General features: G+C 38.3%; 2 protein-coding genes and 1 pseudogene across 3 annotated transcripts; 1 reads left to right on the forward strand and 2 right to left on the reverse strand.

Moving 5' to 3' along the window:
* Positions 1-9,539: 9,539 nt before the first annotated feature.
* On the reverse strand, positions 9,540-30,606 carry LOC309978050 (olfactory receptor 10A4-like; annotated as a pseudogene). The gene is made up of 2 exons: positions 30,565-30,606; positions 9,540-10,470 (listed from the first exon to the last, which is right to left on the reverse strand). The product of its transcript is annotated as an olfactory receptor 10A4-like (transcript).
* Positions 30,606-92,970, reverse strand: LOC309978051 (olfactory receptor 5AP2-like; the record flags this gene model as incomplete). Its single annotated transcript, XM_082864408.1, has 3 exons — positions 30,606-30,916; positions 31,048-31,361; positions 92,780-92,970. The coding sequence occupies 3 exons, from the start codon at positions 92,968-92,970 to the stop codon at positions 30,606-30,608; spliced, it is 816 nt and encodes a 271-aa protein (XP_082720534.1).
* A 33,831-nt stretch (positions 92,971-126,801) lies between these two features.
* On the forward strand, positions 126,802-127,771 carry LOC309978052 (olfactory receptor 1468-like; the record flags this gene model as incomplete). Its single annotated transcript, XM_082864409.1, is given in 2 exon segments — positions 126,802-126,828; positions 126,830-127,771. Coding segments are annotated over 2 exon segments (969 nt in total).
* Between the last annotated feature and the right edge of the window lie 16,408 nt (positions 127,772-144,179).

Raw genomic sequence — 144,179 nt, forward strand, 5'->3', positions numbered from 1 at the left:
TCCGCAACGGGAGAGGCCACAACAGTGAGAGGCCCACGTACAGCAAAAAACAAAAAACAAAAAAAAAAAAAAAAAACAAAAAAAAAACATAGTTATTAAATTAACCATTTCAACTGAACAGTATCCATGGAACATTAAAGAAATAATGCTCAGTACAACCACTTTAATAAAACAGAGTACATTTTAGACATATTAAAACAGATTAAAATTTGGCATCTAAAAATGGTCAAGATGGAATTAAGAAAACACATAAGCCATGAAATGTTTACTACCTGGATGTCAGAGGCTTGGTGTCAGACTGACTGGAGGTGAAGGGTTTTGAAAGTGGCAGAAACTTAAATGATAGCCGAAGACATTATGGCCCCTGGATAATGTTTAATTGTTAGCAACCTACTGCTATGTGTAGGCTAGTTGCGCAGAATCAATGAGACAGTGCTAAATTGATCACAGATATTCAAGAGGATGAAGTAGGACTAGAATTGCACATAAGGGAGCAAAGGCTGTAGTTGGTTGATATCACTATCAGCTTCTCAACATTGTGTCTCAGAGTCCCAAGAAGGCCACCAGAAACATTGCAAAGACAAGGAACTCCAACCCATGGAGATTCCCACATCCTAGGAAAGCAAGTTCCATGACCCTTGCCAAATTTTCCTTTTCCTTACTGGGCATGCTCTAGAGTACTGGTTTTTAACTAAAGAATTCTGTCCGTTAGAATATGTTTGGGAAATTGTAGGGGCATTTTGGTTATTACAATGTTTGGGAGGTCTGACATTTAGTGGATAGAGGCCAGTGATGCTCGCTGTTCTAAAATGGATGGGATAATCCCATGTAATGAAGAGTTATCCTGTATCCTACACAGTTTTCAAATATTCCAGTGAGCCTAAATAGTATAGGTGAGAAAAACTGTTTATAATTATCTGAATCTTGTCTTATCTCAACAATAGTTGTTATCTTGCTATTTTCCTATATCTCTGTTTTTTTATGTTTTCTTTTCTTATATATAATGACTACCAGTTCTCTTACTTTTCTTTAATATAAACTTACTCATTTTAAGTTGATGCAATCATTATGCTGATATAGTCATGCCCTTGCATTTTTCTATTGAAATAAATATCTTTTATTGTAAATTGCTCTCTGTGGATTTCTCATTTATATTTCAGTTAGGTCACTATATTGATTTTTTAAAAAATTATGTACGTAGGTAGGTTATATTACCTATGAACTTCATTTCATGATAGTGAAGGGGGAGTCACAAAATATTTATCATTAAAGGGAGTATTAGGTCTCACAGGAATGAGAACTACTGATCTAGTACTAAAAATAAAAGATGAATATGGATAATAAGTAAGACTCGAGGTTCTTGAAATCCTGGCTTATTATTACTAAAGTAGGAGGAACAAATCATCGGTGAGCAGAAAGTTTCTGTTTTGAGAAGAATCATTACTGGTGTGTGTCAGGCCTTTTTCATCAGCTTGTCATTTTATCCTCACAACAACCCTATAAGATAGGTACTACTATTATTCCCATTTTTCAGATGAGGTAATTGTACCTCAGAAAGATGAAGGAAGTTACCTACATTTTCTTAGTCACAGAGTGGCAGGACCTACAGTGGAACTCAAGTCTGTCTGATACCAAAGATACATGCTTTCTATTATCCTATTCAGGTTCCTCAAGATCAAGCTGGGTAAGAAAGTGCTAGACATCCCTATCTCTCTACAGAAGAAACAGCCTGTGAGGGTTCATCAGTGGGGATCTTTCAGCATTTTTTGAGTGCTGCGAGTTGTGCTAAGAATTAGGAAAAATAACACAGAAACCCCTTTCTTTCAATGAATTTCTAACTTAATTGGATACATAAGATGTACAGTAAGTACAAGTTTGAAGTAGAGGAAGGGGAGAAAATGGTGGTAGCTGCGGAATAGCAAGGACTGGTGTGTGTGTGTGTGTGTGTGTGTGTGTGTGTGTGTGTTCCATTGTGTTCCATGTGCCTCTGAAGGAAATTTCAACAAAGATTTACTGAATGCCTACTATGTGCATGGCAAAAAGCAAGGAAAGGGATTTAAGACATAATGAAATGCTGGGGTCAGGAACCAGTCTTTGAGGAGGTGGGAGGGGAAGGGGTCAGAGCACAGATGAAAGGACACACCCATTTGACAGAAGCCAGACACCCACAAGAGAAGGGGATTACAACCTGAAAGAAATTTGGGAGGCAGAATAGGGGGGCATCAACCAGCCTTACTGTGCAAGGCCAGGATGAGGCCATCCTTACCACTGAGCAAGAGTGAGAGGAGGGGGTAAGTTGAGAGGCCAAGAAGACCAGAAAAAGGTTTGAGACATGAAATGGGCATGAATAAGCCGGAAGAATCAACAATAAATGAATAAAAGATTGTGGAGCTGCCTGCAAGGTTCTGGTAAAGTTAAGCTGCAGGGATTTATGCATTTGTTGATTACCCACTTTGTGCGCTACCCATAGTAAATATTCAACCCCAGGCAGCTGCCTCTGCAACCTCCCCACTCTTGGCCCCCCAGCCAATGTTCTGTCTCATTTTTTTCCTAAGTTGTGAGCAATCTGAGTGACAAATTATGAAGACAGAGCATACACATATAGGGTTTGCTGTTATAATCAAAATTTACAACAAAACTAATCTGACATATTTAATGATATGCATAATTGTTATTGTGCTGGGTGGCAATTAGGCATAAATTGTAAACAGTTCACATAAATGCCTGTAATTAGAATTACTTCCACGCAGTTAAACCAAATTCTTAGTTTCTTCTCTGAGTTTGTCAGCTCCTGTATGTCCATCATCTGCATCCACGTCAGCAGTGCAGATACCGAGTTGGCAGTAATCATCACCTTCATGCACTTGTTATCGTTAGAGGATAAAATCTGGAATCTTCTGGTCCAACAGTTATCTTTGACTGCCACATGTAGGGCTCTTTCATCTGAAGTGCCCAGCAAGAGCCAGCTCTCTCTCATGTGGTCCTCTGTCAATCTCAGAGGGTATTCTTTGCCCCCTCTCGAGGGATTTCAGGTAGGGAGGGAGGAGAAAACCCTGGCTACTGATGGCAACATAGGAGAAGAAATGGATTCTGAATCTCATTATCTGGAACTCCAGGGGCAAGTGGATCACAAGGAAAGGGAAAATGGTTGAATTCAGGACACACACACACACCCTCCTCTCTGCCCCGATCCTATGAAATGACTAACGTGGTCATCTTCACAGCTGTCCTTAAGGGGATAGATTCATACTAAAAAGAAAACCCTGCTCCAGCCTAACTCTCAAAACATCCCTCCTTCCATTCAATGAAGCTAAGGCCTGAAATGCCTTTGAATTCCAGGCACGTGCTGCTTTTCTTTTGCCATTAAAAAGAAATGGTTTAAAAAATCCAGAGGAAGCCAGCATATTGATGGGAATACTTGCCCATAGACTAAGATTTAGAGTCATATAGACCAGGATGCTACAACTTGCTAGCAGTGAAATTTTGGTATTTAACCTCTCTGAACCTCCAATTCCTCATCTGTAAAGTGATGATCATAATAGTATCTATCTCATATGGTTGTTGTGAAGATTTCATGGGATCATGTATGTAAAATATTAGTACACTGACAAGAGCATAGTAAAATTTCATTAACTACTAGTTGCATTTATTATTAAATGGTTATTTTTGCTTTCCCCATTACTGTGACTGCCCCTCCATGTGTTTACTTCTGTAGGAAGCAGGACTGCAGGAAATGAATGTATGAAATGCTAGTGGTGAAATCTGGATGTTAAAGCCGCAGGTGACCTTAAATCAAACAGAACATCACAGATGGCTCAGACCCTCATCTATATTCCAATTTTGTTAGAGAGAGGTTGGTGCCGACCTGGTACACAGTGAAACCTGGCATTTAGAGGAGACCAAAGCAAAACCAGATTAAGATGATCCTTAGAAACATTCATTTAATCACCAAAAATGTATTAACTGAACCCCCAGTGCAAGACACTGGGGAGACGAAAGTAATATATAGGAGGGGAGAGAGAACATGTGCAACAAGTATAACAAGGGCACTAATAGAGAAGTACCCTCAACACAATGGTAGCACCCAGGATAGACAAAGTACTCGTCTTTGCTTAGGAGGCTCAGGGAAGCTTTAGAGAAAAAGGTCTTCAAGTGAGTGTAACAATGTACTAAATGGTATAATACATGCTTAAAAAATTCACTGTTGGTCAACAAGCATTTTCCCATACAGCTGAAATTTCTGAACCTACTTTTTGCTTCCTAAAGTAGCATGGATTCCATAGCCACTATTCTAGCCACCATTGCTTCATAACAAACTACTCCAAGAATTAGTGGAATAAAACAACAATTGAATTATGTTGATGAATTCCATGGGTCAGAAATTTGGACAGGTCACAGCAGGGATGGCTTGTCTGTGCCTCAAAATGTCTGGGCCCTCAACCTGAAAAACTTTATGACTGGAGGGGGCCAGAGAGCTAGGAAGTGGGATCATCTATAGGTATCTTCTCTCACATATCTGACAACTGATGCTGGTTGTCACTGTCACCCTTTGTTAATGCTCCAGTCATGCTCTATTGATCAAAGCTGTCATGGCTTTTCCATATTCAATGGAATGTCAAAGAATTGAAGATACTAAATATACCCTATAGGCCTTGTATAGCTATCACTTCTGTCTCTACAGGGACTATCAACCAGAATACCTCTCCATGGCCTCTCCATGTGACCTGGTCTTCTTCTCAGCATGGTGACCCGAGGATAGTCAGACTTCTTACATGTTATGTCAGTGTGCCAAAAGCCAGTTTACAGTGAACAAGGCAAAAGTGGAATCACATTTTATGACCTACCTTGGAAGTCACTCCCTATATTCTGGGTGGTACTATTGTGCCCAGGTGCCTTTGTTATACTCTATTGGTCCAAGCTGTCAGCAAGCCCTTTGAGATTAGGGAGAGAACATCACTCCTATCTTTTGATGTAAGGATTATCAAAGAATCTGTGGACATGTTTCAAAGCCTCCTTAGCTACTCATCTATCAAAACCACAACCATTGAATACCTACCCGTTGACTAACCAAGGGATGAGGATTCCAAAAGCATTTGTTCATTTATTCCTCAGATATGCATTGAGTGCTTACTATGGGGCAGGCAGAGGTTCTGGGAGACAGGCATGGAAAACATAAATATACAAATGATTACGTAATGACAACTTTGCTAGGTGCTAAGAATGATGAGATATTGAAATGAAGCCTAACCAGGTGGAGGTGATGGTATTGTCAGGGAAGTTAATTTAGATGGGGTGGCCAGGCAATGTCTATCTGATGACAATTTAAGGAGAGTACAGAGGATAAGAAAGAGCCAACTAAGTCAAGTTTTGGGGAAGAGCATTCAAAGTAAAGGAAATAGCATACACAAGCATTCCGAGGCAGAAAAGTTTTTACAGATTCAAGAAACTGAAAGAGGATACCGCATGTGGCCAGAGAACAGAGAGAATCATGGTATGTGATTAAGCTGGGATTCAACTCTTTGCAGTTTAATAGGCCCATTTTCCATTAGCCTATTCCTATTATGCACCCGCTTTGTGTCCCTTCATATTAGGTGTTGTCAGAAGGACAACATGGCAACTAAGTAATTAAGGACAACATGGCAATTAAGTAATATAAAAGGAAATATGGTTCTTGCAAAAATAATAAGGTAGATCCAGTCTGGTCTTATTGTTTGGACTTCTGTTAAAAGCCAGATGTTGAACAGCAGGATTCAAAGTTTCCAGAAGCTGTTTAATCAACTAATATATGAAATACGTTGGTGCCCAGCTTATATTTTGCTTGCAATGATGATGGTAAGTTGAGGCCCTGGCAAAACTGAGAAGCCTCAGAAGCTTGGTCTCTAGCTTCTGCTTTCAGCTGTCAGACTACTGTATAATTATTTGGATACCTCCTTGGTCAATATTTCTTTACTATATCAAAGCAGGAAAGGTCCCAATGACATCCAATAATAGTGATCATCATCATAATGATAACTACTAAAATAATAATTAACACCTATTTAATATTTATGTGCAAAGGGTTTTATATATTTTATCTCTTTTAATCCTCATAACAGTCTAGTGAGGTAAGTTAGATACTAGTATTTTCATTTTACACATGAGAGATTTAAAGATCAGGGAGTCTAATACACTACTCTAAGGTCAAAGAACCAGGACTCAGAAGCTAGCCTGTCTGAGTGGTGAGCCCATTCTTTTAAGCATGATTGAATACTGTAATTCTTCCAGAGAGTGAAAAATACAAACAGGCACCTGGGAATTTTGCACATGTAGTGCCCCTAAAGCTGAATATTTACCTGAATGTTTTACTTTTATCCAGACGCTTGGCTTCTTATAGGCTAAATTGAACTGTGGCCTGTGAAAAAGTATCTACCCTTTCTTAAGGCAATGCCTTCACACTCTAATTCAGGTTTTTCTCAAAGGATTTCTTATTTGCATTCTGGTTTAAGAATCAAGTCCTTAAACTTACACAAACCACCATTTTGAGCTTCAGTTATCCTTGGAGAGCATGGCTTATAATCAGCCTCCTTAAGTACTTGGAATTAAGTGATATGCAGAGAACAGCTTGCCTTTAATAGATCTCCTTACCTGATCTCAATAGGGCCCTGTCTCAGGTATTAAAAAGAAGAAACCTAATTAGCTCTAATTGCTGCTCTCCATGGATGTATTGCCTTCTCATTGGCAGATGGTCGCTGGTGTTGTAGAGGAGGCAATGATGAATGTTCTAGGTGGAAATATCCCTCCCCCTTCTTCTCACCATATTTATTTTTCCCCCAATGCATTGCACAATTCACATATCTACGGCACCTGTGACTCCAGGTTTAAGAATACAGGTATTAGAAATTGATGATCTTCTCAACAGAGGACAGTTCCCTTCCCAGAAATTCAGGCCACTCGATCTTCCCTTGGCTTGGTTTAGTTGAACAAACATTTACTGGGTGTGAGCTGTATGTCTGGGACTGGACTAATTCTACTGATTAGACTAGAGAGTTTTCTTGGTAAATTCAGATGAACCTTACTCTTTTTGTGCCCAGAAATGTGCTATATGCATAGTAGATGTTTATATTATCTCTTTTGAACAATTGTGTTAAAGATATTAATTAATTAATAATTTAGGCTGCCTTTCCAAGGACTCAAGGTAATGCTTGCCTCTGACCCTAAGAAGAAATGTTCAAGATTTCCCAGTCCTCACCCCAAATTCTACTGTTAAATTTGCGCCAAGGCAAATCTCAGACTTTTAGAACTGGAAAAATAGTGGCATTATATAATAGAAGAACAATTGACTAGATGTCAGAGGTCTGACCCATTCCCTAACTAATTGTGTGACTTTAGTCATTTAATAATTGTATTTATTTCAAAATGTTTATTTGAATGCCTATTCTTTGTCAGGCCCCATTCTAGGTGCCGGGAAGAGCTGGAGGTGAAAGTGTGGTAGAGACAGAAATGAATAAGACACATTCTTTGTCTTAAGGAATTCATTATTAAGTGGCGAGATAGACACATATGCAAAGAATTGCTGTATAACCTGATCAATGCTAAAATAGAAATATATGCAAAGTGCGTTAGTAGCATAGGAAGAAAGGCGGCCTAATTTTAGATGGTGGTGAAAAATCAAGGAATGCTTCACGGAATTTGTGACACTTGACATTTGATATTTGAGTTGGGCTTTGAAGTATGAAAACAAGTTAACCCAGGAGAGGTGAGGCAGAGGTTAAAGTGGAAACAGCGTATGCAAAGTCATGGAGTCATAAATTGTGTGAGATCTTTATTCTGATCTTCACTGGAGATCCTTGTGTCAGAGGTTGATTAAACACAGGAGGGACAAATTTCCATTATAAGGAAGATCACTCTGGTGATAGTGTAAGGAAGAGCCTAGGCAACCATTCTCAGTTCATGCCCAGCCCCTTGCCAGCCTTTAAGATTGCACTTCCATGGAGTACTAAGGAGAACATCAGATACACAGCTCGTACTTTTTCCCCTTGGGTTTTCCATTCTATAAGTGGGAATGCATCAAGTTGTTAGAAATTGTTATGCTCTCTGGATGTTGAGTTCCCCTATCTTGGATGATAATAACAATTGTTAAATTAAACATCTATGCTGTGCACATTTTTTTGGTATTTAAGGTGCTGTGGGGGAGATACAGAAGTAGTAATGACAAGGTCCCTGCCCTTAGAGAGATTATAACTTACCTGTGAGAGAAGAGAAGCCTCCTAAGTGTCTAGAAGTACTTCATACTGACATATGAAAGTGGGCTGCTTAACAATTTTATCTTTTGTATAATTTACAATGATTTCTTAAGTTTGATGAATTTTCAATAGGTAATTTATTTACATGATTCCCACCTCAAAAGGTATACTTCCCCTGCATTTAGTTTTTCTACCAATAAGCAATTGATATCACCAAATTCATATGCATCTTTCTAGAACAGTCTATGCATCTACAACTAAGTATAAATATGCTTTCTTTTACCTTCTATTACACAAATGATGCCATACTATAGACACTGTTTTTTGAACCTTGCTTTTTGTCCTTACAATATATCACGGAGCTCTTTCCATAACAGCACATGTAGAGCTGACCCATTCTTTCATGTTGTTTTTGTTTGTTTATGGGTGTATTGTATTCCATTGTTTGGATGTGGTTTAATTTATTGAATCAGTAAGGTTGATTTTAATCTTTTGTTTTAATAAATGATCCTGAAAGGAAAACTAAAACCAATTTTAATCCTATGACATTTTTTTTCCTTTTGTTTTGCAGTACACGGGCCTCTCACTGCTGTGGCCTCTCCCGCCACGGAGCACAGGCTCCGGACGCGCAGGCCCAGCGGCCACGGCTCACGGGCCCAGCCGCTCCGCGGCATGTGGGACCCTCCCGGACCGGGGCACGAACCCGTGTCCCCTGCATCGGCAGGCGGACTCCCAACCACTGTGCCACCAGGGAAGCCCAATCCTATGACATTTTTATCTCATGCATTTTTATCAAGACTTCAGGTGGAGAAAGGAAACAGGCTGGGCTTTAGATTGCATTACATTACGTTTCTGCTGCTTCTCACCTCACATCTAACTCATACTCTCCCAAGAAAAGTCATCTGCAGTAATGTCTTCCATGTTTCAAGACAACTGTTTTGAACACCTCAGGATTCTGGGCTACCCTCAGTTAGTGGAAAGATCATGGATTTGGTGCTAAGCAAACCTTTGGCTCAAATTCATATCCTGGTTTCATTACTGTCTGGCTGGATAGTCTTGAGCAGGTGAATTAATCTCTAGGACTCAGTTGTGATATCTGTAAAGTAGGGATAATAACAGTAGCTACCTTACTGTGTTGCTATGAGGATTTAGCACAATGATCCATGCAAAGAAAAGCATAATGCCTAGTATCCACAAAATGTTTAATGAAAGAAAGTTTGATACCCTTCCTGTTCATTAATGTGGAGAAACTTGATGGGACAAAGGAAAACTAGCTATTCTTGACCCTTTAGAAAGATTTCCACTTTGTTAGGGTTTTCACAAAATACCAAGAGCTACTAGAAAAATCAAACTTTCTTTCACAAGGTGTACATTCCTCATTACACCAATTTTCTCAGGGCTACTTTTACATCCCTGTTCCTTAGAGTGTAAATAATAGGGTTGAGGGCAGGGCTAAGTACTGTATACAGAAGGGAAAGCAACTTCAATAAGTCTTCATTCTGAGGCCCTGATGGGAAGCCATAGACAATGTCCAGAGTCCCATAATACAGACTGACCACTGTAAGATGGGAGGAACAGGTAGAGAAGGCTCTGCTTTCCTGTGACAGAAGAAATCCTCAGAATGGTGGAGATGATGTCAGTATAAGAAGCCAGAGTTAGCAGAAAGGGACCTAGTGCAAATAAAGAGGTGCATATAAAAGAGGTCATCTCAGCTACTTGAGTATCAGTGCAGGCCAGTTTCATGATGGGTTTCAGATCACAGAAGAAGTGGTCAATCTCACTGGCAGCACAGAATGTTAACCGAAAAATGTGGACCACGAGAAGGATGGGTGCCAGAAATCCAGCTATCCAAGAGGTGCCAGCTAGCTAGCTAGCAACCCATGATGCTGGAATAATGCAATGGGTTACAGATGGCTATGAAAAGATCATAAGACATTACAACCAGTAAGAAGCATTCTGTAGCTACCAGAGCAGCAAAAATAAATAAATAAAACTGGCAAGCGCAGTCTGAGAAGGAAATAGGCCCATGAGGTGACAGCAATGTCCTTAGCATCATGGGCTCAATGGTAGTGGTGTAGCCAAACTCTAGGAAGGAAAAGTGGTCAAGAAAGAAATACATGGGAGAATGAAGGGAGCAATCAGCCAAAACCACAGTTAGGATTACAATGTTGCCCATGAGAGTCACCACATAGATGACCAAAAATACCCCAAAAAGAAGATACTGAAGGCCGTGAAGATCCCCCAAACCCTAAAGGATAAGTTCTGAAACCTAAGTCATATTTTCTTCAGTGCTAGTCATGACTTGGATCTAAAAAATAAAAAAAGAAAAAAAGAAAAGAATGACCATTGATCAAATTCTATTTTTAGAAAAAAATGAAACTGCTTAGAGGCATCGTACATATCAAGCATAATTGGCTTCTTTCTGGATGTTCAAGATTTTTAATTAATAAATTTGATCACAGTCCCCCAGAGGCCATTTGGAAAGTTCACCTTTGACTTCAATTATCGCTTCATATATAGAATGTATAGGTCCTTGAAACTATGATTATGACATATGAAGATGCACATTTTTCCTGCTATTTATTTTTGAAAAAATAGAGAGAAAATATTCTATCTTTGGAGATCTTACTCTGGTTGTTTCTATTGCTGCTAGAGGTGTTATCATCATCAGCAATGAATATTCTGAATGACTTACCTGTAAATTGTATAAAGTCTATGATCAAATTTGTTTCCTGTTTTAGAAATTCCATACCAATTAAATAATATGACTTGAATTTCAAATGTTGAAGGATGTTTAATTCTTACAACTTATTTAATAGTAAGTTCTCTATACATTAGTAGAGGAGGCATAATGACATGAGGGTGAACTAGTGATGGTAGGGATATGGTATGGTATAATAGAGACATACCTGAATTCAAATCCCAGCTCTGCCACTGAATGACATGTGCCTTTGAGTAAGTCACATCACTTATCTGACAGTTTCCTCATCTTTAGAACAGCATATTAATTCTATGTAACACGATTTGCACAATCACTGGTCCATATTAGTCATTTAATACATTAATTCATCCATTCGACAACACTTATTGAGTGCCTACTCTGTGCCAAACTCTTTGAAAGGTGCTTAGAATAAAATGGTGAAAAAGTCAAGAATTTTTTAACAAGTCAGGAGTACTCTCTACATCTCATGGAGTTAACATTTTAGTAGGAAAGAAAGACTAAACACAAGTAAAGAGACCCATAAAATAATTTTGAGTTGTCCACTATGAATGTAAAAAATAAGGACCCAAAATAGGAATATGCTGTACGTATGTGTGTTTAGGAGAGGGCTACTTTGGTTGGTGTGGTCAAGAAAATCCTAAAACATTGAGACCTAAAAAAATGGGAAGGAGATAGTCATGCAAGATTCGGGAGTGAGGGGTGGGAGAAAGTATTCTAGGCAGAGGGAACAGGCCTTAAGCAAGGAATGATTTAGAGTGTTAGAAAAACTGAAATTGAAAAATACATATATATGGTTTGGGGGAGTTGGAGAGAGAGAGAGAGACAGAGAGAGAGAAACAGAGTCAGAGACACAGAGAGAGAGACAGAGAGAGAAACAGAGACAGAGACACAGAGAGACAGAGAGAAAGAGATGAAGAAGAGATGAGTAGAAAAATAGGAAAGGGCCAGGTCATCTATGTCCTTGTAGGCCATGCTATGCCATGTAGACGTTAAATATGGTAGGAATTCATTGGAGGAGGTTAAGCAGCATTGTGATCAAATTTACACCTTATAATCACTTTTTACACTGTGTAATTAATGAATTAGAGTGAGAACTTCATGGGTAGATTAAGACAGTTAAGAGATTATTTCAGTGGACCAAGTGAGAGATGATAGTAAACCTGAATAAAGTGGTTGCAAAAAAGTTGGAGGGAAGACAGGGTCAAGATACATTTTGGAGGTAGACATGCCAGGGCTTACTAATAAATTAGATGTGAGGAGTGATAAAAAGTGAACTATCAAAGATAACTCCTGGGTTTCTGGTTTGAGCAACTGTTTCTGTTTACTTTAATGGTGATAATGTGGAGGGAGGTTTAGGGGAAAGTTCAATTTGGAGGTGTTAAGCTTAAGATGTTTGTTTATGAGAATTCTGAGTGGAGAGGAGAAGTGGACAGCTGGATTTGAGAGTATGTAGCCATGAGAGTATGGAGTATGTTCTCCATGAGAACGCTGGAGTAGAATATAAATTTAGGAATCATCAGCATACGGATAATATTCAAAGCCACAATAATGGACAAGGTGACCTGCAGAGAAATTATGGATACACAAGAATGTACTACGCTGAGCTTTAAGACCCTCTTTCTCTTAGGCCTGACAGAAGGAAAAGTAAGAAAAAGAGATTGAAAAGGAGTCAGTGAGGTAGGATGTAAAGTGGGAGGAAATACAATAAGAGAAGCCATGTTTGAAGAAAGTTATTGATTGTGTTAAAAGCTGGTATAAGGTTAAGATGAAGACACAGAATAGTCTCTTATGTTTGGTTACATGGAAAATAGATTCAGTAAAGTAGTGGAGACTGAAGAGGAACAGAAAAATTGAGTGGTAACTAGAGAGATGAGCATTGACTTTCCCTTTTGCATGCTGGTCAGAATGATCCAGCATAGAGGGGTTTTTGATGATATATTAGTAAATGAGGAGCTAATTTTAAGAGTGAAATCTTTTATAAAGTGAGAAAGGATGGGATACAGAGCACAAGTGGAGGGGTTCACCTTTGGTAAGGGCATGGACACTTCATCTTTTTAACAAGAGGAAGGCTAGAGAAAATAGACGCAGTTGTAGTAAGTTGATACATCTAATCTTAGGAAGATGGTGGAGTTTGCTTCTAATGGTTTCCATTTTCTCAACGAAGTAGGAGATGTTATCACGCAAAAGTGAGGGTAAAGGAAGACATATGGGAGGTTTGAGGGCAGAGGAAATATAATAAAATAGTCGTATCTGTAAATGAGAGTGCTATCCTTCTAGAAGAAACACTAAAATTTCCAGGCAGTATTGAGTGGCAATTTGATTTTTGAGAGCATAAGTTTAAGGTGTAATCACACGGCTTTCTTGCATGGTCTTCACTAGCAATGTTTACCTAGAGTGGGGTAGGCAAATAGTTGGTTTTAATCAGATTTGGAGTTTGACATATGAAAACAATGGAAGAAAAGAGGGGCAAGAGAGTTAGGGAATATTTGTAAAAAAAGTTGTAATGAAGGACTATAGATAAGTGTTAAGTCTCTCCCATTTCCTTCTGCTGTGTATTAAAGACAGAAAGGACATTAAAACTGTCATTTGATCAACCCTTTAATTTTTTGACTAAAAAAGAAAATTCAGGCAGGTAAATTGTCTTTCTTAGCATCTAGATCTAGTTAATAACAGAGCAGGAAATGACACCCAGGTCTTATTTTCTGGTTCTTGCTCCTTCCATTATAGCATGCTCTTATACTTTTTGCTTTCTTTTTGTCTCTCTTCAGTGTCCAGCCCTTAATGTGTAACATGTAAGTACCTGAAGAAAGACTTACCTTCAGTTTAGTAACATGTGTCGGGAGTTTAATGATTTTCAAAGAACTTTCAGATCCATCATTATTTTTAATCTTCCCCCAAATCTTGTGATGTATGTGGGAGTTTGAGTAGGTCTTTGATTTGTCTCATCTGATTTTTCAGATACAAAAACTGAGTATGATGATTACTATACTACAACATTGTATTTCAATTATGGCTATTTTTTGGAGGTAAAAAGTTAACCTTATGTATGTTGATATAAGTGTGAATTTACAAGATGCTAATCGTATTATGAGCCAAGAGTTTTTGTTTAGTAACTGGATGATAGGAGTCATATGGAGATTGCCATCATCTGAGCTGAACAACAAATAACAGAAACTGAGGTAGCTTTCCATGATGGACATGTAACAAAAAATCTGCTTTAGGAAAAAGGGGTTTGGAAGGTAGGATGAAGTAAACGATTTCAGAGCTCTGGTGGGTGTCCAGCAAAAGTAGTACCTTCTTAGGAGAAGAGAGAGAAGGTATTTCAGGCAGAGGGAATAATGTGGAAAAACATCCAGTTACCTGAGGACCATGTTGGCCATTGATTTCAGAAAGATTGTTTGAGCAAAATGAGTAGGGGGCTGAGGACAAAAAAGCGGGGGAGCACATACATTTTTGGAGAAAGAAATACCAAAAAAAATTTTTTAATGGGTTAAAGTGGGAGAAACAAAGAGAGTGATATCACAGAGTCCAAGGAAGGAAAGGAACCATCAGAATTGTTAGTAAAGGAGCCATGAATATTGGAGTGCTGTGACAAGAATCCTGACAGTACTGAGACAGGGATGTATAATGTAAAAACAAGAAATGTAGGTTATTATTTCAAGACTGTTGGTGAAGTAAAGGAGAGGGAGAGAGAGCCAAAATAAAGTAGAGGTAGGAGAGAGAGAGAGGATTGAGAGAAGATATTCTTGTTCATTCTTGATTTTGCTTTTTAGTAAAGGAGAAACTTGATCAAGATTCTAGGTGAAGAGTCTAAGTCCAGGGAGAAGTAAATATGAAAGACATGCAAAGGGATGACTGATGGAGCAAGGAGGGTTAGAGGGGATAGGATGGGGAAATATACAAGTGGAGGCATTATCCCTAGACAAGAAAGAACAATCATCTTTTAGAAGAGGAGAAGGGGGTAAAGATGGGTGTGGATAGTGATTATCAAGATAATTACCTCATCTTTTTCCTTCCACTTGAGTTTGGAAACTTAAGTCATCCTTAGATGGCTACGATGAACCCATGGTAGAGATGTTCACTTTGCTTCCTCAGAGCCTGTCTTCTTGTTCCATCTGCATATGTGGAGCCCAAAATACTTAGCAGAAACCAAAGTGGATTGCTAAGACATGTAGCTGGTTTGCTGTACCACTACTATGTCGTTTGACCAGGAATAGATCCAGCAACATCATGACAGACACGATATTATATGTCCTTTAAAAAGATCCGACAGGGCCTTAAGAATCATGGCTTTCCAACCTTTCCTTTTATATCTGCACAATTATACTTTACTCCCTAACTTCCCTGGAACCCACCAAGCTTCCAAAAAGAAGATCTAAGAGAACTTCACCCTAAAGGCTCTTTTGGTTTTCAGGCGGTTGTAACCAAAGCATTTTTAGCTCCTGCAGTGACCTCCTTTGGGTTTAGAAAGAGCACAATACTGGCCTATGTATCCATGTTTTAAACACTCCTACAACCTTCTGCAAGCAGGGATTGGTAGATACAGCTCAAATAAGAAAACCAATTATCTTTAAGTTTAGCTCCCAGGGGAGCTTGGCTTTTTAATTGAGAGATCAATGTTGGATTCTCATGACATCCTGAACTTCCATTCAGTGACTGCTGACTAATAGTGTGAAATTGGAAATTGGAGTATCTGACATGTCACATGGGTTAGAGCCACGATCCATTTAGGCCAGCCACCAGAGGCTGCTGAAAGCACCAAGTAATAGCTTGGAGAGGGTACAATGTGAAAAAGTACTGAAACGAGTGACAGAAAATCTAGGTTCTAGACTTGGATCTCCTGCTGCATGTGCAATCTGGTGTGTCATTTATCTTTACTAAATCCCAGGTTTTCCTACTTTGAATGGGAGCGATAATCCCTGCCCTGCTGACCTCACAGAGTTGCTGTGGGACTCAAATGATGTACGGGAAACACTTTATCAACTAGAAATCTATACGATCCATAGTAATATCATATTTGAGGAGTGTGTTAATGATGTCGCTGATCACAGAAGTTGAGGATAGTTTTGTCTTTAAGTTCAAAGATATCTGGACCCCTAAAACTGGAAGTAAAACTCTTACTTTTTTTACATCATTAAATACCGCCTGAAAACATCTAAATCCCTTCCCCCAAAGCCTTCAGTCAACTTTAAATGAATTTTACATTCTAATTAAAAGCACAACTGTTAGAGTTTGGTTTTTATAATCGAATTAAAAGTCCTCTTACACAAGCTGCCAGAGGTAGTTTTTAAAACCAGTTACCTTGTCATTTTTCCACCCTTGGTAGACAGATTGCATCTGGCCTCCTGAGTAAGTTTTGTCAATGCAGGTTCATCTGCTCTCCAGGCTATAAAGAAAAGAGTTGTTTGGGGTAGTAAAACCTCTTTGTATAGCAGTTAGTGAGGCCTCTCCCATTTCTCTGATGACGTTGTGAAGCATCATACAAAACAGAGCACTTGTAGATACATAACAATTTCTTCTTATCCCAGGCCATCATCATTGTCACCATCTGGTTACAGAGTTCACAAACAATGCCTGGCCCCTCCTCTGTGTCAGTCAGTACTCTAAATGCTGGGAATATAAAGGTGAAGAAAGGCTGCAAAGCTGAATCCATGACTTACGAACTCAGTGACTAATGGAAATGACAGACACGTAAACAAAGCAGTGGAACTGCAACATGATAAATGCAACAAAAGGACTCTGTATAACATGTAGATGTAGCACAGAGAAAGGAGTTGTGGGATGGGGGAAGTAGTAACAGTGAAGGTCCATTGAAGGACCTGCCGTTTGGGGATTTTTTGGTTTATTTTCTTCCAAAGCACTTTTTCATCTATCATTTCATTAATCTTTATAATGCATTGGGTTTTGAAGGATGAATAAGAAGTCTTTTGAGCCAATGAGTGGGTGGAGTTTCAGTCAGAGGGAATAGCATGTGCCAGTAAAGAGTGACAGTAGAGAAGGCTGGAGAAGGAGGCAGACACAGAAGATGGCGGGCCCTGTACACCATCCTAAACAGTGTGGATTTTATCCTGAGGTCAGTGAGAAGGGTTTTTAAATAGGGAAGTGGCGTACTCATGTTTGTGTTTTAGAAAAGCTATATACTTTGAGTGGATATGCAAATAAACTAGAGGCAAAGAAGGAGACTCAGACAGGAAGTCCAATGAAGAGGCTGTTACTTCAATTCAGGAAAGAATGATGGTTATTGGAAAAAGAGGGGAGCCAATGGCTTCAGGCAATAGTAACATCACTGTCTTTATCACCAAGACCATCTTGTCCCTTCATCATTATTCAACTTTATCAAAAGTAATTTGTGGAAGAAAATAATTTTTCTGAGTATTTGCAAACATATGAATGGATCATAACCCTGAAGTTCACGTGTGACTTAGTTATTTGGTGTCAACTCACATTTCCCATAGAAACAACGGCAGTCCTAAATCTCTGGCCATCCCAGAGATATCGATTTAAAGTACAAAGTACTTGGAAAGCTTTATGTTTGCAGTGAAACATAATTGTTCTCTAATAACATTTGTCACATTAATAAACAAAAGAATGAAGGAATAAATGTATTAATATAATTTACTAACACAGGCAAAAGTCTGTATTAGGTATTATCAGAGATGCAAAGACGTCTCAGATGTAGCTCTTGGCCTTGAGGGAAATGAAAAAAATGCTTCAGCTGGACAGCTCACCAAAGTGACACCTCCTCTCTAATGGCCAGCATGCTCGCCACTAAGGCTCAGCAGAAAGTTTCATTAAAAGAAAATTCAATAAATGTTACGTAATCTTCAATACACAAGAGTACTAACCTAAGAATCACACAAGGTGTCGGGTCTTTGATTTTAAGCTCATGAATTTTTCAAAAATGAAGTTTAATGAACAATACATAATTTGCACATGGTGAATAATTAAAACAGTATAACTAATCCTCCCTCCAATTCCAGACCAACAGTCCCTCTCTCCAGAGGCAACTACTATAAATTGTGGGTGCTTCAAGAAATTTTATGTGCTTATACCAGCATTTATATACATTTACATTTTTTCATATTTACACAAAAGTGATTGCACAATCCATAATAATTTCACAGAGCTTTTTAATTTAATATATTTTGGAGATCTTTCTGTATCTGCATGCATAGATCAATCTCATTCATTTTAACATTTACATTCTGCCTTGGCATATGAATAAGCCATTATTTATTTATTTTTGTTACAGAGCTTGTTTTCTAAGAAATAAAAACATTATAGATACGATGAAAATTCTTTTTGTCCCCAATCCCATTTCTCGTGAGCCCCAGAGGCATCCACTATGCTAAAGTTGCTGTGTGTCCTCCATGTTCATGTTTTTATCCTACTATATATGAATGTATCTATAAATAATACATGACAATATTTTGTATATTTTAAATTTCACACAAATGGCATAACATTCTGCAACTTGCTTCCCCCCAACCCCCGCCACTTCACATTTGTTTCTTTAGACCTATCCTTGTTGATAGCTGTAGTTTTCATTCACCCATTGTTGATTTATCTTGCTCCTAGTTATACTGAATACTGTGGGTTTGTTGGCTTTTCCTTGTAGGCTATAAATAAAAGTCCCGCAGTTGGAATTATTTTTCTCAAATCCTTGCTCTGACTTTGCACTGGATAGATTAATAAAAGGATGGAAGATTCTTATAAATTGAAAACCTGGAAACTTTTTGGTCTAGAAAACGAAGGACATTTATGTTAATAAATTTTAGCCAGTACAAACAATGTTGCAATAAATATTCTTGAATATGTTTTTTGTATTTCTTTAAGGTACCTAGGAGTTGAATTGCAGGCTCGGAGTATATTCATATTTTCATATTTACTAGGTATGACCAAATTGCTCTCTAAAGTGGATGTGCAAATACTTATTCCCACAAGTAGCGTAAACAGTTATATTTCCTCACATTCTTGCCTGCATTTGGTATTAGCAGATATTTTTATTTGTGGTAATCTGATGTAATAGTATCTCTGTGCTAATTTAATTTGCATTTCCCTGATTATTAGTGAGGATAAAAGAATGTTTTCATCTTTTTACTGGCCATTCAAGTTTTCCCTTTTGTGCATTGTCCAATAATATTTTGTCCATTGTTAATTTGGATTGTTGTTTAATAAATGTAGTCCTTTATGGAATCCATATCTGTCTGTTATATATTTGTTGCAAATATCTTCTCCAAGTCTGTCACTTGCCTATTAACTTTGTTTATTGCAATGTCTTATAGCATAGAAAGATGGAAGGTTTTATTTTTTTTGATGTGGTTAAATTTATCAGTCATTTACAATTTGTACTTTTCATGCCTTATTCAAAAAATCCGTTCCTACCCCAATAGCATTAATATATTATTCTAAATTTCTTTTAAATTTTAAAAGTTTTTTTAAAAACATTGTTATTGAGTCCATCTTGAACTTATTTCTATATATGATGAAATACAGGAAATTAATTTTATTTGTTCCAATATGAATAAGCAATTGTTTCTACACCACTTATTGAATAGTCCCTCATTTCCTCTCATGATCTACAATGTCAGTTCTGTCACATACTAAGGTCCCTTATACAGCTGACCCTTGAACAACATGGGTTTGAATTGCACAGGTCTACTTATACGTGGAGTTTTTCCAACAGTAAATACTACAGTACTACATTATCCGTGGTTGAATCCACAGACGTGGAACCAGGGATACAAAGGAACTGTGTGTATATGAAGGGTCGACTGTAAATTATACATGGATTTTCGACTGCAAGGAGGGTTGACGTCCCTAACCCATGCATTGTTCAAAGGTCAACTGTATTCTCAGCTTTCTGTCTGGGTCTCTCTTTTCTCCAACTGATCTGTTTGCCTCTCTCTATGCAAATACTATGCTGCTTTAATTACTATAGTTTTCTAAGTCTTGATATCTGTAGGATAAGTACTTCCTATTTATTCTTCTTCATAATTGTCTTCGATATTCTTGGTTTCTTAATTTTTCATATGAATTTTAGAATCAGTTTGTTAAGTTTCATGAAAAATCCTCTTGGAACTTTGTTTGGAATTGCCTTGAACTGATAGATTAAATTTTGGAATTGTGGACATCTTTAAGTTAATGAATTTTTCTATATGGAAAAATGGTATATATCTCCTCTCATTAAAGTCCTCTTTTAAGTCCTTCAGTAGTGCTTACAATATTTTCCTAAAGATAATGGGCATTTTTGTTAGAGTTTTACTTAGGTTAATAGTGTTGCTTGTTATTATGAATGGTAGCTTTATTTTAACTAGTTTTATCTTTTTTTTAAATTTTATTTATTTATTTATTTTTAAACATCTTTATTGGAGTATAATTGCTTTACGATGGTGTGTTAATTTCTGCCTTATAACAAAGTGAATCAGTTACACATATACGTATGTTCCCATATCTCTTCCCTCTTGCATCTCCCTCCCTCCCACCCTCCTTATCCCACCCCTCTAGGTGGTCACAAAGCCCCGAGCTGATCTCACTGTGCTGTGCGGCTGCTTCCCACTAGCTATCTATTTTACGTTTGGTAGTGTACATATGTCCATGCCACTCTCTCACTTTGTCACAGCTTACCCTTCCCCCTCCCCATATCCTCAAGTCCATTCTCTAGTAGGTCTCTATCTTTATTCCCATCTTGCCCCTAGGTTCTCCATGACCTTTTTTTTTTCTCTTAGATTCCATATATATGTGTTAGCATATGGTATTTGTTTTTCTCTTTCTGACTTACTTCACTCTGTATGACAGACTCTGGGTCCATCCACCTCACAACAAATAACTCAATTTTGTTTCTTTTTATGGCTGAGTAATATTCCATTGTATATATGTGCCACATCTTCTTTATCCATTCATCTGTTGATGGACACTTAGGTTGCTTCCATGTCCTGGCAATTGTAAATAGAGCTGCAATGAACATTTTGGTACATGAATCTTTTTGAATTATGGTTTTCTCAGGGTATATGCCCAGTAGTGGGAGAGATTAGTACAAGCAACTTTATGCCAATAAAATGGACAAACTGGAAGAAATGGACAAATTCTTAGAAATGCACAACCTTCCGGGACTGAACCAGGAAGAAATAGAAAATATAAACACACTAATCACAAGCACTGAAATTGAGACCGTGATTAAGAATCTTCCAACAAACAAAAGCCCAGGACCAGATGCCGTCACAGGCGAATTCTATCAAACATTTAGAGAAGAGCTAACACCTATCCTTCTCAAACTCTTCCAAAATATAGCAGACGGAGGAACACTCTCAAACTCATTCTACGAGGCCACCATCACCCTGATACCAAAACCAGACAAAGATGTCACAAAGAAAGAAAACTACAGGCCCATATCACTGATGAACATAGATGCAAAAATCCTCAACAAACTACTAACAAACAGAATCCAACAATACATTAAAAGGATCATACACCATGATCAAGTGGGGTTTATCCCAGGAATGCAAGGATTCTTCAATATACACAAATCAATCAATGTGCTACACTATATTAACAAATTGAAGGAGAAAAAGCATATGATAATCTCAATCGATGCACAGAAACCATTTTTTTTTTTTTTTGCGGTACCCGGGCCTCTCACTGCTGCGGCCTCTCCCGCTGCGTAGCACAGGCTCCAGACGTGCAGGCTCAGTGGCCATGGCCCACGGGCCCAGCCGCTCTGCAGCATGTGGGATCCTCCCGGACTGGGGCAGGAACCCGGATCCCCCGCATCAGCAGGCGGACTCTCAACCACTGTGCCACCAGGGAAGTGACACAGAAAGCTTTTGACAAAATTCAACACCCATTTATGATAAAAACCCTGCAGAAAGTAGGCATAGAGGGAACTTTCCTTAACATAATAAAGGCTGTTTAAGACAAACCCACAGCCAACATCATCCTCAATGGTGAAAAACTGAAACCATTTCCACTAAGATCAGGAACAAGACAAGGTGGCCCACTCTCACTACTATTATTCAACATAGGTTTGGAAGTTTTAGCCACAGCAATCAGAGAAGAAAAAGAAATAAAAGGAATCCAAATCAGAAAAGAAGAAGTAAAGCTGTCACTGTTTGCAGATGACATGATACTATACATAGAGAATCCTAAAGATGCTACCAGAAAACTACTAGAGCTAATCAATGAATTTGGTAAAGTAGCAGGATACAAAATTAATGCACAGAAATCTCTGGCATTCCTATACACTAATGATGAAAAATATGAAAGTGAAATTAAGAAAACACTCCCATTTACCACTGCAACAAAAAGAGTAAAACATCTAGGAATAAACCAACCAAAGGAGACAAAAGACCTATAGTCAGACAATTATAAGACACTGATGAAAGAAATTAAAGATGATACAAATAGATGGAGAGATATACCATGTTCTTGGATTGGAAGAATCAACATTGCGAAAATGACTCTACTACCCAAAGCAATCTACATATTCAGTGCAATCCCTATCAAACTACCACTGGCATTTTTCACAGAACTAGAACAAAAAATTTCACAATTTGTATGGAAACACAAAAGATCCCGAATAGCCAAAGCAATCTTGAAAATGAAAAACAGAGCTGGAGGAATCAGGCTCCCTGACTTCAGACTGTACTACAAAGCTACAGTAATCAAGACAGTATGGTACTGGCACAAAAACAGAAAGATAGATCAATGGAACAGGATAGAAAGCCCAGAGATAAACCCATGCACATATGGTCATCTTATCTTTGATAAAGGCAGCAAGAATATACAGTGGAGAAAAGACAGCCTCTTCAATAAGTGGTGCTGGGAAAACTGGACAGGTACATGTAATAGTATGAAATTAGAACACTCCCTAACACCATACACAAAAATAAACTCAAAATGGATTAAAGACCTAAATGTAAGACCAGACACTATAAAACTCTTAGAGAAAAACAAAGGCAGAACACTCTATGACATAAATCACAGCAAGATCCTTTTTGACCCCCCTCCTAGAGAAATGGAAATAAAAACAAAAATAAACAAATGGGACCTAATGAAACTTCAAAGCTTTTGCACAGCAAAGGAAACCATAGACAAGACCAAAAGACAACCCTCAGAGTGGGAGAAAATATTTGCAAATGAAGCAACTGACAAAGGATTAATCTCTAAAATTTACAAGCAGCTCATGCAGCTCAATAACAAAAAAGCAAACAACCTATTCCAAAAATGGGCAGAAGACCTAAATAGACATTTCTCCAAGAAGACATACAGATTGCCAACAAACACATGAAAAAATGCTCAACATCATTAATCATTTGAGAAATGCAAATCAAAATTACAAGGAGATATCATCTCACACCGGTCAGAATGGCCATCATCAAAAAATCTAGAAACAATAAATCCTGGAGAGGGTGTAGAGAAAAGGGAACTCTCTTGCACTGTTGGTGGGAATGTAAATTGATACAGCCAGTATGGAGAACAGTATGGAGGTTCCTTAAAATACTAAAAATAGAACTACCATACGACTTAACTAGTTTTATTGAGGTATAATTTACAAACAATAAAATTCACCAATTATGTGATGAGTTTTGGCAAATGTATACAGTTGTGCAATGGTGACTACAATCAAGATGTGGAACATTTCCTTCACTCAAAAAAGTTTCCTCATGCCCCTTGAAATGAATCTCCTCCACTCACACTGGGTCCCTGGCTACTGGGAATATATTTCTTTTCACAATAGTTTGTCTTTTTCTAGAATTTTATATAAGTGGAATTATTATATATGGTATATAGGCCTTTGTGCCTGAATTCTTTTACCCAGGATAATGTTTTTCAGATTCACCCATGTTTTTGTTTATATCAGTAGTTTCCTTTTTATTGCTGAGTAGTATTGTATTGTATGGATGTACCACAGTATATCCACTCACCAGCTCATGGTTGTGTCCATCTTTTGGCTATAATGAATAAAGCTATTATAAACATTCACTTGACAAGTCTTTGTGTGGACGTGTTCTCTTTTCTCTGGGATAAATTCCTAGGGTGAGGTTGCTGGGTCATATAATATGTGTATGTCTAACTTCATAAAAATTGCCAATCTGCGTTATAAAATGGCTATACCATTTTTGCATTTCCACCAACAATATATGCAAAGTTCTTAGAGTTGTCCCACATCCTTAACAACACTTGATGTTATCAGTTTTCTTCATTTTAGCCAGTGAATGGTAACTATTAAAAAATTCTATTTTCTAATTGTTTTTGCTACTGTATAAGATTATTATTGAGTTTCTAAAAATATCTTCTTTGCAACAATATTTATGAATTCCCTTAATAGTTAAAATAATTTGTCTGAAAATTCTCTTTGGTTTTCTATGTAACCAATCAGGTAGTCTATGAATAATGATACTTTCTTCCATTCCAGTGCTTTAATCTATTTCTATTCTTTGTCTTATTGAATTGACAGTGATCTCTCCAATGCAATGTTAAATAGCAATTTGGAATGCAGTTATCCTTATCTTGTTCATGGCTCTGATGAAAATGTTTCTAAAGCTTCTACATTAATCATAATGTTTATTTTAGGTTTTTGGTAGCTATCATTGTCAAATTAAACTTTTCCCGCTATTTTGATTTGTTTCAAGGGTTTTTTTTTCCCCATAGAGAAGAGTGGTTGAATTTCATTTAATTTTTTAAATCTATTGAGATGAATACATATTATTTTCTCTTTAATCAGCTTAAGTAATATCTTATAGTAATGGATTTTCTAAGGTTAGACTATAATTTAATGCCTGAAAACAAGCCCATTTGATTGTGTAGTATTATTTTTATACATTTGTTGAGTTCAATTAATGAATATTTTAATTAGGACTTTTGAGATTTTTATCAAAAGTGAGATTGGCATATAATTTTTGGTCTTTTAAACAAGCTTGTATGGTTTTGGTTTCAAGATTTTACTAACCTCATAAAATGGATTGGGTAGATTTTCCTGTTTTTTCTGTTCTCTGGAATATTTTATATAATGTAGAGATTTCCTGTTCTGTGATAGTTTGATGAACCTTACCTGTGAAAGAATGTGGGATTGATGCCTTTGTTGGCAGAGAGGTTGGCTACTGATTGAACTTCTTCAGTGTCTAATGGCCTATTCATGTTTTCAACTTATTCTTGAATAAAATTTTGTTAATTTGGATTTTTCTACAGAATTTCTCATCTCATCAACATTTTTATATTTATTGGCATAAAATATTTCATAACATACTCATTACTTTAAAAATCTAAAATGTTTAGTAATATTCCTATTATCATTGCTCATATTCATTATTCAGGTCTTGATTCTTTTTTACTTTTTCAATCTTATCAGAAAACTGTCTATTTTATTAAGCTTTTAACAAATTAGGTTTTGGATTTATTAAGCATTTTTATTTTTGTTTCCTATTTCATTAATTTCTGTTTTGATATTTATTTCTTTTCTTTTTCTTTCTTCTGGTTCACTTCACAATTCTTTTCTAACTTTTTGAGTTGAATGCTTAACATATTAACATTCAGCTATTTTGTTTCATATTGCATACATCACATTTTCTTATATCACATCAGTTACACTCTACAATTTGATATATGTCATTCAATAATAATTGTGTGTTATTTTAATTAAAATTTTTCTTTATTCCATTTAGAAGGATTTTTGTCTAAATGTATGGGGGTTTGGGGGTATTTTTTATTAACTTCTATTTTATTGCATTTTTATGAGAATGTTATTAATATGATATTGCTTATTTAGAATTTGAGACTTGCTTTGATACTTGACTTGTGTTACAGTTTTGTAAATCTTTCAAATGTGACTGAAAATAATGTGTATCCTATATTTTGGGGGCCCAGGACTTGATATGTATGTGTGTTTGTGTATTAACTCAAACTTCATAATTGTGCTGTTTAATATCATATATTCTTCCATATCTGCTTTATCAGTTTCTGAGAATGGTGTGTTAAAATTTCCCTTCTAGTAATAAGGATCTGTCAATTTTTCTCTTGTTCTGTCCAATTGTGTCATCCCTCAGAGCCCCAGTTTCTCTGTCTGTAAAATGCAATGAGAAATTGTGTGTAAAACAATAAGTTCTGGGATTGTAGGCACTCAATCATCCAGAGGTGCTCTTGCTTGGTTGTTATTACTATTTTACATAATACTGATATTAGTAAATCCAAGCCCTGCCCTCTCAATAAGTTCTCAAGAGGACTTGGCTTTGGAGGGTGAGGCACACTGTTCAGAATGAAGCCCAAACAAGGAATACTAAATCATGTTCATCAAGTTGTATTATCTAGGCAAGGCCAGTGACAATTAGGAGTCACCTCATTCACAAGGAAAAGCAGTTGCTTCTAGAATGTGCATCTCTTGGGAACTTTCTTCAAGTCACCAAAGGGACAATGGTCTCAGGGTGGAGTGAGCAATTATACAGCAATGTAGGGACCAGACCTCAGTATCCTTCCTTCAGCTAAGCAGGGCTCCTGCGCATTGGAACCTCATGAAGTTCTTGAAGGAACACATGGCTACTGGTAAAGTCTTTAAAGATTCTAGACACTCCCAAGGGTCCTTTTCTTAAAATATGTTTCTAAAGAAGTTTTGGCAGTTTTCCTGTGAGAATTGGTGTTTTCTCAGGTATCTGAGCAAGAGGCTGAAGTGATTTTTGGGAAATCTCTCCTTCTCCTACCTGGGTCTGGTTTTAGGAGAAAGCCCTAAGAGCAGACCAGAGGGTGTGGTGACCCTCCACTCCCACCCTTACACTTTCTAAATGAATGGGATGGCAGGACATTTTCTTTCCTTCTTTACTCCCTTCTTCCTTCCCTCCCTCCCTCCCTTCCTTCCTTCTTTCTTTCCTCCCATTCTTCCTTATCTTTATTTCTTTCTTCCCTCTGTGCCTCAGATGTGTTAAGCAAGGGCTCAATCTAAAGAAAATGTGTTGCTACTGACTCAGTCTCCAGTGTTCATCTCTCAGTGCCTTGATGCCACATGTATATAGCACAAACCTAGGATTTTTAAAAAGTGAAATGATCTCTAATAAAGGTTGGAAAAGTAGTTTAACATGAAGGCTCTAAAATCAGACAGACTTGAGTTCAAAATTCTGACTCTATCCCATACTGTCTGTGTATGTGTAACTGAGCAAGCCACAAATCCTCTGATACTCCTAATAAAGTCAGGATAAAATCACGTTGTTGAACCCATGGAATATACAACACCAAGATGAACCCTGATATAAACTATGAACTTTGGGTGATTATGATGTGTCAATGTAGGTTCCTCAATTGAAACAAATGTACCACTCTGGTGGGGAATGTTAATAATGGGGGAGGCTATGTATATGTAGGGGCAGAGGATATATGAAAACTTTCTGTACTTTTCTTTGAATTTTTCTGTGTACCTAAAACTTCTCTAAAAAATAAAGTCTTAATTTAAAAAAATTTATATCAGTTTGTTGTGAGGATTAAATGAGATAATCTGTGGATTTATCATAGTGTCTGGCATTTGCTAGGCACACAATAAATGCTAGCTCCCTATTCCCTTCTTAAACTCATATCTAGTTAACTCTGCCCTGCTTTGAGCTCCACATAAACGCTCTTCAGCTACAGGCACATATTTGTTCACCCAATGGGCACTTGCTTTGCACAGCCCACTATTACTGGGAAAGTCAAATACAGATGTCATCCATTTTCCCATAGAACTGTAATCTAGATGGAATACAACACACACACATCAAATCAATAGAAAGCAATGTATTTGCAAATGCTGAGTTATAATGCTGGGGTGGGGGGCACGGGCAGAGGCATAAGAAAAGGTCAAACGGGAAGTAAATACTGGAGGGGAGGTAGACTATTGAAAAAGGAAAGGAGGGGGTGAATTAGTAATACCCCTCTGGCTTTTCAGAGGGTTCAGAAGTAGACACAAATGGGCTTCCCTGGTGGCGCAGTGGTTGAGAGTCCGCCTGCCGATGCAGGGGACGCGGGTTCATGCCCCGGTCTGGGAGCATCCCGCATGCCGCAAAGCGGCTGGGCCCGTGGGCCATGGCCACTGGGCCTGCACGTCCGGAGCCTGTGGTCTGTGGCGGGAAAAGCCACAGCAGTGAGAGGCCCGTGTACCGGAAAAAAAAAAAAAAAAAAAAAGAAGTAGACACAAATGCCTATGGCAAAGCCCAGTGAAAAGTTCTTATTCTTCCCATGAACAACATTTCATTAATGCCAACTTGGTTCCAGGCACTGAGGTGGTTAGATAGGTATGAGACACCTTGGTTTTCCCCTACAAGGCATACAATCTAGTAGAGGAAGCAAGATATGGGTATAAGAAAAGTGGAATAGAATAAGGTAGTATAGGATGATTGCATGCTGTAATCATTGGTTCTAAAGTTCCAAGGAAGGGGTGAACACTTTTGGTCAGCTCAGGAGGAAGGTCTTGATTAAAAATATGGGGAGTATCTTTGCTGAAAAGTGAGGGTGTTTTGAATGAAGAAAATAGTAAGTGCAAAGGGGAGGATATGAAGTATGGGGAAGGGAAGAGGGGTTGTGAAAGATAAAGTTTGAGAGGTAAGATTCTGATTGTGGAGGATCTGTGAGTTAAAGGATTTGGACTTTATTCTGAACTTTATTCTGAGGATAATGAAAAGCCATTGAAGAGTTTAAAGTAGAACAGTGGATGTAGTCAGACTTCTGCTTAGAATAATCATAAGGCAGCAGTGTGGAGGATAAATTGGTCAGGGCAAGCCTGGAGGCAGTGAGACCAGTTAGGAGGCTACTGTAATAGTCCAGGCAAATGATAAAATAGAGAAAAGTCTGCTCTGGGGCAGAGGAATTCCCAATAAGCAAGGTGTCAGAAAACAAGATCCTCCTCTAGGTCTGGTTGCCTTTAGACTTGAAGCGACTACACTAGGTCACACTTGTTTAGATCTTGCCCAAACCTAACTTGATGACAAGTTTTGAGTCAGGAAGTAATTCCCTGATAGCTTCTTGTAATCAAGGCCTCACATTTTTTTTTTTTTTTTTTTTTTTTTTTTTTGCGGTACGCGGGCCTCTCACTGTTGTGGCCTCTCCCATTGCGGAGCACAGGCTCTGGACACGCAGGCTCAGTGGCCATGGCTCACAGGCCCAGCCGCTCCGCGGCATGTGGGATCTTCCCGGATCGGGGCACGAACCCGCGTCCCCTGCATCGGCAGGCGGACTCTCAACCACTGTGCCACCAGGGAAGCCCAACGCCTCACATTTGTTTATTGTCTGGCCAATCTGAGTAGTGTGGACTGTAGACAGAGAACAGGGTAAAGCTAGAGTAAAGTTTTATGGAGGTCTTGGTCTCAATAAAATATGATTCTTACCACAACTGTAAGTATTCACCCACTCAAAGCCATCTTGGGTCAATTTAGGGAAATCAGAGCTCTATTTAGAACTTCCTCACGTATGGTAGTAAGGAATTGTTTAGATGTTAGCAAGACCTACAAAGAAGGTATATCAGCCCTACCCAGACATCACCCCATTTTGTCAATAACCTTTGCTTCTAAATTTGCCTTCTACCCTGTTCCAGCCAAACCAGCCTTTTATGCATCTAGATTCTATTATCTCAGCCTTTGATTCCAAGATCCCCTCATTCCCTTCACTACTCATCCATTCTTACCACTCCTCACTCTTCAGATTTTATTCAAACCACCCACCTCTTCCTAGAGGCTCTCTTATGAACCCAATCCATTCTGCTTCCTTTGCCTTGAGTCCCAGCCTCACAGCTTATATCCCTTGGTGCTTATTGATAGGCACCCCAGTAATCCAGGAAGTGATATAACAGAATGGAAAGGAAATAAGCTCTTTGGACAAAGAGACCCGGATTCAAATCTGTATTAACCATTAATTAGCTGTGTTACCTTGAGTGAGTTACTTAATGCTTTTCAGCTATAGTATTCTCATCTGTAAAATGGGAGCAACAATAGTACCTATATCACAGAGTTCTTAGGAGGATTATGAGGTAAGTGATTTGGCATTTATCACATAGAAAGGACTCAATAAATGTCAATTTAAATGAAAAGTCATAGTTCAGTTGCCTTTTGGGTGGGATCTTCTGTCTTCCATAAATTAATTGAAAGATGCCAAAAGTTAGTGACCATAGATTTCTTCCTTGTCATCCCTCTCCACCCTTGTATCTGCTATAGGGCTCTGTAAACAACGTGTTCATTAATTTAATGACAAGATGAGGCATAATACAAAGCCACAGATAAATAATTGGCTACGGGAAAGGGAGTGGGTCTTAGGGGACAGAAGCTAATATAAATTTGAGAGACCAGATTTACCAGAAAGTGAAAAAATTCGGAAACCTTGGGCCCTGAAGGTTAATAGAGAGGGCGGCATCTTGCCTTATGCAGAAACAGTGTAATGTGGTAGAAAGGGAGTTTCAGAGTCAGGCAGTCCTGAATTGAAATCTAGTTTCCACTGCATTCAAGCTATATGACCTTGGACAAATCTCCAAATCACTCAGGGCCTCAGTTTCCTCATCTGTAAAATTAAAATAATAATATTTGACTTCCAGAGTTGTGGAGAGGATTCAAGGTCTAACCTATTTAAAATGCCTAGAATAATGTTTGAGACATGGTTGGTGGCCAAAAACACATCACCTACCTCTTCTTCCCTTCTCTGTCCTTCCTTTATTGCATTGAACATCATGGAAATCTGGGTATGGGGAGGGGGAAGAATTGTGAGGTCCCAAATGTTTCCTTCACATCTTTGTTCCTCAGACTATAGATCATGGGGTTGAGCATGGGGATGACCACTGTGTAAAATACAGAGAACAGCCTTTCCCTGCCTAGTAAGTACTCAGAGGTTGGGCACAAGTAAATGAATACCATGGTTCCATAGTACAAACTGACATCAGTCAGGTGGGATGCACAAGTGGAGAATGTCTTGTGTTTGCCCTGGGCTGAGGGGATTCTGATGATAGCCATGAAGACACATGTGTAGGAGACCAGGACTACTGTAAGGGACACAGACACATTAAAACCACCACAAACAAACAGGAGAAGCCGAAGGACCTGTGTGTCAGAGCAGGAGGGTTTTAAAGGGGAGAAATATCACAGAAGTAATGAGTGATGACATGGGACTTACAGAAGGCCAGATGAAAGGTTGTGCTAGTGAGGAGCACTGTGTTCATTAGGCCCACTGCATAGCTGGCAGCCACTAGCTGCAAATAGAACCTTGGAAATATGATGATATGGTAGAGCAGAGGGCTGCAGATGGCCACATAGTGGTCATAGGCCATGGAGGCCAAGAGGAAGAACTCAGTGACAGCAAAGATCACAAAGCAGCTTGTCTGGACCACACAACCAGAGAAGGAGATGGTTTGGCAACCAGAGAAAAACCCCATCAACATTTTGGGGATGGTAATGGAAGAATAACATAAATCAATAAAGGACAGGTTGCTGAAGAAGAAATACATGGGAGTGTGGAGTCGGGAGCTCACCACAATGAGAACAAGGAGGCCCAGGTTTCCAACTACTGTGACTGCATAGATGAGGAAGAAGAGGGCAAGGAGGATGGGCTGAAGCTGAAGCTCATTGGTGAAGCCCACAAGGAAGAATTCACTCAACTCACTGGCATTGCCTGCTCCCATTGGGCCACTGCAGGTCTGCAGGAGGGATATGCATGACAATAGGGAGACGTGTACAGCTCAAGTCCTTAAACAGAGACCTGTAGGATCTGGTCCTGGCTACCTAGGGCATGACACACACAGTTGTGTGTGTCAACTGTGACAAATACTTGATCCTGGCTCACTTATTTCTTGCTACCCTCCAGCCTATTGTATACAAGGTTTAAAGGTATGAGAATGGAATTTGAAGTCAGAAGAATGGTCCTTAATCTCAAATTTTGGCACTTATTTTCTCTGTGACCTTGGGGGAGTGTCTTAACCTCTCTGAGTCTTCTTTGTAAACAGGGATAAAATACCAATCTTGTAAGACTGGTTGTAAGGACTAAAGGTGATGGTAGGTGTATGTAAAATATCTAGCAAGGCATGGGAAGAAAGCAGGTACTCAGTGAATCCTAATTTTCTTCCTCCTTCTACATACTTCTTCTTCCCAGCACCGAACCTGTCCTCAGCTAAAGTTTAACCTGAATATAAAGTCAAGGACACAAATCTTAGACATGGGAGGGACTCTACAAACTTACTAGTTTTTTCATTATCAGTTGTGTGTTTGAGGGACAGCAGGGGATGAGTGGAGGGGGAATATAATATAAAACAATAAAATATAGAGGTAAGAGGGCAAGCTCCAGGATCAATTATAGGGGGGTTAGAATCCAATACTATGGCTTACTAGCTGTGTGACCTTAGACAAGCTAGTTAACCTATCTGAGCTTCAGTTTCCTCACCTTTAATATGACAGTACCAAAATTTTCCTACTTCATTAATTTACTGTGAAGATGAAATAATTCATGTAAAGCACTTAGCACAGTGTCTGGTGGACACTAGGCATGTGGTAGCTTTTATAATGATTGGGAATCTCCTAGTTTGTCTGTTCAAACCACACAGAGGCCCCTTTTAGATTCTCCCATTTGCCTCCTTAAGAATCCTTCCCTAACTTAGCTCCTGTTACTACTCATTGTGTTGTGATTCTCCAGTGTGTTGAGGCAGTAAAAAGGGTGAGAACTACTACTCTAAGCTAATACTGATTTTCAAGATCTAATACTGTTTTCAAGAGGGAGAAATCCAGAAATCAGGACATCAAAAAGGGAGTAATTTGCCCAAAGTTGTCCCGGGATTTGATGGAAGTGCCAGAACTCGAACCCAGGTGTCCGGTCTACAGTATTCCTTCCACTTGGAGTAGGTAACAGCCTCTGACCTCTCTTCTTTCAGAAACATGGAATCCATATCCCTGTCAGAACACAGGGAGCAGCTTAGAAATCACAATGTTGAATTCTGCTTAGGGCCATTTCTATCCTTTCTATTAGTCAGGAAGATTGACAATGCCTAACCATACTTTATTTTAATATTGTTTTTCCTGTTAAGAGCTGAGACAGTGAAGGACAAATTATAGCATTGCACAGAGAATTTATATCATTGGATTTAGACTCAGAATATCTGGGTTTGAGTTCTGATTCCATACTATTTTTTGCTCTATAGAATTTGGTAAGTCCTTTCTGGGTCATAGTATCTTCACCTGTAAAATGGGCATAATAACACTCGCTCTTCTGTACTCACAAGATTACTGCAAAGATCCAAGGAGAGTCTCCAGGAAAATGCTTTGTAAAGATAAATATAGTCAGGGCAAATATTCAGAAAGCATGCACTGGGATAGCCATGTCAACTTTTAAAAAGTTCTATGACGATTGCTAAATTGCTGCTTTTGAGCCTCCTCCTCCCTGGGTGTTTCCCTGACACCTGCCAGCACACCTTGGCTTTCACAACACTGGCCTCCCTGTTCTTGTGGGCTACAAGGGAGACCCTGCAAGAGAAAATTAGATTATCCTCCAGCAACCTGTAAGTTAATGCTTGTTGTCCTTCTGCCCCTCCAAAGTTGTGGCTGCCTGCTTTTGGCTGGTGTTCCGTTAAAGTCACCTTTATGGCCATCTTTGGGAACTGAAATTTCCACAGTACATAGTACTGGTTGTTAAAATTTTAAATATTATCCTGAATATATTAATAAATACCATTAATAAAGTACCTAGTAAGTGCCACACATTATGCTGGGTGATTGACATAAATCATTTTACTTAATCTTCTTAACCACCTTAGCAAGTAACTACTATTATTAGCATTTCCACCTTACAAACCAGGCAACTGAGGCTTGGAGAATTTCAGTGCCTTGCTCAAGATCTCATAGTTGTTAAGTGGGAGAATCTACATTCAAATATGGTTCTGCAATATTCTAATGCTATTGTTGTATCCATGTTGTCTTTTCTAAATATAGAGTCATACAATTAGAGATTGTTAGTTTTTCCTAAGGGATTTACAAATCTATCCTTTCTCTGTTATCATGCTAATCTTGGAAATAATCAAGATGGTTTCTCTTAATTTTATAGATGATGAATTGAAGCCACAAAAAGTTATGTACTTTGTTCTTGGACATGCATGCATTCATTCACTCAACTAATATTCATTGGATGCTTGGTGTGTTCCAGGCAATGTGATAGGCATGACGGGTATTCTCATGGACTTTACAATCTAAAGGAAGAGATGGCCAACCAACCAACCAACAAACAAATACATAAATAATATTTGAATAATAAAATTATAAAGAAAACCAAACAAGCTAACGGAATAGAGAGAACTCAGAGTTTGGAAAGGCAACATTAGGTAGAGTGGAAGGTAAAACCTGCCTGAGGAGTTGATATTAGGAGCTAGAATCTGAATGGAAAGAAGCCAGCCATACAGAGTCCAGAGTACACCCAGATGCTTAGTGACATTGTCAGGAACAGAACCGAGGTCTCCTAGATTCTACCCAGAGCTGCCGTCTCCAGGTGGAAGAAAGTTGACTAGGAATGACTGAATATGTGGGACATTCAAAGTTTAATCTGCAAGCACCCCTGTCCTTTATCACCCACCTTTATTCTTTGAATGTCTCTAGAAGTCACAAATATCCACCAGCCACTTTTCTGTTTCTGTACTCATTGAAAATGCTTCAGCTCAGCATCAGTGGTTGGGCTTTTCTCCAGATGTTCCCTTGGCAAGCGCAGATAAGTTTGTGTGCCCACAACAGTAAAGCCTCTGGAACTAAGCTCCAAGTTATACTTCCCTCCCCACTTCCCCCTCCAGGCTTGGCCTTTTCTGTGTAATTGGCAGAATTATTAATATAGCAAAGTTTCTGTCTTTGTAACTGGTCTCCTGAGATGCTGAGGAAAGTAAGCTCAAGGACTGAGCAGCTGTGATGTCCAACATGGCTGAAGCAGTAAGCAGAGCCATCCCCAATTGGGTGTTTTCACTGACTCATACTGAGAGTTGGGGGACCTCTAGTCACCACTGAGATGTTTTGGGAAGAGTTGGAAGAATCAACTTGACTATGAGATATATCGTGTTATAAACTTTTTATCTAAAATACATTCTTAGTCATATTAAAAAGTCTTACCCATAATTAAAATACCAGTTGTTTCCCCAAACATGCGAATTCTAGGAATTAAGGATAAATGACCAATACAGAAGATGGTAGTAAGAATATATTTCTCATTTTATGATCTGTCATATTACCTTGTTTACTCAACCTTTTACTCTGATTATAAACTATAAATTACTTTAAACATTAAGGAATTATTTAATTAGTTTTTATGTGGTCAGTAAAGTCTCTAAGTGCCACTCAGTGTTCTAATAACATACACTTGTACCTGAGATATATGTGGCAGCCAGCTGCCTTGTACCATACTGTTTCATTTTTTATCAGACTGGATTTGGTTCTATGCATTTGTTTTATTTTTTCTATTCAATAAATGTTTATTAAATACCTGTCATATGCTTTTCATTGTGTTAGGACCTGGGAATACAAAATCAATAGTAAATTAATAATATCCCCTGCATACACTCCATTCCCACTCCCCAATACATGCATACGTGTGGATGTGCTCACACACATGCACACATAGTCTCTCATTTGGAAGGCAAAAGCAGCTTCAGTCTCCTTTGGTGCTGGCTCATTAGCAGCTTTTATAGAAAATACCAAGTTGTTATGCATTTTACGGGCTAAAGCTATTGATTTTAAAGCAAGAAAATTGTTTAAAAACTAGACTTTATAGACATGTCTCTTGTGGGCAGATTCGTTTAATTCTGTTGCTTGGCTGTGCAGATTTTGTAGCCATTTAAAGGAGAAACTATTTTTTTCTTCAAGTTAAATTGTGGTACATTAGGTGATATTTGAACCAGTTTATGAGCTTCTGTTATGGCATGATGGGCTGACTCACGTCATGTATTGAAGAATGCTGCCCCCAAATTTCATTATCTTGGGGCATTACACCGCACAGGGTAAAATGAGCCATTTTGTTCATCACGACTGCAGCCTTTGCTGAAATGGAGGTTATGGGATAACAACTTAAAGGCTAACTCATTAATGCTCAGGGACGAATGAAGTAATGTGCCAGCAGACCAAATTTTCATGTAGAGACCTGTATCTCTTTCCCATGTTGTGATATATTAATGGGGATGTCTTTATCCATTGTCACTGCCTGTAGACATTTGAATACCGTAGATGCAATACCTTCTGGGCACTCAGCCTTGCACACTAACTACTTCTCAAACTCCAAATATCTCTCAATGGCTAGAAGAAAAATTGTGATGTGCCATAAAATGCCTAACTTATAAGGATTTCTAACAATGGCATCAGTGTAGTCCCTGTTTTTTTCTCATAGGTGTTTATTAGTGAGCATTGCACCATCCCTAACTATTTGATAGGGGCAATGGAGTAAATTAGTTCTCCAAATTATGAAGGCTGTGGATTTATGCCTCACTGAAAGCATTTCCTTCCTTGCAATGCCAAAGTGAGTGACCTTTCTGACATTTCTCCATCTGTGCCATGCATTTCTGGAGGACATGAGGAATAGTCTTGATGATACCCAAATGTGTTTCCCCTCTTTGTATTTTTTAAATATTTTACACAATTTTTAAATGTTACTTTCCATTTACAGTTATTGCAAAATATTGGCTATATTCCCCGTGTTGTACAATACATTCTTGAGCCTGTCTTACACCCAACAGTTTGTGCCTCCCACTCCCCCACCCCTATGTTGCCCCTCTCCCCACCTTCACTGGTAACCACTAGTTTGTTCTATATTTGTGAGTCTGATTCTTTTTTGTTATATTCACTAGCTTGTTGTAATTTTTAGATTCCACATATAAGTGATATCATACAGTATTTTTCTTTCCCTGTCTGACTTATTTCACTTAGCGTAATGCCCTCCACCTCCATCCATGTTGCTGCAAATGGCAAAATTTCATTCTTTTTATGGCTGAGTAGTATTCCACTGCATATATATACCATGTCTTCTTTATCCATTCATCTGCTGATGGACACCTAGATTTCTTCCATATCTTGGCAATTGTAAATAATGCTGCTATGAACATTGGGGTGCATGTACCTTTTTGAATTAGTGTGTGTTTTTGGTTTTTTTGGATATATACCCAGGAGAGTGATTGCTGGGTCATATGGTAATTCTATTTTTAGCTTTCTGAGAAACATCCATACTGTTTTCCATGGTGGCTGCACCGATTTACATTCCCACCAACAGTGTATGAAGGTTCCCTTTTCTCTACATCCTTGCCAACATTTGTTATTTTTGGTCTTTTTGAAAATAGCCATTCTGACAGGTGTGAGGTGATATCTCATTGTGGTCTTGATTTGCATTTCCCTGATGATTAGGGATGTTGAGTATCTTTTCATGTTCCTGTTGGCCATCTGCATTTCCTCTGTGGAAAATTGTCTATTCAGTTCTTCTGCCCATTTGTTAATCAGGTTGTTTGTTTTTTTGATGTTGAGTTGTATGAGCGGTTTATATATGTTGGATATTAATCCCTTATCATTTGGAAGTATTTTATCCCATTCAGTAGGTTGTCTTTTTACTTTCTCAATTGTTTCCTTTGCTATGCAGAAACTTTTAAGTTTAATTAGTTTATTTTTGCTTTTATTTCCTTTACTTCAGGAGACGGATCCAAAAAATATATTGCTGTGATTTATGTTAAAAAGTGTTCTGCTTATGTTTTCCTCTAGGAGTTTTATAGTATCTGGGCTTACATTTACGTCTTTAATCCATTTTGAGTTTATTTTTGTGTATGGTGTTAGAGAATGTTCTAATTTCATTCCTTTAAATGTAGCTGTCCAGTTTTCCCAGCACCACTTATTGAAGAGGCCATCTTTTCTCCATTGTATATTCTTGCCTCCTTTGTCATAGATTAATTGACCATAAGTGTGTGGGTTTATTTATGGGCTCTCTATCCTGTTCCATTGATCTATGTATCTATTTTTGTGCCAGTACCATACTGTTTTGATTATCATAGCTTTGTAGTATAGTCGGAAATCAGGAAGCATGATTCCTCCAGCTCTGTTCTTCTTTCTCAAGATTGTTTTGGCTATGTAGGGTCTTTTGTGTTCCCATACAAATTTTAAAATTATTTGTTCTAGTTTTTGGCCATGCAGTGTGGCATGCAGGATCTTAGTTCCCTGACCAGGGATTCAACTCATACCTCCTGCATTGGGAGTGCAGAGTCTTAACCACTGGACCAGCAGGGAAGTCTTATTTGTGTCTGCCTTAATTTCTTTCATCAGTGTCTTATAGTTTTTGGAGTACAGGTCTTTTGCCTCCTTAGGTAGGTTTATTCCTAGGTATTTTATTCTTTTTGATGTGATGGTAAATGGGATTGTTTCTTAATTTCTCTTCCTGATACATCATTATTAGTGTATAGAAATGTAACAGATTTCTGTATATTAATTTTATATCATGCAACTTTACTGAATTCATTGGTGCACTCTAGTAGTTTTCTGGTGGCATCTTTAGAATTTTCTGTGTGTAGTATCATGTCATCTGCAAACAGTTAATTGTATTTCTAAATTCAAGCAATGAACAATTAGAAGTAAAAATTTTGAAAATATATGTATATCATTTTAAATGGGTCCAAAAAAGAAATTGCCAAGTATTAATATAACAAACTTGTATAGGATTTGTATGCTGACAACTATAAAATTCTGATGAAAGATTTCAAGGAAGATATAAATGGTGAGACATACCATGAGCATGGATTGGAGGATTCAATGTAATAAAGATGCCAATTCTCCCCAAAGTAACCTATAAATTTAATGCAATAGCAATGAAAATCCCAGCAGAATTTTGTGGTTATTGTTACTATAGACAATAGGAATTTCCATATTCTAAATTTTATATAAAAGGAAAAAGAAAATAAAATCGCTAAAACAATTTTGAGAAAAAGAACAAAGTTGAAGGACTCACACTAACAGGTTTTAAAACTTTGAATAAATCTACAGTAATGAATGCAGTATGCATTGGCAAACGAATAGAACCTTGGATCAATGGACCAGAATAGATAGTTGAGAAATAGACCCATGCAAATGTGGCCATTTGGTCTTTGACAAAGGTATAAAAGCAATTCATTGGAGGAATTGTAGTCTTTTCATCAAATGGAACAAACGGCCATTCATATGGAAAAAATAAAAATGAACTCTGACCTCAACTTCACACCTGATACAAAAATTAATTCCAAATGGTGCATAGATATAAATATAAAATGTAAAGCTTTAAAGCTTATGGAAAACATAGGAGAAAACATATAATCTGAGTTTAGGCAAAAGTTCTTAGAAAGGAAATGAAAACCATGATATGTAAAAGAAAAAAATAAATAAGTTCTTTGTTAAAATTAAGAACTTTTTCTCTGTCAAAGGTGCTGCCATGAAGATGAAAAGACAAAGACTGGGAGAAAATATTTGCAATTCATACATCCGACAAGGGACTTGTATCCAGGATATATAAATAACTCTGAAAACTCAACACCAAAAAAACAATCCAATTAAAAAATGGGCAAAGGGCATAAGCAGACATTTCACTGAAGAGAATATACAGATAAAATAAGCACAGGGGAAGATATTTAACATCATTTGTTATTAGGCAGATGCAAATTAAAAACAAGATAACACTATACACCTATTAGAATGTCTTTTGGAATACTAGTCTGGTGAGAATGTGGAGCAACTGGAATTCTTATATGTTGTTCTTGGGAATGCAAAATGGTACAGCCACTCTAGAAAACTTATTGGAAGTTTCTTATCATGTTAAAAATGCACCTGCCATATGACCAAGCAATTGTACTCTTGGTAATTTTTCTTAGAGAAATGAAAACTTATACTCAGATAAAATTTTATATACAATTGTTTATAACAGTTTTGTTCATAATAGTGAAAAATTGGAAACAATCTAAACATCCTTCAATGGATGAGTGGTAAAACAAACTGTGGTACAGCCATACAATGGAATACTAACTACTCAGCAAAACAAACAAAAAACATTTCTGCCCTGGAAGCTCTCCCTGGAAGCTCTTACAGTTTCAGACAAATGCATTTGGATGTAAATGGTTTACAGCCAACAGAATAAAGTCATTTGACAACATTACTAACTAAAGGGAGGTCAAGATGTTTATGATTACCATGTTGTGGATTAGACCTGCTAGTGGTGGAATGAAAGGACTTGGGAAATAGAGAAACATGAGCCAGAGATAAAGTCATTGGATACTTATGAAGTGCCTTCTGAGCTCATGCAGTGCACTATCCTAGCAATGGGGACTGGTGACCTTAAAATTTATTGTACAACAAGGAAATATGTAAGTGATTGCAGGAGGAAATTAGGTACCAGTCATTCAGGGGTTATAGATTAAATGCATTCATAACAAGTTGAATGTAAAGTGAACAGCCTACCATATAGAAAATCATATTTTCTCACTGACTTCCATTATGACTGGAGAGATGTAATATTTTTATTTTGCTTCAGCTAAAATAAACATCACATTTCAGTTCCAAATGGTTGATTCAAAGAGCATGCTGCCTTTGTTGCTATATGTGAGGTTTAAGTCTTTCACAATCTCTGAAGTCCAAATGGTCAATCAAGCCACTTAAAATTTCAAGATATTTTAAAGCACCCTATGAATGATATACCACCAAGAAAATCCCCATTTAATGGACATACTCCCTGATATCAGGTTAGAAATAAGTAGTGCAAGGAGCAGAAGCTTGGGAAACAAACAAAAAAGGTTACAATCCCAGCACCACCACACCATCTGTGTTGACCTTGGGATATAACCTATCTGAACCTCAATTTACTATATAAGGAACTTTGTTTCCATGGGATCATAATATGGGAACCAGCTATGCTACTGAAGCAGATAGTACAAGTTTGTACCTATGTGAGTCATGTAGAAATTTCTGAGACTCATCAGAGACAAGAAAACAAGCCCTTATTTGCACATTAACACTTTAATCATAAAGATATAAACACACCTCTTACCTTCAAGCAAATATTCCATTAATGGTAGTGTATTAAAAGCAATGCCTTTGATATGAAATGTGTTACTTCATTGGACTTCATAAAATATATAGTCTACATTAAGGGACTATTGTAAAATGTTGTTTATTTTTAATGAACTAGACTAGTGATACCTCAAAACTTTTAATGAAAGCTTCATCTGAACAGGTGGAAAAGAATAATGGATGGAATTCTGAAAAAAATTCTATCAAAACTTTTTTCTACAGATCTTTTGTTTTGGCATGGAGATCACCTCACTGTAGAACCAGAAAACACCCTCTCTCTTCCCAGGAAGTAACCATGTCAGGATCGTGGGGTGGAGGTAGGTGATTCCATAGCACAGGCTGAGAAGAACTGTATTGCAGTTAGTGAAATCAGGGAGTTCAAAGCTGGAAATCATGTTTTGGAAATTAGCTTGAACTTGGGAGGAATGGCACTGAAGTGAGCAGAAGTAAGAGCTGAAGAAGGAGGGGTGGAATATAAGAGATGGGAGGACTCCTGAGTTGATGGTCAGTTGAATCTCTTGGACTAGCGACAAGGGAGAATAAAGGGCCACAGATAGTGACAAAGTCATCACAGGTCATTCATGTTAAGAGAAAGAACGCTGTGATACACAAGATGCTTAAGATTCTCATTGTGCTTTAGGACCTCAGAAAGAGAAGGGTAGCCCAGGCTTGGAAAACACCTTTGCTAGAAATTTGAGAATGGAGAAACTGAATGGCCAAAATCTAGGCAGAACTGAAAGATAAATTGAGACTAACCCCCATGAGAGTGACCATGTCCAGGTTCCCCATCATGATGACAGTATACAAGACGATGAACAGTCCAAAGAGAGGGGTTAAACCAAAGGTAATGATGCTGAGGAAGATCAGTCATCCCTTGGAGAAGGAATTTTGTCACTACACTGGGATTTCTCTCCCATGGTTTCCAAAAGGCATCTAGGACAGAACTCCCAAGACACAGACTCAGCAATCTGGACAGGAATTTACACTGAGAGATCTTCTGGCGCAGTACCTTGCCTTCAGGTTAGTGAGGGTCTCAACTTGTGATTGTCAATGTTAACTCTAATGTCTCTGTTCAACCTCAATGATCTTTTATGGCATAAAAAATGCTCTTTGCTCCACATTTATGAATTTTAAATTCCCTCTCTTAAGGGCTGGTTACCAAATTATGGGAAAGGACAGTGAAACTGAGTGAAGCTAGAAAAGGAAGGCTGCAAAACCCAGGAAGCTGTAAAGAGAACAGATATACTACATCTTCCACTCTTGCCTTTTTTCCTTGCTGTAACTTGCATCTTCGCATAGATAGTAAGAAAGGGGTCAGACCTAGGGCCCAATCTTGGTGTAGTTTTCACTTAATAATTGAAACCCAAAGGACAAGGACCCTGAGAATAAGTTTTGTTTCTGTTTCCCAATCGAGAAGCAAAGTTCTCACTGTGTCACTCCCTTCTCAATATACCCATGTGTCTTCCCAGTCTTACTGGATTAATTTCCCATTTCACAGTTTGGCATTTAAGGCTCTCTTTCTACAACACGTTTCCAATTATTTCCAGCCTTGGTTTTACTGTCCACATTTACAAAACTTACAGTGGGGATTTCAACCAGTAACAATTGTATTCTCTCTCTGGCTGAAGTGTAAAAATTAAGTCATGAAGGATGAGACAGCACCATCTTTTTTTTTTTAACATCGTTATTGGAGTATAATTGCTTTACAATGGTGTGTTAGTTTCTGCTTTATAACAAAGTGAATCAGCTATACATATACATATATCCCCATATTCCCTCCCTCTTGTGTCTCCCTCTCACTGTCCCTATCCCACCCCTCTAGGTGGTCAAAAAGCACCGAGCTGATCTCCCTGTGCTATGTGGCTGCTTCCCACTAGCTATCTATTTTACATTTGGTAGTATATATAAGTCCATGCCACTCTCTCACTTCGTCCCAGCTTACCCTTCCCCTCCCCGTGTCCTCAAGTCCATTCTCTACATCTGTGTCTTTATTCCTGTCCTGCCCCTAGGTTCTTCAGAACCACTTTTTTTTTAGATTTCATATGTATATGTTAGTGTACGGTATTTATTTTTCTCTTTCTGACCTATTTCACACTGCATGACAGTCTCTAGATCCATCCACCTCACTACAAATAACTCAATTTCATTTCTTATTATGGCTGAGTAATATTCCATTGTATATATGTGCCACATCACCTTTATCCATTCATCTGTCGATGGACACTTAGGTTGCTTCCATGTCCTGGCTATTGTAAATAGAGCTGCAATGAACATCGTGATACATAACTATTTTTGAATTATGGTTTACTCAGGGTATCTGCCCAGTAGTGGGATTGCTGGGTCGTATGGTAGTACTATTTTTAGTTTTTTAAGGAACCTCCATACTTTTCTCCACAGTGGCAGCACCAATTTACATTCCCACGAACAATGCAAAAGGGTTCCCTTTTCCCCACACCCTCTCCAGCATTTGTTGTTTGTAGATTTTTTGATGATGGCCATTCTGGTCGGTGTGAGGTGATACCTCATTGTAGTTTTGACTTGCATTTCTCTAATGATTAGTGATGTTGACCGTCCTTTCATGTGTTCGTTGGCAATCTGTGTATCTTCCTTGGAGAAATGTCCACCTAGGTCTTCTGCCCACTCTTGGATTGGGTTGCCTGCTTTTTTGATATTGAGCTGCATGGGCTGCTTGTAAATGTTGGAGATTAATCCATTGTCAGTTGCTTCATTGGCAAATATTTTCTCCCATTCTGAGGGCTGTCTTTTCATCTTGTTTATGTTTTCTTTTGCTGTGCAAAAGCTTTGAAGTTTCATTAGGTCCCATTTGTTTATTTTTATTTCCATTTCTCTAGGAGGTGGGTCAAAAAGGATCTTGCTGTGATTTATGTCATACAGTGTTCTCTATGTTTTCCTCTAATATTTTTATAGTGTTTGGCCTTACACTTAGGTCTTTAATTCATTTTCAGTTTATTTTTGTGTATGGTGTTAGGGAGTGTTCTAATTTCATTCTTTTACATGTAGCTGTCCAGTTTTCCCAGCACCTCTTATTGAAGAGGCTGTCTTTTCTCCATTGTATATTCTTGCCTCATTTATCAAAAATAAGGTTTGTCTCTGGGCTTTCTATCCTGTTCCATTGATCTATATTTCTGTTTTTGTGCCAGTACCATACTGTCTTGATTACTGTAGCTTTGTAGTTTAGTCTGAAGTCCAGGAGCCTGATTCCTCCAGCTCCGTTTTTCTTTCTCAAGATTGCTTTGGCTATTCGGGGTCTTTTGTGTTTCCATACAAATTGTGAAATTTTTTGTTCTAGTTCTGTGAAAAATGCCAGTGGTAATTTGATAGGGATTGCATTGAATCTGTAGATTGCTTTGGGTAGTAGAGTCATTTTCACAGTGCTGATTCTTCCAATCCAAGAACATGGTATATCTCTCCATCTGTTTGTATCTTCTTTAATTTCTTTCATCAGTTTCTTATACTTTTCTGCATACAGGTCTTTTGTCTCCTTAGGTAGGTTTATTCCTAGGTATTTTATTCTTTTTGTTGCAATGGTAAATGGGAGTGTTTCCTTAATTTCTCTTTCAGATTTTTCATCATTAGTGTATAGGAATGCAAGAGATTTCAGTGCATTAATTTTGTATCCTGCTACTTTACCAAATTCATTGATTAGCTCTAATAGTTTTCTGGTAGCATCTTTAGGATTCTCTATGTATAGTAGCATGTCATCTGCAAACAGTGACAGCTTTACTTCTTCTTTTCCAATTTGGATTCCTTTTATTTCTTTTTCTTCTCTAATTGCTGTGGCTAAACCTTCCAAAACTATGTTGAATAATAGTGACACCACCATCTTGACACTGTTATGCAGTCCCTGGGATGTGTTGGGGAGCAGAGCCTGAGGGGAAAATAAAAGACCAGGATGCTGCCTGATAATGCAATCTCTTTGTGATCAGACTGAGACCCTGGGCCCATAATGGTGTCACAATGGGTATGCCTGGGTATATATGGATTTGCTTAACCCAACTATTTGGAATATTCCAACTTCTCACTCTCTTTGAGTCCATTCCAGCCTCTGTGCCCTTATGCTGACCAATATGCTTATGTGCATTTCTCTTCCTCTCAGTAGTCCAAGCTTCTTCTCTGTTAAGTTCCAGCTCCGAATACTCTCCTTCAGAGGAAGCTTCTCTGATTGTTTCTTTCTCTGTATACCTATTGTCCTTCCTACTCTCTCTGGAATCTTTTAACAATCACACATATGTTGCTACTATGAATAACTGAATTAAGGCCCTCAACTAGATCCCAAGTCCCCCAAGGTAATCTGCCATGGCCTTTTTAGTCCTCTCTCCATCCAATTCCAGTCTCAAAATTTTATTCTTTCTTGGCATGCATAACTCCACTCCCTCTAGGAGGTTCTAATTCTCTCACCATTCTTTTTCAATCTTTTGCTGGATACTCTTCTTCTACCCAAACTTTAATTGTTGGGATTCTTTCATTCACTCATTTGTATCTTAATTTGATTTACAGTTACACTATGACAGTCTGTGCAAATTGTTCATGAATCTCTTCCCTTCCTTTCCCTTCCCTCTCCCCTCCTCCTCTTTCTCTTTGCCTTCCTCTCCTCTTAAAACATCAACTAACTTGAAAGTGCTGATGACCCCTATTCCATAACTTTAACCCAAATGTTTCTCTTCAGTTTCAGTCCTGTTTCTAGCTGCTTACTGGATGTTCTCTCCTAGATATCAGAGAATGTATCCCAAACTGAATGTCTTCTACCTCTTTCAACTTGGCCTTCTCCTTGTATCTCTCATTTCCATTAATTGTCTAATGTTTTACCAATTCATCATCATCATTGGCTTTCTTATGACTACCTCCTATGTCTAATCAGTCACAAAACCTTACTAATTCAACTTCTCAGAAATCTCTCACATCTGTTTATCCCCATCCTTGCATGTGTCTACTGTTATTGCCTTAGTTCTGGTCTTCATACTCTTTTATATGGGTTATTGTAATAGTAACTTTAGTCATCTTTCTTCCTAGCTCCCCCCAGTCTGTCTTCCACCTGCTTCTAAACTTATCTTGCTAAATGAATTTGACCATGTAATTCCTCTGCTTTGGAAATGTTTATAATTCTCCACTGTATACAGTAGAAAGTCCACCCAATTTGACATAGCAGTTTCAGGCCAACACAATCTGGCCCCAAATCAGTTTTCCAGATGTACTTCCCATCATTCCCTCCATGTGCTCTACACTTCAGCTCCACTTAAGCTACAGTTCTCCAGCACATGAATATATAACATAATGTAAAATCCTCTATTTTAATCCTGATTACATTGTTTTAAGGTGTTTATAAGTATCCTAAAGGTAAGGACTATGTATTATTCACCTTTGTAGTCTCAGTATTGGGCATAAGTAGATCTCAATAAATATTACATAAACTCATGAATGAATGATAACCTGGATTTGAATTCCATTTCTTTTTTTATTAGTTATCCATTTTATACATATTAGTGTATATATGTCAATCCCAATCTCCCAATTCATCACACCACCACCACCACCACCTGCCACTTTTTGTGACTTTTGAGCAGTTATCTAAGATTTCAGAGCCTTAATTTCCACATCTGTAAACTGGGCATAGTAATAATTGCCATCCAGCCCTATAGATTTTGAAGGGAGTTTTATTTTATGTGTCCCTTTTATGTCTTTTAACCTCTAAATTCTCAAAACCCTACCCTGGCTTTGGCAGACAGTGGCAGAAGCAACAAGGGGAGTGCTTTGGGGCCAAACCCTGAGCAGCAGCTGCAGTGGGCCTGCCTCACAGCTGCTGCCTAGGCTCTTGGGAACTTTGCATTGTTAACCCTTTGGGTGTAGTTCTTGAGAACCCTACGGATTATTTAACCTTTAACATTTTGCTTTGTTTCTGGATAACCAACACAGATTATTCACCTACCCAATCTGCTTCATCTTTTCTGGGCAACCCTTCTCAAGCAGACCATGATTAGATAGATACAACACACTCACCAGTGTCTCAGATGAAATGACTTCTTAAGCTTTCCCCATCTTGGTGGCTCTCCTGTAGACATGTTTCCCTTTTTCAGTTAACACAGTGCTCCAGGTATGGCTTGACCTGTATAAAGAACTGTTAGACTCAAACCTCTGTTCTTTTAGACATTCATATTGTATTATTGATAGGTCAACTTGCATGATTTTATTTAGCAACTGTGTCACACCCTTGCCTCACATCAGCCTGGGAGCAAGTGTAAAACCCCAGGGCAACTCTACACCAATTGCTGTCATGACAAATCTTCCTGTATATGTGTACTTGATGCTCTGAATCTTTAAGGAGAACTGGGAAATTTTAATTAATTTCTATTCACCATTCCAATATCTTGATAATTGTTACTATCTTGATTCTATTATCCATCTTTTTCAGCTCTCATTCCTGTATTCCTCTCTCCTTATACCCAGCTTTGAGTCATCTGCCTGTTTGATCATTTGTCTGTGTCCTCATCCACATAATCTGTATATTTTTTTCTCCAATTCTTTACTGTGGGAAAATATACATAACTTAAAATTTACCATTTTAAGTTTAAATGGTTAAACCATTTCAATTAACTATTTATTTATTACATATATATAACTTATCAACTGAATGTGGCCCCCCAAAATCCATATGTTGAACTAACCCCCAAAGTGATGGTATTAAGAGGTGGGGCTTTTGGGAGGTAATTAGATCATGAGTGTGGAGTTGTTATGGATGGGATTAGTACCCTTATAAGAAGAGACAGGAAACCTTGCTCTCTTTCTGTCTGCCCTCTACCATGTAAGTACACAATGGGAAGATGGCCCTCTACAAACAAGAAACAGGGCTCTTACCAGAACCTGAACATACTGGCACCCTAATTTTAAACTTCTCAGCCTCCAGAATTGTAATAAATTTCTTTTGTTTAAGCCACCCAGTGCACCCAGTGTGTGTGTGTGTGTGTGTGTGTGTGCGTGTGTGTATTTGCGTGTATGTATATATATTGAGTACTTACTATAGTCATATATGCCCAATACTGAAAAATTATGAAACATGATTCCAGTTTTTATGAAGCTAATAATTTCCTTGGAGAAGGTGACAGTTTATCTTTTTAACATATCACTATATTTCTAGGTTTTATTTCACCCATACTATAGCAATAGCTCTCTACTCCTCGATGGTCTGCTCACTTATGGCCTTGGCCTTCCTGGATCCCCAGTGCATCCTGCAAATTATCATTAAAATGGTCTCTTAGAACTCTAAGCTCATTTTCTCAACCTGGATGAACGTTAAACACACCAAAGGACAATAAAAATGTCAAAATCTGGGTTTCAAAATAGATCAGTTAAGCAAGAGTTTCATGGGTAGGGCCTGAACATCCATATTTTTGAAGATCATCACATGATTCTGATGCACAATGAGGGTTGACAACCAGTGCTATAGGCTGATTATGCAGCTCTTCTATTTGAAACTCTACCCTCTTGTGGTCACCTCTACTCCAGCTCATTTGCATGGCTACAGTGACTTCCATGATCTGGCCTGGGATTCATCTCTTAACACTCTTCATGTCACTCTTCATAATTCAGAAATTTATTCTCTAAATTAGCAGTGCTGCTTCATAACTTTATACCTTTTCATGCACTGTATCCTCTGCTTGAAATATCTTTCCCTTCCTTATCTGTCAAAATATAATTCATCCTTCAAAACTTAAATGACACCTCCTCCAGGAAGTTTTTCCTGAACGTGCTGTCTCTGTAGCTGGTAAAACTTTTTATTGTTACTTATTATAAAAAATGAATTGTAAGCATTTGTTTACACACGTGTCCGCTATTCAACTGTAAAGTCATTGAGGGCTGGGAATGTGCGTTATTTACTTCTGTAGCCTCAAAACTTAGACACTAGATCTAGCACATAGTAGGTGCCCAATACATATCTGTGGACTGAGTTGATGAATGAATTAATTAATTTTAAAAAATGTTTCAACATCTCTAAGACCGGAAAATAAAGAAGAAATAATGACGTAGATTCAAAAGAAGGGGTTTGTCCGTTGAAAACACTCAGTGAGAGGATCTCTGTCTTTGGGAAAAGGGATTTTGTCTGGAGAAAACTAGGCTGTACTAGGAAGGATAACTAATTCCATGTAGACAGGCAGCCAAGAACAGGCAGTGGCCAAAGTGTTGATGGATGACAGCTGGAAATATGGCTCGTGAACCAACTAAAAATGACACATCAATCTGAACTGCAAAATAAATCACTGACTCCAAAGATTCTTATTCACTTTAAAATCTCACCCTCCATGAACATTTAATAAGAACACTTCAGATTGTTGTAGCACTTTACCACTTTACACATTCACATACATAATCTCATTTAAACTTCCCAACAACCCTATAAGGACAGCATTATCAACCCTGGTTTAGGATGGAAAAAACTGAGGCTCTAATAAATTCAGTAAATAGTCCAAGGTCACACAGATGATGAGTAGTAGATTCAGAACACAAATAGGCCTTGAGATAATAAAGGGAGATAAAATAAGGAAACCAAAAATATATATAGGGAAAGTAAAGAAAGAAATCCACAGTATATACTTTAAATTTCATTCTGGGGTCTATTAACCTCAAGTTTATTAATCTTTTCTCAGTGATGGTAAAGGAATTGGTCAGAGAAAGAGATGCTCCTAGGCTAAGATCAACTGACTATCTATGATGTACTAGGTATGGTGCAAGTCACTTTACATTTAATACCAACGATATCCTTATATGGTAGATATTATTAGCCACAGTTTAAAAAATTAATTTGCCTGAAGTTCTGTAAAAATGTTGAACCCTGTTCTAATTGACTCTAAAACCAGTGCAACTTAAATAACATTATATAGTTAATTCCTATATGTTGGTTACATTTAAGAAAAATGTTTTATGAAAGAACTACTTGGAATATCTATTATCTTTTTAAGAAAGTAAGACACAAAGACAGAGGAAGAAAAGAACGGTGATCTGAGCAGGGTTGAAATAATCATGAAAGTCAACCTGGAGGAAAAGTGGGACTTGAATCTTTTTTTTTTAACATCTTTATTGGAGTATAATTTCTTTACACTGGTGTGTTAGTTTCTGCTGTATAACAAAGTGACTCAGCTATACATATACATATATCCCCATATCCTCTCCCTCTTGCGTCTCTCTTCAACCCTCCCTATCCCACCACTCTAGGTGGTCACAAAGCACAAAGCTGATCTCCCTGTGCTATGTGGCTGCTTCCCACTAGCTATCTATTTTACATTTGGTAGTGTATATATGTCCATGCCACTCTCTCACTTCGCCCCAGCTTACCTTCCCCCTCCCCGTGTCTGCAAGTCCATTCTCTATGTCTGCGTCTTTATTCCTGTCCTGTCCCTAGGTTCTTCAGAACTTTTTTTTTTTTAGATTCCATATATATGTGTTAGCATATGGTATTGGTTTTTCTCTTTCTGACTTCACTCTGTATGACAGACTCTAGGTCCACCCACCTCACTAGAAATAACTCAATTTCATTTCTTTTTATGGCTGAGTAATATTCTTTAAAAATTTTTTTAACATCTTTATTAGAGTATAATTGCTTTACAATGGTGTGTTAGTTTCTGCTTTATAAAAAAGTGAATCAGCTATACATATACATATATCCCCATATCTCCTCCCTCTTGCGTCTCCCTCCCATCCTCCCTATCCCACCCCTCTAGGTGGTCACAGAGCACCGAGCTGATCTCCTTGTGCTAAGCAGCTGCTTCCCACTAGCTATCTATTTTACCTTTGGTAGTGTATATATGTCCATGCCACTCTCTCAGTTCGTCCCAGCTTACCCTTCCCATTCCCCATGTCCTCAAGTCCATTCTGTACATCTGCGTCTTTATTCCTATCCTGTCCCTAGGTTCTTCAGAAGCTTTTTTTTTTTTAAGATTGCATATATATGTGTTAGAATACGGTATTTGTTTTTCTCTTTCTGACGTACTTCACTCTATATGACAGACTCTAGGCCCACCCACCTCACTACAAATAACTCAATTTCATTTCTTTTTATGGCTGAGTAATATTCCATTGTATATATGTGCCACATCTTCTTTATTCATTCATCTATCAATGGACACTTAGGTTGCTCCCATGTCCACCCTGATACCAAAGCCAGACAAAGATGTCACAAAGAAAGAAAACTACAGGCCAATATCACTGATGAGCAAAGATGCAAAAGTCCTCAACAAAATACTAGCAAACAGAATCTAACAGCACATTAAAAGGATCATACACCATGATCAAGTGGGGTTTATCCCAGGAATGCAAGGATTCTTCAATACATGCAAATCAATCAATGTGATAAACCATATTAACAAATTGAAGGGGACTTGAATCTTGAGGGATGGGTAAAGTTTGTAGTGCCAGCTAGGCAAGAAGGGCATTCCAGGAAGGGATAACGACATGGTTGAAGGTACTGAGGAGAGCGGCATCTGCTGGAGAGTCAGTAAAGAACCCAAGAGCGTTGGGTGTAATAGTTTGCTACCATCCAAGAAATGCAGTATGTCCTAACCTTCATGGTTTGAGAAATACATTCTGCCCCCTGAAATTTTGGGGTTTGGGAGAAGTTACTTTCCTGGATACTAACAACAACTGAGGGCCTTTCTGGTACAAGGAAATTGAATTGTTGATTGCTGGACTGTGTTATGAAAGGGAGCAAGCCACTGATTATCATCAGCTCCCTGCAGGGTCCTACTGGCACAACAGTGATAACTGGTAAATAAACCCTGAGATAAGAACAAGAGAAGAAATGAGAGATGAGATAAGTAGGCTTTTAAAAAAGATAAAAAATAGGTATCTTTCATAGATTAGGTATTTTTTATTGAAAAAGTAATACAGGCACTTCATACAAAAAGTTTCAAAGAGTACAAAAGGGTATAACAATGAAAGCCAGTCTACTTCTGCACATACAAACATATGTATATATATCGTTTTTTAATCAAAAAAGGAAAGACATGGTATACTCCATTGTGATCCTTACTTTTTCTTTAATCTCAATAAGCTTTGAAAATCATTATATTTTAAACTGAATGAATATTGTTTCAATATATGAATGTACACTATCTGATCCTATAATAATGGACATTTAGCTTCATCCCAATTTTTCACTGGTACAAATAATGCTGCAATGAATTTGTATATGTATACCTTTTCATACTTGTACAAGTATTTTCATAAAATAAACTTCTAAAATGAGAATTTTTGAGTCAAGGATAAATGCATTTTTCATATTCATAGATATTGCAAAATTATGCGCACCCAAGAGGTTGCACCAATTTATAATTTCACCTACAAGGTATGAAATGCTCATGTCTCTACCCTTACCAACACTAGGCATTACTTAGCCTTTGATATTTTCCAATCTGATGGAGGGAAATGATGTTGCATTATCATTTTAACTTATGTTGCTCTAATTATTAGTAAGGTTACACATATTTTTCTGTGCTTACTGGCCATGTGTAGTTATTTTTCAGTGAACTGTGTATTTATGGCCTTTATTCATTTTTCTATTTATGTGTTTTCTCTTTTACCTATTGATTTGTAAAAGATCTTTACATATTAAATAACAGTCTACTGTGGATCAGGTGTATTGAAGATGTTTCTTCAGAATTGATTTTCGACTTTATTGTATTTTCATGCAAAAAATACATTTAAAATGTTGTATGTAGTTAGATTTATCAAACTTTTTGTTTTCTGGGTTTCGCATCTTCCTTAGAAAGGCCTTTCCACTTCAAGATTGCATATAATTTTTCCATGTCTTTTCCTGATACCTTTACACAATTGCCCCTTCCATTTGACTCCTTGATAATTCTGGAACTTATTTTTGGGTAAGAAGTTGAGAAATCTCTATTCTATGGCATTAGTTTATCGAGAGTAGTGTTGCCAGATTTAGCAAATAAAAATACAGGATGTCCTGTTAAATTTGATTTCAGATGAACAATGAATTTTTTAGTATAATCATATCCTAATTATTGCACAGGACATATTTATCTGATTATTTGCTGTTTATCAGAAATTAAAAATTACTGTGCGTCTTCTGTTTATAGGCAATCCTAACCAAGAAGAAAGTGAGGAGTAGCTTAAAAGTATAAAATAAAGTTGTGTAGATTGATGATTAACACTTTCTGGTCAGTGGGAAGCCCTTAATACAGGCACTTAGACATTGGCTCGAGCAGAGCAATTACAATTCTGGGGTGTGAATTAAATGAGCTTGTTTTGTCTTCTGGGCTTTGGCTTGAAAAATGAAACCTCTTAAATAAAATGCAAGGGGTTCAATGGATTTGAAGGGTTTTTTGGCTTTCCGACTCTTCTTTAAAAGAAAAATCAGCTTAATAGAAATTGAAAAGATTCTGTTATATTTGTGTCATACTATGACAATTTTGATATATGGGCTTTCTCGTAAGATTAGTGTTTCAAGTTCAAATTATTGGTAAAGTTGCCAAATTGATTTTATCATTTGGAGTTGGTAGGGAAATGTCATTCTTATTAATCACTTTAGATAATGTTTAAGTGGAATTCTTTGTGATTGATTAAGTCTTTTATTTTTTAAGTGACCAAGTGAATTGTATCTGAAATTTGGAATGTCTGTAATTCATGAACATTTGCTTACCTAGTTCTTTACTAAAAATTAACTTTACTTTTAGAACAAGCTCCTTTACTTGCTCCTGTGTTATGTTAAGAAAAGCATTGGGTCTGGAGTTAGAAGACCGATTAAAGACCCAGATCTACATTTTGTTATCTCTGTGCTGTAAAAGTTAAATGGCTTAACATCTTTGATCCACCAATTTCCTCATCTATAAAGTGGGCATAGCAATCCCTATATCATAGCAATTAAGAAGATGCACAGGCAAAGTGCACTGTGCACAGTGCACAGGCATGGCACTTTATAGGTATTCAATAAATGTCCATTTATTTGTCGATACCTAGATATTAAAAATTATATATATTTGGAAAATCATTTCCATTGATGTTTCTCTAGAAAGTGGAATTTTGTTTAGCATGTGATTTCTCTTTAAAGACTGATGAGTTTTCTATTCTCACAAATATGGGGAAAACCAGATAAATACAAAGATCTAATTTTAGAATGCTCAGTATGAAACAAACAAAACCCACAAAATATACAACAACATGTACCAATGGGGTTCCTTCTGTAAATTTACTGAATTGCAATAATATTGTTTGCCTTTGTTTTATAAAAAATAAGATCCTCTTACCTAACTAAGGGGAAAAAAACACCAGCAAGACTTGGGGTGGCGGTGGAGTGAGCCCAGTGACTTTTCTATTGTGCACCCTTTGAAATAAGCCTATGCTTGGCCACATCAAGTCACAGATGGAGGGCATTTGGTTTCTGCTACTTTTTTTCTCATTGTAAATTTGTCAAGGATTTGTTGTATGCTGTGGAATGGTTAGATGTGGGAAAAGAGCCCAAGCACTGTGGCTGGCCTCAGGATTTCTGGATGAGTATTGATGATATATAGGAGTAGGAAGGCTGTTGGTGAGAATGTGTGATATCCAAGAGACACCCATGGAAACGTAATGAAGAACAAGGCTTCCCAGAGACAGGATTTTGAATGATAATCCCATAGACTATCTGTTATCACTTTCTCCAACATAGGCTGTACTCCCAACTATAGTCAGCAGCCCTGGATAGGAGTTAGAAGACCTGGGTTCTAGTCATTAATTCTCTATGTGTTCTGCAGCAAGTAATTTCAACTTTCTGGGCCTTAGATTCTTCATCTGTAGAACTGAGGTGATATGTGTGTGGGGTGTGGGTGTGGATAGCTTAACTATCTCCAGGTCTGGTGTAAGAAGAAAATGAGAGAACAGATTTGAGTGTTCTTTGGAAAGGCAAGAAGTGTTATGTAAATACAACTTCAGATATTATTTGTAATCATTTACAGTGATAGCAATGATAATTTGATAATCAAAAGCAACCAGACATTCTTCTTGATTTACATAAAGTGTGAAGATAGCCTTGGGTAGCATCAAAACCTAGGATTTCTTAGGAAACTTTGGGAGCAGCAAACTGTTCCTTCATCACCTCTTCTTTACCCCTTTTCTCCAGTCAGCTAGCTCATGGCCCAGTCCAGGTCAAGGAGTCTCTCTTTTTTAGTACCTCTCATAAGGATATAGTTATCCTCATATCAATAGCTAGATGTATACTAAAGCTCTACTGAGAGGGGACATTATAGAAGTTTAAAACCATTAACTTTTCAATTTAATTTGAAAATAAAACTCTACTTCAAAATGAAGAGTCATCTGACTTAGGACCAATGAAAGGAAAGTCATGTCATCAATCAAATGAAGAGCTTGGACCAACATATTTCCAAAGTTTTCTTCCAGCTTTGATATTTAAACTAAGAGTCCTTGTGACAAAATCTCAGCTACCTTTCCAATCTAATCTCCCCCTGCTCCCAGCCTCTCATTGTAAGCTAAGTAATTTCCTTTGCCTTCCCTTCCCAACCTTGTCCCAGTGCCCTCCCTCAGCATTTTGATGCACTTTCTTCCAAAAGTAATTTTCATCCCTTTCCTTTCCACCTAGCTAAGCCTATCGAGCCTGAGTTATCAATGATGAAAAAAGGGACTATTGACCTGGCAATGTATTAGGTGCTTTATCTATGTAATTTCTAATCCTTACATAAACATTTTGAGGTGCACTTTAGTCTTCCCCATTTACAGGAAAGGAAACTGAAGCTCAGAAAGTTCAAGTAACTTGCTCGAGATCACATAACTAGTGGCAAGGTTAGGGTTTGAGTTAAAATCTGTCAGGCTCCATAGTTGTCCCTTCAAGTTCAAGACCCACCTCCCCTAGGCCCAAAGACCTTCACCTTCCTCAGACACCCTCCAGGTCTTCAAATCAAGCCATACATTTAATACTATCTTGCAGTAGACTTATTTTAGTTCATATCTTCTGTTTCCAATTCCTTTTTGAGTTCCCCAAGAGAAAGGACCATAGCTGATTCAGATCTCTATACCCAGTGGCCAGTTCTGTGATTTGCACACAGAAGGAGCTTAATAAATATTTGTTGATGAGTGGACCTCAGAGTAATTTTCTGTTTAAAACTTGTTTAAGTATTGTTGAATATGTTTTTATCAGTGAAAGGAAACTGTAGCTAAGGTAATTTGTGAGCTAAAGCCATTGTTACCTCTGTTGCTAAGGGAAGTCAGTTACCCTGGGATACTAATTAACTGCAGCTATTGTGGAAATTAAGCCAGCAGCCCACAGCGGGTTCAGAGAGCTGATGGGAGGAGGGAAGCTAGAAGGTGTCAAGTAAGAAAGTATCTTTTCTGATTTCAGGAGAAGAGACTAAGGGAGGGGGTAGCTTGTACACTTTCAGCACCATCACAGCTCTGTGAAGCTTTTCCCTTCCTTAGTGGGCAGTTTGTTCCCTATAATTAGCTCAAACAGTGGAGGCAAGGTGAATAGACAGCCTATGGCTGAGATCAACAGTTTGGTTTTTGCTAACCATTGAGGGATAAGCATCCGGAGGTAGGGGGCTTTGATGTAAAAGCAACTCCAAGTCTGAACAAAAAGTACCTGTTGGAAGAGACTTTTGACTGTAAGTTATGATACCAGTTGAGCTGATGAAGGGAAAGCAAGAGATCTATAAGGAAAGGTAACAGACTCTACCTAAGGCATCTATTGCATTTAAGAGAATTATATACTCTGATGTCTAAATTGGAGTTCAACAGTTTTAATAAAGAGATTTATAATTCTAGAAAACGTCTGAACAACATACCCAGAGCTCAAATTTTTGGACTTGGCCTCAAGTTGCTCTAACAGACTAGTTCCATCTAGTGATAGTGTACCTAAATTGCAGTTTGTTTTTCTGAGAAAATGAAAACGTGGCCTTTCTAAGCGGCCACTACAGCACTGAAGTCATGAAATTATTCAACAGCTGAGCACTGGCTTCAGGAGAGGCCCAGGGCTAGGGATGGTGACGCATGTCTGGGGAAGGGAAAGTGAGTGCTTTGCATATTGGCTAAGTGAGACAATAATAAAATTTAGGATTAACAGCAGGAGGTGAGAGCAACAGGCCTCCAAGGAGCATATAAAATAATATTTAGAGACCAAAGCAGGTGGGATTAACTCCTTCCCTACTGACTCATGCTGTTAAAAGATCTGTACAAGAGCTCTGCTAAGTGAGAGAGCCACAAGAAGGTGAGAGGAAAAAAAATTCCAGGGCGGATTCTGACCAGAAGGACAAGAAAACACAATGAAATCCAGCAGCAACATGGTACCCCTCCTTTTAATGAAGTAAATTTGATAAGGTAATTGTCCAAGTTCACCAGAGTGACACAGAGTTTTTCTTAACTCCACACTCACACAGCCAAATGCATGCTGAGTTAAACACCTTCCACTCTGAGCATCCAAAGCATGGTGGACGAAGGTACAGGTCTGACAGTCCTCAACCTGGGCTATTCTGTACTAGGAATCAGTGGAGCAACCACACCCTTTAATGCCAGAGATGTGGAAATAGCCGGGATGGATCAGGCCTTCTGTATTTCAAATAAAGGTGAGTTTCAGACCTCATCCTGTGGGCAGAGTTCACCAAGCTCACCGGTCTGCAAGAGTAGGTTTTGGGCTGCTGCACTCATATCTGGGGACCTAGACCCTGAAAACATTCTCCAGACTTCACAAACATTTTCCTCTCCCATGGGTAGATATAGCTCCACCGGAGGCACAGATGTTTACCCACCTAGTATCCCCCACCTCCACATCATTCTCTTTACGGCTACAGCTTCCTGCTCATGCTCAGATTCCACCTCCAACCCATCTCTGGAACAGCCAGTGAGCACCTGTGGCCCTCCTGCTGTGTCCCAAGTATTTGATCATTCTATAAAACCCAAGCTTCTAGTGAATACACTGATTTCAAAGTGCACCTTCCAGGTTCCTCCTATGTTACAGAGGGTAGAGTGTGGAGGAGTAAGGTTCTGGAGTCTTAACAAAATTTCTCCATTTTGTTCTGATTCGGCAGATTAGCAGACAGACAAGACCCTGGACAGGATTTTGCCCCAGCACTTTCAGTTCCACCTCCTCTAAAAAATTTTCCCAGTTTTATCAGCTTTCTTTGATCTTCTACTCCTTTTGAATTCCTGTAATATAAAATCAAGGATTGTAGGCTTTTAAAAGATTTCAGAAACCAGTCAGTAAATGGTTACCTGGAGCAGAAATCCCTTTCATAGGACCCAACACACTTCATCTGACATTGGCCTGACTACCCCTTCTCACTTTTCATAAAACACAGAATCTACCATCTTACCAGGCAGTTATTACAACCTCCATCACTTCCATTAATAGCCCTAGTAGCCAAAAAGATCTCCTCCATCCCACTGATCTCAAATTTCCCATTGTTATAGCCTGAACCCACCGGAGGGAATTGGTAACATTTAAACAAGAACTGTTTTAAACTTTTTCAAAGATTTCTGTTTAAAAAGTATCTTGCTTTGAAAGTGATGCTGTCTCCTACAAAAAACAGTTGGTAGAAATTCTTTTGCTAAAGCAGTTTGTAGTCGTTCCCCTGGGTGTGTGTCTTCTTTTAAGGCAATGATCTCAGAATCCTTGCTACAAAAGCCCGAACAAAATGCTAAATCCCTTCAAACATCCCTGGACAGGCAGATATATTGGTGGTCAGCTGCAGAGGGCAGCTTGGAAACTGAAGTCAATCTGCTTTAGCCTCTGTGCTTTAGCAGCATTTTCTTAAATTGCTCTTCCCTGTTGCTGGTTGTTATAAGGCGCCTTCTGTTGAAAGGGAAATTTGTGCATGTAAACCCCAAGAAACACCTAACACAGATCCCTGGAATCATAAATTCACATCAAAGCGGGGAACAGAAAGGAGAAAAATTTGTAGATGGAAAGAATTCCCCCTTTTACCTTGCAAAAGTCATCAGGTAGGACCTTGACTTAAGCTGGAACAAAATAATGATTCATTTATCAGGATTGAAGTGAAAACTCCTGAGAGCCAGAAGGGATGCCTTGGGGAGAGAAAAGGGATGGTGACTGCCATGTTGCATAACTCCAGGGGGCACCACTGAACAAGTGGAAGGATGTGGAGAAGGCTCCAAAGAATGGTCCCCTGGTAGCAAATGAAACAGGTGGCTTAGAGGAGGTCTAGGAAACAGGTTGAAACCAGAGTAGGATAGCAAGTGGCTCTGGATAATAAAATCAGATATCATTGAGAGTGTAGGTATCTGTATGGAGCTCTAGCTCTGCAGGAGTCTAGGCAAGTGAATCCAGCAGAGGACAGAAAAAGCCAGCCCAATTCCAGGTACTGATACATTGCTAGGGAAGGTAGAGGTGTTAATTAATAGAGGGTCAACATGGGAACTTGGGGCACCAGGCTATAAGTCTGACTTATAACAGGAGAGACAGGAGAGTAAAGCAAGAGTGGAATGGAAGAACTGAAATTGCTGCTAGGATTTCTGCTAGAAGTAGCAACAGTTCAGAAAAGAGTGAAGGAGAGTTTGCAGTTGGGGAATTTAGTTGCCTGCACTGGAGGAGCTGTAAAAGGCCCAGGAGTTGGGAGCTTACTAGTCTAACCCTAAATGTATTCCTCGAAATCCTGTTCTGCTTCACACAAACAAATTTGAAAACCTGGACTTTTAAATTTTATTTTCTACAACAATAAAAATTACCAAAACTTACTCCCAGGACACATAGATAGAAAATATAACCAAACAAATTACCATATAAGAAACTGAGAAAATTGTCAAAGAGCAATTCTTCCCCAAAAGCACCAGGCCCAAAATTATTTCATGGGTAAATTCTACCAGATTTTTTTAAAATACATTAAAAAAAATTTTAGGACACTTAAATTTACCAAAAATTTGCAGAGACAGGACAGAGAGTTCCAAAATACCCCATACCATTCTTCCCTTATTTTTAGTATCTTACATTAGTATTGTATATTTGTTAACGAAACAATATTGATACATTACTAATTAAAGTCCATATTTTATTCAGATTTACTAGTTTTCACCTGATGTCCTTTTTCTGTCCCATGATATCCCAGCCAGGATACCACATTACATATAGTCACTATGTCTCCTTAAGTTCCTCTTGGCTGTGGTGGTTTCTCAGACTTTCCTTGTTTTTGATGGTCTTGGCTGTTTGGAGGAGTACATGTCAAGTATATTGTAGAATATCCCTGAATTGGGATTTCTCTGAAGTTTTCCTCATGATTAGACTGGGTTTATAGACTTTGGGGAAGAAGACCATAGAGGTAAAGTGCCATTCAAGTCATGTCATATTAAGTGAGCATGTTATCATCATGACTTATCACTGTAGATGTTAACCTTGATTACCTGGCCAAGGTAGTATTTGTCTGGTTTCTCTACTGCAAAGTTAGTCCTCTCACTCCCACCTTTTCATACTATACTCTTTGGAAGGAAGTCACTATGTGTAGCCCATGCTTAAGGAGTGAGGAATATCCTGAGGGTGAAGTGTCTATTGAAATTATTCGGAATTCTTCTGCACAGACGATCTATAATCTCTCCCTCATACAATGATTTAGTCAATCATTTATTTACATGATATTTATTTCATGGATATCTACTTCAAATTTTGGGTTATAATCCAATACTATTTTATTTTGCTGTTAAATTATTCCAGCTTTGGCCATTGGGAGCTCTTTTAGTTAGGTTCCTTGTCCATTTGACATACTTCCATTATTTTAGGGATTTTTTTTTCATGCTTTCCTACTTTCTGGCACTAGAAGCTTTAAGTTCATTTTGTAAATTCCTGCCCCAGTCCTAGAATCTGCAGTTTCTCCAAGGAACCCTGATTCCTTTTACTGGAGACCAGTATTAAAAACCAATGTCTGGGTGGTAGGTGTGCTTGTTGCTACAGGAGTGTCATTGCTTCTAGGCCCTCTCACCTGAAAGAGAAAGCAAATATATGTATGTATACTGACCTGTGTATGTACACATATCTATAAATATTTCTATATGTAACCATCTGTAACTAAACAAAACATGAGTGCATATCAATGTCTCCGACTCTAATTCATTAGTACATGGATCACTCCAGCCTCTTTTACTTGCTTTTCTGTAAATTTCCACTCCAGTGGTGAGAAACCTGTTTAGCACTATCCACCATCCATTTAATTAATTGTTGAATGCCGGCATACATGTATAACAATGATCAGAATTCATAACCTGTACTCCCATGAGACAAAACTTTACTAACTAAAATACAAGGCTTATGTACATTTCCTTTTGCCTTTAGTCTTACAGATTCCACTCATTTCCAAACTTACTTATGTCAGCCTCTTTTTCCCACACTCCTTTCAGTAAAGTTGTTTCATATATTGATAATAGGTTTAGACTCTCTTGTCATAGTCTGCATTCTTTTCTGTGAACCTCTGACCTCCTAAATGAGTTTTTCATTTGCATACATTAAGATTCACTCTGTGTCGTAAAGTTTTATAGGTTTTGACAAATGCACAGTGTCATGTATCCACCATTACAGTATCACACAAAATAGTTTCACCACCTTTATAAATCCCCTGTGCTTCACCTGTTAACACTCTCCATGGTCTTTCCCTATGTCCCCAGAAACCCTGCCAAATACTGATCTTTTAAACATTTATACTTTTGCCTTTTCCAGAATGTCATATAGCTGGAATCACACAATATGTAGACTTTCCAGATTGGCATTTTTTTACTTAGAAAATATGCATTTAAGATTCATCTATGTGTTTTTGTGGCTTGATATCTCATTTCTTTTTACAGCTGAGTAATATTCCATTGTATGAATGTACCACTGTTTATCCATTCACTTATTGAAGGATATGTAAGTATCTTGCAATTTTTAGCAATTGTGAATAATCTGACTTCTTTCAAGGTTTTCTTTGTCTTTGGTTTTCTGAAGTTTTAATATGATATGTCTAGGTGTAGGTTTATTTGTTTGTTTTGACATTTCTTCTGCTTGGTATTCTCTGAATTCCTGGATCTGTCCTTTGTGTCTGTCATATATTTTGGAAAGGTCTCTGCTATCACTTCAAATTGCTTCTTCTTTTCCATTCTCTTTTCTCCTTCTGGTATTCCAATTGTGCCTATATTACACCCTTTGAAATTGTCCCACAGTTCTTGTATGCTCTGTTCTGTTTTTAAATCTTTTTTTCTCTCCTTTCATTTCAGTTTAGGAAGTTTCTACTGACCTGTCTTCAAGCTAACTGATTCTTTCCTCAGTTTTAGTCTATGAATGAGATTATCAAAGTAATTCTTTATCTCTGCTACAGTGTTTTTTCATTTCTAGCATTTCCTTTTGATTCTTTTTTAGAATTTCTTTCTGATTATATTACCTATCTATTTTTGCATGTTGTCTATTTTTTCCATTTAAGTCCTTAGCATATTAATTCATAGTTATTTTAAATTCGCTGTCTGGTAATTCCAACATTTGTACCATATCTGAGTCTGGCTCTGATGCTTGATTTGTCTCTTTGGACTGTGTATTTCCTTGACTTTCAGCATGTCATGCAATTTTTTGTTGAAAGCCAGACATGTTGTAGCAGGTAATAAGAACTGAGGTATATTAGTAAAATTATTTATGTTAATCTGCCTAGGAGTTGGACTGAATTTTATGGTTGCTGTAGGTATAGGTGCCAGAGGCCTCACATTCCTCCAGTGTCCTTGTTTTTGTCTCCTCCGTTGATTTGAGGTTTCCATAAGTACTCTTCCTCAGGGAGAGTCTGTGATTTGCAGCTCTTTCAGATGTAATCTACTGTTATTATACTGGCACCTTTTTGGTACGGTGGTAAGGTATAGGGAAAGGGGTTGTATAGTGTTGTATAATCTTACTATTAAATTTCAGTCTTCTAGTGGGTCTGTTCTCTAGGCTGTGACCTTCACAAGTGTTTCTTCAGTGGTATAGTTTCCCTCTGTTTGGTGAGACAGGAAAGTTAGAAGGGACTGGAGTGATGGAAATGCCATTCTCCCAGGTGGTATAAGGCTCCAGTAAAGTATTATGCCTTGTACAGTAGGCATTTGTTATGGAGAATGCTCACAGCATATTTCATAAGGATTACTTTTCCCCTCCCCCAGTCACAACCACAAGGGGATCTTTCTCAGTTCTTCACCTTAAAAATCTATTGGGGTTCCTGTAAGTTAAATCCATAAAAGTGTGCCCCCCCCAGGAGTTTCTTACTTTCGAACTAGAACATACTGGTCCAAACTTACCCTCAATCAATTTGTCAAAATTACCATTTAAGTATTCCTACCAATGTATGGCTCTAGCAGCTTCTACTCCAGGTAAGTAGATCTGGACTTTGACTCTGAATTCACCTGTTTCTCCAGATTTTGGGGTGGCAGTTTGCCTTGAAACCTCAGTTTTCTGATGCGTCTCAGAAGAGTCAGTGGTTTTCAGTTTATTCAGCTATTTCTTGTTGTTAGGACAGAAGTGATGACTTCCAAGCTCTTTACATATTGGAGCTAAAACTGGAAGTCTCCAATTCTATCAGATTTTAAAGAAACAAAGTACGTTAATGCTGTTTAACGTGCTATAGAGCAAGAGAGAGAAGAAAAGTTTCCAAACAGATACAAAAAACCTGATAAAAGAAAACTATAATCAATTGCCAATTCTTAACACCAATGGAAAAAAAAACAAATTAAATATCAACAATTAGAAGCCATCAGTCCATTAAAAGAAAAATACACCAAAACAGTGAGTTTAAACCAGAAATGCAAGGAAGATTCAATATTAGGAAATCTATTAATAAAGTTAAACATGCAAATTTGTCAAAGAAAAATCTTTAATCATTTCCAAATACAACATGTCTTTTTATAAAATTCAATGGCCATGCCTGATTAATAAAAGCAAACTATTAATAAAACAGGACAAAATGAACAGAAGAATAATAATAAAGAAATAAAGTGAGAATGAGAAAATAACTAGCATATTGCTAAATGGTATAGTGATACTAGAAGTGTTACTATTTGTCAGAAATAAGGCAGAGACGTCTACTATTATCTCTATTACTTAACATTATTTGAGAACTTTCTAGAGCAAATAGCTAAGAGTGAGAAGAAAGAGACATCAACTTTGAAAAGGAGGAGTTAATTTTTTTTAATTTTCCACAGATGATATGACTGTATACCTTAAATCAACAACGCAAATACATGTAAATTATTAAAAACCGTAAGAACATCCTTCTTCCTTTTCTTTTCCCTTCTCTTGGAGATGGTTTGGCTGAGATTTAGAAGGTGACAAGGCTGAGGAGCCAGTGGGCTGAGGAAATCACCAGCCAGGAAATTGATTACATATAAGAATATTGAACATATCAGTAAACATATAGAGGATAATGAGAGCTAGGTATCTCACTGTCGGAGAAGGGATTTACAAATATGGAAAGGGGAAGGCTAGAAAGAGTCCTGGGATGTTGGATCTGAATTGGAGATATTGATGTGTATTAATCACAGGCATACACAGAAAAATAAATATAGATGTATGTGGGGGGTGAGTGTATTGTGTACACACACGAACACATATGTACAAAAATATTTCCTAGCTCTGTATACTAGAGGGCACTGAATGCACAGATCTTGGTTTATAATTATCACCCTTATTTAAAAGGAACCAAGGCTCCTTGGAAAATGACCGATTATGGGACCAGAGCAGGAAAAGTACAAGATGATTCTGGAACATCTTATTGTATTTGACACATAAGGAGGCAATCAAAGAATTAAGGGGATGTGTCAAAAGGACACTGGATCAAGCCTGAAAGGATTCCCACTAGCCAAATATAGGATAATTTGAGTATCAAAATAAATAATGATAGTGAACGACTACAACCAAATAAATATAGGAATCCATAAGTCCATATAAATACAAAAGATTAATGAGCTTTTAAAAAGGAGGAGAAATAAAAGTTCTTCATTAGAGTAGAATGTAAGCTAATAAATGCATAAGGAATAATGTAAAGAGAAAATCATCATTTGAGAATTACCATAGTAGCAGGTAAGTTAGGCAGGAATCATCAAGGCAAGTTAGTGGGTGTTTGATTGAAGAACGGGACAGTGGAATAGCCTCAGAGTATCTCCTCAAAAAAGGCAAAAATTATAAGGGAAAAAATGATGACTCTAAAATGCAGAAACTGGAAGACACCATCTTATGCAAGTAAAGAAGATTACCATCATCACTGGTGGAACAGAATTGCCATCATTGCCCCTTGACACACTGTTTAAAGCATATTATCATTTCTGTGTTCTTTCTGCCAGGGCTGCATGGCTTGAGTTTGAACAGGAGTAATTACCAAATAGACCCAGGTAGAGGGACGTCATACAAAATGGAAGACGTGTATTTACTAAACTGTCAAGGTCATGAAAACAAGAAAAGATTGAGAAAATGTTCTAGACTGCGGAGAATGTAAATAAATGAAGACTAAAAGTAACATGTGATCCTGGATTGCATCTTGGACCAGAAAATAAAAAGGCATAGCTGTACACTTGGCAAAGTGAATAGGATCTGTAATTTGGATGGTAGTGCTGTATCAATGTTGATTTGTTGATTTTGATACTCTTATTTCCGACTATGAGAGATAACATCCTTGCTTTTGTGAAGCACAGACTGGAGTATTTTGGGATGATAGGGAATATATCTGAACATTGTTATCAAACCAATTGGTTTATAAAAAAGAGTAATGGGAGACGAGGGGAAGATGGTGGAAGAGTAAGACGTGGAGATCACCTTCCTCCCCATAGATAAACCAGGAATACATCTACACGTGGAAAAACTCCTACAGAACACCTACTGAAGGCTGGCAGAGGACCTCAAACCTCCCAAAAGACAAGAAAGTCCCCACGTACCTGGGTAGGGCAAAAGAAAAAAGAATAAACAGAGACAAAAGAATAGGGATGGGACCTGCACCAGTGGGAGGGAGGAAAGGTTTCCACACACTAGGAAGCCTCTTCGCAGGTGGAGACTGCGGGTGGCAGAGGGGGAAGCTACGGAGCCGCGAAGGAGAGCACAGCAACAGGGGTGCGGAGGGCAAAGCGGTGAGATTCCTGCACAGAGGATCGGTGCCGACCAGCACTCACCAGCCTGAGAGGCTTGTCTGCTCACCTGCCGGGGTGGGCGGGGCTGGGAGCTGAGGCTCAGGGCTTTGGTAAAATCGCAGGAGAGGACTGGGCTTGGCGCATGAACACAGCCTGCAGGGGTTAGTGCACCGTGGGTAGGCGGGAGGGAGTCCGGGAAAGAGTCTGGAGCTGCCGAGAGGCAAGAGACTTTGTCTTCCCTCTTTGTTTCCTGGTGCCCGAGGAGAGGGGATTAAGAGCGCTGCTTAAAGGAGCTCCAGAGAGGGGCACGAGCCGCGACTATCAGTGTGGACCCCAGAGACGGGCATGAGACGCTAAGGCTGCTGCTGCCGCCACCAAGAAGCCTGTGTGCGAGCACAGGTTACTATCCACACACCTCGTCCGGGGAGCCTGTCCAGCCCGCCACTGCCAGGGTCCCGGGATCCAGGGTCAACTTCGCCGGGAGAACACAGAGCGCGCCTCAGGCTGGTGCAATGTCACGCCGGCCTCTGCCGCCGCAGGCTCGCCCCGCACTCTGTGCCCCTCTCTTCCCCCAGCCTGAGTGAGCCAAAGCCCTCGAAGCAGCTGCTCCTTTAACCCCGTCCTGTCTGAGCAAAGAACAGGCGCCCTCCGGCGACCTACATGCAGAGGCGGGGCCAAATCCAAAGTTGAGCCTCTGGGAGCTGTGAGAACAAAGAAGAGAAAGGGAAATCTCTCCCAGCAGCCTCAGAAGCAGCAGATTAAATCTCCACAGTCAACTTGATGGACCCTGCATCTGTGGAATACCTGAATAGACAACGATCATCCCAAATTGAGGAGGTGGACTTTGAGAGCAAGATTTATGATTTTTTCCCCTTTTCCTCTTTTTGTGAGTGTGTATGTGTATGCTTCTGTGTGAGATCTTGTCTGTATAGCTTTGCTTCCACCATTTGTCCTAGGGTTCTATCCGTCCATTGGTTTTTTTACTCAAAAAAATTTTTTTCTTATTATTTTTTATTTTAATAACTTTATTTTATTTTATCTTACTTTATTTTCTTCTATCCCCTTCCTTCCTTCTTCCCGCCCTCTCTCCCTCCCTCCCTCTCTCTCTCCCTTCCTTCCTTCCTCCCTTCTTTCTTTTCTTTCTCCCTTTCTCTCTTTCTCCCTTTCTCTCTTTCTTTCTCTCTTTCTCTCTTTCTTTCTTTCTCCTTTACTCCCTTTCATTCTGAGACAAAAAGCAATCTACAGATTTAATGCAATCCCTATCAAACTACCACTGGCATTTTTCACAGAACTAGAACAAAAAATTTCACAATTTGTATGGAAACACAAAAGACCCCGAATAGCCAAAGCAATCTTGAGAACGAAAAATGGAGCTGGAGGAATCAGGCTCCCTGACTTCAGACTATACTCCAAGCTACAGTAATCAAGACCGTATGGTACTGGCACAAAAACAGAAATATAGATCAATGGAACAGGATAGAAAGCCCAGAGATAAACCCACGCACATATGGTCACCTTATCTTTGATAAAGGAGGCAGGGATGTACAGTGGAGAAAGGACAGCCTCTTCACTAAGTGGTGCTGGGAAAACTGGACAGGTACCTGTAAAAGTATGAGATTAGATCACTCCCAAACACCATACACAAAAATAAGCTCAAAATGGATTAAAGACCTAAATGTAAGGCCAGAAACTATCAAACTCTTAGAGGAAAACATAGGCAGAACACTGTATGAAAATCACAGCAATATCCTTTTTGACCCCCCCTCCTAGAGAAATGGAAATAAAAACAAAAATAAACAAATGGGACCTAATGAAACTTCAAAGCTTTTGCACAGCAAAGGAAACCATAAACAAGACCAAAAGACAGCCCTCAGTATGGGAGAAAATATTTGCAAACGAAGCAACTGACAAAGGATTAATCTCCAAAATTTATAAGCAGCTCATGCAGCTCAATAACAAAAAACAAACAACCCAATCCAAAAATGGGCAGAAGACCTAAATAGACATTTCTCCAAAGAAGATATACAGACTGCCAACAAACACATGAAAGAATGTTCAACATCATTAATCATTAGAGAAATGCAAATCAAAACTACAATGAGATATCATCTCACACCAGTCAGAATGGCCATCATCAAAAAATCTAGAAACAATAAATGCTGGAGAGGGTGTGGAGAAAAGGGAACACTCTTGCAGTGCTGGTCAGAATGTGAATTGGTATAGCCACTATGGAGAACAGTATGGAGGTTCCTTAAAAAACTACAAATAGAAGTACCATATGACCCAGAAATCCCACTACTGGGCATATACCCTGAGAAAAGCATAATTCAAAAAGAGTCATGTACCAACATGTTCATTGCAGCTCTATTTACAATAGCCCGGACATGGAAACAACCTAAGTGTCCATCATCGGATGAATGGATAAAAAGATCTGGCACATATATACAATGGAATATTACTCAGCCATAAAAAGAAACGAAATTGAGCTATCTGTAATGAGGTGGATGGACCCAGAGTCTGTCATACAGAGTGAAGTAAGTCAGAAAGAGAAAACCAAATATTGTATGCTAACACATATATATGGAATTTAAGAAAAAAATGTCATGAAGAACCTAGGGGTAAGACAGGAATAAAGACATAGACCTACTAGAGAATGGACTTGAGGATATGGGGAGGGGGAAGGGTAAGCTGTGACAAAGCGAGAGAGTGGCATGGACATATATACACTACCAAATGTAAAATAGATAGCTAGTGGGAAGCAGCCGCATAGCACAGGGAGATCAGCTCGTTGCTTTGTGACCACCTAGAAGAGTGGGATAGGGAGGGTGGGAGGGCGGGAGACGCAAGAGGGAAGAGATATGGGAACATATATATAATTGATTCACTTTGTTATAAAGGAGAAACTAACACACCATTGTAAGGCAATTATACTCCAATAAAGTTTTAAAAAAAAGAGTAATAAAAAAAGAGTAATGATTGTGTGTGTGTTCATGTGTGTGGGTGTGTTTGTCTACAGAGAAAGGGAGAAATGGAACCAGCATGCTAAAATGTTAGCCATTGAGTAATATGGGTGAAGGAGATACAGGTGTTCTTTGTCCTTTCAACTTATTAGTAAGGTTGAAATATTTCACAAAAATACTGAATCACCATGCTGTACTCCTGAAACTAACACAATATTATAAATCAACTATACTTCAATTTTTAAAAAAATAAATGAAAAAATAAATCCACCATGCAACTTTGTAATTTAGACCTGAGGTCATTAAAAGAAATATTGTATAAGATAGAAAAAAATAAGAGCTATAAATATTGCTAAATCACCTTTTCTAAAGCAGAGAAAGTATTATCAAGCATTCTGTATTAAGATTTATATTGTTCAAAATTAATCCAAACTTATATTTACTTATTAATAAACATATTTTATTCTTTAAAAAATAGGAGAGATCAATAAGACCAATAACACAAAAATAAAATTAAAAATGCAAGTGTTCATATGTAAACACATTTTTAAAATTTTTAATTTTTTTAAACACATTTTTAAAATGCCATGAAAAAAACATAACATTTACAATTGCAACTATAAGAGCAAATAAACAAAAAAAAGAAAAACAAATGTCATATATTAATGCATATATGTGGAATCTGAAAAAATTGGTAGAGACAATCTTATTTACAGAACAAAAATAGAGACACAGATGTGGAGAACAAACATATGGATACCAAGGGGGAAACGGGTGGAGTGGGATGAACTGGGAGATTGGGATTGACATATACACTACTGATACTATGTATAAAATAGGCAATTAATGAGAAGCTACTGTATAGCACAGGGAACTCAACTCAATGCTGTGGTGACCTAAATGAGAAGGACATCCAAAAAGAGGAAATATATGTATACATATAGCCGATTCACTTTGCTGTACAGTATAAACTAACACAATATTGTAAAGCAGCTATAATCCAATAAAAAATAAAAAATAAATGCTATTGAATAAATAGAGCATAGCAATTTAAAAATGTAAACATATACTATATTTTGAAAAATTATATCCTTTGCAGCTATTTAAACATATAATGAAAAATTTTAGATGTCAAGTTAAAATTTTTAAAACCACTAACTTATACAGTTTTTTCTATTCTCTCCTTTGTACTATAACTATTTGTTTTCAAACTTTATCCCCTTTATGAGTATGCAGGTGAGTGAGGATAGGGATCACGTTTTCTAAGCTTTGTATCTTTTACAAAACTTTAATAAAGTGTTTTGTTCATAAAAAAGAAGTAGACTCTAAGAATAGACATAACTAGAAATGTATAGGGAGCACATAAAGAAAATATAAAACATTGCATTGGGTCATAAAAGTTAAATGAATGGGATGACATACTTTGTTGTTTAAATTCACCTATAATGTTAGCATGATCCTATTATAACGCTAACAGGAATTTTTTTAACTTTATTTTTTAGAGCATTTTTAAGTTTATGACATTTACAACATTGGGAGGTAGTTATAGAAATTTCCCAGATACCCCTTGCCTCCACACATGCATACCTGACACCTTTATCAACATCACTCACCAGAATGATACTTTTTCTTAAACCAAGGATGAACCCACATTGACACATCATTATCAGCCAAAGCCCTAACGGTTTACCTTAGGGTTCACTCTTGGTGTTGTACATTCTCTGTGTTTGGACAAACGCATAGTGACACATATCCATCACTATAGGCATTTTTTAATTAATCAAGTTTATTTTAAAATTCCTCTGGGAAAAAATCATTGAGGAATAAACAAGGCCTTTCTGCAAAAGAATAATAATGAAATGGAACTGGCATACAACATCTTATGCATTATAAAGTAAAGAGACCCAAATCATACTGGAATTTGGTATATTGAAAAGACGGCATTTAAAATCAGTAGGAAGAAGAAGAGATGATTCAATTAATAAATGGTGCTGAGACAAATGTGTTTCCCACTAGAAAAAAAAAGAGTTGGCTCCTGATCTCATGCCATAAACCAAAATAAATTTCAGGTGGATCAAAGATGCAAATTAAAAAATTAAGACAAAATACTAGAAGAAAATATAGGAGCTCTTGTCTTTCATTTCAGAGTAGAGAAGACCTTTCTAAGTATGACACAAACCGAGAAGCCATAAAAGAAAAGACAGGTAAATTAACTATTCAAATCTTTATGAATTTTTGCTTCTGGAAAAATAGAATCTATTCAATTTTTCTAACTTACCCGGCTAAGTACAGATAAAAACCTTGGCTATTATGTATAAAACAACCATTAAAATATTGAAAGTGGAGGGGAAAAGACAGATAGGCCTGGGACCTCAGGACCCAAGGAATGGCATGGTGGAGAGTTCCCTAAGTATTCATTTTTCTTCATATTCCCAGACTAGGTAATGGAGAACCTGGAAATCTGGAAGCACCAATGGGCACTGATAAAAAAAAAGAAAATAAAGAAATAAGAAAAGCCTGCTCTCTCTAGCTAAAGGGCCAGAAAAGGGGCAACCTAACAAAACAGAAATTTTTAGACAGTAAGTGTTCTACTCTGACTACACACCACAGAAAGTCTTTGGCTCCACCCACACTCTTGCCAGCAAATGTTAATGAAGAGTGTAGACTTGCACCTTCCTCAGGCTATAAAGTGTCTTGACACCCTTGTCAGGGTGGTGTCAGAGTGGGGATTTGGGACATTCACCCACACTTGGCAGTAATGAGACATCCTCTCATCCACAATATCCATGGAAACCACAAGGGGAGCAGGAAGGAGATGCCCCTCCCTCTTGCAGTCAGTGTGGTATCACTGGAGGCCTAGTAGAGAAATCAAACTCCCACACCTGACCAGTGACCATCAGTAATGAAAATGTCATCTGCACCCTGCCTTGTATCAATAGAGACCAAATGGGAACATGAGCAATATCAGAAAACTAGAGCAATATCAGAGGAAACTTACTAAAACCCAACATTTAAATAAACTCCAGAGTATCATAACAAAAATATCTGAGTTTTAACCAAAAATCATACCAAGAACCAGAAAAAACTCAACTTCAATGAAAAAAGACAACTAACAGATACTAACCTTAAGATGACAGAGATTTGAGAATTAAAAGCACTCATCATAATAATGATTCAACAGAAAATTATAAACACACTTGAAACAAATGAAAAAATTAGGAAGTCTCAACCAAAAATAGAAAGTCTCAGCAAAGAAATTGAAGATATAAAGAAGAACTACATGGAAATATTAAAACTGAAAAATACAATAACTGAAATAAAAAACTAAATAGATAAGATCAGCAGAAGAATGAACAGGACATAGGAAATAATCAGTGAACTTGAAGATAGAAAAGTTAAAATTACCCAATTTGAACAACAGAGAGAAAATAGAGCTTTAAAAAATGAATAGACCCTCAGGAACATGTGGAACTATAATAAAATAACTATCATTCATGTCATTGTAGTCTCATAAGAATTGAGAAAGATGATGGGAATAAAAAAATTTGAAGCTTAAGGTAAAAAGTAAAAAACAAAGTTTAATGGTATAATGGCTAAGAATTTCCCAAATTTGGCAGAAGGCCAACAGATTCATGAAGCTGAGCAAATCCTAAACACCAAAAATATTCATGCCAAGACACATAATGATTAAATTCCTGAAAATTAAAAACAAAGAAAAAGTGTGTAAGCTGCCAGAGAAAAACACCTTATCAGTAGGGAGAAGGCTATTAAAATGATAAGGAATTCCTCATCAGAACTGATGGAGGACAGAAGAAAATGGCAAAATATTTTTCAAATTCTGAAAGAAAAGAACTGTCAGCTCAGAATCATACATCCAGGGCTTCCCTGGTGGCGCAGTGGTTAAGACTCCGCCTGCCGATGCAGGGGACATGCGTTCGTGCCCCGGTCCGGGAAGATCCCACATGCCGCGGAGCGGCTGGGCCCGTGAGCCATGGCCACTGAGCCTGCGCGTCTGGAGCCTGTGCTCCGCAACGGGAGAGGCCACAACAGTGAGAGGCCCGCGTACTGAAAAAAAAAAAAAAAAAAAAAAAAAAAAAAAAAAAGAATCATACATCCAGTGAAAATATCCTTCAGGAAAGAAGGAGAAATCAAGATATTCTCAAATGAAGGAACACTAAGAATTTTTCATTAGTAGATCTACCCTAAGAACGGCTAAAGAGAGGTTCTCTGAACAGAATGGAAATGATAAATGAAGGAATCTTCGAATATTAGGGAAGAAGGAAGAACAATGGAAAGAGAAAATATATGAGCAAATATAATTTTAACACTGCCTGATATGGTTCTCAAAGTATGTAGAGAAAATATTTAAGAAAATTATATAGTAAGTGGAGGAGGGTAAAAAGATGGAAAAGGGAGTAAGTTTTCTAGTCTTCATTTAAATACGTAAAATGTTGATACCAGTAGACTTGCATAAGTTATACATATATATAATGCAATACTTACTGCAAATAGTAAGAAAAGCTATACAATGAGACACTCTCAAAAACACTATATAGGGACCTAACAGACATATGCAGAACATTCCATCCAACAGCAACACAATACACATTCTTCTCAAGCACCCATGAAGCATTACCCAGGATAAATCACATGTGAGGTCACAAAACAAGCCTTAACAAATTTAAGAAGACTGGAATCATACCAAGTATCTTTTCTGACCATAATGGAATGAAACTAGAAATCAATAGCAGAAGGAAAAATGGAAAATTTATAAACATGTGGAAACTAAACAACACATTCTTGAATAACCAATAGGTCATAAAAGAAATCAAAAGGGAAATTAGAAAATACGTTGAGACAAATAAAAGCAAAACACAAGATAGCATACCAAAACTTATATGATGCAGCAAAAACAAAACAAAGAGGGAAGTTTAATGCAATTAATGTATATATTAAAAAAGAAAGCTCCCAAATAAACCACCTAACTTTACAGCTCAAGGAACTGAAAAAAGAAGAACAAACTAAGCCCAAAGTTAGCAGAAGGTAGGAAATAATAAAGATTAGAGCAAAAATAAACAAACTAGAGAATAGGAAAACAATAGAAAAATCAACAAAATTAAGAATTGATTTTTTAAAAGCTCAAAGAAATTGACAAACCGTTAGCCACACTAAGAAAAAAAAATAGAAATGACTCAAATAATAACCAGAAATGAAAGAACCATTACAACTAATGCCACAGAAATAAAACGTATTATAAGAGACTATTACAAACAATTATGTGACAACTGGATAATCTAGAAGAGAAGAATAAATTCTGAGAAACATACAACCTACCAAAACCAAATCATGAAGAAACAGAAAATCTGAAGAGACCTATGACTAGTAAGGAGGTTGTATCAATAATCAAAAACTTCCTTAAAAAGAAAAATCAAGTACAAACAGCTTCACTGGTCAATTCTACCAAATATTTAAAGGATTAATGTCAATCCTTCTCAAACTCTTCCAAAATATTAAGGTGAAGGGAACACTTCCAAACTGATTTTATAAGTGTATCATAAGTATACACTTATACCAAAACCTGGAAAAAAGCTAGAAGAAAAGAAAATTACAGGCCAATAACCCTAATGAATATAGATGCAAATATCAGGAAAATACTAGCTAATCTAACTCAACAGCACATTAAAAGGATCATACACTATGACCTACTGGGATTTATCCCTGGGAAGCAAGGATGGTTCAACATATGAAAATCAATCAACAACATACACCATATCAACAAAACAAGAGATAAAAATCCACGATCACCTCAGGAGATGCAGAAAAATATTTGACAAAATTTAAAACTCATGAGAAAAACACTCAACAAACTAGGAATAGAAGAAATTACCTCGACTTAATAAAGGTCATATATAAAAAGCCCCTAGCTAACATCATTCTTAATGGTGAAAAACTGAAAGCTTTTCCTCTAAGACTGGAACAAGGCAAGACTTCCCACTCTCACTACTTCTATTCAACATAGTTTTGGAAGTCCTAGTCACAGCAATCAGAAAATAAAAAGAGATAAAAGGCATCCATACTGGAAAGGAAGAATTAAAGCTGTCACTATTTGCAGATGACATCATACTATGTATAGAAAATCCTAAAGACTCCACTAAAAAACGACTAGAACTACTAAATGAATTCAGTAAATTTGCAGGGTACAAAATAAATATACAGAAATTTGTTGTGTTCCTATATACTAATAATGAACTATCAGAAAGAGAAAATTTTAAAAACAATCTCATTTATAATTGCATCAAATAAAATACCTAGGAATAAATTTAACCAAAGAGGTAAAAGATCTGTATATTGAAAACTACAAGATAGTAACAAAAAAAAAAATTGAAGCGAACAGAAATAAATGGAAAGACATACTGTGCCCATGGATCCGAAAAATTAATATTGTTAAAACGGACATATTATCCAAAGCAATCTACAGATTCAATGCACCCTCTATCAAAATTCCAATAGTATTTTTCACAGAAATAGAACAAACAATCCTAAAATTTGTATAGAACAACAAACTACCCTGAATAGCCAAGGCAATCTTGAGAAAGAACAAACTTGTAAAAGAACAAAACACTTCCTGATTTCAAACCATAAGTTATTATAATTAAAACAGTATGGTATTGGCATAAAAGCAGACACATAAATCAACGAAACATAATGGAAAGCCCAGAAATAAACCCACACATATATGGTCAATTAATTTACAACAAAGAAGCCAAGAGTATACAGTGGAGAAAGGACATTCTCTTTAATAAATGGTGTTGGAAAATTCGACAGCCACACGCAAAGGAATGAAACTGGACCACTATTTTACACCATACAAAAAAACAAAAGTTAACTAAAAATGGATGAAATACAGAATGTAAAACCTGAAACCATTAAATTTCAAGAATAAAACATAGATGGTGGGGCTTCCCTGGTGGCGCAGTGGTTGAGAGTCCGCCTGCCGATGCAGGGGATGTGGGTTCGTGCCCCGGTCCGGGAGGATCCCACGTGCCGTGGAGCGGCTGGGCCCATGAGCCATGGCTGCTGAGCCTGCGCATCTGGAGCCTGTGCTCCACAGCGGGAGAGGCCACAACAGTGAGAGGTCTGCGTACCGCAAAAAAAAAAAACAAAAAAACAAAAAAAAAAACACATAGATGGTAAGCTTCTTGACATAGGTCTTGGTGATGATTTTTTTAACCTAATACCAAAAGCAAAAATGACAAAAGCAAAAATAACAAGTGCGACTACATCATTTTAAAAGCTTCTGCACAAGGAAGGAAACCAGCAAAAAAATGAAAAGACAGCCTACTGAATAGGATTAAAACACATATATTTGATAAAGGACTAATACACCAAATATATAAAGAACTCATACAACTTAATAGCAAAAAAAAAAATCTGATTTAAAACAATAGGAAGAAGATCTGAATAGACATTTTTCCAAAGATGACATAGAGATGGCCAACAGGAACATGACCAGATGCTCAACATCATTAATCATCAGGGAAATGCAAATCAAAACCGCAATGATATATCACATCACACCTCTCAGAACGGCTATTATCAAAAAGAGAATATATAACAAGTGCTGGTGAGAATGTGGAAAAAAGGGAGCACTAATATACTGTTGGTGGGAATGTAAATTGGTACAACGACTATGTAAAACAGTATGGAGGGTCCTCAAAAAATTAGAATAGAGCTACCATGTACTTTAACAATTCCACTTCTGGGTATTTATCCAAAGAAAATTAAAACACTAATTCTAAAAGAAATATGAACCCAATGTTCATTGCAGCATTGTTTACAATAGCTAAGATATGGCAACAAACTAAGTGTTCACTAAGGGATGAATGGATAAGGAAATTATATATATATATATATATATATATATAATGGAATATTATTCAGCCATAAAGAAAAGAATGATATGCTACCATTTACCACAACGTGCACGGATCTCAAGGACATTATGATAAATGAAATAAGCCAGAGAGAGAAAGATAAATACTGTACGATGCCTCTTATTTGTGGAATCCAAAATTAAAAAAAAAAAGTTCATAGATACAGAGAATGGATTTGCAGTTATAAGGGGTGAGGGGTGAGAGGTGAGAAAAATGGGAGAACTGATTTTTTTTAGTTTAAATGAACGGAATATTTTTAATGATTTACAATATAAAATAAAGAATCTGAATAATAAAACAAGACACTATTTTATTTATTTATTTTTAAATTAAAAAAAAATTTTTATTGGAGTATAATTGCTTTAAAATGGGGTGTCACTTTCTGCTTTATAACAAAGTGAATCAGCTATACATATAAATATATACCCATATCTCCTCCATCTTGCGTCTCCTTCCCACACTCCGTGTCCCACCCCTCTAGGTGGCCACAAAGCACCCAGCTGATCTCCTTGTGCTATGTGGCTGCTTCTCACTAGCTATCTATTTTACATTTGGTAGTATATATAAGTGTATGCCACTCTCTCACTTCGTCCCAGCTTACACTTCCCCCGCCCCGTGTCCTCAAGTCCATTCTGTACATCTGAGTCTTTATTCCTGTCCTACCCCGGGTTCTTCAGAACCATTTTGTTTGTTTGTTTTTAAATTCCATATATGTGTTAGCATACGGTATTTGTTTCTCTCTTTCTGACTTACTTCATTCTGTATGACAGACTCTAGGTCCATCCATTTCACTACAAATAACTCAGATTTGTTTCTTTTTATGGCTGAGCAATATTCCATTGAATATATGTGCCACATCATCTTTATCCATTCATCTGTTGATGGACACTTAAGTTGCTTCCATATCCTGGCTATTGTAAATAGAGCTGCAATGAACATTGTGGTATATGACTCTTTTTGAAATATGGTTTCTTCAGGGTATATGCCCAGTAGTGGGATTGCTGGGTCGTATGGTAGTTATATTTTTAGTTTTTTAGGGAACCTCCATACTGTTCTCCATAGTGGCTGTATCAATTTACATTCCCAGCAACAGTGCAAGAGGGTCCCCTTTTCTCCACACCCACTCCAGCATTTATTGTTTGTAGATTTTTGGATGATGGCCATTCTGACTGGGGTGAGGTGATACCTCATTGTAGTTTTGATTTGCATTTCTCTAACGATTAGTGATGTTGAGCATACTTTCATGTGTTTGTAGGCAATCTGTATATCTTCTTTGGAGAAATGTCTATTTAGGTCTTCTGCCCAATTTTGGATTGGGTTGTTTGATTTTTGATATTGAGCTGTATGAGCTGCTTATAAGTTTTGGAGATTAATCCTTTGTCAGTTGTTTATTTAAGATGTTCCTTACTTCTTGAGGTAGGATTCTATTGCTATAAACTTCCCTCTTAGAACTGCTTATACTGCATCCCATAGGTTTTGAGTCGTCATGTTTTCATTGTCATTTCTTTCTAGGTATTTTTTGATTTCCTCTCATTTCCTCAGTGATCTCTTGTTATTAAGTAGTGTATTTTTTAGGCTCCATGTGTTTTTATTCACCGATTTTTTTGTGTCACTGATATATAGTCTCTTAGCATTGTGTCTGGAAAAAATACTTGATAAGATTCCAATTTTCTTAAATTTACTGAGGCTTGGTTTGTGACCCAAGATATGATGTATCCTGGAGAATGTTCCATGAGCACTTGAGATGGAAGTGTATTCTGTTGTTTTTGGATGGAATGTCCTACAAATATCAATTAAGTGCATAATGTTTAATGTATCATTTAGAGCTGTGTTTCCTTATTTATTTTCATTTTGGATGATCTGTCCATTGGTGAAGGTGGGATGTTAAAGTCTCCTGCTATGATTGTGTCACTGTCGATTTCCCCTTTTATGGCTGTTAGTATTTGCCTTATGTATTGTGGTGCTCCTATGTTGGGGCATAAATATTTACAATTGTTATACCTCGTCTTGGATTGATCCTTTCATCATTATGTACTGTCCTTCTTTGTCTCTTGTAATAATCTTTATTTTAAAGTGTATTTTGTCTGATATGAGAATTGCTACTCCAGCTTCGTTTTGATTTCCATTTGCATGGAATATCTTTTTCCATCCCCTCATTTTCAGTCTCTATGTGTCCCTAGGTCTGAAGTAGGTCTCTTGTAGACAGCATATATATGGGTCTTGTTTTGTATCCATTCAGTCAGTCTATGTCTTTTGGTGGGAGCATTTAATCCATTTACATTTAAGGTAATTATCAATATGTATGTTCCTATTACCATTTTCTTGTTTTGGGTTGTTATTGTAGGTCTATTCCTTCTCTTGTGTTTCCTGCCTAGAGAAGTTCCTTCAGCATTTGTTGTATAGCTGGTTTGGTGGTGCTGAATTCTCTTAGGTTTTCCTTGTCTGTAACTGTTTTAATTTCTCCATCAAATCTGAATGAGATCCTTGCTGGGTAGAGCAATCTTGGTTGTAGTTTTTTCCGTTTCATCACTTTAAATGTGTCATGCCACTCCCTTCTGGCTTGCAGAGTTTCTGCTGAAAGATCAGCTGTTAACCTTTTGGGGATTCCCTTGTATGTTATTTGCTGTTTTCCCCTTGCTGCTTTTAATATTGTTTCTTTGTGTTTAATTTTTGATAGTTCGATTAATATGTGTCTTGGTGTGTTTCTCCTTGGATTTAGCCTGTATTGGACTTTCTGTGCTTCCTCGACCTGATTGACTGTTTCCCTTCCCCTATTAGTGAAGTTTTCAACTATAATCTCTTCAAATATTTTCTCAGTCCCTTTCTTTTTCTCTTCTTCTTTTGGACCCCTATATTTCGAGTGTTGGTGCGTTTAATGTTGTCCAGAGGTCTCTGGGACTGTCCTCAATTCTTTTCATTCTTTTTTATTTATTCTGCTCTGCGGTAGTTATTTCTACTATTTTATCTTCCAGGTCACTTATCCATTCTTCTACCTCAGTTTTTCTGCTATTGATTCCCTCTAGAGAACTTTTAATTTCATTTATTGTGTTGTTCATCATTGTTTCTTTGCTCTTTCGTTCTTCTAGGTCCTTGTTAAATATTTCTTGTATTTTCTCCATTCTCCTTCCAAGATTTTGGATCATTGTTACTGTCATTACTCTGAATTCTTCTTCAGGTAGACTGCCTATTTCCTCTTCATTTGTTTGGTCTGGTGGGTTTTTGCCTTGCTCCTTCATCTGCTGCATGTTTCTGTGTCTTTTCATTTTGCTTAACTTACTTTTGGGGGTCTGCTTTTTGCAGGCTGCAGGTTTGTAGTTCCCGTTTTTTTGTGTGTGTCTGCTCCCAGTGGGTAAGGTTGGTTCAGTGGGTTGTGTAGGCTTCCTGGTGTAGGGGACTAGTGCCTGTGTTCTGGTGGATGAGGCTGGATCTTGTCTTTCTGTTGGGCAGGAGCACGTCTGGTGGTGTGTTTTGGGGTGTCTGTGACCTTATTATGATTTTAGGCAGCCTCCCTGCTAATGGGTGCAGTTGTGTTCCTGTCTTGCTTGTTGTTTGGCATAGGGTGTCCAGCACTGTAGCTTGCTGGTTGTTGAGTGGACCTGGGTCTTAGCATTGAGATGGAGATCTCTGGGAGAGCTTTTGTCATTTGATACTATGTGGAGCCAGGAGGTCTCTGGTGGACCAATGTCCTGAACTTGGATCTCCCACCTCAGAGGCTCAGGCCTGACACCCAGCTGGAGAACCAAGTCCCTGTTAGCCACACAGCTCAGAAGAAAAGGGACAAAAAAGGAAGAAGGAAAAGAAAGAAAGAACGAAAGAACGAAAGAAAGGAAGAAAATTTAAAACGTTATTAAAATGTTTCATTATTAAAAATAAAAAATTAAAAAAGTAATTTAAAAGAAAAGAAAGAAAGAACAAAGAGAACAACCCAACCAAAAAACAAATCCACCAATGATAACAAGCACTAAGTACTATAAAAAAAATAAAAAACGGGACAGACAGAACCCTAGGACAAATGGTAAAACCTAATCTATACAGACAAAATCACACAAAGAAGCATACACATGCACACTCACAAAAAGAGAAAAAGGAAAAACATATATATATCTTTTGGGAAGTCTGAGGTCTTCTACCAGTGTTCAGTAGGTGTTCTGTAGAAGTTGTTCCACATGTAGATGTATTTCTGATGTATTTGTGGGGAGGAAGGCGATCTCCATTTCTTATTCCTCTGCCATCTTTAAGGTCTCCCCCCAAGACACTATTTTAAAAGATGAGGCAGGTATCATAAACAACCAAGTGGAAATTCTAGAACTGAAAAAGATATCCTTTGAAATTAAAAGTTTTATGACTAAATTAAACAACAGATTTGATAGAATCAAAAAGAGAATTAGAAAACTGAAAGATAAATCTAAAGACATAATCCTGATGGATACCTGAATGGAAAATATGAGAGACTAAGAGACAGAGAGGATAAAATGAAGATATTTAAATCATGTGTAGTAAGAGTTCTCAGAAAGTAGAATGAATGGGAGAAATGCAATATTCAGAGAACATATGTATATGTCTTAAAACCAATGTAAAGAAAAAGCAATGAAGAAAGTGAGATGGTTATTAAGTACTAGTCTCTTGACTCTCTTTTCTAGCATAGTAAATAATACCACTATACATTGAATAATTATTGTCATTCTTTGCTATACTGTATATTATAGTTTTCTCTCCTGTCCAGAAAAAAAAGTGTCTAACAGTCAATGAGAAAAAGACCCACAACTTAATTGAAAATTGGGCCAAAAAAATGAACAACAGTTCACAGAAAACTGTTTAAATACAGCAAACGTAAATAGGTTTAATAATACATTGCATTGACAAAAATGTGTGTCAAAAACACCCTCATGTATTATTGTTGGTGGTGTAGTCTTTGAAGTCTCATTTCATTTGGTCCAGCAAATCTAGTTTAATTAATTTGTCTTTCAGATATACTTACACATGTTTTCAAAGATGTATGCACAAATATATTTATTGCACTTTGTTGCAGTAGCAAAAGACAGAAAGCAATCTTAATGTCCATTAATAGGGGACTGATTCATTATTGTGCATTCATGCTATGAAATACCATGCAGTCATTAAACAAAGAATAAAGTATCTCTGCATTGTTTGATGCAGTGGATTGAAACTCACAGACATTGAAAACAAACTTATGGTTACAAAAGGGGAAAGGAGGGTGGGGGGAGGGATAAATTAGACGGTTGGGATTAACATATATACACTAATATATATAAAATAGATAATCAGCAGGGACCTACTATATAGCACAGAGAACTATTCTCAATATTTTCTAATAACCTATAAGGGAAGAGAATCTGAAAAAGGCCATATATATGTGTATATATTTATATAACTATATCTATATATATGTATAACTGAATCCCTGTGCTGTACACCTGAAACTAACATGATATTGATATTATAAATCAACTATACGTCAATAAAAAAAGAAAACATATTCAAAAATTCTTGTCAGTCCAATCAAAAAGCTCAAAGTCTGTGCCACCATCCCTTGAACTTAGTTGGGGCTTTGCAACTGAATAGAATAGAGCAGAAATGATGGTGCATGACTTCCAAGGCTAGGTTAGAAAAGATCATGCATCATCTACCAGTTTCTCTTAGGACAATTGCTCTAGGAGCATTTAGTTACCATGCATGTAATCTAGCTATCATGAAGCCACCATAATGGGGGTGGGGGGTAAGAAGCCGGAAGAAAAGCATAGGAGAGAAAGAGAGAGAAAGAAAAAAAAAAAAACAGAGAGAAACAGAGAAAGGCAGATAGACAAAGATGGAGGGAGATATGTCTGAGGAGGAATTGGTCCTTGTACCCAGATGCCAGATATATTAAGTGATGAAGCCTGTAGCTATAAAACTATTCCACCCCAAATTACCATCTGATTGCAACCACATGTGGGATCCTGAGTGAGAATTCCTACCTGAGTCCAGTCCACCTCAGATTCATGATCAAAATAAATGATTTTTACTGTTTTGTCACTCTTTTGAGGTTTTTTCTTGTGCCCGAATAGATAACTGGAATAGCTGATATAGAACATTCTCTAAAATATAATTTTATATGAAAAAAGTAAGGTGCAGAACAGTGTGTACAGTGAAATAATTTTTACATTTTTCAAAGGCATGTTTTAATGTGTTTATAACATGGAAGGATGAATAAAGATGGATAAGAATAGTTGCTCCTTCAGAGGAAAACTGGAGGGCTGGAGATAGTAGATAAGAGGGAAACTTTTCACTGTATGCCACTTACTACCATTTAAAAATGTTTTACCACATGTATGTGATATTTTAAAATTTTACCTTGTATAATTTATGAAGCAGAAATAGGATTTGTTTAGGAGTAGAACTCACTTTTTAAAAATTTATTTATTGATATTTATTTGTTTATTTTGGCTGTGCTGGCTCTTAGTTGTGGCATGAGGGATATTTTAGTTGTGGCATGAGGACTTCTTAGTTGTGGCATGCTTGTGGGATCTAGTTCCCAGACCAGGGATCGAACCTGGGCCCCCTGCATTGGGAGCACAGAGTCTTTCCTACTGGACCACCATGGAAGTCCCAGAACTCACTTTTATGAAGCAAACGTTCCATTATTTCCTTCTGCTTAGTAATGCCAGTCACAGGGAATCTTTCTATGGCTCCTAAAAAGACACTACTTATACTAACACCTAGTTAGAAATAGATAGGCTGATCTTTCTCTTAAGTAACCACCTTATATAGATATAATTCACATATTTAGATACAACATAACAATTTAAATTGCACAATTAAATGATTTTTACTATATTAACAGAGTTGTACAACTGTCACCACAATCAATTTTAGAATATTTTCATCACCCTCCCCAAAATCCTTGTACCTATTAGCAGTTACTCCTGATTCTCCTCTCCTCCAGCCCCTGGCAACCACTAGTATATATTTTGTCTCCATAGATTTACCCATTCAGAGCATTGCATATAAATGGAATCATAGAGTATATGGTCTTTTATGACTGGTTTCTTTCACTTAGCATAATGATTTCAAGATTCACTCATGTTGTAGCATGTATCAGTACTTCCATCCTTCTTATAGCTAAATAATATTCCTTTGTTTGGATGTACCACATGTATTCACTCATTCATTGATGGACACTTGGATAGCTGCAACTTTTTGGCTACGGTAGATAGTGTTTCTATGAAACTTTATGTATAAATTTTTGTGTGAACATATATTTTCATTTTTCTTGGGTATATACTTAGGAGTGAAAATTCTATGTCATATGGTAACTCTATGTTTAACTTTTTGAGGACCTGTCTGACTAAACAGTGGTGACACCATTTTGCATTCCCGCCAGCAGTTTATGAAGTTTCCAATTTCTCCACATCCTTGCCAATAAACTGATTCTTAGAAGAAGTGACAAGGGCATAGACACAGAAGAAAGATATGAGGAAGAGATGTGGTGAGGGGATCAGGACAGAGACAAGGAAACAGACAAAGCAGGTAGAAAGGCTGGTGGACTCAAAGAATCCAAGACTTCAAGAAGATATTAAGCTTGTCTGGATTTAAAATCCCTGATCTTCCAATTGTATTATATTTCTATGTGAGACACAAAAGGTGGAAATGAGAAAAAAGTTAGGTTAGAGAAAGAAGATAGGAAAACACTTAATGAGATCATTGGAGACAGAAATAACAAAGTCCCAATTTAGGCGCTGGACATGCAAAGTCATATCTGATCCTTGAAGAAAGGATAGTTCATTCTTTATCCTGGATTGAAGCTATGTTCTTGCATCTGCCACCACCTTGCCACTATCACCTCTAATCAGGTACAAAGGAGCAGCAACATGTCATCCAGGGTCTTGCTTCTCCATATCTGGGATTCCCCATCACTTGGGCTCCATGGTTTAGAAGATGACTTAATTGTATTCTTGGAGCCTGAGACCAGAACATTACAGGCTTAATGGGTGTTGTTAGATATTACAAATGGTGTTTTTGACTTGTGAGTAAGGAAATGAAAGTTACACCCTTCACATATGAAGAATTTTAATTCCACTACCCACTATATCTTTTTAATGGAATGCAGTTGCAAACCTTCCCAAATTGCTTCTTGTTTATTCAACTGTGTAAATGAAGATCTACTGCCTGACGTTCTCCTTAGGTGTAAGTTTTACTACTAATGGCAAATTTTTCTTGAATACTTTTTATGTACATTATCTTATTGAGTTCCCACAATAATCTAGACAGGAAGAAACTGTGATTACCTTTAGGTTTTACATGAGAAAACTGAGGTTATGTTGCTTTTGGCTTGATCAGAGGTTCAAGTTAAAGATGAGTGAATATTGTTGGATAAACACAAGATCTAGCTCTCAAGAAAATGCCTACTGGAGGTGGGTGGAGGGGAGGGTGAGTGGAGGGTTTTCAATGCTGGCAATTATCAAGTAGAAAGGGAGACAGTCATCTATCCAGATGGTTTAGACTAATGATTCCCAACATGTTCCATGTTATGACACACTAATTTTGTCTAATTTTACTAATTCCCCAAAGCAATATGTGGGTTCTTAAAAGTAATTAAAGTAGAATTAAATATTATGTTAATTAAACATGCCTTTAAATGAATTTAAATGATGTAAATTGGTTTTACCCCTTGGGATAACTGCAAATTGCCTATACTGATTTTGTGACAACTCTGAGTAGGAACCAAAACTAGAGGACCAAACCAGAATATCTCTCAGATCCCTGAATTTGTGTCTTAGGAGGTTTATCTCAGATGCCTTTTGGGAACTATGCAAGGAAGTTTCAGTGTTACGGCAAAGTTCATTCTCCTAGAGCTGACTGATCCTCCTCAGATTTACTTTTATTTTAACTCTTCTCTTGGGCTACTCATCCTCCTCTATGCTATCACTATAGTACCAAAACTGGCTGGTCATCTTCATTGGGTAAGTCCCCTTTTATTTCTCTGTCCTGCTTAGATTTCTTTACTCACTGTGCCCATGGCCAGCATCCTGTCCAACTTGTTTTCCAAGCACCAAGGGCCATCAACTCCAGTGTCCTTATCAGCTCTTATGTTTTACACTCTATTCTGCAACTTCTACTACTGACCACTTCTTTTGTGATACTCCTCCTTTGATTAAACTGCTATGCTTTCCTCCTTATCCTCTGTGACTCTGAAGCCTTTAATTTCCTCTGCACTGCATTCACAAACACCCGTCTTCCTTACCATCCTCAGAAGGCTCTCAGCTCCAGGGCAAGTACAAGTCCTTCTTGTACTGGCCTCCCATCTGACTGCTCTCAGCCTAGGTTATAGAACCAGGGCATTCACCTGCTTTTCCCCTGACATCCTTGGGATGAACACTCAGTGGCTGGCACAGGCTGGTTTCAGTGTTCTACACTGAAATAATATGCATGTTCAACTCCATAATCTAAGGGAAAATGTCTAGTAAAATCTTTTAGAATATCAGCTTTTTCTCTTTTCCACCTGTTCAAATGAAAGTATCATTTAAAGCCTTTGTGTTCACATGAGATTTTATCACAGAAGATAATTCTTCTTCCTAGTAACTTCATTTAGCCAAGGCTCATATGAATTTAACAAAATGTCACATTCAAATTGTGTATTTCATCTCTTGCTTTGAGCACATTGATAGAAGCTAGATGTTCTTCTTATCAGTCTTTTCAAAGTTCTTTGTTAACAATTAATCATGAGAGTTCATCCATACACTGGGTATTATGCAGCCATTAAACTCAAGAGGAAGAATACTTATCGACATGCATATTTATCTAACATATTTTTAAGTGAAAAGGACATGGCACAAAATAGTATTACATTATTATTTCACTAAAAATACATTTATAGACACACACATACACAGACACGTATGCATGTATTAAAAAGCATAACACTAAAAGGACATATAACAAAGTACTGATGGTTGTCTCCAGGTGCTGATTCATATTCCTCTTATTTCTCCATATTTTTCAATTTTTCAATAATGAGCATGCCACTCTTTTATAATCAGAAAAAAAGTAATTTTAGATAATTCAATTAGTTACCAAGGTCAATCAGCATGTGTGGAAAAGGCGGCAGTTCTTACTGAAGAGAAATTAACACCTTTATTGTTGTTTTGAATTGAGGTTACGTTTTTTAAGGTAGTAACACATCTCTAAATTTAAAATGTAAGTTAGTGGGAACTTATTGAGCTCTAAATAGTCATTTCACATATCCCTTTTCAAGAAAAACATAAAGTAAAACCAACTTATATTTGACTTTTTCTTTAAGTACTTAAAGATACTTAAGTATCTCTCACCTCTCTCCCCATTCTCTTCTTTATGCTTCTATACTGCCTAGAATAAGTTTGTATACACCATGAATACTTAGAAAATATTTGTTGATGGACTTGCTTATTTCTGTTTTCCATTAATCCCAGCCGAGCCATGTTCGCAGAATTCTACAAAATGGATCCTGCCTCTTCAGAAGCCTGATATCTGTTCCTACTGCCCCTGTTTAGTGCTCTGGGTCCCAGAACTCCACTTGTGCAGTGTGAGACAGACCTCAGCTAGTTCCAAGCTCCAGGATTTCTCCCCTTGCAGGGATTGTGGGTTTACTCCAGCCAGTCCCCCTGATCCACAGAGGCTTGACCAGGAGGCCACTCAATATCCAGGAGGCCAGACGGGGACATTCGTCCCTGGATGGGACACCCCTGACCACATCCTCCAGGAAACCCAAGTGGCTGACAGAAGAAGTGTCAGCTCCAGGCCAAAGGAGTCCCTGAGATGTCCTTGGCTTGGACAATAGCTAGGAACCACACAGCCAGCCGGACTCTGCAGCTCAGCCTTTGGGGCCTGCAGGATCCTGTTACTGGGACCCCCAGCACCACCCTTCCCCCAATATCGGAGCATTTGCTCAGGCCCCCGATTCAGCCTGAGGACTGGTTCTGGCTGAGTTCAGTGTGGCTGAGAACTGTCTCAGCAGGGTCCTTCAGTCAGAGAGACCAAGACCAAATGCTTCTCTGAGCACCGCCACCTGGAGCAGTGCTGGGGAGGGAGGCCCAGCCCGGAATAGCTGGAAAAGCCCACCCCCAAGTGTAGCTGACTGCAGCCCACCCTGTGTGCATGCGGGGCGGGGATTGAGGGCTTGGAGACGCGCTGAGAGCTCCCTGGAAGGCAAGGCTTAGCTTCTCCTGCAACTTTGAGCAGCAGATGCAGAGAGAGGTCAGTGATTATTCTGTTATAGCATCTGAGGGGACAGAGTTGCTGCCTTAACTTATGGAGACCTCCCTCCACCCACCATCCCTCATCCCCTCACTGGGAGGGGCCTTGCTCCCTCTGGAAGGGCTGGCTTAGGCCCCACTGGTTTCACACCTAGTTCTGTCTCCATGACTGTCCATGTCCCTAAGGGCTGGAGCTGCAGCAGCAGGACTGAGATAGGAACGCCAGAGATTGCCTTGGAGAGTCTTTTCCATTAGCCCTATAATTAAGAACCACTATTTATAAGACAATAAGGATATCCTCTTCTTGAGAGCTTGTTGGAGAAGCAGCAGAACTAGATGTGAGGTCCCTGAGGTTGAGTTTGGTAGTTTTGAGATCCAGTATGGTACAGCCTAACACTAACTCAAATGGGTCCTGAGTCTGTAAAAGAAGAAACTCTAAACTGTACCACTGACAGCTGGCTGGGCTCACTCAGTTTGTATAAATCTAGTGGACTTCCCCTTAAGCCTGAGAAGTCACTGGAGACTAAATCTGGTTATATGCTGTGTAAGCTGGGTAAATACCATTTGGAACACAGGCCTACAGCAGATCCAGAGTAAACAAAACCTGATGCCTGTATTGAATACCTGAAAATTGTAGAACCCTACAATAAGGATAAGGATATTCTTATTATCCTTATTTTACAGATAAGAAAACTGAGGTAGAAAAGTTAAGTAACTTGTCTAAGGTCAAAGAATTAGAAAGTGAGGGAGGTGGGCCTCAAAGTCTGGCAGTCTGAATCAGAGCTTGTGCTCTTAACCACTACATTCTACTGCCTGACAAAGATAAAAGAAATCCTTCTCTCTAAGCAGAACTGGCTTCATGGACATGTGATCAGTGCAGTGGTACAGCACCCTGAGCTTAGAAGAGCCTTGTACTTGGGGTTTAATGCCACTGTCTTAATTTTAATAATTTGAATTTGTGCTTTGTAAGTGAAAACCAAAATGTGATAGAATAATTGAGTAGGCACTTGAAGCTTGGAGTCTCAGCTAGCACATAGTCCCATCTTTCACTGCTTCTTCACCTCCCTGGGACAGATTATTGACTGCCCACTTCCCTGTCCATTAATACTCAGGGCCCCACCCAGCCTCTTCTTCTCTGTCTCACCCAGTGACCGCTGCAACCCTCCACTCTCAGGGATCTGGGCATGGGCCCAGGGAGGATTGGGGTCAGGTACACATGCCCTGCGACATCTCAGGGTTAGACGTGATGACAGCCAGCCATCCTGGCCCCAGGGTGGTAATGCCATTGCACATTTGGCAGATCACCCAGCAGGGCTCATTGCCCACCCTGATCCAGGTACCTAATGCATCCTGGTGTAGAGATTGCAATACCCTTGATGGTCACTTGTCCACCATGGGTTGGGGCAGCTGACCCATGGGAAGAGGATATGCCTGGTTCTACCTACTCACTCCTGACCAGGGTACAATGCATCTGTCCAGCAGGTAGGAGGAGGACCCAGCAGCCAGTGGGCCCCGCACATGTGCATCAGATCACAGGGTGGGGTCACAGGGCACTTGTGAGGCTATACACTTGCCCCACAAGTATCCCTGTGCCTGAGAGGGTATGACATTAAATGGAAAATTTTAAGCACCATAAGAGGTTGAGAGAGATACTCCAGTAGAAAGGAAAAAACTTTTTATCTGAATATCTTTAACAGCACTTTTTCTTGCTTTTTGAACAGGGACTTCACATTAACATTTTGCACTGGGGCTACAAATTCTGACTGTAAGGACTGTCTATTACTAAAGTATTTTAGTAATTTAGTAATTTTGCCAGTTCTCACTGTACGGACTGTCTATTACTGAAGTACTTTGTTATTCCCTGAGATCTACCATTCCCTGTGTAGAAATGATGAAGCTGATGAGGTTTTAACTGTCTCTAGTCTTGCTGGGGCTGTTTAGAGGATAGGGGACACTTCTACTTGCCAAGGAAGAAGCCCATTTTGTCCCAAACTCCCAGCTGTGTTAAGTATCTCACATCATGAGAGGGGCTTAGGAGGATGTGGTAGTAAACAATATTCTGTGGTATGAATCAGGAGACCTGAATTCCAAATCTGCCTCTCCCTCTGACTAGCTGAGAATGCTGCTCTCCCTTGGGGACACTGTGTGTCCTCATATGTGAAAAGAGCAGTTTCAATTAACCTAGCGTTTTCAGACCGTCATTGAGTTTCTAGAGCAGTGCCTCAGAGAGGGAGAGGTGAGTGCTAGGCAATGGGGCTGTAGGCACCCCACACTTTTCTAGCCAAATCTGTTCCACTTCTGTTTTATATTTTTTGGTCTGCATTGGAATTCACTTAAAGAAATAATTCCAATGCTTAAAAAATTAAAACCCATAATTCTCAATGATCTCTATGGGCCCTTATACCTCTGAGTTCTGATTGTGAGAATCTTTAACCTTGAATCCTACAAAAAGGATGATCTTTATTCCAGGAAGAAATCTATGATATGCATGGGCTGGTTACCACAGAAGAAGAGAAATCCAGGGAGGACAAGGGGTTAAAGGGCAAATGCCTGGGTGGTATAGAACTAAAAGATAAGGGCAATGAAGAAGAGGTTCAGGTTCCCTACTGTGGGTTGAGTGTTAACAGGAAACATCCATAAAACCAGGAGATTCAGCTAGATGATCATGTCTCAAGAGGTAAGATTTTCTACCTCTCCTCCATTACGTGATAGAATGTAACAATGTTTTGTGGATAAAATGAACTGAATAAGGAAAAGGGTTAGTTGGGAGTGAATTTCAACTCTGCTAATGTTTTTTGAGCCTTTACCGGGTACCAAAGTTTAGGCTAGACTTTGGGTGGAAGATAAAAAAAAATTAACCAAATATGGCTCCATCTTTACAAAAGTGTTTCAACATAGGTGAGCAAAACAGAAATTCTGAAAAATGCACAGAGTATTTTATAAGGCCAAGCATCATAATGGTAAAATAGAGGTGCAAAGTACCATGGGAAAACAGTGTATGAATACTCACTTCCATCTGAAATGTCATGAAAAGTTATCTGGAAATGAAGATTGGATTTAAGTTTGGACTTTAAAAATGAATAGGACTTGGACGAGCAGGACCTGAAGATCTTCACATGCCAAATTTAGAAGTTTGGCTGAGTACTGCTCTCTTTAAGATTTATCCCTGTAGGGCTTCCCTGGTGGCGCAGTGGCTGAGAGTTCACCTGCCGATGCAGGGGGCACGAGTTCGTGCCCCGGTTCGGGAAGATCCCACATGCCGCGGAGCGGCTGGGCCCATGAGCCATGGCCGCTGAGCCTGCGCGTCCGGAGCCTGTGCTCCGCAACGGGAGAGGCCACAACAGTGAGAGGCCCGCGTACCACAAAAAATAAAAAGATTTATCCCTGTAAATCTCAATAATTCATATATAGACTTACATTTTACAGCTTCACTGTGGCAGATATCATAGAGCATTTGGAAAACACACATCTAGGAATATTCTGAGTCCTTATGAAAGATATGGATTTAACTTAATTCAGCCTAAGGGATATCAAGGAAATCCTCTATATAAGTACATGAGTGGTAAAGCAAAGGAATTAATGTTCTCTTCTATAACTTATAGTCAAATTACATTGTTTTCTAACCTTGTTATCTTGGAATTAACTCATGACTAGTGTTATACTCGTTCACAACTCAGACTGACATATTCATACCCACATACATTATTTCCTCTTCTTAAAGTATTTCTTATCAGTTGTTTCAGAAAATACACATCATTTTGTCCATATAATTTCTTCCTATCATATTGCTGTTTATCTAAGCATCTACACCTAAACACTTAGCCAGAGCAATTCAATTATTCTTAAAAGGCTTTATTCGCAGGTAAGGAAAACACTGTGAATAGAACTGTGAGCAAGTCTTCATAGAATATATTACATTTTGGAGACACAGAATGGGGAATTAGGGACTTTTCTTCAATATTTTCTGTAGAGCAACTTTCACTTCCTGGTTTCTCAAACTATAGATGAGAGGATTTGACACTGGGATCACCATTGCATAAAACACTGAGACCATCTGATTTCCTGCCTGGGATCCACGTTGAGAGGGCTGAAAGTAGGTGTACATAGTTGTTCCATAGTATAGGCCAACAGCAGTCAAGTGGGAAGCACAGGTAGAGAAAGCTTTTTGCCTGCCAGAAGCTGAGGGAATTCTCAGGATAGTCATGAGGACAGACAGGTAGGAGACAAGGATTACCATAATGGAGGTGAACAGGGTGAATCCTCCGCAGCCAACAATCAAGATCTGGGTGACCCAGTGGTCTGAGCAAGCCAGTGCTGACAGTAGAGGGATGTCACAGAAGTGAGGAAGGACATGTGGTTGACAGAACGATAGTTGTGTGATGGAAGTTGTCACAGAAACCATGTTAACTAATCCACCAAGGTAGCATCCTGCTACCAATTTGAGACGACGGACTCTAGACATGGTGATGTGGTAGAGCAGTGGGTGACAAATGACAGTATAGAGGTCATAGGCCATGGAAGCCAAAATGTTGCATTCAGCGGAGGCAAAGATTATGAACAAGCCCATTTGAGTCACACATCCAAGGAAAGAAACAGCCTGCAACTTAGATAACAAATCTGCTAAAGTCTCTGGGATCATGACAGAAGAAAAATAGACATCAAGAAAGGACAGATTAGAGAGGAAAAAATACATGGGGGTGTGGAGGCAGGGACTGACTCTCATCAGGACTACCAGGCCTAGATTCCCCAACACAGTGACAATATAAACAATAAGGAAGACTCCAAATAGCAGGACCCCAAGCTGAGGGTTCTCTGTCATGCCCAGAAGGATGAGGTCAGTCACTGTAGATGAATTCTCCATCAACACAAGCTGGGTATTATGCTTGATGAGGTAAGAATGCTTTTGACATGCTTTAAGTGAGGAAATAACAGAAAACTGGATGATACGGGTAAAACAGTCCCACTCAAAACACATGAATCCACAGCACTCTCCAACCCTTCCCTGCATCTACAATCTCACTTTAAACATCTTCCCAAATAGTATCACTATTTCCCAAGCATAACATTGGGAAAGTAACGATAGGAGAAAAAAGGGGAAGGAAAATGAGGTAAAGAAAATTCAGAAAGCAAAAGGAACACAGAAGTAAGAAAGTAAAGGCCTAGGATGCAAAAGACACTTAATATTTGTTGAAGGAATAAATGAAGGAGAAAGAAAAACAGATGTCATCAAGAGATGTTCTTTACTAATACATATATCACAACATTGTAAATCAATTATACCCCAATAAAAATGTTTTAAAAAATAAAAGAGACTATTAAACTAAAAAAGAGAGAGAGAGAGATGTACTTTACTGATACAGGACTACAAACTCTTAGAAAATTTGGGGGTATGGAATTCCATCTCACCCTCCCTCACTTTTCCAAATCAATCTCAAGGAATTATTGCAGATGAAGTAACAGTATAGTAAATATGTCGACTGATTTCATCTTGACAGACAGCCCCCTTCTCCCTTCAGTATTAGTGACATTGTTTCTGAAAAAGTAGAAGTCATGAATACTCACTATTTTGCTTGGTAAGTAAAGGGTTTTTCAGGACCTTGATCACTTCTTCACTGGTAGATTGTTGCAGAATCAAAATGCTCCGAAATCACCATCAGAAACTGAACTCAAGGTTATCAGGTATCATTTGGATCCTGTGAAAGAGCAACCGAAAGATTCATGAAGTTGTTGTCTGATCATCACCTGACTGATTCCTTTAACCATGCTTGGGGCAAAGGTTATGCAGCTACACAAAACTAACTGCAAATTCCACAAGGACTTGTTGGTCAGATCTGTCTGAGCAAAGGGCCAGGTCACAAAATAGCTGGAGTCAGGTGGCACTGAGGCTAAGTGCATGGACTCTGTCCCCCTCTCTTGTGGTCACAGGATATTTCTAATGCTGACTTGCACCCTCACACAAATGCCTGGGTCTTACCCTGGATGAAGCACCAAACAAGAGAAGGGATAAATCCATACAGATCCATCTCCATTTATACAATTTAAACTAAATCAGAACCCTTGTGTTTCACTGGATGGCCATCAGCGAGGGGTGTTTAGAAGGGATTCCTGTATTTGGTGAGAGTGTGGACAAGGAAACCTCAGAGGGCTCTCCCAACTTTGATTAAAAAAAAAAAAAGCCTATCTGTTTCAATTCACCAGAAAACATAGGTTCTTTATTTGGTGTAGTAGTTAAGGTGTCTGATTCTGGAGCTATACGGACCTATTTGAATCCTGGTTTTGGAGATCACTCGTTCTGTGACTTAGGACTTAACCTACCTAAGTGCACTAATCTGTAAAAGAAGGGCACTAATAAGACCTATGTTATGGGGCAATAGCAAAGGTTAAACTAAATATTTAAGTAAAACACTTGGTACATATTAATTGCTCACTGACTTCTACTCTCTTTATTCCTTTATGACCAATCCTACTTATGTATTTACTATTTTTTTTCTTCTCCATTTCACTAAATGGAAGCAGAGGTATTGTTCTTTGTATACTATTATCGTTTTAGACCAACAGCAGTGAACCTTAGAGAGACTGGCTGAAGTATAATCTCCATGTTCCACCCCCTAACCATCCCTCAGACACACGCACACACACACGCGCACGCACACACACACACCACAGCAGTTTTGGCTGGAGCAGATGAAAGAAGCATCTTTTACTTGTGGTAGTAATTCACTCCTTTTTGCTCTACCCAAACTGTTGGAGTTAATTCCTGCTGCTACTGCTGCTGCTGCTGAGCACAGCAGCCTGCCCAGGGGAATATTCAACTTATACCTCCAAAATGGGATGATCGGAGGAGAAAATCCTGGGCTGAGTTGAGACAATGGATAAAACACTGTTTTGAAAGACAAAAGACATGAGTTCTAGTCCTGGCACTAATTTGTACTGTCTTTCAGTGGAAAAGCCACTTACCCCCTTTGAGCCCCATATTTTCTCATCTTGAAAATGGAAAAAGCAATATCCACCATGGCTCTCTTTTAAGGTTGGCATGAGGATCAAATAAGATAATGAATGTGAAAACACTCCGTAAACTCTGAAGTGTGATACAATACACCTGGAACGGATCCCTATTATTCTTCCATCATGGGAGGTGGGAGACGGAGGAGGAATGCGTCAATATGATCATTTTCTGCTGCCTGCTTCAGCTCCTGCTTACAGAGCTGTACTCTTTGCCCTCCCACTCACCCTCTACACACACATCATCTGTTCTGCCTCTCCACTGTGAAAGTTTCAACCTGTGAAGGCTTAAACAAACAGCTCTTAGTTGTTCATGTATCTTGAATCACAAAAAAAGACAGGTTTTCAATGTTACTTTCACGTCCTTGTATCATTTTTTAAATTTCCCATTTTAGGCTAACACTATTCCTTGATGTCTGTATCTATTGTAGGCATTCAATAAATATTAGTTGAATGAATAAATGACTCTCTATTAGTCTTTAGAACATAGTGAAATCTTTTTCCCTTAAAATAAGATTGAATTGCTTTTTCTTCCCCAAATAAATAAACATACAAAATTAAGACTATTAAGGAAATGATTTGATACACCCCATCTGCACATGCCACTGCATTAACTAGTGTCAATATAACAGCCAGAATGGGTATGTTATTAACTTGGCTAATGTGTCTTGGATATGTACTTATAGGAAATAATCAGGCACTCCTCTTATTTGTTGAAGAAGTAACCTTTCATGTTTGAAAAATGCATTCATGTAAATTTACAGTACGAGCTCTTTAAGAAAAATTTTTTGGTTACCCGTCTTTTCTTCAGTTATGTAGCTCAGTGGGGATCTTCCAAAAATAGCATAACATGTAGAATTTAAATAAAAGTTCACTTATTTACTTATTCAATAAAATTTCTTTTTTTAAACATCTTTATTGGAGTATAATTGCTTTACAATGGTGTGTTAGTTTCTGCTTTATAACAAAGTGAATCAGTTATACATATACATATGTTCCCATATCTCTTCCCTCTTGCATCTCCCTCCCACCCTCCCTATCCCACCCCTCTAGGTGGTCACAAAGCACTGAGCTGATCTCCCTGTGCTATGCGGCTGCTTCCCAATAGCTATCTATTTTACATTTGGTAGTGTATATATGTCCATGTCACTCTCTCAGTGCAGTCTTCCAAAAGATCATATATTCCAACCCACATATTTCCAGATGAAGAAACAGAAGTCCAGAGAGGTTAAGAGACTTGTCTAAGGTCTCACAATGAACTAGTGGCAGAGCTGGTGATGGAACCCAGATCTCCTTGACCTAATTCAGTGACCTTTTCACATCACTATCTGGCTTTCCCCTTAATTTGTTTTCTGAAGTTATTCTGGATAGGACTTTCGCCTTTGGTACATTCATTCTTTCAATAACAGATGAAATAACAATGTCATCCTCTGTTGCTATATTTGAGCTATATGATCTTGAGAAAATACCTTGCTCTTTCTGGGTCCTAGTTTCTTCATCAGTAAAATGAAGCAGCTAGATTAGGTGGTCTCTGAGGCTCTTTCTAGCTTTAAGCTCTAATTTCCCATGGCTCCGTGAGTTAAACTGTATACACATCATTGGTCATTCTCAATATCTGACCGAGGGATGCTGAAAGAAAATTTCTGTAATTCCATGAATCTAGGCTATACAAACCACTCCATCCTACTCTGCTCTCTCAGCCCTCACAGTGACAGAAATGTCATATTGGTGTTTGGTCTTAGTGTGAGGCACTGAGGTAAGAGCATGGGAGGGATGTTTCCAAACTTACTAGCCACCTTAAAGTAGAACAGCTCAGTCAAAGATCGGGTTAAAGTGTCCAGGTTATGTCACATTCTAACCCTATAATCTCAGACAGTTTTTTCAACCTCTCTGCCATCAATTCCCTTATCTAAAATGGAAATAATTTTACCTAAATTAAGTGACTGTTTTGAAGATTAAATAAGAAAAAATATACAAAGTGCTTAACAGATATTTAGGTGCTTAATAAATGTTGCTTTGACTTCTCCTTAAAAGTCCATTTTTTGTTTTATGATTCCATATATATGAAAGGTCCAGAACAGGCAAATCTACACAGGCAGAAAGTAGATTAGTGGTTGGCAAGGTCTTGAGGAGTGGTGCAGGAATGGTAGGTATGGGAGTTTGTTTGTTTGTTTGTTTGTTTTGATTAAAAGCTATCTGATCCTTAAAAATTTATGGACTTATACTTTTAATAGGTCTTAAACTTTTGACACTTATGTTGCCAAGGATCTTATTGTTCCTTTATTTCAATGTCCACCATTATTTGATATTCCCATATGTTTACAAGTTTCTCAGCCTTTCTCTCTTTTTTTGGTGATGAAATGTTCTAAAATTATGGTGAAGGTTGCACAATTCTGAATATACTAAAAACTCTTGAATGTACACACATTCACATGTGTGTATTTTATGGTATGTGAATTACATCTCAATAAATCTGTTACCAAAAACAGTAATCCTGATAAGTACTAGGGGGAAAAGTCCATTATAGATTGGTCATCCTTGGCTGCATCTAAATCCTTCTACTGACCTACAGCAGAGGGCCCTGGTAAGCACTGGATGAGATCATTAATCTAAAAGTACTTTGAAAAATTTAATAATGATACAAGAAATGTATTCAAAACAAATGATAAAATCATAATTGGAGAAATAAAGAAATGGAAAGAGACACCTTGCTCCCAAACAGCAAGGCTAAAATATAAGAAAGATGAGACCCTTTAAGTTAATGTATAGATTTAATGCAATATCAATTCAAAATTCTCCAGGATATTTTATAGACTATGACAAATTTATAGTGAAATTCACCTGGAAGAATAAGAAGACAAAAATGACAAAAAATATTATTTTTAGTAATGATGGAGATAGCTTCTCAAGTTTTAAACTTTATTACTAATCCATACATGTAAAAAGGACCATCTGGCATTGGGTTAAAAACAAAGATTGATCAATGAAATAGCATATTTTAGAGAAAGAAAACCAAATACATAAAAATGTCTCCAGTTGGCTAGAAAGAACATGCATACACATACATATATATACACATACAGTAAAGGAAGCACTAACAAATAAATATTATTGGGAAAAGTGTGTATCTATAAAAAGAGAAATAAATTTGGATATGTAACTCACATCATATATTTCAGTAAACTCCAGATCAAAAAGTTAAACATAAAAATCTAAACTGTGAAACTAGAAAAAAAATGAATAGCATTGTTTATCTAGCTAGTGTAGCCATTGAAAAAATGGAAGGTAACATCAAAGCCAAGATGATGTGTTCAAATATGACTAAAAAACTTGTGCACACTGTACTATAACAAAATGAAGATCAAAAAGGAAACAACAGAAAGAGAAAATTATGCAATTGAGCAGAACTTTTAAAACACACCAGTCAGAAGATATAAATAAATAATGAAACATATGAGATCAATGTATGAAGCTCACCAGATGAATGGTCAAAAATGGACAACATTCACAGTAGGAAACTTACTGAGTATGTAATCACATGACAAAACATGTGACCTCAGCATAATACAAATTAAAACACAGTTTCCCAAAAACCTTGGTAAGTATATATATATATATATATATATATATATATATGTATATATAAAATAAAGAGCACTATCAGGAAACAGGTCACCCTGTAAATCCCTGATGGAAATGTTTATTATCTGTCTTGCCATGTAAATTGCTGGTGGTATTTATGAAACACAGCTCTTTGCCCAAGAAATTTTATTTACAGGAATACATCCCCAAGGATACAATCCAAAATAAATAAAAGTAATTTATGCAAAAATGTTCATTATATTGCTATTTAAATATTCATCTACTGTATATGTATATCTGTAAATCACCATGTTATATGTTTAGGGGATTCAACTACGTGTAAGACCTAATCCCTCTCCTCAAGGATCCCATAATGTAGCTGGGAAGGCAACTATATGTAAGATAAAGAACTACAGCAGCAAAGAAGAAGAACCAATTTCATTCCATCAGGGTGGAGTGGGGTGGGGTTGGGGAGAAAAAGGGTATCATGGAGGAGGTAATATTAAACATAGACCTTGAAATATGAGTGGGGTTTGGTACAAGATGGGAATGGTTAAAAGACATTTCATGAAAGATTCCAAATGATCAATAGCTGAGGGATGGCTAAACACACCATTGGATATTAACAGGCTGGATGCCTATGTAATCACTAGAAACAACCAAAAGAAATATATTTGTGAAATAACCTCAAGCCACATAAAACCATGATTGTAGCTGAAAAATGTCAGACAGGCACTCAGAGTGCTGGATATCCACAATGTTTGATTCGGTAAAGTTGCTCAAGTTTCATAATTTTAAAAAGTCAACACCACTAGATACATATGAGTGCTAAGACAAACCAACAAGCATTTGAACTGGTCCTTCTCTGAGATTAAACTCTCAGGGTCAGGAAGGCTGTGAACATTGAGTTCCTGCAGTGTCTTCAGGAAATTAAGACTGGTAGTTGCTTGTGGTTACTGCAAGGGGCTGGATTCTGTGCTTCACTTTTACATTTCCTATGAACACGAGTCATGTGCTTGATGTGCTGCTCCCTCCTCTATTCACCCTCTTGCCCCCTCATATCCTAGCCCACTAAATCCTCTTCTATTTCAACAAGCAATTGCAATGCCTTGTCTCCAAAATCCATGAGTAATGAGATAGGAGTTAGGAGGACTCCAAACATCTGTCTTGTTTTACTAAGTCTACTAACAGGGAGAAAGAAAAGCACCCAGGATTGAGAACCTTAGTTTATGTAAGCTTGGATTCCTCCCCACTACATTCTTACCCAAATTTATTGAGTGTTTCCTTTGCAGACATAAAACAGAAATGTGAATAGCAATTTGGAGCTACTCAAAGACAATCTTGTTTCTATGTCTGAAGTTTTTCAAGTTCTATGCCTCAGGCAAACATATAAAAATAGATCAATTTTTACTGTATGACCAAAATCAGTGGCTCTTGGTGAAGAAGCCCACCCCATTGTTCACTCCAAATGTAGGGATTTCAACAAAATGCACAATGCCGCTAAACTCACCTACAATGTCTTGTCATTTTTATCAAGGACACCTTCAGCATTTCACCCATCTCCCTCAACTGTTTCTTCTGGAAAGACTGAGGCTTTCAGCTTCCTGGACTTCTATCCATATAAATAGCCACTTATGATCCAATTGTGTAGTATTCAAAACAAGCAATATACATCATATAATACAGAATCATTCTCCTCTGAGAAAATCTGAGGCTAACTAAAAGGCTGCTGTGTAAAAAAACTCTCTTTCCTTAATTATATCTTATGTTTTAGCAAATGTTAAAAAAAACCTCATGCCACTAATTTTTTTTCATCCAAATCCCACTCAACTCTATTCCTACACTTTCACTGTCCTAACACCCCTGTGAGATTACTAGGCCAATGTTGGTACACACTTTCACATCTGGGCTGATTACAATCAGGTGCTATCAACAGGCCTCAAATTAGAAAGAGCAATGTGAGAGACCTTCAAGATGGCGGAGGAGTAAGATGTGGAGATCACCTTCCTCCCCACAAATACATCAGAAATACATCTACATGTGGAACAACTCCTACAGAACACCAATTACTGAACGCTGGCAGAAGACCTCAGACCTCCCAAAAGGCAAGAAACTCCCCACGTACCTGGGTAGGGCAAAGGAAAAAAGAGAAAACAGAGACAAAGAATAGGAACAGGACCTGCACCAGTGGGAGGGAGCCGTGAAGGGGGAAAGGTTTCCACACACTAGCCCCTTCGTGGGCAGAGACTGCAGGTGGCGGAGCGGGGAAGATTTGGAGCCACGGAGGAGAGCGCAGCAGCAGGGGTGCAGAGGGCAAAGCGGAGAGATTTCCGCACAGAAGATCAGTGCCGACCAGCACTCACCAGCCTGAGAGGCTTGTCTGCTCACCTGCTGGGGCAGGAGGGGGCTTGGAGATGAGGCTCCAGCTTTGGAGGTCAGATCCCAGGGAGAGGACTGGGGCTGGCTGTGGGAACACAGCTTTAAAGGGGCTAAAAATAATAAAATACCTAGGAATAAACCTACCAAAGGAGACATAAGACCTGTATGCTGAAAACTATAAGACACTGATGAAAGAAATAAAAGATGACACAAACAGATGGAGAGATATACCATGTTCTTGGATTGGAAGAATCAACACTGTGAAAATGACTCTACTACCCAAAGCAATCTACAGATCCAATGCAATCCTTATCAAACTACCAATGGCATTTTTCACAGGACTACAACAAAAAAATTCACAATTTGTATGGAAACACAAAAGACCCAAAATAGCCAAAGCAATTTTGAGAAAGAAAAACGGAGCTGGAGGAATCAGGGAGCCTGACTTTTGTCTATACTACAAAGCTACAGTAATTAAGACAGTATGGCACTGGCACAGAAGCAGAAATATAGATCAATGGAACAGGATACAAAGCCAGAGATAAACCCACACACATATGGTCATCTTATTTTTGATAAAGGAGGCAAGAATATACAAGTGAGAACATACAGCTTCTTCAATAAGTGGTGCTTGGAAAACTAGACAGCTACATGTAAAAGTATGAAATTAGAATACTCACTAACACCATACACAAAAATAAACTCAAATTGATTAAAGACCTAAATGTAAGGCCAGACACTATCAAACTCTTAGAGGAAAACATAGGCAGAACACTCTATGACATAAATCAAAGCAAGATCCTTTCTGACCCACTTCCTAGAGAAATGGAAATAAAATAAAAAATAAACAAATGGGACCTAATGAAACTTCAAAGCTTTTGCACAGCAAAGGAAACCATAAACAAGACGAAAAGACAACCCTCAGAATGGGAGAAAATATTTGCAAATGAAGCAACTGACAAAGGATTAATCTCCAAATTTACAAGCAGCTCAATATCAAAAAAAACAAACAATCCAATACAAAAATGGGCAGAAGACCTAAAAAGACATTTCTCCAAAGAAGATATACAGATTGCCAACAAACACATGAAAGGATGCTCAACATCACTAATCATTAGAGAAATGCAAATCAAAACTACAATGAGGTATCACCTCACACCAGTCAGAATGGCCATCATCCAAAAGTCTACAAACAATAAATGCTGGAGAGGGTGTGGAGAAGAGGGAACCCTCTTGCACTGCTGGTGGGAATATAAATTGATACAGCCACTATGGAGAACAGCATGGAGGTTCCTTAAAAAAGTAGAAATAGAACTACCATATGACCCAGCAATCCCACTACTGGGCACATACCCTGAGAAAACCATAATTCAAAAAGAGTAATGTACCGCAATGTTCATTGCAGCGCTATTTACAAGAGCCAGCACATGGAAGCAGCCTAAGTGTCCACTGACAGATGATCGATAAAGAAGATGTGGCACATATATACAATGGAATATTACTCAGCCATAAAAAGAAATGAAATTGAGCTATTTGTAGAGAGGCGGGTGGACCTAGAGACTGTCATACTGCATGAAGTTGGTCAGTAAGAGAAAAATAAATACTGTATGCTAACACATATATATGGAATCTATGAAAAAAAATAAATGGTTATGAAGAGCCTAGGGGTATGACAGGAATAAAGGCAGAGATATAGAGAATGGATTTGAGGACACTGGGATGGGGATGGGTAAGCTGCGATGAAGTGAAAGAGTGGCACGGACTTATATATAGTACCAAATGTAAAATAGGTAAATAGTGGGAAGCAGCCACATAGCACAGGAAGATCAGCTCGGTGTTTTGTGACCACCTAGAGGGGTGGGATAGGGAGGGTGGGAGGGAGAGAGATGCAAGAGGGAGGAGATATGGGGATATATGTATATGTATAGCTGATTCACTTTGTTATACAGCAAAAACTAACACACCATTTTAAAGCAATTATACTCCATTAAAGATGTTAAAGAAAAAAAAGACTACCTCTGCGTCCAAAAAAAAAAGAAACTAAAAATAGAACTACCATATGACCCAGCAATCCCACTACTGGGCATATACCCTGAGAAAACCATAATTCAAAAAGAGTCATGCACCACAATGTTCATTGCAGCGCTATTTACAAGAGCCAGGACATGGAAGCAACCTAACTGTCCATCGACAGATGAATGGATAAAGAAGATGTGGCACATATATACAGTGGAATATTACTCAGCCATAAAAAGAAACGAAATTGAGTTATTTATAGTGTGGTGGATGGACCTAGAGTCTGACATACAGAGTGAAGTAAGTCAGAATGAGAAAAACAAATATGATATGCTAACACATATATATGGAATCCAAAAACAAAAAAAACAAAAATAGGTTCTGAAGAACCTAGGGTCAGGACAGGAATAAAGACGCAGACGTCGAGAATGCACTTGAGGACACGGGGAGGGGGAAGGGTAAGCTGGGATGAAGTGAGAGAGTGGCATGGACTTATATATACTACCAAATGTAAATTAGATAGCTAGTGGGAAGCAGCCACATAGCACAGGGAGATCAGCTCAGTTCTCTCTGACCACCTAGAGGGGTGAGATAGGGAGGGTATGAGGGAGATGTAAGGGGGAGGAGATCTGGGGATATATGTATATGTATAGCTTATTCACTTTGTTATAAAGCAAAAACTAACACACCATTCTGAAGCAATTATATTCCAATAAAGATGTTTTAAAAAAAAAGAAAAAGAAACAAAATACCTATTGGAAAAAAAAAAAGAAGATTCAATGAGTTTAAATTCATAGACATGTTTCTGGGCAGTCCACTATGCCCAAAATATAGTATTGGATGAGACGCAAGAGGGAGGAGATATATGTATATGTATTCACTTTGATTCACTTTGTTATAAAGCAGAAACGAACACACCATTGTAAAGCAATTATACTCCAATAAAGATGTTAAATAAATAAATAAATAATAAAGTTGAAAATATATTGGCTTTGAAGTACAACAAAACTGAGTCTGAATCTTGTATTTACTTGGAAGTAACAGTTTTACTTTAGCAAAGTTGTCCTCTCTGAACCTCACCTTTCTTGTCTGTCAAAAGGTGATAGTAATACTAAGCTCATATGCTATCGTGATGATTAAATATGAAACATAGGTAAAGCACATGGCACATGACAGCTTCTCAATAAATGGTGGTCATTATTAGCTGCTATGTAGGCTAATACATTGTAGCTTTCTCTTCAGAACATATTTGTACATTAATTATTTATAAATACTCTCTCTTTCTAGCTCTCAAAATAAACATAGATCTTCTCTACTTTCCCAAGGAATAGCTTGGCAATAGTGCAATTACTTTATTAGCAACCTGATTTTACACATAAGGAAACCAAAGTTATATGACTAGTGTAACGTCATACGGTGAGTTAGTGACAGAGCTGAATCTAGAACCCAGGTCATCTCATCCCCAGGTCAGCAGATTTTATGCACTCAACTGATACACTTTAGACTAGGCTGTACTGCTATTAACAGTTTGTGGTGTCAGGCAATAATAACAATTATTTTCATTCACTTTTTAAAACATCTTTATTGGAGTATAATTGCTTTACAATGGTGTGTTAGTTTTTGCTATATAACGAAGTGAATCAGCTATACGTATACATATATTCCCATATCCCCTCCCTCTTGCGTCTCCCTTCCACCCACCCTAACCCACCCCTCTAGGTGGTCACAAAGCACCGAGCTGATTTCCCTGTGCTATGTGGCTGCTACCCACTAGCTATCTATTCCACACTTGGTAGTGTATATATGTCCATGCCACTCTCTCACTTACCCTTCCCCCTCCCCATGTCCTTTATTGCTTATCTAAGTCTATGCAAGAAGAGCAAAATAGAATACTGGAAATCTGAGTAATTCAGATTAAAGCTTTTTTTTCTACGTTTGGGGCAAAAGAGCCAAATGAAAAATACTCGGGCAGTTGCAGAAGAAGCAGGGCAAATTAATGTCAATGCTTACTTCCCCATATATACTCTTGTCCTCCTCCAGTTAGTCTGACCGTCTGAGTGAAAGGTGCAACTCTCCATCTAGCCAGAAACCTAGGAGTCACACTTAACACCTTAATATCAATACCTCCTTTCTCCACTCCTCCCTTATCCAAAGGTAACCAAGTCCTTCTAACTCTATCTTCTAAATTCTGTTTAATACTTTCTAACCCCTCTACTAGGTGAAAAATTTTTCTCACCTGGAAACTGCAAAAATCTGCTAATTGATCTCTATTTGGCTTTTCTTAGGCTTCTAAAATAAATTTATTATGCACATCCAGTTGGTCTTTTAAGACAAAAATTGGAATATGTATGGAAAAAGTGAAAATTTATGTACTATTATTATGTATCTTGTCCTGTATACCTCTTTTCCTTGAGTCACTAATTATCATTTTGACTTGACTAATTCGCTATATAATTATTTTCACTTTTCCCACAAACACTATCAGATGCTAAGACTACAAATATCATTTCTTCCAAATAATAAAATGCCAGATTAATTTATTCAACAAATATTTACTGAGGGTCTATTATGTCCTAGGCACTAGAAATGCATAGTGAACAAGATAGACAATATCCCTATTTTTATGAAACATGCATACTTGTAGATGAAGACATATAATAAACAAATATATAAATATATAATACAACGAAAGTGCTACAATAAACTTGTTAAATGCCATGATGAAAAAGGGTTTCCAGTTAAATGCAGTGGATTAGACATTCATATTTATCTATAAATGAAATAAAAGAACTATTTTAGAGCCGTAAACCCATGAGAAAAAAAACAGGAAAGAGTATGAAAACAGCAGCATTTTAGGAAATGGAAAGCTAAAGAGCAAATATTAACTGATTAGCAGACCCAAGGAACCTGAATCCTAAACCAGCAGTGAGAAAATGAACAATACAATTTGTACCAACAAACTCCCCCCAAAAGGCTCAGAAACTAGCAGCATCTAGTCAGCATCCAGTACTTCTATAAGTGAGGGTAAAAGTGGAGCCCAAAACATGGGAATTAGTAGGTAAGTGATTTGGGAAGCAATTAGGCCTCCAAATCCCCTTTATTCTTTGCAGCTGGGTAATTCCCCTACGTACTTCCCTCTCATAAAAGACTAGAGACTTATTCTCTGATAATTAAAATAGGAGGTCTGTCTTAGAACTGAGTGTAAGATTAGGTGAAAGTCTAGCTATATACTGCATGTTGAGACCACCAGCCCTCTTCCACTTGGTTCTCAGAAACCTACAGCCAACGCTTGTATCCCCCAGGTAGAAGATTATTTTCTGAGAGAATTTGACCAGACTTACAGAAAATTATCTGAAAATAATTAGGGGTTCACCAAAGGAAAGAATCCAGCCAAATCATCCTACAGTAGGGCCCACCATAACAAAAAGTTTTAATCGTGCTTTTCATGTCCCATTCAAATAAAACCAAACATTCAAGGATCGCAAGACATGATTTGTTTTTAATTATTTCATGGAAGGAAGAGATCAAAACGAATGAGGAAAAAAAGCAACTTAGAGGAAACATTTCAGGAAGATGAGAACCTTAAAAATCATCAGAAATATAAAAGAAGATATTGTAGTCATTAAACAAGAATAGTATATTATTTTTTAAATGTGCATTAAATAAAAGAGTTCTTGGATATTTTAAATGACAGCAGAAATAAAGCTTCAGTAGAAGTAGTGGAAAATGAAGTTGAAAGATTCTCACAAAAACTAAACCAAAGGGGGAAGATGATGGAAGAGTAAGATGCGGAGATCACCTTCCTCCCCACAGATACATCAGAAATACATCTACACGTGGAACAACTCCTACAGAACACCTACTGAACGCTGACAGAAGACCTCAGACCTCCCAAAAGGCAAGAAACTTCCCACGTACCTGGGTAGGGCAAAAGAAAAAAAAAAAACAAGAGACAAAAGAATAGGGACGGGACCTGCACCACTGGGAAGGTGCTGTGAAGGAAGAAAGGTTTCCACACACTAGGAAGCCCCTTCTCGGGTGGAGACTGCGGGTGGCGGAGGGGAAAAGCTTCAGAGCCACGGAGGGGAGCACAGCAACATGGCTGCAGAGGGCAAAGCGGAGAGATTCCCGCACACAGGATCGGTGGCGACCGGCACTCACCAGTCCGAGAGGCTTGTCTGCTCACCCGCCAGGATGGGCGGCACTGGGAGCTGAGGCTCCGGCTTCGGTCGGAGCGCAGTGAGAGAACTGGTGTTGGCGGCGTGGGAAAAATATGGAGCTGCCGAAGAGGCAAGAGACTTCTTCTTCCCTCTTTGTTTCCTGGTGCGTGAGGAGAGGGGATTAAGAGCGCTGCTTAAAGGAGCTCCAGAGACGGGCGTGAGCCGCGGCTAACAGCACAGACCCCAGAGACGGGCATGAGACACTAAGGCTGCTGCTGCCGCCACCAGGAAGCCTGTGTGTGAGCACAGGTCACTATCCACATCCCCCTTCCGGGGAGCGTGTGCAGCCCGCCACTCCCAGAGTCCCGGGATCCAGGGACAATTTCCCCAGGAGAACGCACGGCGCGCCTCAGGCTGGCACAACGTCACGCCAGCCTCTGCCGCCGCAGGCCCACCCCGCACTCCGTGCCGCTCCCTACCCCCGCCCTGAGTGAGCCAGAGCCCCCAAATCAGCAGCTCCTTTAACCCCGTCCTGTCTGAGCAAAGAACAGATACGCTCTGGCAACCTACACGCAGAGGCGGGGCCAAATCCAAAGCTGAGCCCCGGAAGGTGTGCAAACAAAGAAGAGAAAGGGAGGGCTTCCCTGGTGGCGCAGTGGTTGAGAGTCCGCCTGCCGATGCAGGGGACACGGGTTCGTGCCCCGGTCTGGGGGGATCCCGCGTGCCGCGGAGCGGCTGGGCCCGTGAGCCATGGCCGCTGAGCCTGCGCGTCCAGAGCCTGTGCTCCGCAACGGGAGAGGCCACAGCAGTGAGAGGCCCGCGTACCACAAAAGGAAAAAAAAAAAAGAAGAAGAGAAAGGGAAATCTCTGCCAGCAGCCTCAAGAGCAGCGGATTAAATCTCCACAATCAACTTGATGGACCCTGCATCTGTGGAATACCTGAATAGACAACGAATCATCCCAAATTGAGGAGGTGGACTTTGAGAGCAAGATTTATTATTTTTTCCCCTTTTCCTCTTTTTGTGAGTGTGTATGTGTATGCTTCTGTGTGAGATTTTGTCTGTATAGCTTTGCTTTCACCATTTGTTCTGGGGTCCTATCCATCCGTTTTTTTTACTTTTTAAAAAAATTTTTACTTAATAATTATTTTTTATCTTAATAACTTTAGTTTATTGTATCTTATGTTATTTTATTTTCTTTTATCCTCTTTCTTTCTTTCTTCCTACTTTTTCCTCCCTTTTATTCTGATCCGTGTGGATGAAAGGCTCTTGGTGCTCCAGCCAGGAGTCAGTGCTGTACCTCTGAGGTGGGAGAGCCAACTTCAGGACACTGGTCCACAAGAGACCTCCCAGCTCCACATAATATCAAATGGCGAAAATTTCCCAGAGATCTCCGTCTCAACGCCAAGACCAGGCTTCACTCAACGACCAGCAAGCTACAGTGATGGACACCCTATGCCAAACAACTAGCAAGACAGGAACACAACTCCACCCATTAGCAGAGAGGCTGCCTAAAATAATGATAAGTCCACAGACACCCCAAAACACACCACCAGACGTGGACCTGCCCACCAGAAAGACAAGATCCAGCCTCATCCACCAGAACACAGGCACTAGTCCCCTCCACCAGAAAGCCTACACAAACCACTGAACCAACTTTAGCCACTGGGGACAGACACCAAAAACAACAGTAACTATGAACCTGCAGCCTGCAAAAAGGAGACCCCAAAAACAGTAAGATAAGCAAAATGAGAAGACAGAAAAACACACAGCAGATGAAGGAGCAAGATAAAAACCCACCAGACCTAACAAATGAAGAGGAAATAGGCAGTCTAACTGAAAGAGAATTCAGAATAATGATAGTAAAGATAATCCAAAATCTTGGAAATAGAATAGATAAAATGCAAGAAACATTTAACAAGGACCTAGAAGAACAAAAGATGAAACAAGCAATGATGAACAATAAAATAAATGAAATTAAATAAACTCTAGAAGGGATCAATAGCAGAAAACTGAGGCAGAAGAACAGATAAGTGACCTGGAAGATAAATAGTGAAAATAACTACTGCAGAGCACAATAAAGAAAAAAGAATGAAAAGAACTGAGGACAGTCTCAGAGACCTCTGGGACAACATTAAACACACCAACATTCGAATTATAGGGGTCCCAGAAGAAGTAGAGCAAAAGAAAGGGACTGAGAAAATATTTGAAGAGATTATAGTTGAAAACTTCCCTAATATGGGAAAGGAAATAGTTAATCAAGTCCAGGAAGCACAGAGAGTCCCATACAGGATAAATCCAAGAAGAAACACGCCAAGACACATATTCATCAAACTGTCAAAAATTAAATACAAAGAAAACATATTAAAATGAGCAAGGCAAAAACAACAAATAATACACAAGGGAATCCCCATAAGGTTAACAGCTGATCTTTCAGCAGAAACTCTGCAATGCAGAAGGGACTGGCAGGACAGATTTAAAGTGATGAAGGAGAAAAACCTACAACTAAGATTACTCTACCCAGCAAGGATCTCATTCAGATTTGATGGAGAAATTAAAAACTTTACAGACAAGCAAAAGCTGAGAGAGTTCAGCACCACCAAACCAGCTTCACAACAAATGCTAAAGGATTTTATCTAGGCAAGAAACACAAGAGAAGGAAAAGACCTACAATAACAAACCCAAAACAATTAACAAAATGGAAATAGGAACATGCATATAGATAAATACCTTAAATGTAAATGGATTAAATGCTCCCACCAAAAGACACAGACTGGCTGAATGGATACAAAAACAAGACCCATATATATGCTGTCTACAAGAGACCCACTTCACACCTAGAGACACATACTGACTGAAAGTGAGGTGATGGAAAAAGATATTCCATGAAAATGGAAACCAAAAGAAAGCTGGAATAGCAATACTCATATCAGACAAAATAGACTTTAAAATAAAGAATATTGGAAGAGACAAAGAAGGACACTACATAATGATCAAGAGATTGATCCATGAAAAAGATATAACAATTGTAAATATTTATGCACCCAAGATAGGAGCACCTCAATACATAAAGCAAATACTAACAGCCATAAAAGGGGAAATCGCCAGTAACACATTCAGTGTAGGGGACCTTAACACCCAACTTTCACCAATGGACAGATCATCCTAAATGAAAATAAGTAAGGAAACACAACCTTTAAATGATACACTAAACAAGAGGGACTTAATTGATATTTATAGGACATTGCATCCAAAAGCAGCAGAATACACATTTTTCTCAAGTGCTCATCGAACATTCTCCAGGATAGATCATATATTCGGTCACAAATCAACCCTTGGTAAATATAAGAAAATTGAAATTGTATCAAGTATCTTTATGAACCACAACGCTATGAGACTCGATAGCAATTACAGGAGGATCTATAAAAAATACAAACACATGGAGGCTAAACAATACACTACTTAATAACGAAGTGATCACTGAAGAAATCAAAGAGGAAATCAAAAAATACCTACAAACAAATGACAATGGAGACACGACAACCCAAATCCTATGGGATGCAGGAAGAGCAGTTCTAAGAGGGAAGTTTATAGCAATACAATCCTACCTTAAGAAACAGGAAACATCTCGAATAAACAACCACCTTGCACCTAAAGCAATTAGAGAAAGAAGAACAAAAAAAAACACAAAGTTAGCAGAAGGAAAGAAATCATAAAGATCAGATCAGAAAAAAATGAAAAAGAAATGAAGGAAACAATAGCAAAGATCAATAAAACTAAAAGCTGGTTCTTTGAGAAGATAAACAAAATTGATAAACCATTAGCCAGATTCATCAAGAAAAAAAGAGAGAAGACTCAAATCAATAGAATTTGAAATGAAAAAGGAGAAGTAACAACTGACACTGCAGAAATACAAAAGATGATGAGAAATTACTACAAGCAACTCTATGCCAATAAAATGGACAACCTGGAAGAAATGGACAAATTTTTAGAAATGCACAAGCTTGCCAACACTGAATCAGGAAGAAATAGAAAATATGAACAGACCACTCACAAGCAGTGAAACTGAAGCTGTGTTTAAAAATCTTCCAACAAACAAAAGCTCCAGACCAGATTGCTTCACAGACGAATTCTATCAAACATTTAGAGAAGAGCTAACACCTATCCTTCTCAAACTCTTCCAAAATATAGCAGAGGGAGGAACACTCCCAAACTCATTGTACGAGGCCAACATCACCCTGATACCAAAACCAGACAAGGATATCACAAGGAAAGAAAACTACAGGCCCATATCACTGATAAACATAGATGCAAAAATCCTCAACATAATACTAGCAAACAGAATCAAACAGCACATTTAAGGATCATACACCATGATCAAGTGCGGTTTATCAAACGAATGCAAGGATGCTTCAGTATACTCAAATCAATCAATGTGATACACCATATTAACAAATTGAAGGAGAAAAACCATATGGTCATCTCAATAGATGCAGAGAAAGCTTTCGACAAAATTCAACACCATTTATGATAAAAACCCTACAGAAAGTAGGCATAAAGGGAACTTTCCTCAACATAATAAAGGCCATATATGACAAACCCACAGCCAACATCGTCCTCAAGGGTGAAAAACTGAAAGCATTTTCACTAAGATCAGGAACAAGACAAGGTTGCCAACTCTCACCACTCTTATTCAACATAGTTTTGGAAGTTTTAGCCACAGCAATCAGAGAAGAAAAGGAAATAAAAGGAATCCAAATTGGAAAAGAAGAAGTAAAGCTGTCACTGTTTGCAGATGACATGATATTATACACAGAGAATCCTAAAGATGCTACCAGAAAACTACTAGAGCTAATCAATGAATTTGGTAAAGTAGCAGGACACAAAATTAATGCACAGAAATCTCTGGCATTCCTACACACTAATGATGAAAAATCTGAAAGTGAAATCAAGAAAACACTCGCATTTACCATTGCAACAAAAAGAATAAAATATCTAGGAATAAACCTACCTAAGGAGACAAAAGACCTGTATGCATAAAATTATAAGACACTGAAGAAAGAAATTAAAGATGATACAAATAGATGGAGAGATATACCATGTTATTGGATTGGAAGAATCAACATTGTGAAAATGACTCTACTACCCAAAGCAATCTACAGATTCAATGCAATCCCTATCAAACTACCACTGGCATTTTTCACAGAACTTGAACAAAAAGTTTCACAATTTGTATGGAAACACAAGAGACCCCGAATAGCCAAAGCAATCTTGAGAACAAAAAACGGAGCTGGAGGAATCAGGCTCCCTGACTTCACACTATACTACAAAGATACAGTAATCAAGACAGTATGATACTGGCACAAAAACAGAAACACAGATCAATGGAACAGGATAGAAAGCCCAGAGATAAACCCACACACATATGGTCACCTTATCTTTGATAAAGGAGGCAGGAATGTACACTGGAGAAAGGACAGCCTCTTCAATAAGTGGTGCTGGGAAAACTGGACAGGTACATGTAAAAGTATGAGATTAGAACACTCCCTAACACCATACACAACAATAAGCTCAAAATGGATTAAAGACCTAAATGTAAGGCCAGAAACTATCAAACTCTTAGAGGAAAACATAGGCAGAACACTGTATGACATAAATCACAGCAAGATCCTTTTTGACCCACCTCCTAGAGAAATGGAAATAAAAACAAAAATAAACAAATGGGACCTAATGAAACTTCAAAGCTTTTGCACAGCAAAGGAAACCATAAACAAGACCAAAAGACAACCCTCAGAATGGGAGAAAATATTTGGAAATGAAACAACTGACAAAGGATTAATCTCCAAGATTTACAAGCAGTTCATGCAGCTCAATAACAAAAAAACAACCCAATCCAAAAATGGGTAGAAGATCTAAACAGACATTTCTCCAAAGAAGATATACCAATTTCCAACAAACACATGAAAGAATGCTCGACATCATTAATCATTAGAGAAATGCAAATCAAAACTACAATGAGATATCATCTTACACCGGTCAGAATGGCCATCATGAAAAAATCTAGAAACAGTAAATGCTGGGGAGGTTGTGGGGAAAAGGGAACACTCTTGCACTGCTGGTGGGAATGTGAATTGGTTCAGCCACTATGGAGAACAGTATGGAGGTGCCTTAAAAAACTACAAAGAGAACTACCATATGTATTTCTATTTAAACCACCATATGACCCAGCAATCCCACTACTGGGCATATACCCTGAGAAAACTATAATTCAAAAAGAGCCATGTACCAAAATATTCATTGCAGCTCTATTTACAAGAGCTCGGAGATGGAAACAACCTAAGTGTCCATCATTGGATGAATGGATAAAGAAGATGTGGCACATATATACAATGGAATATTACTCAGCCATAAAAAGAAATGAAATTGAGCTATTTGTAATGAGGTGGATAGACCTAGAGTCTGTCATACAGAGTGAAGTAAGTCAGAAAGAGAAAGACAGATACCGTATGCTAACACATATATATGGAATTTAAGAAAAAATAATGTCATGAAGAACCTAGGGGTAAGACAGGAATAAAGACACAGACCTACTAGAGAATGGACTTGAGGATATGGGGAGGGGGAAGGGTAAGCTGTGACAAAGCGAGAGAGAGGCATGGACATATATACACTACCAAACCTAAGGTAGATAGCTCTTGGGAAGCAGCCGCATAGCACAGGGAGATCAGCTCAGTGCTTTGTGACTGCCTGGATGGGTCGGATAGGGAGGGTGGGAGGGAGAGAGATGCAAGAGGGAAGAGATATGGGAACATATGTATACGTATAACTGATTCACTTTGTTATAAAGCAGAAACTAACACACCATTGTAAAGCAATTATACTCCAATAAAGATGTAAAAAAAAAAAAGAAGATGTGGCATATATATACAATGGCATATTACTCAGCCATAAAAAGAAACTAAATTGAGTTATTTGTAGTGAGGTGGATGGATCTAGAGTCTGTCATACAGAGTGAAGTAAGTCAGAAAGAGAAAGACAAATACCGTATGCTAACACATATATATGGAATCTAAGAAAAAGTGTCATGAAGAACCTAGGGGTAAGACAGGAATAAAGACACAGACCTACTAGAGAATGGACTTGAGGATATGGGGAGGGGGAAGGTTCAGCTGTGACAAAGTGAGAGAGTGGCATGGACATATATACACTACCAAATGTAAAATAGCTAGTGGGAAGCAGCCGCATAGCACAGGGAGATCAACTCGGTGCTTTGTGACCACCTGGAGGGATGAGATCGGGAGGGTGGGAGTGAGGGAGACGCAAGAGGGAGGAGATATGGGAACGTATGTCTATCTGTGGCTGATTCACTTTGTTGTAAAGCAGAAACTAACACACCATTGTAAAGCAATTATACTCCAATAAAGATGTAAAAAAAAAAAAAAAACTAGTCCAAGGAAACAGAGACAGAAAGTAAGAAAAAAATTTTTTTTATTTAGAAGATCAAACCAGGAGGTTTGGAATAGGTTTGATAGGAATGAAAGGTTTTTCTGAAAGAGAGCAGTGAAAATGGAGGAGAGGAAATTATCAAAGAAATCATTTAAGTAAAATTCCCAGAACTCAAGAAATAGTTTCCAGATTAAAAGGGCCAATTGAGTACCCAGCAATACTGATGCAAGTAGGTTCACACTAAGGCATGCCATACTGAAATATACGAAGAATACTGGAAACCAGGAGGAGATTATATTTGAATGGCAGAAGTTGAGTAGGAAGGCAAAGATGAATAAGGGCCACAGTGATGACCATAGTCATGGCATTGCATGTAACCACTATATCCAATCCATCATACTCTGCCTGCTCTACTCTAAAAGGTCATCCAGTATCCAAAGACTTCTATTTACCTCCACTGTACCCTCTTAGCCCAATCCAATTGTCTTTCTCTTAGATTACTACAGTAGCCTATAACTGGGCTCTCTGTCTTTACTCTGGCCCCCTATAGCCCATCGTCCAGATAGCAGCCAGAATCATCTTTGCAAAGTGTAAATCAGACCTCTTTTCTTCCTTTCTTAATCCTATCAATGGCTTTACACTGCTTTCAGAATTAAGTCCAAACACTTCACCATAGCATTCTGGACTCCACTATTAGGTGCCCTTGAATATCTTTTGACATCATCATCTATCTGTCTCTCTCATTACTTCCAGACACATTGATTTAATTTACATTCTAAGTACATGCCCACTACATTTCCAGCTTAGATCTTTTTCACTAGTCTCTATCTACAATCTCCAGCTCTTTCTCATCACTCATTACTTAGGTCTCAGCTCACTTGTCACTTCCTCCGAGAAAAATTCCCTGATCAACTTACCTAAAGCAGTCACTGACCCAGCAATTCTCTACACCATTTTATTCCAGCATTTATTCTAGCTATTATCAGCTAAAATTATGTTTTTAAATTCATCTCTCTGTATATATTTATTATCTGTATTCTCCCACAAGAATATAAGTGCCATATGGGCAAAAGTGAATTTGCCTATCACTTTGCATGTTCATAGGTGCTCAATAAATATCGCCTGAATTAACTTTCTAATGGATTAACCACCAAGAGTTCACAGACCTTAACACAGCAACAGAATAGAGTTGCAGATTTACATGGTGACATAGTGGCCACATATTAGATAATCCGAAAGGCATCCCATGGCTGAGGAAAAAATGATAAACAGGCTCATCAATGTCACACCTGAAGAGAAACCAATAGCTTCGAACTCTTCTATAATGTCCTCTAGCTTCTTTGTTCCCATGACTAAGGAGTAGCAAACATGGAGAAAAGATACACTAGTAAGAAATACACAAATGGTGTAAAATGGAGTATGTATGTGCAAGGTAGGGGTGATTATTTTGATACAAAAGAGGGTAATCAAGCCCAGTTCCTCACTGTAGCAATAGAAAAAATAATTTTTATTGCCCCTCAAAAAGAGACCCCTGAAGAGCCAGGCTCTAACTGATTCTCAAGAACATAAACTCAAATTGGTGGTATTAGATTTCCTTTCTTTACAGATCACATGGCAAGCCCAGTTTTGGAGAGGGTACTTGTCTTAGTTCTGCTTCTTCTGCTAAGGCTTCTGCTTCTGCTAAGGCTGCCATAACAACATACCACTGAGTGGCTTAAACAACAGAAATTTATTTTCTCACAGTTCTGGAGGCTAGAAGTTGCAGATCAGGGTGCCAGCATGGTCAATTAATGGTGAGAGCTCTGTTCCCAGCTTGCAAACAACCACCTTCTTGCTGTGTCCTCACATGGCAGAGAGAGAGAGAGAGAGCACTCTGATGTCTCTTTTTATCAGACATCTAATACTAATCCCATCATGAGATGCCCACACTCATAACCTCATCTAAACCTAATTACCTCCAAAAGGTCCCATCTCCAAATGCCATCACACTGGGGGTTAGGGCTTCAACATATGGATTTGGGTGGGGGGACACAATTCAGTCCATAGCAGTAATGAAACTGATAGAGAAAAGAGGCAAAGTGTAAGGCAGGCCTGCCAGATGATACAGTTGAATGAAAGAGTCTACAATTACATCCCTCTCACGATTTATCTATTGGTGGAGCTCACTAAAGCACTCCTACATTTCCAATTATCCAACTCCCAGCACTCCCCTCTCCATCCTACTACCCTTCCAAACCATCATGTGGTAAATACAAAGATTGTTATATTCTAAAGTTATCTGATGGGATCAAGTTACATAGCCAGGAAAGGAATTCCTTCGTGTTTAATAGATCATAAATCCAGTATGCATATTAGGAAAATAATATGTTCAAAGTCACACTGAAAATAAGATTTCAAGCCGGATTTGGGACCAGAGCTCTTGTCTCCCAGCAAAAGGCTTTTCCCTCTGAAGATACGGCTATTGTCCCAAGAGACCCATGCCTCAGGTTGGTTCTGAAAGAATGCCATAGAGATTAAAGGGCTGCTAAAACCTTGGGTCACTGTGACCCTTACTCTGTACTTCGTTGTTGAATTCTGTCTTTCACTTCATCTAAGTAACTGAAAATCAGGAAGATCCTCCTTCTCTACCAACCTTGAATCTCGTTAGGGAAGAAGTACACTGTGTACTTGTTCCCTTGGCACTTCAGGTGGCAAATTTCATCCTTTTCCAGGCCAATTAGAAGCTTGCAAGTACCTTGTTCCCTTGCCAGCTGCCTTCAAGGACAGTGTGCTCCCTAAGACCCACATGACAACAAATATTACTTAACACAGACCAATAATTCCATACCGCAGTTGAAAATATCAGATTACTACTGAGATTGAAGCATTGACTAGAAAAGAGTCCCAATGATCTCCTGATTATGAAGCAATTATGGGTATAGGAACTGTCACCTCCCCTAAACTTATGTTCTCCAGGACATCTTTTATGATAAAACCCACCTAACTCTGACTACTCAATTCCTCTACTTTGCATTCTATTGTTTGCCTTTGTTCAGTTTTTGCTTTAAAAGACTACTTTGGGATGCAGAGCTGTCATTGTACAAGTATGTGTTCTCCCTAACCAACTTGTGTGTTCTGTATAGCTGCTTCTGAGTATGGTCTTCATTACCTGTGCTTTATCTGTTCTAAATTTCTCTTTCCTGCATTTCTTTTCACTGACAAAATAATCTAATGTTATGGGGAAGCATAAAAGCTAAGGGTTGGAAAAATATGGCTCATGTACCAACAAAGCAAGCTGAATAGCAAAATGTGACACAATCTGCTATGATTCTCTGTGATAATAGGAACTAAATGGTTTAACTTTGATGCCCAAATATCTCCCTACTGATCTCCCTTCAATAGTCCCGCTAGGTCCCAATGTCTCCTTATGTAGCTGCCAACAAGACCTTCATAAATTGATAACTGGATGGAACAGGGATGCTGTAGGTAATCTAACACTTGCTCTCTTAGCTTTATCACTCCTCTCAGTATTTTTTGTTTTTATTTTTGGTTTTTTTTGCTGTAAAGGATGTTTGTGGAGGGGAAAAAGAAACAGGTAAGAAGGGGAGTCAATCCTAGATCCTTGGGCCCCCTCTCCCAACTGGATGAGAGAGGAGAGGGGAGACCTATGGCATGCTTCTCTCACTTGATTTCCTCTTCTCTAATCCTGAAGAAGAGCTTTAATAATGCCTCTTTCTCCCATTAGTGAAACAACGAATTAATGGATAATCTGTTTGTCTACCCTGAAGAGGTTGCCATTAAAGGCAGAAACAGAGATTGGCTCCAATCTAGTTGACAAGCTGATAACAGTTCCTAGTGTTTTTCAAAAACTTTTATTAATCAGATTACTTAAAGCTATGTTTAATCTTTTTCTCTCCCTTCTGCTGCTAACCTTTACTACCACCTCCAGATGACCCCTCTTCCCTAACACCTCTTCTATAATAAGCCCACTACCCCCACACATAGCATAGGTGAACCCATCAGGCAGAATGTAATTTTATTGTCACAAACTCTTTCTAAGCTAGAAATTGAAAAACTTCATGAATTATACATCAAAACACATATACCAAACCCACATTGTTAGATGAAAAGAAACTGTACTATTTCTACTACCCACCTTCTAGTCATATATGATCACATTTCCACCACAACTTTCATAAATGTACCCAATTAGAAATCATAGAATTGTCAAGTGTCAGAGTGGGAAGGGAGTATAGAGATAATTTAGTCTAACCCTCTCATTTTACAGAGGATAAAACTAATACCCAGAGAAAGGGCTTTCCAAAGGTCACTCAGGTAGTTGAGAATATAAGTTCAACTAAAACCATGGCCATGTTTATGATCCTCTGTGTCAAAACAAACATATATTCAACTAAGAATTTAAGGGTATTTGGATCCATCCTCCAAATGAGGAAGCATCAATCTTTTCAAATCAAAAATGACCCCATTCGTCATATCTGAACATCCCTGCTCTTTCCTGTACTGCTTTGCTGCTATTGTCAATTCCCAGGACTCTTTCTTTCCCTGGCCTCTGAACAGCCCCCACGAATGAGCAATTCCTAAACGCACTTGCTATGACGTTTGCAAAGGCAGCCACTCAGAGAAAAGGTCAGTGTCACTGTTCTGTTTCCAAATATGTCCCTTTAAAGAATCAGACATTACAATACTGAATACCAATTGCCTGAAGACTTAGAAATCTCCTCTAGGAAAGTTCAAGGCTCCTGAAAAAAATGGAAAATCCAGTGAAGTTTGTGAAGTGATTTACCAAATTGAAAAAGGAACACAAAAGGGGAATGAAGAGACACCCTTTTTCTACTGGCCTGGGGAATTGCGCTGATGGGTTCACAAGAGAGTAACATGATTCCTCATTCCTCTGTCTTTATACTCAGCCATTTCTCTAGTGAGCTGGAAAGTCAGGCAAGCCCCACACATGCTCTCTGGTCACTATAAATAGGGGGTCGGGTTTCTAGGGAGCCTCCAAACATAGAAGTAGAGCCACAAAGGAAAGAAGTAATTATTTATAGCTATTTTGCTTTGTACTTCTGATGTTAGTTCTTACCTGGTACCTGTCAGTCAGCTCTGATCTCTGAATTTCCCACGACAGAAAATGATGCTTACTATTTCTCTTAGATGTTGCCAAGCATCCTTAATCATATGGTATACACAAAAACCTTCACAATCATACCCAAGCTATTACTTTCTAGTCTCACCTTCTACCACTTTCTCCTGTGCTATAGCTAGTCTCACTTTCTACCACTATCGCCTGTGCTACAGCCCACACTGGACAACTCTAAGTTACTGCATGCATCTTGTATTTTGAGGACTCACACATTTTTCCCCTCTATATCTTTACAAATTGTGTTTCAAATTGCTAGAATGCCTCCATTCCATCCTCCATTTCATTACGTAAGACATATTTTTAAGCTATTTTCTCTTTAAAGTCTTCCATGATCCCTACCCTTACCTCAAATTAATTGTTCTATAAATAATTTCTATTCTTCTATTAATTCAATCATTCACAAATTGTTGAGTATGAACAATTTGTCAGGCACTTTGCTAAGCACTGGGAATATAACAGTAGGTAGACATATTCCCTATCCTTATAGAATTTATAGGATAATAGGAAAAATAAGTATTTGCAGTACTTTTCATAGGAGATGTATACATGGCTATGGGATGTCACTGCAAGGATTTGACATAGTCTTGAGAGGTCAGAAAAGGTATACCTTCAGAAGGAGCATTTAAATTGAGAACTGAAATAAAAACATGAGTTAGCCAAATATAAAGGCTGTTCCCTTCCAGAAAGAGAATACAAACATATGAAAAAAACAATAAGGCAAGAAGGAATTTGGTATTTTCAAGAAACTGAAAGAAGGGGAAAGTGGCACAACGTGAGAATTCAGAAGAAGGCCAGGCATTGTAGGCTACATTATTAATTCTGGACCATAAACTAAGAGGATTAGGAAGTCACTGAAAATTATCAGCCTGGGGACTGTTTGGAGGGAACAAAAGTAGATGTAGAGACATGGTGATGGCTTAGAATAGGGTGATGGAGAGAAGCAGATACATTTGAGAGATATTTAAGATGGGGAATCTACAGGACTTAAATAATGGGATCTTAAGAAATAAAGATGGAAGGTATCAAAAATGACAAAAATTGATAATGCTATATTTTATTGAGGTAAGGAATAATAGAGGAGGGCCAAAATTGATTTCAGCAGTGTTGTGGGTAGACAATGAATATGGTTTTGAAAATACTGAATTTGAGGTGCTTATGAGATATAGAATTGTATATAACAAACAGTCAGGTGTGTGGTTCTGGGGCTCAGAAGAGAGAGCTAATTAAAGATAAGAAACAGAATCATCAGCATAAAGATGGTAACTGAAGTCATGAAAGTGGATAATTTTTCTCTAGGGATAGAGTAGAGTGAGCAAATAAAAACTTCATGATATCACAACAAACATTTAAAGGTTATATTGAAGAGCCATGAAAGGAGATGGAGAAAGAGTGGTCAAAGAGATAGAAGGAAAGCCAGGGGATTGCAGGTTCTCAACATCCAACAAAAGAGGGTACATCAAGAAAGAGGACCTACTGTATAGCACAGGGAACTATACTCACTATTTTGTACTAACCTACAAGGGGAAAGAATCTGAAAAATGATATATATGTGTGTGTGTGTGTGTGTGTATATATATATATATACCTGAATCACTGTGCTGTACACCTGAAACTAACACAACATTGTAAATCAACTATACTTCAATTAAAAAAAAATATATATATATATATAAAGAAAGAGGACCATCATCTGAGGTGAGTGTTGTTGAGTTGCCAAGAAGTGTGGATTTAGCAACATGGGTGTCATTGTGACCTTATCGAGAACTATTTCAGTAGAGTTGTGTGAGGCAGAAGACAGATTGGAGTGGGTTGAGGTGAAGAAATGGAGACAGAAATGTAGACAATTCAAGAAATTTGTGTTTAATGGTATGAGTGAGATTGTTTAGTAACTGAGGAGGCTAAGGGATCCTGGGGGCCTTGCTTGTCTCTTTGTTTGAACATAAGAAAGACTATAACATGTTTTAAAGCCAAAAGAAAAATCCAGTAGAGAAGGGCTGATTGAAGATATAAGAAATAAGTTAACTGATAGCATAAGTCTTCTGGGAAAGCAAAAGGGGAAGGAATCCAGAATATAGGTGAAGGGATTGGCCCTTAATAAAAGGAAGGATAACCTTCCGTAGTAACATTAAGAAAGAAGAGGGTAGTGAATTGTCCATAATCTCTCGGTTTGGAGGTAGAGTTGAACAGGAAGTGAGGTCCTTTGCTGGGATTCAGGGTAGGGAGAAAGATAGGAGTGAAGTTTCAGAAGATAATTTTTAGTCAAGTTCTCAGAATGCTTTTATTTCTAGAGCTCCCCCGTGATTAATAAGGGATATTTTAGTGCAGTGATTAAGAAAATGGGATCAAGAGTGAGAGTTTCTGGTAAGAACCTTGGCTCAACCATAAAGTAGTTGTATGACCTTGGGCAAATCATTTAACTTTTTTATTTTCAGTTTCCTCATCTGTGAAAAGATATATATGTATATGTGTATATATATATATATATATATAAATCTCAAGAAATCAGTGAGTATCAATATATCCCAGTAGAGAGGACTTCATCCATAGAGGATGGAATTGAGAGTGGTTTCTAATGAGTAGCCTAGAGAATTGTGTCCTGAGCCCTAGGGTGATCTTTTTCTAAATCCAGCAGCAGGGACACCACTACCAGTTGAGGTTTTCAGTTTTATTTCATCCCTCTCCTCTGTCTTTTTCTGTATTTAGAAAGAGAAAAGGTTCACATCTGTGGCTGGGAAAATCACCATTTTTTGAGTGGAGGAAGTGGAACTGTTTTTTTTCTGGAAAAGCTTTGGAAATAGCCACAAAACATCTAGGTAAGTTCCAAAGGAGGGGGATCCCCAACCCAAATACACAAATGTTTGTTACCCAAGTCCACTACAAGAGTATTGTGCCTTGATTCAAGTCACAAATTAGTGACCTGAATATACAAGGGTTGAAAACCTGAAGATACTTATGTGTTTGGTTGTAAAAGATGGTGCCACCTAGGAGATAGTATATGAGAACATGCAGTTAAATGGAACTGACTGATACGGTGTTTGAAGGTGGAATCAGAAACGTGGACTGTCAAATTTTGCTAATACAGTCTGCATTAGTGAAAAGCCTATATTACATGTACATAATAATATGCCACTTTATTATTTTCAGTACATTCTGTACATATGAAATGGCTAAATGTTGCCTAGCAGAGGTCCCACCAGAACTGATCCTGCCTGATTTATAATCAGCACATTTATTTGTTAGTATGCAAATAAGAACTACTATAGTACTTGGGGAAAATTGTGTTGTTAAGTAAGTGCAACATTTCTCCTGCGATTTTGCTCCAACTGTTAATTAGTTCTGCTAACCTCTTTTTGCAGATTGTATGAAGTTAAACAGCAAACCAGCAGAAGTATGTGAATTTATACAATGGTAATCCAGTTGTGTTACACTGGGAAGGTTGTATGAAGACATACAGATTTTTTTTTAAGAATTAATTTTTATAGGTTTTATTTATTTATTTATTTATGGCTGTGCTGGGTCTTCATTGCTGCACGCGGGCCTTCTCTAGTTGTGGCTAGCGGGGACTACTTTTCATTGTGGTTCACGGGCTTCTCATTGTGATGGCTTCTCCTGCCATGGAGCACCGGCTCTGGGAGCATGGGCTTCAGTAGTTGTAGCACGCGGAATCAGTAGTTGTGGCACACGGGCTTAGTTGCCCCTTGGCATGTGGGATCTTCCCAGACCAGGGCTCGAACCCGTGTCCCCTGCATTGGCAGGTGGATTCTTAACCACTGCGCCACCAGGGAAGCCCAAGACATACAGATTTTTGAGTAAGTAGCAAGTATGTAAAATGGATTTCACAGCAGCATAGATAAGGTACAAGCTGGAATAAGCAAAGACAAAGCTTCCCATTTGTTAGCCCATTTGCTCTCATTTGGACTTACACACATATGGTAAAAACGCTTTGGCATCAAGATTCAAAGTCAATCTCCACCACCTGCTAGCTTTGTGACGTTGGCTGAGCAAGCTCTTATGTGCCTAGAACATAGGTGATGCTCTTCACAAACATGAAGCTGTAAGCAATATAGTAGCAATAGAGCATAGTTGTTAAGTAAGAGGTTCTGAGGTCAGACTAACTGAGCTCAGAATCCTCACTCCACTACACTAGCTATGCATCACTCTTATCAAATTATTTAACTTCTTTAATTCTTGATTTATTCATCTGTAAATGGAACATTTTCTTAGTAGACCTACTCAGCTTACAGAGTTGTGGTGAATATTTAATAAAATAATCAATGTAAAGCACTTAGCACTTGCATGCAACTGCAACATAGTAAGCCCTCAATAAACACTCACTGTTAAAAGTGTTATCCCAAAACTTTCTTCATTGTGGCTTATGCCCAATCAGCTCCACTATAAATAGCCTTGTTAAGGACACTTACCTTTGCATTGCTTAATTCAGTGGACACCCCTGCATGACTTCAGCAGCATTTATGGCAAATAACTAATTTTTCCTTGTTGAGAAGTAAAAACTGGGAAGTTTTCAGAAAGATCTGAGGAAGAGCTAATTACTTAAAGGATAAAATTTTGTATCAGGTGCTGGAAGTAGAGTGTGGCATCTCTCTCTCTGGAACACTAAAACATGATCAGCTAAACAATCGCATGCATATTGAATATTTAACTGCCCAAAGACAGAGGCTCAGCTAGATGTTCTCTGAAGGTTTCTTTTTGCCTTTAAACTTTGTGATTTTTCCAAATTAGTGAATGATATCAGCTACTATTTGTGCAGCAATAGCTAAAATACAGATATGGGCATTTTACATATGTCCTTGCAATCCTCACAAAAATCCTATAAAGTGGGTATTCTCCACATTTTAAAATTGATGAAATAATCTTAGAAAAGCACAGATAACAGTCATGAAGATACTGAGTGGTAAATTCAAAATATTTCTTTTTTAATTTATTCACTCATTCTTGTATAAATACAACCAATATTTATGAACACCTACTATGTGCTGGGCACTGTTTTTTTTTTCATGTTCAGCTAATATTTTAATTATTGATGAATCAAAAAATGAATAAGTTAAAGGAGGAATATCAAAAAGAGAATACATCAAAATGTTGACAGTAGGTATTTTCATCTATTGAGATTATGTTCTTTTTATCTTTCAGAATTTCAGAATATATTACACATTTTTCTATATTCTGTACAGATTCTAAGACCAGACCACCTTGCATGAAAGTCCCACTGTGGTCTTTAACTAGCTCTGTGGTCAAGGGTATATGAATTAATATCTATGTGTCTCAGTTTCCTCATCTGTAAAATGGTGGTAAAGAAATACATACTCTCAGCTTGTTCTAAGAATTGTATATTAAGTGCTTTGTAAATACTAGTCATTATGTTAACATCATCATTACTATGTTACCATACCATGTGAACTTTGATAATTGTACAGTCTTTTTAGAAATGTCATACTTTATCCTTTTATCCTTCTAATCTGATTTTTGTAAAAATGTTGGATTTTCGTTTTCTCACATTATGAGGCACACTGGGTAGTCAAAAGGATGGATACCACACTTAAGCAGTTCTAAAAACTGTTCTGTCTCTGTACTACTATTAACATTCATTTATTTTAACTCTTCATTTTTAAATAATTTTAGGCTCATATAGAAGTTGCAAAAATAATATGGAAAATTATAATATCCCTTTCATTCATCTCCCAATGATATCAACTTATACAACCAAGGTAGAATGATCAAAACTAGGAAATTAACATTGGTACAATACTATTAAATAAACTACAAACCTTATTTGAGTTTCATCAGTTTGGGAATACATTCATTTTTTGAGAGTGTGTATGTATAGTTCTGTGAAATTTTATTACAGATATGGATTTGTGTAGCCATCAACATAATCAGGATACAGAACTCTTTTATCACCACAAATAAATTCTCTCATGTTAGCCCTTTATAGTCACACCTTTCCACTAACCCTGATGACCACTTATCTGTTATTCATCACTATAATTTTGTCATTTTTAAAATGTTATAAAATTGGAGTCATACAGTATGTAACCTTTTGAGATTGGCTTTTTGCACTTAGTATAACACCCTTAGGGTCCATCCAAGTTGGTGTGTGTAACAATATTCAGTTCCTTTTTATTGTTGAGTAGTGTTTATTTGTATACATATACCACGATTTATGTATTCACTGTTGAAGGGCATGTGGATTGTTTCCAGTTGTGCACTATTGCAAAATCAAGCTGGTATAAGCATTAGTGTACCAGTTTTTTAAGCATCTATGCAGTCATTTCTGTAGAGTAATTAACCAGGAGTGGGAAAATTAGGTCTTATGGTGAGTGTGTGTTTAATTTCATAAGAAACTGCCAAAACATTTTGCAGAATGGCTGTATAAATTTACATTTCCACCAGCCATGTGAGAAGTCGGTGTTTTCAACAGCCTCCCTTGGATACTGACAGTATATTTTCCTTCAGTCATTCTAATTTGTGTGCAGTGGTATCTCATTGTGGCTTTAATTTACATTTCCCTAATGGTTAATGGTATTGACCATCTCCTTATGTGCTAATTTGCCATCCAGATATCCATTTTGTTTAAGTGTCTGTTTCTATCTCTGACGATTTTCTAATCAGATTGTTTGTTTTCATAATGTTGAGTTTAGAGAGTTCTCTATATTTCCTGGATACGAATCCTTTTTTGGTTATGTGGTTCACAAATAATTTTTCCCAGTCTGTGGCTTTTTGTTTTCATTCTTTTAACAGTGTCTTTCAAAGAACAGTAGTTTTTGATCTTTATGAGCTCTATGGGCACTGTTTTTAACACTGGTGTATTGCATTGAACATAGTAGATAAAATCAACGCCCTTGTGGAGCTTGTATTTTGGTAAGCAGAAAATAAGACACAAGACTATCTGGTTCCAAGGCTTGATTCACTTCTATAATATGGTACAATGTCCTCTGACTGGATTTTGTGTCATGTTACCATTTTACGGTGAAGTCGAATTTTTCCCGTTTTAGACACAGCAAAATCATGCACCAAGGAAACCAAACTATCTCCGAATTTTTCCTCCTGGGACTCACAGTGGTGTCTGAACAGCAGCAGCACATCTTTACGCTGTTTCTGTGCATGTATCTGGTTACCATAGTGGGAAACTTACTCATCATCCTGGCTATTATCAATGACGCTCACCTCCACAGTCCCATGTATTTCTTTCTTGGCAATCTATCCTTCACTGACATCTGCTTCACAACCACTACCATCCCAAAAATGTTGGCAGACATCCAAAGCCAGAGCCTAATCATCTCTTTTGCAGGGTGCCTTACACAAATGTACTTTTTTATGTTGCTGGTGGACCTGGACAATTTCTTCTTGGCAGCCATGGCATATGACCTGAACATTGCCATCTGTCACCCATTACACTATGCTGCATTACTGAGTCCCAAGGGTTGTGTCCTGCTGGTAGTGACTCCATGGGTTGTCTCTAATCTTGTTTCAGTACTGCATCTCAGTCTGCTGGGCCTCCTGAATTTCTGTGATCAGAGAGAAATCCCACACTTCTTCTGTGACCTGGAAACCATGTTAAGGCTTGCTTGTTCAGACACCCAGATCAATGATTTGACAATCCTAGTCATTGGGGGATCAGTTATCTTCATCCCATTCACCTTCATTTTTGTCTCCTATTCCCTTATTGGTTGCACTGTACTTAGGATTCCTTCAGCCAAGGGGAAGTGGAAAACATTCTCCACTTGCGGCTCCCATTTCTCAGCTGTGGCCCTCTTCTATGGATCCATTGTTGGGGTCTACTTTCCTCCGTCTTCTGCCTACTCAGCAGAAAGGGATAAGGTGGCTGCCATCATGTATACGGTTGTAACTCCCATGATGAAGCCCTTCAGCTATAGTCTAAGGAGACTACTCATCAGGGAAATCTATTTCTGGAGATGGTGATCCCTGCCATAAGAAATACCTGTATCAACTTCTTAGACTTAGATGAGCACACAGAGGATCCAAACCTCAGGCTACTGTGCCACCATGGTAGTTTCTTCCCCATCCATTTCCTGCCCCAAATACAGGTCCAAGACTCTAGATAGGACTCATCTCTCCATAAAAATAATACCAAAATAAAACAAAACAAAAATGCTCCTTTACTCCACAGTCCTTCACAATTTACAAACAGAGTTTTACCTGAATAAGCTTATGGCTGTGTAGTCAGTACTTACTAATTGGTCTCTAATTTTTGGTTGGTGCCTCCTTTCCCCCTCTACCAAACCCTACATGCTAGATCATTGATAGGAAGAAAGGGAGGAAAAGAGGAAGGAAGGAAGAAAACATTGATGACAATAGTTCAAAATATCTTACAGATAATGCCATTTTGAAATTCACAACTTCCAAACAATGACTTGATTCACACTAATATTTTGGGGTGAATACTGTATCATTCTCATGTACTAGGCAAGAAAAAAGATGCACTAATAGAAGATAAACAAACTAAGGCAAAAACTATCATGTCATTTGTCCTGCTCTGAGCCCTACAGAGGCTCCCCAGCAAAGCTTAAGTTCTTCAGCATCTAAGATCCTCTACCACCTGCACTCACCTACATTTCCAGAAGTACGAATCATCATTCGCTACCTGCTCACCATCTTTTGAACACCCTACATCCCAGGTACACTGGACACTTTGTCATTCTTTGGGCAGTGTATGGATTTGCATGACTCTTGTCTTTGTACATGTTACACCCTCTCCTTGGAATATCTGTTCCATTCTCTCTTCCTACAGACATTTGACACTTTTTAAAGGCTCCATCTCAGGTCTTACACTCTCTGTGAATTATTTCATAATTCTTACACCTTTCTAGGTAAAATTATTCCCTTCTCTCCTCTAGGATCCTGTAGCACTTTATTTTACTATTGTATCACTTATCACAATTAATTATAATTATATTTGTCAGTGTTATCCAAGATGATCTGATCTCTTTACAGTGTACAGGAACTATGTTTTATTAGTCTCTGTAGCTCTAGCCTAGTATAATGCCTGAAACAGGGTAGGTATTCAGTAAACCAAATTGAATAAAACAATTGTCATCTCTCAAAACACAAAATTTATTTTTAGTTTATCTTCTGCTGACTTGTTGAGTAATACTAGATGACTCAATTAATCTCTCTGAGCTTAGTGTCCCATTGATACAATTCATGAAACAGTATACTAACTTTTGCCTCCTAGCTACCCACATTGATGATATAGAACATGTTAGAGGTTAAAACTTTCTGAGGCTGTTAAAGTGCCACAGTGGGTAGGTGCCAGGAGTCCAAAATAAATCAAGAGAAACATAAAGAAAATCAGGTATTCAACATACACAAGAATATGAGGATTTGAGGTGTGGTTATGAAACTTAAGACATGATACCTGGGCTCTTTTATTCTGTATCTGTGTAATATCCTAACCTTTGATCATGGAGGAAACTTCAGGCTTTCATGCATCTGATACTGCTAAAACATATTCCAGTTATACTGTCTGGTTGAATGAACCTAGCTCTTTGTTCTGCCTTCAGGGTTGGGTTTGTGGCTTTGCTGCGACACCACAACAGTTCAGTCAGTGCACTCAAAGTGTAGTTTGCCGACCTATGCTAATCACAAAACTATTTGTTACTGGTCAGCAGAGGGATTGAGGTGAGATAAGTTTAGAAACTGAGACAAACATTTAGAAATATAGAGCAATTTCACATTGCTATGAAGTTTTTGTTTTATTTTACAAAAGTATCAGTTTACAAAAATTTGGAAATTAAAAAGTCTAGAAGCACTAGATACTTCCCTGTCTTCTCCTCCTCCTTCTACTTCTTTTTCTTCTTCTCCTTCTTATACTCCCCTTCCTCCTTTCCCTCTCCAATTTCTCCTTCTCCTTCATCATGTTCAACATAAAATCTTAAGAGGGACTCTGTATGATGAATACCTTTTTAACCAATACCATCAGGGACTGATATTGGATATTTAATTTAAAGCATCAATTAAAGCATTTCTAAAGTATACAAACAGCTCATACAGCTTAATACAAAAAGAAACAAACAACTCAATCGAAACATGGGAAGAAGACCTAAATAGACATTTCTCCAGAGAAGACATACAGATGGCCAACAGGCACATGAAAAGATGTTCAACATCACTAATTATTAGAGAAATGCAAATCAAACCTACAACGAGGTACCACCTCACACCAATCAGAATGGCCATCATTAAAAAGTCTACAAATAATAAATGCTGGAGAGGGTGTGGAGAAAAGGGAACCCTCCTACACTGTTTGTGGGAATGTAAACTGGTGCAGCCAATATGGAGAACAGTATGGAGGTTCCTTAAAAAAGTAAAAATAAAACTACCATATGTTCCTACAATTCTACTCCTGGGCATATATGTGGAAAAATGAAAACTCTAATTTGAAAAGATACATGCACCCCAATGTTCATAACAGCACTATTTACAATAGCTAATACATGGATGCAACCTAAATGTCCATCGACAGATGAATGGATAAAGAGGATGTGGTATATATATATATATAAATGGAATACTACTCAGCCATAAAAAGGATGAAATAATGCCATTTGCAGCAATATGAATGTACCGAGAGATTATCATACTAAGTGAAGTGAGTCAGACAGAGAAAGACAAATATCATGTGATATCACTTATATGTGGAATCTAAACTATGACACAAATGAACTTATCTACAAAACAGAAACAGACTCGCAGACGTAGAGAACAGACTAGTGGTTAGCAAAGGGGAAAGGGGGGGAACTCAATTGGGAATATGAGATTAACAGAAACAAACATCTATATTTAAAACAGACAAACAACAAGAACCTACTGTATAGCACAGAGAACTATATTCAATATCTTGCAATAACTTATAATGGAAAAGAATCTGTAAAAGAATATATATATGTGAAACAATCACTTTGCTGTACACCTGAAACATTGCAAATCAACTATACTTCAATTAAATAAATAATTGAAATTTTTTTAAATTAAAAATACATCAATTAAAGCAAAGAGTCATTAAGCTCACACAGCCCCTTAACACTTCATTTTTCAGAATACTCTATTTTGGCTTATTCCATGCAAAGATATATTCCTTAACTAATCTTTTGATGTAGGGGACAAGACCCTTTCTTTGATTATGGATTGACTGATTGTGTTCTGAATAATCACTGTTGAATGAATCTCAGATTTTTAAAAATATCATATATTGTTTTATTCTTGATAATAAAACTGGGCCTACTCATGTTATAAAATTTAGAAAATACAGTAAACTATATAAAAGATAAAATTAAAAAATCACCACAATCCCACTTTCTACAGATAGCCATTGTGATATTTTGGTGTATTTTTTTCTATGAAAATATATAAGATACATAAAGAATATATATAAGGATATACATGTAATATAGAAGTTAAACTAGAAATGTAACAGGTGAGGTCTTAGATGTACTTTTGGCATAGATGTATTCCTTTTGATATCAGTGTTGCTAAAGCCTATGCCTTCAAGTCTTTGCACCCCTGTTTAGCTTTGCAACATGCCCTCACCCCACCCCCAGCACTTCCAGCTTCCCCATCCTGCTCTACTTTTGTTTTCTTCAACACTTGCCACCTTTAATCTATTAAAAACTTTTCTCATTTATTATGTTTATTGTTTTCTGTGTGTCTTTTCCTCACCCCTTCAATGTAAGCTCCAAGAAGGCAGGATCTTGTCAGTTTTGTTCAATGATGTATCCCAAATGCCTAAAGCAATGGTAAGTGCAAAGTAGGTGCTAAATAACTCATCGTGAAAGAATGACTTAAGATTATATGAGTCTTGGGGGGGAGTAGTCAAGATTGCGGAATAGGAGGACGTGAAATTCACCTCACCTCACAAGTATATCAAGAATACATCTACAAGTGGAATGATTTTCACAGAACACCTGCTGAACACTAGTGGAAGACCTCGGACACTTAAAAGGACAAGAAAAATCCCCACACAACTGCATAGGATGAAAGGAAGAAAAAAAGAAAAGAGGAAACAGGAAGGGACCAGCACCCCTGGCAGGGAGCTGAAGGTGAAGAGAGGTTCCCACACTCAGAAAAGCCCTGCTCACGGTGGGGAAATCAGCTGGGACAGAAAGAGACCTTCGGGGAATCAGAGGGGAATGCAGTAACCAGTCTGTGGAAGGCAGGACAAAGTAAGAACTGTGCACATGGTCTGTGCCACAGCCCTGCACACCCCAGCATAAGTCATGTGTCCCCTGATAGAGTGGGGGCCTGGGAGCTGGAAAGTGGGGTATGGAGAGTGGACCCAAGGAAGGGACAGCTGTTGGCTGTGAAGAGACAGCCTGAAGGGATGGAGTAAGGAGCCCCACAACTGGGAAAGTTGCAGAAGAAGCCTGGGCCACCATAGAAGCAAGGTGCCACTGTTGAGTGGCATGCAAGGGGCAGGGTCAGCATTGCAACCCCTTCCCCCCTCACTGGCCCCTGCCTCCGTGGGCACTGGGGGGGGGGCACCCATCTGAACAGGCTCGCCCGCTCCTCAAGCCAAGGCCTCCTCCATCTGTGCAGGCTCCAAGGTCCTGAGTGCTGACACTGCCAAAGCCTCTGTTGGCTTCACAGGCCCCGGTGGGCCCACGCATGCCGCTCATGCCAAAGCCTCCTTGGGAATCAGCCCTGGGTGCCCCAGCCTGAGATGGGAATCTGCCAATGCTGGCAGGGGCTGAGCGCTAAAGTGTGGGGTTAGGAGAGTGGATCAGAGAGAGGACCGCTATCGGCTGCTTGGAGAAAACCTGAGGGGATGGGAGTGAGGGGCTCCGAGGACAGGAGTGAGGAGCTCCATGGCCAGGAATGCTCCTAGAGGAAGCGTGGTCTGCCTTGGAAACAAGGCACCATTGCTGAGTGGTGTGCAAGGGGCGGAGCCTACATCCCAGACTCTCTCCCCACATGCCAGCCCCTGCCTCTGTGGGCACTGGGAGGGACTCCCACCAGAGCAAGCACACTGTAGGCTGCTGCAACTTCCTTCCAGTCTCTGCCACCACAGGCACTTTGCGCATGCCCTAGTTGTGGCCGCCTTATCCTTCCCCAGCCTGAGCAAGTAAGTGTGCCCCAATCAGTTACTGCTTTTGGCCCCTCTCGTCTGGGCAAGGAAAAGATGCCTGAGGGTGGCCCACATGCAGAGGTGGGGCCAAAAGCAAAGCTGAGCTCCAGGGGCTGTGTGACTAAGGAAGAGGAACGGAAATCTCTTCCTTGCACCTGCACAAACTGTGGATTAAATCCCGGCAATCGGCATGGTAAACCCTGCATCTGTGGAATATCTGAATGGGCAAGTGCTCCCACGACTGAGACCAGTCTAGCTTTAGCAGCTGTGAACTTTGGGGGCAAGTACACATGGGAGTTGTGCCAGGTCAGAGTCTGAGCTGACCCCCCAGTGCCCACAGTGGGTCCAGAGACCTACCTAGAGGTATTGGAGAGCCTGCTGTGGAGGCAGGGTTTGGCTGTGGCTCACTGTGGGGGTAAGGACACTGACAGTGGAGGCCCCAGGAAAATATTATTATTACTATTTTTTTGTTTTGTTTTGTTCTTTTTTGTTGTTTTTATTTTTTTTCTTTTTTAACTTTTTAATGTATTTTTTCTTTTAATATTTTTACTTTACTTTTTTGTTGTTTCTGTTCTTATTTTTGTTTTATTTTTATCTTTTTTTGATTGTTTTTCTGTGGTTGTTTTATGTTTTTTTTTTTTAGTTTGCTTTCTGTTTTTCTTTTTTGTGTGTTTTGTTTTTATTGTTTGTTTTCATTTTGGGTTTTTTTTTGGTTGGTTGTTCTCTTATTTTGTTTTCTTTGTGTTTTGGGGTCTGTTTCATAGTTTGTTTATTTTGTTTTGCTTTTATCACTTGTCTTGGGTTTTGTTTTCTTTTCTTTTTCTTTTGGCTGTTGCTGCTGTTTCTTTGTTTTTGTTTTTGCTATTTGCCTTGGGTTTTGTTTGACTGCTTCTTTTCTTTTCTTTTCTTTTCTTTTTGGCTGCACTGCCTGGCTTGAGGGGTCTTGGTTCCCCGGCCAGGGGTTGGGACTGGGCCTCTGGGATGGGAGTGCTGAGTCCAGGATGCTGGAACACCAGATAATTCCTGGCCCCAGAAAATGTTAATAGGCCTGAGTGCTCCCAGAGGTATACATCTTGACACCAAAACCCACTTTCACCCAAATGCCTGCATGCTCCAATGCTGGACGCCTCTCGCCAAACAACCAGAAAGACAGGAACACAGCCCCACCCATCAGCAAGACAGGCTACCTAAAGTTGTACTAAGCTCACAGACACCCCAAAGCACAACCCCTGATGAAGGCCTGCCCATCAGAGGGGCAAGACTCAGCTCCACCCACCACAGTGCAGGCACCAGTCCCTCTCACCAAGAGGCCTACACAAGCCTCTGGACCAACCTCAACAACCAGGGGGCAGGCACCAGAAGCAAGAGCAAGACCCTGCAGCCTGCTGAAAGGAGACCACAAACACAGTAAGTTAGACAAAATAAGATGACAGAGAAATATGTTGCAGATGAAGGAGAAAGGTAAAAACTCACAAGACCAAATAAATGAAGAGGAAAACAGTAATCTATCTGAAAAAGAATTCAAAGTAATGACATTAAAGGTGAATGAAGATCTCAGAAATAGAAGGGAGGCATAGATTGAGAAGATACAAGAAATGTTTAACAAGGACATAAAAGAACTACAGAACAAACAAACAGTGATGAACAACACAATAACTGAAATGAGGGAATTCTCTGGTGGTCTAGTGGTTAGGACTTCACCTTCCAATGCAGGGGATGTGGGTTCAATCCCTGGTCAGAGAGCTAAGGTCTCACATGCCTTGTGGCCATAAAAACAAAACATAAAACAAAAGCAATATTGTAAAAAATTCAATGAAAGCTGAAGAAATGAGGGGAGGACCTTCAAGATGGAAGAGGAGTAAGACGTGGAGATCACCTTCCTCCCCACACATACATCAGAAATACATCCACATGTGGAACAACTCCTACAGAACACCTACTGAACAATGGCAGGAGACCTCAGACTTCCCAAAAGGCAAGAAACTCCCCACGTAGCTGGGTAGGGCAAAAGAAAAAAGAAAAAACAGAGACAAAAGAATAGAGACAGGACCTGCACTTCTGGGAGGGAGCAATGAAGGAGGAAAAGTTTTCACACACTAGGAAGCCCCTTCACTGGTGGAGACAGGGTGGAGGCGGGGAAGCTTTGGAGCCGTGGTGGGGAGCACAGCAATAGGGGTGCAGAGGGCAAAGTGGAGAGACTCCCGCACAGAGGATCAGTGCCGACCAGCATAACCAGCTGGAGAGGCTTGTGTGCTCACCTGCTGGCTGGGATGGGTGGGGGCTGGGAGCTGAGGCTTGGGTTTCGGAGATCAGACCCCAGGGAGAGGACTGGGGTTGGCTGCGTGAACACTGCCTGAAGGGGGCTAATGTGCCACAGCTAGCCGAGAGGGAGTCCAGGAAAAACTCTGGACCTGCCTAAGAGACAAGAGACAATTGTTTTGGGTTGCACGAGGAGAGGGGATACAGAGCACTGTCTAAATGAGCTCCAGAGACAGGCGCAAGCCACTGCTATCAGCATGGACACCAGAGACAGGCATGAAACACTAAGGCTGCTGCTGAAGCCAACAAGAAGCCTGTGTGGAAACAGAGGTCACTATCCACACCTCCCCACCTGGGAGCCTGTGCAGCTCGACACTGCCAGGGTCCCGTGATCCAGGGACAACTTCCCTGGGAGAACACTCGGCACGCCTCAGGCTGTTGCAACATCACGCTGGCCTCTGCCGCTGCAGGCTTGACCCGCATTCTGTACCCTTACCTCCCCCTGGCTGGAGTGAGCCAGAGCCCCCAATCAGCTGCTACTTTAATCCTGTCCTCTCTGGGTGGGGAACACCCTCAGACAAACCAAATGCAGAGCTGGGGTTAATCCAAAGCGGAACCCAAGGAGTTGTGCGAACAAAGAGAAACGGATGGTGCTCCCTGCAGCCTCAGAAGCAGTGATTAAATCTCCACAATCACCTTGATGTACCCTGCATCTGTGGAATACCTGAATAGACAATGAATTACCCCAAAATTAAGGCAGTGAAATTTGGAAGCAATAATATATATATTTTATTACTTTTCCTCGTTTTGTGAGAGTGTATGTGCATGCTTCTTTGTGTGATTTTGTCAGGACAGCTTTGCTTTTACCATTTATCCTAGGGTTCTGTCTGTCCGTTTGTTTTGGCTTTTTTTTTTTTAGTATAGTTTTTAGCACTGGTTATCATTGGTTGATTTGTTTTCTGGTTTGGCTGCCCTCTTCTTCCTTAATAATTATTTTTTATTTTAATAACTTTATTTTAGTTCATTTTTCTTTCTTTCTTTCTTTCTTTTCTCCCTTATCTTCTGAGCCATATGGCTGACAGGGTATTGGTGTTCTGGCCAGGTGTCAGGCCTGTGCCTCTGAGGTGGGAGAGCTGAGTTCAGGACTTTGGTCCACCAGAGACGTCCCACCTCCACATAATATCAAACAGCGAGAGCTCTCCCAGAGATCTCCAACTCAACTCTAAGACCCAGCTCCACTCAATAACAAGCAAAATACAGTGCTGGACACCCTATGCCAAACAACTAGCAAGAGACAGACACAACCACACCCATTAGCAGAGAGGCGGCATAAAATCATAACAAGGTCACAGACACCCCCAAAACACACCACCAGATGCGGTCAGATCAAGAGAAAGACAAGATCCAACCTCATCCTCCAGAACACAGGCACTACTCCGCTCCAACAGAAAGCCTACACAACCCACTGAACCAACCTTAGCCACTGGTGGCAGACACCAAATACAACAGGAATAATGAAACTGTAGCCTGCGAAAAGGAGACCCCCAAAACAGTAAGTTAAGCAAGATGAAAAGATACAGAAATATGCAGCAGATGAAGGAGCAAGGTAAAAACCCACCAGACCAAACAAATGAAGAGGAAATAGGCAGTCTACCTGAAAAATAATTCAGAATAATGATAGTAAAGATGATCCAAAATCTTGGAAATAGAATGGAGAAAATACAAGAAACATTCAAAAAGGATCTAGAAGAACTAAACAGCAAATAAACAATGATGAACAACACAATAAATGAAATTAAAAATTCTCTAGAAGGAATCAATAGCAGAATAACTGAGGCAGAAGAACGGATAAGTGACCTGGAATATAAAATAGTAGAAATAACTACTGCAGAGCAGAATAAACAAAAAAGAACGAAAAGAACTGAGGACAGTCTCATAGACCTCTGGGACAACATTAAACGCACAAACATTCAAATTTTAGAGGTCCCAGAAGAAGAAGAGTAAAAAAAAGTGACTAGGAAATATTTCAACAGATTATAGTTGAAAACTTCCCTAATATGGGAAAGGAAACAGTCAATCAAATCCAGGAAGCGCAGAGAGTCCCATATAGGATAAATCAAAGGAGAAACAAGCCACAACACATATTAATCAAACTAAGAGAAATTAAATACAAATTAAAAATATTAAAAGCAGCCAGGGAAAAACAACAAATAACATACAAGGGAATCCTCATAAGGTTAACAGCTGATCTTTCAGCAGAAGCTCTGCAAGCCAGAAGGGAGTGGCAGGACATACTTAAAGTGATGAAACGGAAAAATGTACAACCAAGATTACTCAAGGAAGCAAGGATCTCATTCAGATTCGATGGAGAAATTAAAACCCTTACAGACAAGCAAAAGCTAAGAGAATTCAGCAGCACCAAACCAGCTTTACAACAAATGCTAAAGGAACTTCTCTAGGCAGGAAACACAAGAGAAGGAAAAGACCTACAATAACAAACCCAAAGCAATTAAGAAAATGATAACAGGAACATATATATTGATAACTACCTTAAATGTAAATGGATTAAATGCTCCCAGCAAAAGACATAGACTGGCGGAATGGATACAAAAACAAGACCCGTATATATGCTGTATACAAGGGACCCACTTCAGACCTAGGGACACATACAGACTGAAAGTGAAGGTACGGAAAAAGATATTCCATGCAAATGGAAATCAAAAGAAAGCTGGAGGAGCAATTCTCATGTCAGACAAAATAGACTTTAAAACAAAGACTATAATAAGAGACAAAGAAGGGCACTACATACTGATCAAGGGATCAATCCAAGAAGAAGATATAACAATTGTAAATATTTATGCACCCAACATAGGAGCACCTCAATACATAAGGCAAATGCTAACAGCCATAAAAGGGGAAATCAGCAGTAACACAATCACAGCAGAGGAGTTTAACATCCCACTTTCAATGGTGGACAGATCAATCAGGATGAAAATAAAAAAGGAAACACAAGCTTTAAATGATACATTAAACAAGATGGACTTAACTGATATTTATAGGACATTCCATCCAAAAACCATGGGATACACTTTCTTTTCAAGTGCTCATGGAACATTCTCCAGGATAGATCATATTCTGGGTAACAAATCAAGCCATGGTAAATTTAAGAAAACTGAAATCGTATCAAGTATCTTTTCCAAACACAACGCTATGAGACTAGAAATCAATTACAGAAAAAACTGTAAAATATACAAACACATGGAGGCTAAACAATACATTACTAAATAACCATAAGACCACTGAAGAAATCAAAAAGTAAATAAAAAAATAAGTAGAAACAAATGACAATGAAAACATGATGACCCAAAACGTATGAGATGCAGCAAAATTAGTTCTAAGAGGGAAGTTTAGAACACTACAATCCTACCTCAAGAAACAAGAAATATCTCAAATAAACCTACCATTACACCTAAAGCCATTAGAGAAAGAAGAACAACCCCCCCCCTCAAAGTTAGCAGAAGGAAAATAATCATAAAAATCAGATCGGAAATAAATGAAAAAGAAATGAAGGAAACAATAGCAAAGATCAATAAACTAAAAGCTGGTTCTTTGAAAGGATAAACAAAATTGATAAACCATTAGCCACACTGATCAGGAAAAAGTGAAAAGACTCAAATCAACAGAATTAGAAATGTAAAAGGAGAAGTAACAACTGACACTGCAGAAATATAAAGGATCATGAGAGATTACTACAATCAACTATATGCCAATAAATTGGACAACCTGGAAGAAATGGACAAATTCTTAGAAAAGCACAACCTTCTGAGACGGAACCAGGAAGAAATATACAATATAAAAAACCCAATCACAAGCACTGAAATTGAAACTGTGATTAAAAATCTTCCAAAAAGCAAAACCCGAGGACCGGATGGCTTCAGAGGTGAATTCTATCAAATATTTAGACAAGAGCTAATATCTATCCTTCTCAAAATCTTCCAAAATATATCAGAGGGAGGAACACTCCCAAACCCATTCTACAAAGCCAAATTATACAAGCAGCTCATGCAGCTCAACATCACAAAAACAAACAATGCAATCCAAAAATGGGTGGAAGACCTAAACAGACATTTCTCCAAAGAAGACATACAGATGGCCAACTAACACATGGAAAGATGCTCAACATCACTAATCATTAGAGAAATGCAAATCAAAACTACAATGAGGTGTCACCTCACACAGGTCAGAATGCCCATCATCAAAAAATCTACAAACAGTAAATGCTGGAGAGGGTGTGGAGAAAAGGGAAGCCTCTTACACTTTTGGTGGGAATGTAAATTGATACAGCCACTATGGAGAACACTATGGAGGTTCCTTAAAAAACTAAAATTAGAACTACCATATTATCCAGCAATCTGATTCCTGGGCATATATCTGGGAAAACCACAATTCAAAACGAAACATGCACCCAATGTTCATTGCAGCACTATTTACAATAACCAGGACATGGAAGCAACCTAAATGTCCATTAACAGAGTAATGGATAAAGAAGATGTGGTACATATACACAATGGAATATTACTCGGCCATAAGAAGGAAGGAAATTGCGTCATTTGTAGATATATAGATGGACCTAGTGACTGTCATACAGAGTGAAGTCAGTCAGGAAGAGAAAAGCAAGTATTGTATGTTAACACATATATGTGGAATCTAGAAATATAGTACAGATGATCTTATTTGCAAAGCAGAAGTAGAGACACAGACGTAGAGAACAAACATATGGATACCAATGGGGAAAGGGGGCAGTGCGATGAATTGAGAGATCAGGATTGACTTGTATACACTATTGATACTATGTATAAAATAGATAACTAATGAGAACCTACTGTATAGCACAGGGAACTCTACTCAATTCTCTGTGGTGACTTAAATGTGAAGGAAAACCAAAAAAGAGGGCATATATGTATACATATAGCTGATTCACTTTGCTATACAGTAGAAACTAACACATTTTAAAGCAACTATACTCCAATAAAAATTAATTTAAAAAAAGATTGTATGAGTCTTCCACTTTTCATTACTAAAGATTATAAACATATACAATAAACAAAATGTATAATATTCTATGCTATGGCTATTTCATGATTTATTTAACCATTCCCCTATTGTAAATCATTTAGGCTGATTATAATTTTCCATCAGAATAAATAATGTGATTTTATTTTTTTGAGTTAACATTGATTTATAACATTGTATCAATGTCAAGTGTATATTATATTTCATATATATTTCATATTTCTGTATATGCTACACCACCAAAATTTAGTATTCATCCATAACCATATAGCTAATCTCGTTTACCCATTTTTCCTTCCCCTCCCCACACCTCCTCCTCTGGTAACTACTACTCTGTTTTCTGCATCTACAAGTTTGTGTTTTTTGGTTTGATATGTTCATTTGTTTGTTTGTTTGTTTATTAGTTTTCTATAATCCACATATGAGTGAAATTATACAGTATTTGTCTTTCTTAATCTGACTTATTTCACTTAGTATAATACCAGCAAGGTCCATTCATGTTGTTGTAAATGGCAAGAGTTCACCTTTTTGTATGGTTGAGTAATATTCCATTGTGTATGTATACCACATCTTCTTTATCCATTCATCCACTGATGAGCACTTAGGTTGTTTCCTTATCTTGTATATTTTAAATAATGCCACATGAACATAAGGATGCATATATTTTTCAGATTCGTGTTTTCATATTCTTTAGATAAATACCCAGAAGTGGGATAGCTCAGTCAAATGGTAGTTCTATTCTTAATTTTTTTGGAGGAATCTCCATACTGTCTTCCCTAGTGGCTGCACCAATTTACATTCCCACCAACAGTGTATGAGGGTTCCCTTTTCTCCACATCCTCACCATCTTTCTTTTGCCTCTATTTTATTTATTTATTTATTATACAGCAGTTTCTTATTAGTTATCTAGTTTATACCCTCACCATCTTTTTGATAATAGTCATTCTGACAGGTGTGAAGTGATATTTCATTGTGGTTTTGATTTGCATTTCCCTAATAATTAGTAATGTTGAACATTTTTTCATGTGGCTGTTGGCCATCTGTATGTCTCCTTTTGGAAAATGTCTATTCAGCTCCTCTGCTCACTTTTTAACCAGGCTGTTTGTTTTTTATTGTTATTGAGTGTTATGAGTTCTTTATATATTTTGGATATTAATCCCTTATTGGATATATCATTTGAAAATATATTCTCCCACTCAGTAGGTTATCTTTTTGCTTTATTGATGGTTTCCTTTGCTGTACAGAAGTTTTTTAGTTTGACGTAACCCCATTTGCTTATTTTTGCTTTTTGAACCTTACCCTTCATGCATCATCTTTGACTTCCAGTTTCAGTTTCTTTAAAGTGAAGCAGAACTCAAGGACATTTGGAAAGCAAGCTAAGTGCATTATCCACCTTGGGTAGCTTTCAGTTTTGTCCACAATCTTTTACATCTAATTCAACAACAATATTTACTGACCTGCCTTTATTTAGTCTTTTCAATGCATGTAACTTAGTTTTCGTAGAAACAAACTTCTTTTGTCTTCATATTGTGTTGGTTAATATAATTGTATTAAATTTAACTAAAATTATACTTACAAAAACAAGTGAAACTAACACAAAGAGATTTTGGAAAAATACAACTGACTTAGTAAGATAACACAGAATTGGTGGGACACGACCATAACTGTGTGGACATACAGAGAGTAGCTGAGTAGCTACTAGTATTATCAGTGCATGGCCATTGGTCAGAATGTTTTGCACAGAGAAAGGAGGGTGCCTTTAAGGTAGAGAGTCATATCTTAAGGCCAGAAGAGACCAAAACAAATGATGTTTAGCCTAAGATGCTTTTATACTCTGAGCCAGCAAAGAATGAAATGCCTACTGGAAGTTATGGTGGATATATATATATATATATTTTTTTTTTTTTGCGAGTATATCAGTGGACACAGTATCAAACAGACCTGGCTTTGCCTCTCAGCTCTTCCAATTCTTAACTGTATGATATTGGGTTACTCACTTCACTTATTTAGTACTCAAGTTTCTTCATGTGAAAAATGAGGTTAATAATACCTATCTTAGTGATTTGTTTCAGCGATTACATAAAATATTGGATATAAAGTACCTGGCACATGATACATGCTTAGAAAATGTGAATATCCTCTCTTCCTTTCCTCCTTACAATTTTAGACCCTGAGGGCAAAAAAGAACATTAATTCTGTTCCAAGTCATCTGGAAATTTGATGTTAGTTTCTGCTGTATAACAAAGTGAATCAGCTATATGTATACATATATCCCCATATCCCCTCCCTCTTGCACCTCCTTCTCACACTCCCTATCCCACACCTCTAGGTGGTCACAAAGCACCGAGTTGATCTCCCTGTGCTATGCAGCTGCTTCCCACTAGCTATCTATTTTTACATTTGGTAGTGTATATATGTCGATGCTACTCTCTCACTTTATCCCAGCTTCCCCTTCTCCCTCTCCATGTCCTCAAGTCCATTCTAAAATAAGGAAAGAAGATAACTTGAAAATAAAAATTGATGTAGAAGAAAGAGTGGTAATGAAGAATCAGAGGAAAGAGTTAGGTCAAAGTAATTTAATTTTGTATCAAACATGAAGAAAAATAAGAAGTTTCTTAAGCATTTTCTGTGTAGTTCTTACCCAGACTGGCCTTGAACCTTATAGAGGAGATTTTCAAGAAACCTATCACTTCCATTTTTCTTAGGCAATAGATAATGCAGTTTGACAAAAGAATTATCACCATGTAGAAAACTGATATGGCCTGGTCTTGATCCAGAGAATAGTTGGAAGAATGTCGCATATATATAAATGTAATGGACCCATAGAAGAGAATGACATCAGTCAAGTGTGAAGATAAAGCAGAAAAGCCTTTGGATTTGACTTCAGCTAAGAAGATTCTCAAGAAAGTGGCAACGATGAACATGTAGAAGACAAGAATCATCTGGATGAAGCCCCAATGAAAAAGAACAAGTAATTCATTATGTGGGTGTTTGAGAATGAGAGTATCAAGAGTGGAGAAATGTCACAAAAGAAGCTGCTGATGATTTGGACTCATAAAAGTCAAATAAAATGGTTGGACTTCCTAAAAACACAGTACTGATAACTCCATCACTTGTTGGATGTAACAAACCTGGGACATGATTACAGGATAGAGCAGGGAATATCCGATTGTGAGGTAAAGTACCTAGGCCAGGGAGGATGGAAGATAGCATTTAATACAAAGAGCAAAATGTCAGCATTCGGATCACAGAGCAGGAGAAGAAAATGGTCCTCTTTCTGCCAAAAATTTCACCAGCACCTTGGAGACTGTGGCAGGGGAAAAACAGAAATCTGTGAAGGATAAACTTTAGAGGAAGAAATACATGGCAATTTGGAAATTGGACAAATGTTGGTAAGGATGAGCGAGCCAACGTTTCACAACAAAGGGCACTTATATACTGAGACAAGCACCCCAAAGGGGAAAACTTGAAATGTGATCACATAGATGTAAAACAAATTTTGTCAGCAAGCTGTCATTCTTTTGGGCATCCCTCGTCACAACTGCTACACCTTATTAGCTCAACAGCAGAATATTTCATTGGTAAGAATATCAATAACTAGAATTTCTGTACACACACACACACATACACCAATCTATGGAGATATGTAGAATATAGACTGAATATAGACTGCTGCTTAATAGAATAGTGCAGGTTGTCTTAGTTTGGGATGATATAACAAAATACCATATACTGGGTGGCTTAAAAAACAAACATTTATTTCTCACAGTTCTGGATGCTGGGAAGTCCATGATCAAGATGATGGCAGATTCAGTGTCTGGTGAGACCTCTCTTCCTGGTTTGCAGATGGCTTCCTTCTTGCAATATCCTCACATGAGAGAAAGAGAAGGAGAAGGAGGAGAGGGAGAAGGAGGT

The sequence above is a fragment of the Leucopleurus acutus genome (genome assembly GCF_964270905.1).
Source record: "Leucopleurus acutus genome assembly, chromosome: X".
Classification (NCBI taxonomy): Eukaryota; Metazoa; Chordata; class Mammalia; order Artiodactyla; family Delphinidae; genus Leucopleurus; species Leucopleurus acutus.